Raw genomic sequence first — 144,179 nt, 5'->3', positions numbered from 1 at the left:
AACATTAACTCCAGACATCGCATCCTCAACATTTTCAATCAACCATGTTGAGCTTGGAACACTACAAGGCATAGGCCCTTTTTCGATGAAAATACCGACGCTTTTTACATTAATTTTTTTTTTCACAGGCGCAAACGTCGTTATAAAAGTTGCTAAAAGTGTCAAAAAAGAATCGTCGCTATATAGTGACGCTGTTAAACGTCGCTATATAGCGACACTAATAATCGTCGCTATATAGTGACGCTGGTAAACGTCGCTATATAGCGACGATTAATAGAAGTTAAAAAAGGCATTAGTGGGGCTAAATAGGGCCATAGCAAGCCCTGTTTTGCCCCACTAATGCTATAAAAAAAAGTTTTTAATTACGAAATTTCTCTTGCGAAAAGGGTGATACAAAATCGCTCAAATGAAATGATCGAGCAACAAAATAATATACATGTCGAACATATACAACATTGTTTGTTACAAAATTACCTTTTCGAAAAGGGTGATACAAAATTGCTCAAACGAGCGGATATACAAAATGATATACATGGCGAAGTATATGCAAACTGCTACTACTACTACTACTACTCATTTGAATCATCCTCGCCGTCCTTGTCCTCCTCCTCGTCTTGTTGGCCTGATCCTTGGTCCTCTTAAGCTGTGCCTTCTCCCTGATCCTCGTCTTGTCGGCTTGATCCCTGGCCCTGCTGATCACTCGCCTCCGATGATGGGACGTTGGAGCTTGCACCCTAAGAGTAAACCATATAAATTGAAAATTAGATTGGAACTTAAATAATAAAATAATTTAAAAAGTGAGATTACAAGTAGGAGTAGACTTATACAGTGTGAGCAACCACCTCAGCCCAATCGACCGTCGCTCCCATTGCCTCTTGCTCAATAAACCACGGTAAGTAAAGAGGGAAGAAGAAGAAGAGACAAGAAGAGGGAAAAAGAGACATATGCTCATGGTTATGCATGAGCATATGTCTCCTTCTCTTATGCTCATGCATAAGCATAAGCATGAGCATATGTCTCCTTCTCTTATGCTTATGCATAAGAGGAGAGAAGAAGAAGGAATGGAAAGAGAGATTGGAAGGGGGAAAGAGGGAAAGAAAGAGAGAAGAAGAGGGAAAGAAAGAGAGAAGAAGAGGGAAAGTAAAGAGGAAAAAGAGACATATGCTCATGCTTATGCATGAGCATATGTCTACTTCTCTTATGCTCATGCATAAGCATATGCATAAGAGGAGTCTTATGCATAAGCATAAGCATAAGCATAAGAGAATGAGACATATGCTCATGCTTATGCATGAGCATGAAAGAGGGAAAAGAGGGTAGAAAAAAGGAGAAGAGAGAAGAAGAGGGAATAGAAAGAGAGATTGGAGAGGGGGAAAGAGGGAAAGAAAGAGAGAAGAAGAGGGAAAGTAAAGAGAGAAAAAGAGACATATGCTCATGCATGAGCATATGTCTCCTTCTCTTATGCTCATGCATAAGCATAAGCATGAGCATATGTCTCCTTCTCTTATGCTTATGCATAAGCATGAGCATAAGCATTATGCTCATGCTTATGCGTATGCATGAGCATAAGAGAATGAGCATGAAAGCTCGGGGGGGTCACTATGTATAAACCCTCTATACCACGTGCGTTCAAGGCCTATTTCTAAAATCCCTTATCTGTAAATTTTTTTATTAATAAAATATATCCCTTTTCTATACAGATCTGTAAATTTTTCCCAAAACTATTTTAAATAGTCCCTTATGTATATTTATTTCTATAAATTTTAGAAATAAAAAATATCCTTCTGTTGAACTCACGTGATAGGGTTACATATGATGAGTGACCCCCCCGAGCATGAAAGAGGGAAAAGAGGGGGGGAAAGAGAGGACGAGAGAAGAAGAGGGAAAGTAAAGAGGGAAAAAGAGACATATGCTCATGCTTATGCATGAGCATATGTCTCCTTCTCTTATGCTCATGCATAAGCATAAACATGAGCATATGTCTCCTTCTCTTATGCTTATGCTTATGCATAAGAGGAGTCTTATGCATAAGCATAAGCATATGCTCATGCTTATGCTTATGCATGAGCATAAGTGCATGAGCATGAAAGAGGGAAAAGAGGGGGGGGAAGAGGAGAAGAGAGACGAAGAGGGAAAGGAAAGAGAGATTGGAAAAGGGGAAAGAGGGAAAGAAAGAGAGAAGAAGAGGGAAAGGAAAGAGGGGAAAAGAGACATATGCTCATGCTTATGCATGAGCATATGTCTCCTTCTCTTATGCTCATGCATAAGCATAAGCATGAGCATATGTCTCCTTCTCTTATGCTTATGCATAAGAGGAGTCTTATGCATAAGCATGAGCATATAAGCATAAGCATATGCTCATGCTTATGCATGAGCATAAGAGCATGAGCATGAAAGAGGGAAAAGAGGAGGGGAAAGAGGAGAAGAGAGAAGAAGAGGGAAAGGAAAGAGAGATTGGAAAAGGGGAAAGAGTGAAAGAAAGAGAGAAGAAGAGGAAAAGGAAAGAGGGAAAAAGAGACATATGCATGATGCTTATGCTTCTCCTGCTTTTATGCTCATGCTTATGCTTATGCTTATGCATGAGCATAAGAGCATGAGCATGAAAGAGGGAAAAGAGGGGGGGAAAGATGAGAAGAAGAGGGAAACGAAAGAGGAAAAAAGAGGGGGAAGAGATTGAAAGATTGAAGGAGAAGGAGAAGGAGAGGAGGGAAAGAAGAGGAGAGAAGAGGGAAAGAAGAGGGAAGAGAGGGGAAGAGAGGGTTCCTACACCCATCACTGCAGCTAGCACTTAAGGCGCTAGCTGTAGGCCAATGCAAATAAAAATAATAACAAATGAAAAAAAGAGGAAGCATTTACCTAGAATAGTACGTCACGCTCGGTGTTTTGTGGACTGGCCCTACAAAAGAGAGGAGTCTTCTTTCTTTCTTAAAATCTCGTTTTTTGTTTTAATCCTTTGAAATCAAGCATGAAAACTAGTAAGCAGCTTTAGCAATACAAGGAGAAGCACTCACAAAACGAAATCTCACAAAAAAACCTACCTACATTGTTCAAAGAGACTCACCTCTTCAAAAACTTCCTTTCAAGAAACCAAAGAGGGAAAAGGGTGGAGGGGGAGCACAAGAGCTAGGAGGGGGGTGAGTAGTGGTGAGGAGTGGAGAATAGAGTTAGAGGTCATTAGAAATAGGTGGGAGGAGAGATTGCTTTGCTTACAATAGAGATTAGAGAGTGCTAAAGAAAGCACCACGTGTCGCGACAGGTTTTGATTTTAACCCATAGCGTCACTATATAGCGATGCTTTTCCTTCGCTATATAGCGACACTAAAGAGTCGCTATATAGCGACCTTTAATACTAAACCCTAAACCCTAAAAGTCGCTATATAGCGACCTTTAACCCTAAAAGTCGCTATATAGCGACACTTAACCCTAAAAGTTACTGTATAGCGACATTTAACCCTAAGTGTCGCTATATAGCGACACTTATATCTTAAAAGTGTCAATTCAAGGCACTTGATCTAAGAAGAGAGGGAAGGAGCTCATGGATGGCTATTTTTTGGACCTTAATGGATTGCCTTGCATTTTGTGTTGTGACTTTAGAGGTGTGCAGATGGAAGGGACGAGTAAAAGCTTGTCAGATGATGCGCCAATGCTCAGGAGTGCAGAGTAGCTTACGGAGAGGTTATATTGTCATTGCACTCATTGCAAGCGAGAAGTATGACATCAACGCCGTATTGTCATGTGCCACTTGAGGATGTATGGGGAGGAACCCAAACCAATACCCACCATTGGTGGTGCACATGGTGATGAATCATCGAAAAGTTATTGCTATTTGAATTCGTGATTAATATTGCATGGTGATGGATCATGGTGATGTGCATAATGACATCATATGGGAGGAATATGGAGATCACGACATTGAGGAAGAAGATGACGATCATCAAGAATCACCCGACTTTATTGAAGAAGATGATCAAGTCTATGGTGACCGTACGATGATGATATAGGAGATCAACTCAGTATAGAGTTAGAGATAGACTTGTTTGGCACACTAGACTTGGCTCCGGATGAAGCCAAGTCTCAAACGTAGACATGAATATATGAGCTTCGAACTTGATGTACATGCTCTTGTACTTTTATTCTTTCAAAGGATCAAACATGTACATGCTCTCGTATTTTTATTCTCTATGAGATCAAACATGTATGAAAATTTATAAAAATTTATTATTGGATAAAAATAACTTTTAAGGCCTATATGAGTAAAAAACATCTTTGGAAAATGTCGCTATAAAATACTATCTTAGTGTCGCTATATAGCGACACTTAAAAGTCACTATATAGCGACCTTTATAAACGTCGCTATATAGTGACGTTTGCTTAATGTCACTATATAGCGATGCTTTACGGGACACACTTTTCATACCGACGATTAGCGCCCCGTGCGTGCTAAATGTCGGTATGTAAACATCACAATAGGATCCGTGTGTAGTAGTGGAACTTGCATGATAACGAATCATTGGATCAGGTGTCACATGCACAGGCAATGCTTCTAGCGATGTGAAATTGGGATGGCCAAGATCTATTGATAAACAAGGAAATGAAATTCATAAGTAGAAACAAACTGAAGATTGAGTTGGAAAACCAAATTGTCAAACTTTAGGTTGTGTGCTCTCAATGAAATTTGTTTGTGTGAAAGCATTCATGTTTTTCTTTTTCAAAACAAAATTGGATTACTAAAAAAAAGAAAGCATTCATGTTCATATGCATAGTATACCCCCTAAAGTTGTTGAATCTATACCCTTTCAAGTTATTTTAATCCCCAAAACTACATATCCTTACAATGACAAAAACCTTTGCGTAATAGATAGAGTGGAGTCCAACATTATCTAGCATTGACTGAGTGTTCCCACTAAGAAAAGATTTGGCCAAGCAATCAAATTATATTTGAGCATTCATATGAAGTGTAACGATAGAAACAACAATTTACACTAATTCATTCATCACGATCAAGACTCAAAACACTTTTTAACATTTATGAATGCATAAATAAATTTGGATGTGTATCACTCCGAAGGTATTACAACATGCAAACACATCTTTTCATGAAATATAGAAAATTAAACATATATATTCAAGAATACATATGAATGTTTGAATTATGGCAATGAGATAGAAGAAATTTCCAAGTAATATTAAAAGATCCTTGGAATGAAATTAATACATCATATGGAGAATATAGCAAGGTAACATATGGAAAACACGAACACCATATAAAAGGACAATTTCAAGGACTTGTTGCTTCCTCTTCTGTTTCCCAAAACTTTGAAGCGTGTTTTTGTAAATGCTCACATTGCTCTTCATTAAAGGGTTGAATCTCTTTTTGTCCTGGTATGGTATCAATTTCTTTATCCCCTCCACCTTCAGTTGTATCATCTTCTTTTGGTACCCCCTCTATTGCCAATATTGGTTCTTGTAAGCCAGCCCATTGTCGAATTTCATGATTACTGTAAGCATACATGCAACAGATACTTTCCACCTTTGCCAACTCCTCATAAGTCTCAACAACTGAAACAACACGCCTCTTATAAGAAAGAGACTCTATTGCAGCAAGCCCCTCAGAGAACAAGTCCAATACATACTAATCTTCTCGACAGAAATCCATGATCATGTCTTTCATGATACTTGAACGTTTTCTTTTCAAGGACAATTCAATGTCATCATCATCCTTGTCATCATCATCCTCATCACCTGATTCTTCAGCACCACTTGATTTTTCATATTTTTCATCTACAACATATATTGATGGTTTACATTGTGCATTGGTATAGCGCTCAATATTGTTGAAATGCTTTTCCTTGCTTACTAGTACACAAGCAATTAAGCCATCCATAGATCCAGTGACAAATATATTTGCAGTTTCAAAATTAAGGCAACCGAAGTGTATTTTATATTGTCCACATGTCTTATTTAATGCATTCTTCAAACATGATACATGATCCATCGTCAAGAACACCACAAGAAGGAACTGCACTGGGAGAGAAGCGATTGTCATCAAGCTTTTCAACAAACACTCAAAGCGATCCTCGTTCCAATTTCTACTTCTGCTTGGTTCATACATTACATCCAAAAAGGCAGCTCCTATTGCCATTGGCTCTTGGTACACATTATGTATAAATTCCATGCCCTCCATGTTTGAACCGACTGTGTAGAACCTCCAAGGCCAGGTGGAATTCGGTCCATGATTGAACCTTCACTTTGTCCCATAATCCACCTTAGATACCCCTTTGTAGCATCAGGCAATGGTGGAGTTTCCTTGCCCTGTAGAAGCTTCACTTTTAACCATGAATCAGAGCAATGATGAATTTGATGATACAATTCTAGAGTAATTTTAAAATGTAATCTGCACTCATCCCAATTTTTTAACATTAAAGAAGGCTGTTCTGCCGATATAAACATATAAAGTTCTTCTTGTAGTGCAGCATCTCTCTTGATCTGCATAGCTCATCCTTCAATATCAAGAATCATGGCATTAGTCTTTGTTTTAGCTATGACTACTCTACCTTCCTTAATGTCATTTTGAATTTGACCAATTTGATCATCACTCAATCCACGCAAGCATCTAAACATTAAGATTGTGGGTTGCCTACGGCATTTTCCATCTTGTGAATATTTGCCTGCAATGTAATCCTCAAGGATGATCGTAAATGGCATTGCTTATGATTATTATATGTACATCTTTCCTAGCAAAGCTATTGCCCAATGTTACCTTGTCAGTGTCAATGAAATCCTGCAAAATATATGAATCCATTAGAATGAAATAATTAAGAAAACATTCTTGTAAAAAATGATTCATAATTAAAATCTGTACTTACATCCCAATTCTCACGATCTGGATGTCCTTTTGCAAGCCCTTGTTGTGCTTTCTTCAGTCTGTTAAAGAGAATCCATTGTCCCCTCACCTGCTTAAGTATATCAATGTATGGACATTGTCTTAGGTTTGCCATATTTGATATCTCCACACAAAAGCATACAGGACAATTCACTACAATCCTCACCTGGTGGGTGCGGTAGTAGTTCTTTCTTTGGGCCGTGCTGTTATCATCATTAGATGTGAATATTTTAGTAGCATATATTGAATGTTGTCTTGATAGTATCCAGTAGTGGCACTTGGTTAAATCCTTTTTATCTACCCGTTCTAGGGGTTGCTTTGTTTCAGGATTGAAAGGCATTAAATCCGGTACAACAGCAAGAGGCCTAGAGTTATAACTGAAGTCTACAGCAAGCTTCTCCACATGCTCTTTGTTCAACCCTCTATATACATAGCTTGGAGGAGCTTTTTGACATCTTGCGACTGGAATTGGAAATGTTGCATGCAACCCAAATGGGTAGTATTTTTCATATTCCACCAAGCCTGATGGATTCTTTTGCCCTTTTTTCCTATGACCTTTCCACTTGGCTCCAATTCACTACCACTGCTTCTTTCCACAACTGCTAGCATATCCTCTGGAGGTGTTCCTTCCTCTGGTACATCAATTATAGTTAGCTTTCCTTTCTTTGCCCCTTCTTTGCTACCACTTTTGGTGCTTGAACCATAGTCGACTTTCCTTTCTTTGTTCCTTCCCCACTATCTTCCCCACTCTTGCGCTTCTTTAATGTTGCTGAAACTTTGCGATATGATTCAATGATTATTGTCACTGTGTCAATTTCATTTCTATCAATTGATTCAGCACTTATCCATCCTCTTGAGTGCATGTTGTCATCTACATCAGATTACATACGAGATGCTTCATAATCACTGCGATCCAAGAGAAATTTCTTATTTTGATTTATAATGATTAACAATCCAATATCTCCCTCTTTTCCAACCACATCTTCTGTGATTTGATGTACCGATCCAACACAAGTATATGCACTTTTATTAGGTAACAAAACAAATAAGTGAACTTGTGTCAACTGTGCTCCCTCAATACTATATATGTCAAAGTACCAAGGTATGCTTTTTTCTCCAAATCCACTTATAACTTTCTCAACCTTCTTCACATTTGTGTCTTTCCTGTAAAAAATCCAAGCAATATACAAACTATCATCTTTATAATATTTAATTTTAGACAAAACACATTATCGATAAACATATCTGAAATAGAATCAAGAATTAACACTAGACATAGTGGTAGATTTGAGAAAGCACCATGGTCTAGGGAGATCTGGCCGTGCGGCCAAATCTTATGGGCTTCTTTTAAAGCACCAGAAGGGGAGGTTTGGATGTGTCACCAAATCTTATGGGCTTTTTTTAAAGCACCAAAGTTTATGGAGATTTGGCCTTGTGGCCAGATCTTGTGGGCTTCTTTCAAGGCACTAGGGAGTGGAGAGATTTGGCCGGCCAAATCTTATGGGCTTCTTTTAAAGCACCAGAAGGGGAGGTTTGGATGTGTCACCAAATCTTATGGGCTTTTTTTAAAGCACCAAAGTTTATGGAGATTTGGCCTTGTGGCCAGATCTTGTGGGCTTCTTTCAAAGCACTAGGGAGTGGAGAGATTTGGCCATGCAGCCAAATCTTCCTAGCTTCTTTCAAATCGATCAAATCTTTCTAGCTTCTTTTAAATCACGAGGGTCTAAGGAGATTTGGCCGTGCGGCCAAATCTTGCTAGCTTCTTTCTAATCACGAGGGTCCATGGAGATTTGGTTGTGCTGCCAAATCTTCTCAAAGCACCAAGGTTTGGGGAGATTTGGCTGTGCAGCGAAATCTTTTCAAAGCACCAAGGTTTGGAGAGATTTGGTTGCAAGGCCAAATCTTGCTAGCTTCTCTCAAATCACCAAGGTCTAGGGAGATTTGGCTGTGCGACCAAATCTTGTATGTTTTGAAAGAAGCTAGGAAGATTTGGCCACATGGCCAAATCTCCCCATTTAAAATTCAAAATTCAAATCTTAAGATTCAAATTTTAAATCTGAAAATTCAAAATTCAAATTTTAAATCTAAAAATTCAAAATCTTAGATTCAAAATTTAAAATTCAAAATTGAAATTCTGAAACTTAGATACAAAATTCAAATTTCAAATTTCAAGATCTGAAAGTCAAATCATATACTAAAGACCCTACTTTCAAATCACACTTCGAGATTCGTACTTTTACAACTCTTGCTTTCAAATCATGGTGTTTTGAAATGGAAAAGATGGAGAACATGTAAGAATCAGGTACACTTACTATTTCTTTCGTTTTCTTACTTGGATGATTGAGTAGCCATTGCTGTTCGTGAGCTTGTGCTCTTTGGATTTCAAGTAGGCAAGCAAATCTATTCATTTCCTCCAAAACCAATTCTCTTGTTGCATGCGGTAGTTAACTGAGGTGAATTGAGAGGAGGATACAGACGGAGGGAGAGAGGAGCTATAGCAATCATAGGAGTTGTCTTTCTTGTTAGCAGACGAGTAGAAGTAGGCCACGGAGCATCACAGGAGCAAAAGAAGCAGGCCACCATTTTTTGGTTTGCAAGAGTAGGAAAGGATGGAGTTTTTGTTTACAGGAGGAGAAAAGGGCGGAAGAGTGGAGTAGGAAAGGATGGAGTTTTTGTTTACAGGAGGAGAAAAGGGTGGAAGAGGCTACGAGAGGCAAGAGCAAGATAGGACAGAAGAGGCTGAACGCGTGACGAGGGTGTGAGGGAAAAGAAAGGGATGGAGGGGAAGGAGGAATCCCCCAAAAAAGCATGCACCCCCCAAAAAGCATGTAGAGAAAAAAGAAAAAAAAAACCTCTTTCTAATCCAACTATTGTGGAACCTATGGAGTGTTTAATTGGTAATGGAAGTTTAAAATCTACATAGTTAAGTGCACATTGTTACGATAAATCTGGGATGGGGAGCCTCCCGAGACCTCTCATTGATATAGTTTTGGACTTTTTTGCTTGCAATTAGCTAACCAAGGGTGGAGGAGTGTTTTTCAAGAACTACCCCATCTAAGACATTGTCCTAAGGCTCTGAAACCACCCTAGTTGAGCCCTAGCTACACATTTGAGATTTAGGAAGGGAGAGAACAAGGTGAGCCTAGCACTTGATCCCCCATGAAGATGAATTCAATTCCTTCTCATAGTTTTACTTTTTATGCTTAGTTTAAAAGGTTTGTTTAGCTTTGCCTTTTAAAGTTTTGGTTTTTTAATGGTTTTAGATTTTCAGGTTTGCTTTTAAAGTAATAGTATGATTTTAAAGTGTAATAGCATGAATCATGAAAAGCATGTACGATTTTTTTAAAAGTAGGATCTCTAGATTTGAATTTCAAAATTTGAAACTTGAAATTTGAATTTTGAAATTTCAAACTTGAATTTTGAACTTTAAAATTTAAATTTTACAATGTGGATTTTCAATTTTTAAATTTAATGTTTGAACGTTTGAAGATTTGGCCATGTGGCCAAATCTTCCTACTGATTTGAAAGAAGCTAGCAACATTTGGTAGCATGGCAAAATTTTCCCAAACCCTGGTGCTTTGAAAGATTTGGCCACATGGCCAAATCTTCCAGAACCTGATGATTTGAAAGAAGCACGCAAGATTTGGTTGCATGGCCAAAATTCCCCATACCCTAGTGCTTTGAAAGAAGCCTACAAGATTTGGCCACACGACCAAATCTTCCCAAGTTTGAAAGAACGCCACAACCAAATCTTTTCAGTGCTTTGAAAGAAGTCACCAAGGTCTTAAAGGATTTGGCCGTGCATCCAAATCTTGCTAGCTTCTTTGAAAGCACTAAGGTCTGAGTAGATTTGGCCGTGTGGCCAAAGCTTATTGCTTCTTTCAAAGCACTAGTGTCTTATGAGATTTGGACATGTGGCTAAATCTTGTTGGCTCCTTTCAAAGCACCAGGGTTTGGGGAGATTTGACCATGTGGCCAAATCTTGTGGGCTTCTTTGAAAGCACCAAGGTACATGGAGATTTGGCTTCTTTCAAACCACCAATGTCTATGTAGATTTGGTTGTGTGGATAAATCTTGATGGCTTCTTGAAAGCACCAATGTCTCGGGAGATTTGGTAGTGTGGACAAATCTTGCTATCTCCCTTTCAAAGCACCATGGTTTGTGAAGATTTGGCCATGTAGCCAGATTTTGCTGGCTAAAATTCAAAGCACCAAGGTTTAGGAAGATTTGGTCATGCAATGAAATCTTGTAAAGCATTTTCATACTAAGTCACACCATCAGATATCAATATTGAACTATAACAAATGCTATGTATGCAGGTGCCACATTGAAAGTGGGGGTTAAAGTCAACTTGCTTGTCAGTGGAAAGATTGTTGCGATTGGGACAATATTCTCTACATCACATGATGACATGTGCCAAGGTGTGCCCTTGGGAGAAAACAATGTATCGATGGCGATCGATATTTGTATGGATGAAAGTGCACTTCTTCCATTTCCTACAATGGATGCATTCTTAGTCTATGAGGCTTTGGGTAGTGTTGTTCGTTGGAAAGCACAATCAATGAGTTGTGTGGACAATGTCAATGGAGCTATTGTACCAATGAATGATATAACATCAGATACCATTAATGTTGAACCTCTATGTGAATATGATGAGTTTTCCATTCGAGAATCATGGAAGGACAAGAAAGTTTTAATATGGGATGAGCAAGAAACCAAGAGCATTGCTAAGGGTGTTGTTTTGTATGTCTACCCATTTGAACCTATAAATTTTGAGATGCTTGGTGAAGGTAATCTGGGTGTGGGAATTGAAAAGTATCATAGTGATGTATCAGGCATCGATACCATCCACTTAATAAAATGGCCCAGTGCACAAATAACCTTTTTAGATGGAACTTCATTAAGAATCGATGACACCATGAATTTTCCAAGTGGTTCTAGGCAAAAGCACATGGAAGATCAGGACCCAAATGAAAAATCCACAAAAAAGAGGCGTGCATGATAAAGTGGAAAGCTAAAAGCATGGCATGCCATTAGCATCATCTAGACTCACAAGGGATGCAATCACAAAAGTATCTATGATTGATTGTTGTAAACAAAATTGTTGTCAATTTGCTGATCGTCCAATGATATTCAAATTACACATAAAGTATTGGGGCCAAAGTTTGGAGGCTCGCACCAATTATGTATATGACACTCTTGGGGTTTCTTGTTGAAAAGATGACAATGGGCAGTTCAAATATGTCTTTTCATTGAATGGTATTCAAGTTTATTGTAGAGCATGGTATGAAATGCATGGTATTCCAAAAACAACATTTTATCGATACAGGGAGCAATTTGAAATTGGTATACGAAGGTGCATGCATGGTAATAAAGGAATCGTGCGGAGAGGTTTGGACCACACAAAACTGGGTAGAGCCATAATCCAAGATTTTGTGGATAACAATTCTGAGTGTATGCCACACAAAAGTAGAACACTTCAGGATGGATCAAGGGAAACACAATTGGTGATACCAGATGTATACAAGCAAGTTGATATTCTCTATGAGGTTAACATGCAGTTAAAGCATAGTTTGGGTTGTAAGGAGATGCCAACTTCCATGTTCAATCGCATATGGAACTCTGAATTCAAGCATGTAACTTTGTAAAAAACAAGTGAATTCTCTAAGTGTGGTTTATGTAGTGCAATCAAGGCTTACCTTGTAGCGACAAAATGCCAAAATGAACGTAATAAGTTGATGGAAGATAGAAGAAAGCACATGTTACAACAAAAAAGTTGTAGAAATGTGTACTACACTTGGCGCAGATTTTCTAAAATGTATCCTCAGATATACTTGTGCATTATCCATGATAAGATGGACCAAAAGAAGACAGCCATCCCTAGATTACGCAATCGTTCAAAGGACACGGACAAATCCTTTCAGCTCCCAGTGGCTTTGACTGGCATGATAACACATGGACATGGTCAGTCAAGGATGTTATGGTCACTTTTCTTTATCCTTATGGCTGTTGGATCCTAACTTCACAATTGGTTCATTGGCTTTGTGTTTGAGAAATCTTGAAATATTTGATAACCATACACTTGGAGATTTGGTACATGATGGGATGCCAAGGTGATCTGACAATGCTCTGCTAAACACACTAACCTCAAGAGAAGCATTGGATTCTCACTATGTTTCTAATGACAAGCAACAACTTCATCTTGAGGCAGTGGGTGGAACATTCAAAGACCTTGGACTTGGAAGTTCCCATCAAGAAAATCCTTATAAGAAACTACCTGAACACCTATTGTTGCAGTTGGATAATTGTGGTTTTGAAAACAAGAATAGGTACTTGTTTGCGTACCTATCATTACTTGTTGCTCGAAGGATTTTCAAGTCAATTCAATTGGGATTCTTGATGGTTGGGTATACACATGAGCATATTGATGCAATGTTCAACAGGTTTTTAAAGAGATTAAGAACTAGCCAAACATTGACATTTGCACATCTCATGGATACTTTTAGACAATGTGAGGAGTCTTCTCCAATGCCATTTTCGGTAACGGAAGTCCCTGATTTCAAGAGCTATGTTGATGGATGCCTATGCGATGGGCAAGATGCTTTAGTGGGACACTCTAAGCCTCTCCAATTTCGGTTCTTTATATGAAATGAAGTTTCTATCATGCAATATAAAGTGCATCCACGATCATTAGATTAGCAACCAAGTGAAGGTGGCATTGAGTTGTGGAAGAGACATCCGGATGGTCATCCAATGCAGGGATGTTTTTATCAAAGCTATGCTTATATATTAATATAAAATCTTGGCGAAAGTTTTCAAGCTCATTTTTAAAGTTTCACAATATTGGTAGAATGTAGTGATTTTTTCAACATTTTCTTTTGAATTTTGAAGGAAATTATGTAGATCTTGGCGAAACTTTAAATTTTTTTGCATAAAATTTTCAAATCTTGGTGAATGTTTGAAACATTTATTTTTAATAAAGCATAATAACTTTCAATGCCAATATAAAAATTTAACTTCTTGACGAAACTGACTTGAAAAAATCATCCATGGTCCAATGCTACCAAGTGGAGAAACACCTTGTGTACCCATGTTCAAGTATATGAAGGATCACTCAGATGTGACATTTGGTATCAAGGAGTATGTACACTTTTGAAAAAAATGGGCACACCTACAAGGTCTAGAAGCATCTTTCACAAAGTTTTACAAGCCGGTAGTGAAGTACTAGAAGAACATGATTGATGAGCTTGATAAACCAAACAATAGTGTAGAGGGCATGTACGAGAGATTTTGGACAAAGACGCAACATATTGATTGTGTGCAAGTAGTTGATAATGAAAACGATGAGTTTCAAGGAATTGAAGAGTTGAATGATCACTACTGTGGAACTTAAAGGAAAAAGCTGAAACAATCATTTGATCCAATAGTTGATGTACAAAAAGGACACTTTCTTTTGGTCCAACCAGCAAAAAAAATTTACCCAATTTGACTAGGCATTACTAAAGGATAATAAATCTAAAAGTTCAAGAAGGTTTTCATACAATATTGGGCACCTATATGCAAAAGACATAATGCACAAATTGAGGAGGTGTATGCAGATTATTGGAACAAGATTTGGATGTGCAATAAAGGTGATCCTCCACGTTGGGAATCTATTGATGCTATTGTATGGTCATGGGTTCCAAAAGATATCCTCTTAAAGAAGGTTTCCTCGAAGAGCAACAACATCCCCATCAAGGTGAAGATACCAACCATTGCACGCAAGCGAGCTTTATCCAGTTTGCCTCATATAACAGATTCCAACTCTGATGCTGACTCCACAATGGAGTGAAGGTACTTGAAAAGCATGACTTTTTTTTCCTTGCACAACAATAATTTAATTAAATACTAACAAATATTTGAAAGATGACATTGATCTTTTTTCTTTATCTTTTTTTTGCAAACCATTGCTTTGTGGTTGCAAGTTCTACACACTCGACAAAATATCAAGAACTAGTGTTGCATTCTTACTTTTTCTCCAACTAAACTAAAATGGTGTTTTTGAACACCACCTTTTTTCGAGAAGGCAAAAAATGCTTCGTTAAACTCAAACATATGATGTTTTTTTCTCGGCTAATGCAAAACATGCACTCCAAACTGTGAGTTTCATATACACGGCCAAATCTAAGAAGAAAGCCAATGGAGTGCACTCAATGCATTGTAATTGCAACTCCTCAAAAAATACCATGCATTGGTCGAAACCTCGACATTTGACATTTTATTTATGTTGATGCAAACCATCCACATTTGCAAGATTTGGATGGACTACCAAATATATGGAAAAAATCAATGAAAAACATTGAATGTTACATAATTACAACCTCTCAAAAATTTCTAAATTATCAAGATTTTCCCAAAGTCTCTAACATGGAGTTTCTGGGTGATAGGGCAACGGACCACTTAAGATGCAAAGAAGACTAAGGGATGCAAGCCAATGTTCATAAGAACTCAATGTACAATGAAACCTCCAGTTTTTAAATATAGTGGAGAGATTTATGTTTACCGTTAATTATTAAAAAATTTTATGTTTTAATCATATTTTGTCTTTAAAACCTAGGCAAAACCTCTCAAGTGGAAAGTTTGAAGGCTTCCAAATGCAACGAGGGGCTGGTAGAAGCTTGGATCAATACATGAGTTCATGATTATGCGAGAAACAAACATTTAAGATATACATGAAAAGGCAAACCTTATACAGTACTGGAGGTGGGGAAAAAGTAGTGGCAAATTGCCAAACTCACCCATTTGAAGACTGACTGAGAATGCGTCAGGTAAAGGCAAACATTGAAGGTGATGGTATGAGGACGAGGAAAGCAAAACACCCGACAGGACGAAGGCCTGTTTGATCAGTTGAAGCAGGGATCCTTTCATGCACGTTATCGGCTGGTCTAGTGCAGAAAGCTAAGGATATGGTATACGCTGAAGTGGAGCGATGATCTCAGATAGTTTGCCTGCATGGACGGGAAAGTACTGTAAGAAGAGGAAGGACGTCGATAGTGAGCGAGTGCAAAACAAGGAGAAGGATTAATATTGCGAGCGATGAGCAACATGTAGGATGAAGCGAGGGAAATAATTGTAAGACTGGGATCAACGATGAGCGCGATTGCGAAACAAGGAGAAGGATGGCAAGAATACGCAGTCGGATAAAGCGTCAAGTGGCCTTGTTGAGGGAGGAGAAGTGCTCGGTGATGTTGTTGCCTCTCACGACCGGTTTGAACGTCGTGAAGGAATCGTAGCGCAGGAAGAGACAGGCGAGGAAAGTTTGCGAAAGCAATGGCGCCAGATCGAAGGCTGGACATTGCTTGTTGGCTGTGGAAGCGTGGCCATCTGCAGGTCCGTTCCCCCACAGCACATAGCGCACCAGCTTCTTCCCTTCCTCCCCCATGAACCTCTTCGCTATGAAGCTCTCCGGCTCGTTGAACACCTTCGGATCTCTCTCCGCAAACGGCTGGCACCCTCCTATGATCTCTCCCTTCTTCACCTCGAACTTCGCATCGTGCGATTCTATCACCAGATCTTCCTTCGCTACTGCGTATTGATATGGCACCGGCGGTGCCATCCTGAACGCCTCGTACACCGTCGACTTCACCAGCTCCATCCGCCTCACCGCCTCCGCATTCAGCTTTCCACCTTCTGCCTTCACTGCCTCCCTCACCTCGCTCGCTAGCTCCTCGTGTAGCTTGTGCCCCGCCCTCCCAACGTAGCCCACTAGCGTCGGGAGAAATAGATTCAGCCCCCCGAACGCGTTGAACCCCAGGAAAAAGATGATGTTGTGTAAGGCGTCTTCCCTCTCCAGGCCGTACTTTGTCTCGGCCAGGTCCAGCAGCTCGCCGGCGTAGGTTTTGAAGAACTTGACTATTCTGTTGTAGAAGATGGAGATCAAAAAGTAAGGGATGGGGAAGGTGTGTATGAGGAGCTCTTCCAGCACATGGGGGAGTCCTCCGCTGGCGATCGGAGCTAGCTGAGGATCTAGCCATGCCTGAAACAAGAAAGGACCTCGAGTCTTGAGACTAGCTTCTCCCGGGGCAGTAGGATCGCGTCCAACAATGGTTTTCAGCAGCACGTTCAGAGCAACATGCCCAGATTGGGCGTTCACTTCGGCCTTCCCCTTCCTCTTCAGCTGCTCCTCCCAAACGGGGAAGATCTCCTCCATGGCCTTCTGTGTCTCAGGGACCCATTTGCTGGCGTTCGATCTTATGAGATCCATGATCATAGACTTGATCTTCGTGTGCCGTTCCTCTGAGGGATCGAGGTAAATGCACGGCCGGATACCGCCATAGTAGGAGGTACTGGGCATGTAGTTGGCTAGAAGCACATTCTTCTTTTCCACCTGTAAATGATTTCCATACGATGGCCATTGAGTCGAAAAGGCAAAATCTCGCCATGCTGTTTTTTACAACAAGCTCAATTTGTCCCTTTCCAAAACAGCTGAGACATATGCTTGAACGCCGCTAAAATATTGACTGATGATTAGTAGTTTACCTTGCTCATGTCGAAGAGGATAGGAAAGCTCTTCTGATCCAGCAGCATGATCACCTTGCTGGTGGGAAACCCGGGCGGGCTGGGAGCTACATTCACTCTGAAGACAGTGCTCTGGAACTTCTTCAAACGGGAAGCCCAGAACTTGGTTTCTCCTTGGAACCAGAAGAAATCAAGCCGGTCTTTGATGGCCCCGAAGTAAGGCAAGCCATAGCTACCAGGGATCTTCTTGAGGGGTAGGGAGGAGGGCTGTTCGTTGGGGGGAAGGGCTGAAGAGCCGTCCATGGTTGCAAGCAGGAAGGCAGAGACAAAGGTGAGAACAGAAGCTTGGAAAGGTGAACGTATCTATGAGAATCAAGATGAAAGGAAAGAAGACATGTTGAATCAGAATACGAGGCAGTGGGAAGAGGGAAAAAAAAAATTACTTGAAAAAAAAAGGAGGATAAAAATCAATGGAAGCAGCAACAACGGAGTGTTAAACTTTGTAAGTGAGGAATCAGGATTCAAGATGGTGCTATCAAAGAAAGCGAAATGCCAGCACGCAAGTTACGGCGAGGGATCAAACTGTGGGATGCAAGAGGACTTAGTGGGTTTTTGCAACATGGAAAGTGATCCAATGTCGCTATAAAGTCAGAGAGTGTCACTGCGCTGAGATGACAGATCCCGGACGATAATGTAAATATAATATAATTTTACAAATCGAAGCCCTACCGAGGCACGGGGTCGATAATAACTTCGAACAAAACTCAGGAAATACACAGACGAATGTCCGAAGCACGCTAAAAAATCTTGTTGGATCGATCGATCACAAATGATGAGATGTCTGATGGGTGTTTGCGTAGGATACGTAACAGCAGACGATTCACGAGATCACCATCCTCATATAGAGTCTTTATAGACGACGTCTGGAAACAATGTGTGAGCGCTCTAACTTTGTGATCGACTGTAGTCTGTGAGATGTCGGTGCTGTTTATTTATGGTGCCCACTGCCGCCTGCTCTGAATGGACACATATAAAAAGAAATATGAGCCCACGAATCGTGGGTGATGGGAATCATGGGACTCGAGAGATGGTGAGAAACGTTGACGCGATTAATGAAAGCACGAGCATTGAATGGGGGAAGTAGAATGGAATTTGGAAAGCTTTAGTTGTGCAAACTGGAAGAGGTCAGAGATCGTGAGTGATGACGAGAAGACCAAACCAAAGGACTGTTTCCAAATCCCAAAGCCAACTTATTTCAAATTTCAACGTGTTCCAAATCTAAACTTCAAACTTTGGGCCATCTTCCCAAACTCGTTTGGCTACCGCCTCGCCTTTTCACACCAAACATGGGCTACTGCCCTTTCATAAATTCAAGGAGCCGTCATTCCTGAAGGATGGTCTCAACTCTCTTCCCGCGAACAACTTTGATTCGAGGATGGTGGTAAAGTTTGACTAGTCAATCCTTGGGCGAGGGGAGGTGTCAGACGATCCTCCCTATCACCGGACAACTTTTTCCCTGGGACAAGTCAGACAAAGTTTGGATCCTTGGCTGAGCAAGTGGTCTAAACCCACCCTTAGGTTGGGTTCACAAAGGGTGGACCACATACCTCATGAGAAAGAGAAGGCCGGAAATATGTTTGACATGAGAATATGCTTGGCATAGTGATTTGTGACCGCATTGGCAAAGTTTCATGCATTCAAAAGCTCAACAACCAAGCTTGTCCATGCTCATGTCAAATCTTATAGTACTATCCGAGTATTTTTTAGAAACATGGCCAGGCACTGTAAATGTATTGGTCCAATGAGCATGATAACCCTTTACCAACCAATTTCAAAGGATGTTTACTGCTTTAGCCAAACCCAACGTTAGCTCAGCTCAAAATCCCCTCATGAGCTCCCCCCTTTACCAAGGAGCACCCACCCATCTACAATGCAAGGAGCCAATGAGGATGCTTAGTCAGAGAGGATGGACACACGCTCTTTACACACATCTAACCAACAAGAGATTGGGTCCTGCCCATGTTTCGCCTTTGCTTGGGTAGGGGCTCTTGGCCACCCACAATGATGGTCACCCATTTTTACAACCAATGAGGTATCAAGAATGGGGTATTTAATACATTTTGTTACACATGGACAATTTAATGCAAATGCCTATGCCCAAGTTGTGGATAGCATTGTGTGCAAGGCCTACGCCCAAAGTCATTTATGATTGCCCACAACATGGGCAATGGGATGGGCAATGATTGGTCTGTGATTGGTGTGTGTAACAACTTTACTCCCAAGCTTGGAAGTCTAGCAATGCAATGTTCAAGCTAGCATTGAAGAAACCCTCCCCCATGGAGGCTTCACCAAACTTCAAACTAGCATTGATAAGACTTGCATGAATATTGTAGGCTAGTTCATACATTTGCATGAAAGATCAAGTCTTCCAACAAATCACAATGCTTGGGCATTGTAGTGATGTGCTAGGATTCCATCAAATAGCAGTGCAATGCTATGACAAGGAGGCTATAGCGTTGGCTAGGGGCATGAAAACACAGTTACAATGGCCACCTGTACTCAATTAGAGCCACCAGCAAGCCTAGGGAAGTGTTCTCTCATGCAATGGGACATTAGCCTTGTTGAACAATTGCGCACATTCAAATCCCCTTGCGAATGGTAACTTTAAGCTATTCTTGGGCTATTGCCCAACCCTTCCTAAGATGTGTGATATTGGTGTGTCTCCATTCGTTTTTCTTTTTTATTAAATTACAAAGCCTCCATGATCATCATGGAGATGATTGGGGTTCAATGCCTAAGTTAACACCATTTTCATTGTCATTGGGGTATTTTTTTCCCAATTACAAGCACCTTAAATTTCTATTGTGAAATGAAATAGCAGAAAAGCTACAATAATGTCATTTTTTATACAAAGTACCTAGTATATATGAGACTTTTTTTATAAACGAAAAATTCTTATAGATAATGCTTTTCACGGAAAAGACAAGGTCATTATGAAATTTAAGCATTTAGACGTCCATCAAACCCAAGTGCAATCCCCCCCCCCCCTAGAATCTAAATGGTGAGTGGAGTCCAAATCCTTAGGATTTACCTAACTTTTGTGAAATTTGAATGTCACTAGCTGTTTGAGCAGAATCCAACACCTTGACAAGTGCCCATTGATAGTGATGAGAGCACGAATGCTACTAGGAGTAATTTCTTTGGTGAGATAAGAGTGAGCTTTAAAAAAAATAAATGAATAAAAATAAAAATGTCGGATAGGTCCTTTTTGGCAGGGCTGACCATCCCCCTAAGATAAGAGTAAGTTTTTGAAGATACAAGAAGACTTTACCACGCCCTTCTTTGAAAAGACATTCTTTAAATGAAAATATTCTAATATAATATTTAAAACGTTACAAGATAAAGGCAGAAAACATAAATCTGAATCTCCATTGAAACATTGTAAACAAGGTGGTGCTAAAAGTAATCTTCTTGAGGAAGCCACGGCAGCCCAGTGGAAGGGCTACTAGCCTACCTGGGTGGTGGCCCTCATTCGAATTCCTAGGGGGGTAGAGGCAGGGCAGCGTCCCCTCAAAAGCCTCAACCGGGTGGGTGAGTTGGGTGGGTGAGTCAGAAAAGAAAGAAAGTAATATTATTATTTCACAAGCTTACTTCTATAAATGGATATTTTAAAGGATGTAAAGGGCATTAAATTAAAAATGTGCCCTTAAATGCTTCAAATTTAATGCATGCAGGTTTCTTTTGGGTCTTTAGCCAATGGATAATGTCTATGGACCTTGTACTCAAAGTAGCCCTTGCAACTAATGTCATGAATCACTTGCCATAGAATATGATCTCCACTGTTAGCCGTTCAATAGATTTATTAAATGAAAATAAGTTAAGAAAACTAAATATTTCCATGCATTTCCCCCCATTGCCCATATCATTTTTCAATGTAAGGGTCTCCATCCTCAAAATGTAGCCATGATTTTGATTCTTGGGCCCAATTAAACTAATGTTTTTTGTTCTTGATGTTGCTTCGTAGAGCGCTCTGTTTAATATCACAACCCATGTTCTTCACTCCCATGGTAATACGTGAATACATGCATTTGTTGCCTTCAAGGCCTAGCCCTCTTGGAGGTTGTGTAGGAGCCACAAGAAGGGGGAAGGAGAAAGTGAGGCCTCAATCGAGGACCATGTGCCACGGGCCTCTCCTTCCTCTACAAGTTTGCCACACTCCCTCCTCCCTCATAAATAAAGTCCCCCATTCACAAGGTTGTGAGGCCCCACACCCATTTAATAAATGCTCTCAAGTAAAAAAGAATCAAGGTCTAAAAAAGTCTCAAATTGGTTAGAAAATTGTTGGACCCCAATTGGCAATCTAGTCTATGATCTATCATCGGTGAGATTGCACATGGGAGGTGAGGTATCTCCACTTTTATTTCTTGGTTTGATACATTTTATTTGGGAGAGGCCATTAAAAATTCTAGGGACCCCTTTAAAACATTCGAAAGAAAAGAAATGCTCTCACCATGTTGATGATGTCCTCGACAAGAAGCATGGATGATTTTTTTCAACTTAGTTTCATTAAGAATCTAAACTTTTATATTGGTGTTGAAAGTTTGTATGTCCTAATAAAAATAAAAATTTGAAAGATTCTCCAGGATTTGAAACTTTTATTCAAAAAAATGTTTCATTGCTAGGATGGATACTTTTTACTTCAAAATTCAAAAGAAAATATATAAAAGTGTACTACATCCTATCAATATTGTGAAACTAAAAAAATGGACTTGATAAAATTTCACCAAAATATTATCTTAATATATAACCATAGCTTTGATAAAAACATCCATGACAAGGAGAAACACTTGGATAATTTAACTTATATATATTTCATGCCAAGGATGTTTTTATCAAAGCTATGCTTATGTATTACTATAAAATCTTGGCGAAAGTTTTCAAGATTATTTTTTTAGTTTCACAATATTCGTAGAATGTAGTACTTTTATATATATTTCTTTGGAATTTTGAAGGAAAAAATTTAAATCCTGGCAAAACTTTAAATTTTTTTAAATAAAAGTTTCAAATTCGGGCGAATGTTTCAAAGATTTATTTTTATTAAGGCATACAAACTTTCGACACCAATATAAAAGTTTAGCTTCTTAATGAAAATAGCTTGAAAAAATCATCCATGTTTCATGCATATTGAATGTTAAATCTTGTGGGTCATTGTGTACATGATTTTTAATATTTAGGGAGTATGTAGGCAACCTTCATATTTAATAACAATATTCATAAACTATGAAGTTTATGTATGTCAAGCCTTATGATTGAGTTTGAATATTTTACTTCTTTCAAACTTCTTAGGAAATTAGCACCAAGCTCTTATAATGTAAAACTCTTGAAGTGTTTTTCAAATTCTCGTGGCCTTGTTATTTGAAATGCTTTATAATGTCTCTCTTGTTATTTAAAACCCTTGAATAATGAAAATGGAATGTCTCTCTTTTCTTACTGTAGACGCAAAATGTAACATTTTAATTTTAATTTTAAAAAACCATTTATGAAAATTTTAAAATAGATACTAAGTTTGCATACCCAAAATAGATGATAGATTGTTGTGATACTAGTGTCACATCTACATTCAAAGAAGGCTTCTCACATGCTAGCACTTAGCTATGGATTTGGCTCTTGTAGGCTCTTTTTCATGGGGTCTCCATGTGGAGAATAGAATCCTAAATCCTAGCCCAATTTTGACACCTTTTTTCATCCTCAGGGGTCATATGCATAGCCCTCTCATGAGCATGCTTTGTTATGGGAGTACCTCTACACCCCTCCATCAGTCCCTATACCTATGAATGTCCCTAGGTCTTAGCCTTGATTATTGTAAGCACAGTCCAACCCTCATGATTCTCCACACTACCTTAACCAAGCCTTAGGCTAACATAATAGCATTCTCACCCATAAGCACAATGGAGTTGAGTCATGGGTCCTTACAAAAACTATGGATCTTGGTGGATGCAATGCCAGTCGCATAGATGAGGACATGGCTATGCTCCCCAATGAGCTCGCATGTCTACTTATCATAGTGAATATTCTTCTCATCATTGATGCAATTGAAACCCATAGTGCCTATGGATGAAAATATGTGATGGGGTGATTAAAGGCAGTAAGAATGGTAAACTACAAAAGGGGAAGAAGGAAATGTGCCAAGCTACACAAAAGGAAAATAGAGAGCATCTGTGTGTGTGTGGGGGGGGGGGGAGGAGATGCTAGGTAGTAGAGCGGTGCCAAAAGAAATGGTTGATGCTCTCTCTATGCCAGGAGCAATGCACACAATGTGCACATGCAATATATTGGTTGACCAACGTCGGCCCTAATGGTTGGACCTCTAGCAAAGAATGCCACAATGCCCATGTGCAATATGCTATTTGACCAAAGTCGTCTCTAATGGTAGGACACCTAGCAAACAATGCCACCTGAAAAGCTTTTGCTTTAAGGAAGACCATTCTTCCATATGTTTCACACACACACACACACACACACACACACACACACACACACACACACACACACATACACACACACATGTGCATGCACACATACATGTGCGCACACACACGTGTACCCACATGCACAAATGCACACACATGCAGACACATGTGCACATACTCACACACACACACATATATATATATTTGGTGAAATCGAATCAATAATTGCTATTTACAATCCTCGCCACCAAGTGTGGTAGCTAGAAGCAACAGGAAGTCACTTCTAAAAGATGTAGATAAATGTCACCTATATGATAACGTTACATCATAAAAGGATGTATGTAAATAATGCCTAAATAATATGTAGGAATCTAAAGGAGCATGAGAGGAGATGGTATAATTTGTAGCATGATAAATGGTCTATTATGCAATAAATCTAACCCATGAAAACAAAGGGCTATAGTCAACTCAAGAGGAGTGAAATCTGCCAAAATTTTAAAAATGCTTGAAAGAGTATGCAACTTGGATGAGAATCCGAATCCCATCCGATAGGGTGAAAAGGAGATCCTTGGTAGTTGAATAAGTCCATAAAAGATGTAGAGGTTTAAGTGAATTAAGTTAGTGTATTAGTTAGAGACAAGGCGATGATGGGGTTGGACGAGTAATCATTAAAGGTAATTGTATCTTTCGTAGGGGCATCTTGATGACCTGGCAATATGTCTAGAGATAAGCTTGCACTATCTACCCTAAGTGATCTAATCTAACCTTCATTTTGAGAAGCTAGCCTTGCTTTTCAATTGACTTTGCTTTCTATTTGGAATTCTTTGCTTCCTTAGGACACGTTGTCTCTGTGTCTGTGTGTGTGTGTGTGTGTGTTTGCATCGTTTAAGACAAGCTACATTTTCAAAATCATTGAAACCATTCCGATCTGATAGTTCATGAATTCTTTGCTTCCCTTGGGACACATTGTGTGTGTGTGAGTTTGCATCGTTTGAGACAAGCTACATTCATTGAAACCATTCTATCTTATAATTCATGGACGCTTAGATTCTTAGGAGGGAAAAACTGAACTAAGAACCATGTTTTTTCAAAAAGGTAATGGAGGCGAGAGAGAGAGAGAGAGAGAGAGAGACAGAGAGAGAGACAGAGAGAGAGAGAGAGAGAGAGAGAGAGAGAGAGAGAGAGAGTATTGACGGATTTATCTCTCCATATGTTTGCATTGTTTAATGACTATTTCATTGCATGCGCCGAAAACAAAAGAATATGGATTAAATCAAATATAAAGGAAATGGGGAGGGGGGGATAAAGGTGTAAGGCATTAGCTTAATTTATACGTGGGGGTGTATGTCATTACGTATTTCTATGAGAGAGAGAGAGAGAGAGAGAGAGATGTATAGTTATACGAGCGCCCTTGAGCATCTATCTTCTATCTATTGCCTTCCCTTCCTTGCCTCATCCCATGCTCCTCCAGCACATTAAAAAAATCACTTCAAACATCCACTTTGAGACGTAACTGAGCATCATCGGCCCGAGAGAGAGAGAGAGAGACACACAGAGAGAGAGAGAGAGAGAGAGAGAGAGAGAGAGAGAGAGAGAGAGAGAGAGTATTGATGGATTTATCTCTCCATATGTTTGCATCGTTTAATGACTATTTCATTGCATGCACCGAAAACAAAAGAATATGGATTAAATCAAATATAAAGGAAATGGGGAGGGGGGGATAAAGGTGTAAAGCATTAGCTTAATTTATACGTGGGGGGTGTATGTCATTACGTATTTCTATGAGAGAGAGAGAGAGAGAGAGATGTATAGTTATACGAGCGCCCTTGAGCATCTATCTTCTATCTATTGCCTTCCCTTCCTTGCCTCATCCCATGCTCCTCCAGCACATAAAAAAAATCACTTCAAACATCCACTTTGAGACGTAACTGAGTATCATCGGCCCAAAAGTGAAGGAAAAGTATCCCCTCACTCATGGAGGTACATTGGAGGTTTGCGGCATAAAGAAAAAGCTGAGGGAGTGTGATTGAGTTTATGGAATCTAGACCATGGAGGGCCCATGTAGTGAGGCGAAGGGGTTCAATGACTATTTCATTGCATGCGCCGAAAACAAAAGAATATGGATTAAATCAAATATAAAGGAAATGGGGAGGGGGGGATAAAGGTGTAAGGCATTAGCTTAATTTATATGGGGGGGTGTATGTCATTACATATTTCTATGAGAGAGAGAGAGAGAGAGAGAGAGAGAGAGAGAGAGAGAGAGAGAGAGAGATGTATAGTTATACGAGTGCCCTTGAGCATCTATCTTCTATCTATTGCCTTCCCTTCCTTGCCTCATCCCATGCTCCTCCAGCACATAACAAAAATCACTTCAAACATCCACTTTGAGACGTAACTGAGCATCATCGGCCCAAAAGTGAAGGAAAAGTATCTCCTCACTCATGGAGGTACATTGGAGGTTTGCGGCATAAAGAAAAAGGTGAGGGAGTGTGATTCAGTTTATGGAATCTAGACCATGGAGGGCCCATGTAGTGAGGCGAAGGGGTGCAATGACTATTTCATTGCATGCGCCGAAAACAAAAGAATGTGGATTAAATCAAATAAAAAGGTGTATGTCATTACGTATTTCTATGTGAGAGAGAGAGAGAGAGAGAGAGAGAGAGAGAGAGATGTACAGTTCGCTTAGCTTTACTTTTTTTTTGGGTTGTTTTTCTTGCAGGTGCTTCATTTTATTGTTGGACTAGCACTAGGTTCTCTCCACAACTTTTGTTTATCTAGGTAGGTGATCACTTTTTTTCCAATTGACATTGTGTGTGTGTGTGTGTGTGTGTGTTTGCATCTTAAACATTTTCAAAATCATTGAAACCATTCCGATCTGATAATTCATGAATTCTTTGTTACATTCATGAAACCATTCTGATCGTAATTCGTGGACACTTAGATTCTTGGGAGGGAAAACTGAACTAAGAACCATCTTTTTTCAAAAAGGTAATGGAGGCGAGAGAGAGAGAGAGAGAGAGAGAGAGAGAGAGAGATTTAGAAGCTACATTTTTAAAATCATCCAAACCATTATGATCTTATAGTTTCTAGATGATTATATTATTGAGACGGAAGAACTAAAAGATAATGGAGGCGAGAGAGAGAGAGAGAGAGGGAGAGAGAGAGGGGGAAAATATAATGGTGGACAGAAGTGAATTAAGTTAGTGTATTAGTTAGAGACAAGGTGATGATGGGGTTGGACCAGTAATCATTAAATGTAATTGTATCTTTCGTAGGGGCATCTTGATGACCTGGCAATATGTCTAGAGATAAGCTTGCACTATCTAGCCTAAGTGATCTAATCTAACCTTCATTTTGAGAAGCTAGCCTTGCTTTTCAATTGACTTTGCTTCCTTAGGACAAGACGTGTGTGTGTGTGTGTGTGTGTGTGTGTGTTTGCATCGTTTAAGACAAGCTACATTTTCAAAATCATTGAAACCATTCCAATCTGATAATTCATGAATTCTTTGCTTCCCTTAGGACACATTGTGTGTCTGTGTGTGAGTTTGCATCGTTTGAGACAAGCTACATTCATTGAAACCATTCTGATCTTATAATTCGTGGATGCTTAGATTCTTGGGAGGGGAAAACTGAACTAAGAACCATGTTTTTTTGAAAAGGTAATGGAGGCGAGAGAGAGAGAGAGAGAGAGAGAGAGAGAGAGTATTGATGGATTTATCTCTCCATATGTTTGCATCGTTTAAGACAAGCTACATTTTTAAAATCATCCAAACCATTATGATCTTATAGTTTGTAGATACTGGAGGCGAGAGAGAGAGAGAGAGAGAGAGAGGGAAAATATAATGGTGGATAGAAATGAATTAAGTTTGTAGATGATTATATTATTGAGATGGAAGAACTAAAAGATAATGGAGACGATGATGTGGTTGGACCAATAATCATTAAATGTAAGCTACATTTTTAAAATCATCCAAACCATTATGATCTTATAGTTTCTAGATGATTATATTATTGAGACGGAAGAACTAAAAGATAATAGAGGCGAGAGAGAGAGAGAGAGGGAGAGAGAGAGAGAGAGGGAAAATATATTGATGGACAGAAGTGAATTAAGTTAGTGTATCAGTTAGAGACAAGGCAATGATGTGGTTGGACCCTAAGTGATCTAATCAACCTCTCAAGGAGGGTAAAGTATTATGTATGTTTCATGTCATGTGCATTATAGCCATGAGAAGTAACCTCCAGAGGTGAGGCGATTGGATATCAGTAATCATTAAATGTAATTGTATCTTTCCTAGGAGCATCTTGATGACCTGGCAATATGTCTAGAGATAAGCTTGCACCCTCTACCCTAAGTGATCTAATCTAACCTTTGTTTTGAGAAGCTGGCCTTGCTTCTCAATGAGAGTAAAGCATCAAATATGTTTCATGTCGTGTGGACTATAGCCATGAGAACTAAGCTCAAGATGTGAGGTGATTGGATGATAGGTGGGGCTACACAGAGAGAGAGAGAGAGAGAGAGAGACCCTTGAGCTTTCAGATGATTTTTTTAATATATTGGAATCAAGTATGGGGAATTTAATTGGTCGTTGTGAACTAGCAATAAAGAAGGCTGTATTGCACTTGGAGCACATTCTTCAACAACATGGGCGAAGGTTGGCTGAGTTTGACGGAATGCCTGTTGTAGATAGAACATCTTTGTCAGAAGCTGAAAATGGCTTATTGCAAGAAGAAAGAATGTTTGATTGTGTGAAAGAAGCACAGACTGCCCAGCAAATGGAAATGTCCTTGAATCACTGTCAACGTGCTGCATTCGATCGGATTTTGGCAAGGGTCTATGGAGATGGTGGTGAGGTCTTTTTTCTCGATGGTATAGGAGGGTCTGGAAAGACCTTTCTCTACAATTGCTTGCTCTCTCAATTGCGTGGGGAGGGGCTCATCGCTTTGGCATGTGCATCTTCTGGGATTGCTGCATTGCTACTAGCCAATGGACGCACGGCACACTCACGATTCAAGATACCGTTGGAGCTGGATGGTACTAGCAGTTGCAATATTAAGGTTAATAGTCAACTCGCAGATGTTTTGAAGATGGCTAGGCTGATAATATGGGATGAGGCACCCATGACTCACCGGTTTGCTTTCGAGGCACTAGACAGAACTTTGCGAGATATCATGTCCGATGAGCAACTTTTTGGTGGGAAGGTGGTATTGTTGGGGGGGGATTTTAGGCAAGTCTTGCCAGTTCTTCCAAAGGCAGAACGAGAGGACATTGTCAATGCTACCTTATGCAACTCAAGGATTTGGGGTCGCACTACAGTATTGAAGTTGACGCAGAATATGCGGGTCCTTCGGAATGGTGATAATTGTGCTGAGCAAGAGTTCATGCAATGGGTTCTGGACATTGGCAATGGGATAAATAGATGTACAAAAGAAGATACTGTTGTGATTCCATCGCATATGCTTCTAGAGACAAAGTCCATGGAAGGCCTCATTAGATGGGTGTATCGAGGGCTTGCAACTATTTTGGACTGTGCACCATACTTTCGAGAGTGCACTATTCTTGCACCTCGAAACATCGAGGTTGATGCAATTAATGCTGTGGCATTGAAGGCAATGCCCAGTGAGGAAAGGGAGTACCTAAGTGTAGACTCAGTGGACAACTTAGGGGGAGATTCCTTTTTGTTTGCAGTCGAGTATTTGAACAGTCTTGATCTTGGTGGTGGATATCCCCCGCATCGGTTGGTTTTGAAAAGGAATGCTCCTATAATTTTGTTGCGTAATTTGAATCCTCGCCAGGGTTTGTGCAATGGGACACAGTTGATATGCAAAGAGTTTCACACAAAAGTGTTAGAACCTGAAATCATTACTGGTAACAATGCTGGTGATAGAACATTTATTCCAAGGATAACATTCATTCTGACCAACCTTAAACTTTCATTCAACATGAGGAAACGACAATTTCCTATCCGATTGGCATTTGGCATGACAATCAATAAGTCACAGGGCCAAACATTGTCAGTTTTGGGGCTATACTTGGTGACACCGGTATTCAGTCATGGCCAATTATATGTGGCATTTTCATGTATCCGAGCATCAAACGTTGTTAAGGTTTTCATTTCGCAGAGTGCGTCTGATGCCAGGGGCGAGGAGATGAATAATACTTCTACCACAAATGTTGTGTACAAGGAAGTTTTGCAATTGGCAACAGCAAGAGCCTAGGAGTATGACATTGCTCTTTCAAGCCCTCCTCAGACTTTCTTGGGTGGAAAATCTTCATTTCGGTAATCTTTGTATAGCTTTTTTTAAGTTCTTTCAATATTCCAACTATCATAGGTCTTTGGGAATGTTGGCTATTTATACAAAGATGAAGTGAGACGTAATATTTCATGACTTTGTCCTTGATAATGTTTGGATTTCATTTTTGATTTGAGTTATGCGTTTGCAATACACTACAGGCTATTTTCTCTTCAAAGCCTATTGTTTTTTTCCAGTATATGTAGATTGACACGTGCATTCTTTTTTTGCAATGTGATAGGATGTCTAGGCAGTTCACGTTTGTCACCGAAACAAGAGCACAGGTGCAAGGTACATAGTTGCTTGACAACCACGTTTTATGTTGACACGTTTAATAGTATAGTCACTCACTTTTAGAAAATTGTAGATCCTGCGGGCTGGGGATCTCTGGAGAGTGCACAACTATTGTTGGATTTGCTTGAGCTGGAGAGCTACCTTGGGTAAGAACTGTGTGAATTGTTTAATGCTTTATTTTTGTTAAAATAAAAGTTTTTTTGGATTATATTTGAGTGGGAAAACATGCTATTGTTTCTTTTAGGACTGTTCCTGATTCAAGGTTTCTAATGAATCTTCACGTCCACAATCCTTTGGATGGACGAGTCCATTTGGGATATTATGCTGTCCTGGCTTGCCGGCTTCATAGGGATGATGGACCACAGACCATCACTGTTCGTTGGCTGGGATACTATGAATGTGTGCGGACACAAATTTTTTGTTGAGGGCAAAATGGGGACTACACGTACACCTTTGTCAGTGTTGTTGACAGCCCTTTGCGTCTGAGTAAGTACTCTAAAGAATGAGTTGGGTTTTACCAACATACATGTATAAAAGTTTTATGGCTCAATAATTATAGTTCCTAAATTATCTTTCTATGTGATGTTGGTCCAGATACGATTGTTGGTACTCCATTGTATGTTCATAGCCGCGGTGGACGCGGTGGACGTGGTGGATGTAGACTGAATGGCCGTCGCAAGCTTTTCCCTGTAGTACATGGCCGCAGACTTTTCCCTTAGGGATGTTTGTGTGTGTATTGTAGATTTTGTATGTTCAATTATGACTTTATTTTGCGGCTGTGTATTTGGATATATCAATCAGTTCTTTGATGTAGCTATTGCATGTTCAGACATGTGATGGCACTTTTGGATGTGATATTTTTTGAAGTACTCTGTCATAGAGAATTTTTTTTTTGGACATAGCGGATGTGGAGTACATGGCTGGCACAGGCTTTTCCCTATAGTACATGGCTGCAGGCTTTTCCCTTTAGGGATGTTTTTGTGTCTATTGTAGATTTTGTATGTTCAGTTATGACTTTGTATGCGGATGTGTATTTGGACATATCAATGAGTTCTCTGGTTTCACTTTCGGATGTAATATTTTGAAGTACTATGTCATAGACATTTTTTTTGGTTAGAATATGTTGCTGGTTTCAGACATTTTAGCATCTTGAGACCCGACGGAGCGGGTCGCTAGCCCATCGTAGACGGGTCAGGTTACTCGAAAGAGTTTCACATGAAAGTGTTAGAAGCTAAAATCATTATTGGTACCAATGCTGGTGATAGAACGTTTATTTGAAGGATAATATTCATTCCGACCAACCTTAACTTCCATTCGACATGAGGAGATGGCAATTTCCTATCTGATTAGCATTTGGCATGACAATTAATAAGTCACAGGGCCAAACATTGTCTGTTTTGGGGGCTGTACTTGGCGACACCGGTATTTAGTCATGGCCATCAATGCGTGGCATTTTCATATATCTGAGCATCAAACACTCGGGATCTTTGGAGAGCGCGCAAATGTTGTTGGATTTGCTTGAGCTGGAGAGCTACCTTGGGTAAGAACCGTGTACATTGTTTGTTGCTTTATTTTTGTTTAAACAAAAGTTTTTATTTGAGTGGGAAAACATGCTATTGTTTGTCTTTTAGGACTGTTCCTGATTCAAGGTTTCTAATGAATCTCCACGCCCACAATCCTTTGGATGGATGAGTCCATTTGGGATATTACATTGTCCTAGATTACCGGCTCAATAGTTATAGTTCCCAAATTATCTTTCTGTGTGATGCTGGCCTAGATACGAATGTTGGTACCCCGTTGTATTTTCATAACTGTGGTGGATGTGGCGAACGTCGCAGGCTTTTCCGTGCAGCACATGGCCGCAGACTTTTCCCTTAGGGATGTTTGTGTGTCTATTGTAGATTTTGTATGTTCAGTTATGACTTTATTTGCGGCTGTGTATTTGGATATATCAATCAGTTGTTTGATGTAGCTATTGCATGTTCATACATGTGATTGTACTTTTGGATGTGATATTTTTGAAGTACTCTGTCATAGAGAAATTTTTTTTGGGACATGGCGGATGTGGAGTACATGGTCGGTGCAAGCTTTTTCCCTATAGTACATGGCCACAGACTTTTTCCCTTTAGGGATGTTTGTGTGTCTATTTTAGATTTTGTATGTTCAGTTATGACTTTGTTTGCGGATGTGTATTTGGAAAGAGTTTCACACGAAAGTGTTAGAAGCTGAAATCATTACTGGTACCAATGTTGGTGATAGAACGTTTATTCGAAGGATAACATTCATTCCGACCAACCTTAAACTCCCATTCGACATGAGGAGACGACAATTTCTTATCCGATTGGCATTTGGCATAACAATCAATAAGCCACAGGGCCAAACATTGTTTGTTTTGGGGCTGTACTTGGCGACACCGGTATTCAATCATGGCCAACTATACGTGGCATTTTCACATATCCGAGCATCAAACGCTGTTACTTAAGGTTTTCATTTTGCAGAGTGCGTTTGATGCCAGGGGCGAGGAGATGGATAATACTTCTACCACAAATGTTGTGTACAAGGAAGTTTTGCAATTTGGCAACAGCAAGAGCCTAGGAGTATGACATTGCTCTTTCAAGCCCTCTTGAGACTTTCTTGGGTGGCAAATCTTCATTTCGGTAATCTTTGTATAGCTTTTTTTAAACTTCTTTCAATATTCCAACTGTCATAGGTCTTTGGGAATGTTGGCTATTTACAAAAATATGAACTGAGACATAATATTTCATGACTTTGTCCTTGATAATGTTTGGATTTCATTTTTCATGGGTTTGTAATATACTACAGCCTATTTTCTCTTCAAGCCTATTGTTTTTTTCCAGTATATGTAGATCGACACGTGCATTCTTTTTTTGCAATGCGATAGGATGTCTAGGCAGTTCACGTTTGTCATCGAAATAGGAGCGCAGGTGCAAGGTACATAGCTGCTTGACAACCACGTTTTATGTTGACATGTTTAATAGTATAGTCACTCACTTTTAGAAAATTGCAGATCCTGCGGGCTCGGGATCTCTGGAGAGCGCACAACTATTGTTGGATTTGCTTGAGCTGGAGAGCTACCTTGGGTAAGAATCGTGTACATTGTTTGTTGCTTTATTTTTTTATTAAAACAAAAGGTTTTTTTTTCGATTATATGTGAGTGGGAAAACATGCTATTGTTTGTCTTTTAGGACTGTTCTTGATTCAAGGTTTCTAATGAATCTCCACATCCACAATTCTTTGGATGGACAAGTCCATTTGGGATATTACGCTGTCCTGGCTTGCTGGGTTCATAGGGATGATGGCCATCACTATTCGCTGGCTGGGATACTATGAATGTGTGGGGACATGAATTTTCTATCGAGGGCAAAATGGGGACTACACGTACACCTATGTGAGCATTGTTGACAACCCTTTGCATCTGAGTAAGTACTCTAAAGAATGAGTTGGGTTTTACCAACATACATGTATAAAAGTTTTATGGCTCAATAATTATAGTTCCTCAATTATCTTTCTATGTGATGCTGGTCTAGATACGATTGCTGGTACTCTGTTGTATGTTCGTAGCCATGGTGGATGCGGCGAATGCGGTGGACGTGGAGTGAATGGCCATCGCAAGCTTTTCCGTGCAGTACATGGCCACAAACATTTTTCTTAGGGATGTTTGTATGTCTATTGTAGATTTTGTATGTTCAGTTATGACTTTATTTGTGGCTGTGTATTTGGATATATCAATCAGTTCTTTGATGTAGCTATTGCATGTTCAGACATGTGATTGCACTTTCGGATGTGATATTTTGAAGTACTCTGTCATACAGAATTTTTTTTTGGACATGGCGGATGTGGAGTACATGGCTGACGCAAGCTTTTCCCTATAGTACATGGCCGCAGACTCTTCCCTTTAGGGATGTTTGTGTGTCTATTGTAGATTTTGTATGTTTAGTTATGACGTTGTATGTGGATGTGTATTTGGACATATCAATGAGTTCTCTGGTTTCACTTTCGGATGTAATATTTTGAAGTACTATGTCGTAGACATTTTTTTGGGTTAGAATATGTTGCTGGTTTCAGACATTTTAGCATCTTGAGACCCGGCGAAGCGGGTCGCTAGCCCGTCGTAGACGGGTCAGGTTACTCGTGATAGAAAATACGAAAAACATGCGCGTTCTCACTAGTTGCCAGCATGCTCACCACACTTCAACCGAATGATAGAAAATACGAAAAACATGCGTGTTCTCACTAGTTGCCAACATGCTCACCACACTTAAACCGAGTGATGCATGGTCTCATTGGAGGCGGATTTTCTCACTAGTTGCCAATTTGCTCATCACACTTAAACCGAGCACTGCATGGCCTCGTTGGAGGCATATTTTCTCTCTCTATCTCTAGTTGGGCACTTCGGTGCTACAAGGCTCCCAACCAATCCTAACGTCAAATTTTTGCAGGTTTCTTGTTGATTATGAGCTTATTGCAATTTGTTTTGTCAAAGATAGCGTACATGTATGGAGCGTAATCTCACCATCCACCATAAATGCTACTTGAGCAATCTATAGGGCCAAGCCAAAACATCCTCTTATGCCATTGGCTTCGAATTCAAATAAAATAAAAAAGATAGCATGTGCCATGAGCTTATGAGAGGCTTTAAGGTAGTAAGAACATTAACGTGAAATGAAAGCATGAGCCCTAAGTAAGAAGTTGAATGGAAAGCCACCATGTGAGTGAAAGAGAAGGAGCTAGCTCAATGACGATGAAAAGACCAAAGGACTCTTTCCAAATTCCACTTCAACTATTACAAACTTCAAACTTCAAGACACAGACACATTGTTTGCACCACTCTTTTTAGGATGAGTGACCTGTTTAAAGGCAGTGTGAAAACATACAATCCTAATTGCCTTCATGATGGCTTGCTATTTAATAGATGTGGTTGATGTGACCTTGTGGTCAACCAGGAGAGAAGAGGCACATTCGATTGCGTATGCTAGTCCCTACCATGGCCCTTAAGGCTGGTAGTGGGATTGCATAAAAATCATTTTCACCATCGAGGAGATACAATTTGTTTAATTTGGCCCAATGCCAATGGCAATCAGTGGATGGTGGCCCATTAAGAACTACACCAATGGAGCTGTGTATGATAATGCACAATATCATTTCAAGTGGTGCATTCAAATATCACACAGAATATCTTTTCAAGACAGTGCATTGAAAGAAACATCAGAGTGGAGCGATTCCATTATACTTTGCCAAAATTTTATATGCAAAGTTGGTGCTAGGCCATCCTTCAACTTTGCTTGCTGTGGTCATACACACAACTAATGACCCATGACAATAGACCCATTAGTAGTGCTTCTTGTAGTATCATCGCCTGCAAATATCAAAATTCCCTCTTGATGACTTAGAGGAAGATGCGCTTCCACGATCATAAGTTGAGATTGAGATAGACATCTTGTAAATACAATTCCATTGAGTTTAGTGAAAGCTCCTAAGGGCTAGTGAAGCTTGTAGTTTGGGGTGACTTAGAGGAAGATATGCTTCGAGGATCATAGGTCGAGATTGAGGTAAATACATTCATATCTCTTTGTCAAATCTCTTGCATTTATGATCACAATTAGAGGGTTTAAAAGATATTATGAGTTTACATGAAATCTTTTGTGTGTAATCTCAGTGAGCTATACAATTCCACTGAGTTTACTAAAGGCTCCTAAGGGTTAATGAAGCTTGTAGTCTGGGATGACTCAAATTCTAGGATCATAGGTTGAGATTGAGATAGACATCTTGAAGATCATGGTCACAATAAGGAAATCCCTAAAGAGAAGCCTAGAATTGTGTATACACAAAGGCATTTAGGTTTATTTAATGGACACCCTAAACCAATCCTAAAAACGGACCCAAAAAGGACTAAAATAATGAAAAACATGGGTTTTGACATTCATATTTGGAGAACTAGATATTAAGATATTATTTTTGAAAATGTAAACCCTAGACATAAAAAGGTTTTTTATATTAAGTCAATAATCAGAAATAGGTTTTTAAGTGATTGTTTGAAAAAGTTAATATATATATATATATATAAATCCTGGACTTAAAACATAAACCCTAGTCCCTCATTGTTCACTATTCACAAGGAACTTCTACCTATTCACAATATAGGAAAAAAAAGGACTTTTCCTAGTTCCAAATGAGAAGAACTAGGAAAAGTCCTAACTAGAGAAAATGGGCCAATTCCTAGATACTCTTCCTAGGAAAAGGAAGGAGCCTTTTCCACATCCAATTTCCTATATAGGAGTTTTATCCTATATAGGAGTTTTTTCCTATATTGTGATTTTTTCTTGCATAGGGGTTTTTTCCTATATAGTTAATTTTTCCTACATAGGAGTTTTTTTCTATATCAACTTTCTAATATAGAGAAAATTTGGAAAATAAAAGTACAATAATGTAATTTTTTCTTTATAGTAACTTTTCATTTAAAAATAAAAGTATTTATTTTACTTCAATTTGAAAAATAAATATTTCAACAATGTTTAATCTATAAAATATATAAGTTTTATGAGTTTACTTGAAAATCATTGTCAATGAAATAATAATTGTTCATCAACTTTACTATTATATAGAGAGAACTTGGAAAAGAAAAGAAAAACAAAGTAGTTTTTTCTTTATAGTAACTTCTTATTTAAGCAGAAGTAGTTTTTTTATTTCAATCTTGAAAAAATATTATTTCAAAAAAGTTTAATTTACAAAATATATAACTTGTATGAGTTTAATTGAAAATTATTGTCAATGGAAAAGTAATTGTTCAAAATGTTATAATTATATCAATTCTACATCATCAAGATGCAAAATTAGTGCTCCATGATTTTTAATGGCTATTTTGCCTTCCTACAAAAGCCATTCTACTACTTCCTCTCTCATGGAATGATAATCCTTGTCACTTCTAGTGGCATTTGAACCTTTTTTCTTACTCTTTATATAATTCCAAACAAGTTTTAATTGGCTATACATCTCATCTACAGCTCTAGCTCCAATGAATTTCATGACTATCGTTTCTTAATTAACTACACTCCAACCTGCTCCCTGCAACAAATGACAAAGTAAAGTAAATCCAAATTCAATGCAAGTCTAAATATCTTAATTTATCACTTATAATGAGAAGAATAATAATTTCAATTAAAAAATATTAAGTAATACAATGACACTTTTAAAAACTCCATGAATAACTATGCTTTATCTCACCTTAATAGGCTGTGCAAAATCTTTACTTTTCAAGGTTGGATCTTGATGTAAATCCTATCTTTAAATAAAGAAAATAATTATTTTTTAGAAGATATGAAGATAGAATTATCATTAAGAGTATTGTACATAGAATTATCATTAAGAGTATTGTACATAAATAATTATTTTTTAGAAGATATGAAGATAGAATTATCATTAAGAGTATTGTACCTTAGACTTTCTTTTTGCTTTACTTGTAATTGATTCCTCTTTTTTCGTTTGATCATTAGTTACCCTTTTCAACCTCATATTTACCTATCAATAAAAAAGTCAGCTTAGTAAAGATGAAACCTCACTCTTATTTGCCTATGATCTTTTAAAATATCAATTTGTACCTTTCGTGGATGTTGACTCATTCTGATATCATCACCAGTGACAATCTCAACAACACTTTGTTGCTCTTTATTCTGGGGAAAAAATATAGCACATGCATATTAGAATGACATTGTGATTTGGATTACTTCAAAGTTTTACAAGGAAACATGATATAAAAAATATAGACCTATACATTTTTGAAGAACCAAACTCCATGCCTCTTCCACATGTGCTACACAAGCATATAGTTACTTCATTTGCAACCTAGACAATTTAGAGTTTAGAAGAAATCAAAACTAAAAAGAGTGTAGACATACATCTATCTAGATCCATGCCTCTACCCTTGTGCTATGCAAACATATAGCTTCTCCATTCATAATCCAAACAATTAATCAAATTCATAACCATAATAAAATAAAATCATCTTTACAAATATCTTTGTTAATAAAATTTTTTCTAAGAGTAAAATTCTAAGAGATGTACACTTTATAAAATAAAAAATAAGTGAAATGCAAGAATCATTGCATACCTTGATAGGTTGTTGACTCTTTTGACTACTAGATCTTTGTTGCTTTGATTTCTTATTCTAGAAAGAAAATAACAACACAAAGTACACTAAGAAATTATTACATCAATTAATAAGATGACTAACATAGAAAGGCAAACATTGTAACACATTTACTTGCATACACAATGAATCTTGTGGGGAAATGTCATTTCTATCCACACCTTCAAGAAGTTGCAAAAATGACCCACAAATTCGGAATCGTGTCCCATTCTCCACACTTTTGTAATAATCATCCTAAAATGAATAACAAAAGCTATAAATTAATGAATGTAAGAATCTCTTTTAACACAATCTTGGAAAGATGAAAACATGCAATGAAAATACACATTCAAAATCGCTCAAAATTTGAACATGCAAAGACATAATTAGATTTTAAAAACTCTTGGATTCAAAATGACATAAGTTACTAAGTACCTCATTCACAAAGGATCCATCGATGTCGCTCTCCTGATCCATATGGGTAAGCATTTCATCATCCTATAAAAATTTATGTCCATCCAACTCAAAATAACAAAACTCTAATTCTTTAAAATCATCATGGAATCTAAAATATATGTGTTAAGAAATTAAATGAATATGAGCTTTATCCTATTAAAATAGATGCAAATATAAAAGTAAAACTTTCTTTGCCACTTTTTTATTCATAGAATAAGACTAGATGGCAATACCTTATCCATGTTAAAAGAGTCCACAACCCTAATGTTGTCATGATTTTCCATGTGAATTGATTCATTATGCACTTCCTTCACAAAGATAAATACAAATATGATGAGTATAATAAATAAGAGTTAACAAAATAGAATCTCAAAAACTCAAGGATTCAAAATGATCAAAACTACTAGGGAGCACATGTATGAAGAATGCAAAAGCTCAACACCAATAATTGAAGATATTTTACATACTAGAACACTTCTAAAAATTATAATAAATTATATACTACATGAAATGGAATAAAACTCATCATGTTTAATAATTAAATCAAGCTTATTACAAAACCATAGGATACAAAAAGCATAATCATTAAGGCTAATGGACAACATGATGCAATGGAGAGATTGAATACATCTTATACACTATAACACTTATGAAGATGATAATCAATTGTATGATCCATATAGTGGAATAAAACTAAGAATATTTGATAAAAAATTAATTGCCACAAAGATTCAACACCAAACATTGAAGACATCATATGCACAAAAAATTATGCTTATTAGAAAACCATAGGATATGAAAAGCACAATCAAGGCTAATGCTAGACATGATGTAATGGAGAGATTGAAGAGATTTGATATACTAGAACACTTCCAAATATGATAATCAATTGTATGATCCATGAGGTGGAATAAAATTGAGCATGCACATTAAATCAAGATGCACATTAAATCATGCTTATTAAAAAACCATAGGATATGAAAAGCATAACAAAGGCTAATGGAAGACATGATGGAATGGAGAGATTGAAGGCATCTTATGCACTAGAACACTTCCTAAGAGAATAATCAATCATACAATCCATGTATTGGTATAAATTGAGAATAGTTGATAAAAATTTAACTACCACAAACATTCCAATCCAAACATTGAAGACATCGTATGCACATTAATTCATGCTTATTAAAAAACCATAGGATATGAAAAGCACAAACAAGGCTAATGGAAGACATGATGCAATGGAGAGATTGAAGGCATCTTATGCACTAGAACACTTCCTAAGATGATAATCAATCATACAATCCATGTAGTGGAGTAAATTGAGAAGAGTTTATAAAAATTTAATTGCCACAAACATTCAATACCAAACATTGAAGACATTATAGGCACATTAAATTATGCTTATTACAAAACCATATGATATGAAAAGCATAATGAAGGGTAATAGAAGACATGATGCAATGGAGAGATTGAAGACATCTTATACACTAGAACACTTCCAAAGATGATAATCAATTGTATGATCCATGTGGTGTAATAAAACTGAACATATTTGATAGAAAATTAATTGCCACAAAGATTCAACATCAAACATTGAAGACATCGTATGCACATTAAATCATGGTTATTACAAGACCATAGGATAGGAAAATCACAACCAAGGCTAATGGAATACATGATGCAATGGAGAAATTAAAGACATATTATGCACTAGAACACTTCCCAAGATGATACTCAATCATACAGTCCATGTAGTGTAATAAAATTGAGCATAGTGGATAACAATTTAATTGCCACAAACATTGAGAAATTGTATGAACATTAAATCATGTTCATTACAAAACCATATGATATGAAGAGCACAACCAAGGCTAATGGAAGGCATGATGAAATAGAGAGATTGAAGACATCATATACACTAGAACACTTTTGAGGATGATAATCAATCATACCATCCATTTAGTGGAACAAAACTGAGCATATTTAATAAAAAAATAATTGCCACAAACATTCAACACACAACATCGGATAAAGAGTTACTATGCCCATGAGATTTTGTTGCCTATGATTATTGAGCTCCCATACATGGGGCCATAGATAAGTGCATAGCATAGCATAGCATAACCTATGTGCATACCATAGACATAGCATGAGATAAGTACATACGTAATATAAGCATAGTATAAGCATAGGAAGGTAAGTGCATATCATAACATAAGAGTCATCACATAACCATAGCATAAGTGCATAAGAATAACCATAGGGAAGATAATTGCAGAGCATAGCATAAGACTCAAGAGATAAGTACATAGCATAATTGTGTAGTATAAGCATAGAAAGGTAAGCTCATATCATAACATAAGAGTCATCACATAAGCATAGCATTACATAAGAATAATCAAATAAGCTAGCATATGCACAATGAAAAGTAAAAGCACAGTATATGCATAGTCCTCAGAAAGAGGTAAATGCTTACGGCGAGGGACCATCACATAACATAATCATAGCATAATGGCATAGTATAAGCGTAGGAAGATAAGTGCATATCATAACATAAGAGTCATCGCATAAGCATAGCATAAGTACATATGCATAAGAGTAGGAATCGTAATTCCATAGCATAACATAAGAATCATTAAATAAGCATAGAATATGCACATAGAAAGGTAAGTGCATAGTATACACATAGGACGGTAAGTGCATATATCATAACATAGGGAGCAACACATAGGAATAGCATAGCATAAGCAAAGATTATAGCATAAGGTGTGTAGAATATGATAGCATACAATAACATACCATAAGTGTATAGCATATGTATAGGAAGATAAACACACACACATAGCATAATATAAGCATAGCACACACATTTGAAACATAGGTAATACAATAGGGACAACATTGATATAGTACAATTAATATTTACCCCAATATTATTGTATATTGATCCTAAGCATAGCATGAGATAAGTACATAACATAAGCATAGCATGATTGCATAATATAAGCATAGGAAGGAAAGTGCATATCATAACATAAGGGTTATCACATAAGCATAGCTTAAGTTCATAATAATAAGTATAGAAATTAAAAGACTCCTTTAGTATGTATCGTAGGGACCAACACATAAGAATAGCATAGCATAAGCAAAGCTTATAGCATCAGGTGCGTAGAATATGATAGCATATGATAATATACCATAAGTGTATAGCATATGTGTAGGAAGATAAACACACACACATAGCATAATATAAGCATAGCACACACATTTTAAACATAGGTGATACAATAAGGACAACCTTGATATGGTACAATTAATATATACCCCAATATTATTCTCTATTGAGCCATATACAAGGGTCTCATAATTTTAATTTTAAGCATATCCACGCCAAGGATTTAAAAAAAATGTATATCCCAAGGTATTATTACCATTGCAGAGTTGTTTATGTGGAAGAGCTAAATGAAAAAGGACATTGATGTATGTAAATATCTACATCATGAAGGTAATGAAAAAAATTCACTCTAAAGTACTATACTTTCTCAAAATTTTCACTAAATATCATGCATATCACACTATGTCATCTAATACCACAATCATGCAATCAAATGCTTGCTCAAATGAATTTAAATGAGAAAGAATGTGCACAATATGAACATCTTTTTCTTCTACCTTTAGTATCGCAATTTAAAGACTACTTTATCGCTAGAAATTAAAAAATAATCAATCTAAAAGAGGGGGGGAATATGTACATTAAATACACACAGTAGTGTCCTGAGTAGGGGCTAGTATGCCAGTCGCATAGAAAGCCTCCCAATAGATATTATCAAAACAACCTCACCCATGGTAAAATCGTAGGTAAGCCATTGCAATCCATGCAAGAATGGACCCGAGCAATGACTCCATGGATATAGAGGGACTATACCCATGAGATTTTGTCGCTTCTGGTTACTGAGCTCCCATACATCAGGCCATAAATAAGAGCATAGCATAGCATAGAATAACATAACATATGTGCATTACCATAAGCATAGCATGAGATAAGTACATAACATAAGCATATCATGATTGCATATAATATAAGCATAGGAAGGAAAGTGCATATGATAACATAAGAGTTATCACATAAGCATAGCATAAGTTTAGAAGAATAAGTATAGAAATTAAAAGACTCCTTTAGGATGTATCATAGGGACCAACACATAAGAATAGCATAGCATAAGCAAAGCTTATAGTATAAGGTGTGTAGAATAGGATAGCATACGATAACAGAACATAAGTCTATAGCATATGCATAGGAAGATTAACATAGAATAACATAATATATGTGCATACCATAAGCATAGCATGAGATATACATAGGAAGGAAAGTGCATACGATAAGAGAAGAGTTATCACATACGCATAGCTTAAGTTCAGAAGAATAGGTACAGAAATTAAAAGACTCCTTTAGTATGTATCATAGGGACCAACACATAAGAATAGCATAGCATAAGCAAAGCTTATAGTATAAGGTGCGTAGAATATGCTAGCATATGATAACTAAACATAAGTCTATAGCATATGCATGGGAAGATAAACACACACACATAGCATAATATACGCATAGCACACACATTTGAAACATAGGTAATACAATAGGGACAACATTGATATAGTACAATTAATATATACCCCAATAATATTGTCTATTGAGCCATATACAAGGGTCTCATAATTTTAATTTTAAGCATATCTACGTCAAGAGAAAAAAAAATGTATATTCCAAGGTATTATTACCATTGCAGAGTTGTTTATGTGGAAGAGCTAAATGAAAAAGGAAATTGATGTGTGTAAATATCTACATCATGAAGGTAATGAAAAAAATCAGTCTAAAGTACTATACTTTCTCAAAATTTTCACTAAATATCATGGATATCACACTATGTCATTTAATACCACAATCATGCAATCAAATGCTTGCTTAAATGAATTTAAATGAGAAAGAATGTGCACAATATGATCATCTTTTGCTTCTACCCTTAGTATCGCAATTTAAAGACTACTTATCGCTAGAAATTAAAAAATAAGCAATATAAAAGAGGGGGGGGACATGTAAATTAAATACACATAGTAGGGTCCTAAGTAGGGGCTAGTATGCCAGTCGCATAGATGGCCTCCCAATAGATATCATCAAAACAACCTCACCCATGGTAAAACTGTAGGTAAGCCATTGCAAAAACAATGCAAGAGTGGGACCGCAGAGCAATGACTCCATGGATAAAGAGGGACTATAGCCGTGAGATTTTGTCGCTTCTGGTTGCTAAGCTCCCATACATCGGGCCATAAATAAGAGCATACCATAGCATAGAATAACATAACATATGTACATACCATAAGCATAGCATGAGATAAGTACATAACATAAGCATAGCATGATTGCATAATATAAGTGTAGGAAGGAAAGTGCATATCATAACATAAGAGTTATCACATAAGCATAGCATAAGTTCAGAAGACTAAGTATAGAAATTAAAAGACTCCTTTAGTATGTATCATAGGGACCAACACATAAGAATAGCATAGCATAAGCAAAGCTTATAGCATAACGTGCATAGAATTATCCAAGCAATGACTCCATGGATAAAGAGGGACTATACCCGTGAGATTTTGTTGCTTTTGATTGTTGATCTCCCATACATGGGGCCATAGATAAGTGCATAGCATAGCATAAGTGCATAGTATAGCATAACATTGTGCCACGGGGAAACAAGAATCCACATATTCAAATGTAGATGCTATGCGATATGAAGGAAAAGAGAAGGAAAAATGCACAATGGACACCAATATCCGTATATCCCACCATCCGATCGGAACCCAGCTTTGCAAGGGTCTTACAACAAGCATTTTTAATGTCCATTAAAAGTTAAAGGTGCATCCAATGCCGTATCTGACAGCGAGAAACAAGAATGCCAATATTTGCATGTGGATGCTATGTATGTGAAGGAAAAATGCACAATGGACATTTGCATCCGTATATCCCACCGTCGGATTAGCACCAAACTTTGCAAGGGTCTTGGAAAATTTTGTTTTGATGTCCTTGCAAAGTATCAAGTGGATCGGATGCTATATGTGCCATCGAGGAATAAGAATGCACATATTCGCACGTGGATGCTAATCGATATGAAGGAAAAATGCACAATGGACACCGACATCTGTATATCCCATCATCAAATCAGCACCACACTTTGCAAGGGTATTAAAACAAGTTTTTTTAATGTCCTTGCAAAGTGTAACATGCATAGGATTCAGATGTGACACCGAGGAGCAAGAATGCGCATATTTGCATGTGGATGCTAAGTGAAGGAAAAATGCACAATCGACATCCGCATCCGTATATCCCACTGTGTCGGATTAGCACCAAACTTTTCAATCTTCTTAAAATAATTTTTTACAATCTCCTTGCAAAGGTGTAAGGTGCATCGGCTGCCGGATGTGACTCCGGGGAGGAAGAATGCCCATTTTAAAACAATGTACATTGGAAAAATGCACAATGTACATCTGCATCTGTATATCCCACCGTCGGATCAGCACCAAACTTTTCAAAGGGTCTTAAAACAATTGGTTTTAATGTCCTTGAAAATTATCAGGTGGATCAGATGCCATGTTACCATCGAGGAACAAGAATGCACATATTCGCACATAGATGCTACATGAGATGAAGGAAAAATGCGCAACAGACACCGACATCTATATATCCCACCATCAGATCAGCACCACACTTTGCAAGGGTCTTAAAACAAGTTGTTTTAATGTCCTTGCAAAGTGTAAGCTATATAGGATTCTGGATGTGACACCGGGGAGCAAGAATGCCCAGGGAATGCCCATATATGCATGTGGATGCTAAGTGAAGGAAAAATGCACAACCGACATCCGCATCCGTATATCCCACCATCGGATTAGCACCAAACTTTACAAGCTTCTTAAAATAATTTTTTAAAATCTCCTTGCAAGGTGTAAGGTGCATCGGATGCTGGATGTGACTCCAGGGAGGAAGAATGCCCATATTAAAACAATGTACATTGGAAAAATGCACAATGTACATCCGCATCCATATATCCCATCGTCGGATCAGCACCAAACTTTTCAAGGGTCTTAAAACAATCGATTTTAATGTCCTTGAAAAGTATCAGGTGGATTAGATGCCATGTGACCATCGAGGAACAAGAATGCACATATTCACACATAGATGCTACAGGAGATGAAGGAAAAATGTGCAATGGACACCGACATCTACAAATCCCACCATTGAATCAGCACCACACTTTGCAAGGGTCTTAAAACGAGTTTTTTTAATTTCCTTGCAAAGGATTAGGTGCATCTGGTACTGTATGTGCTACCAGGAAAGCAGTTTGTTCCCAACCACATGCGGATCATAAGAATGTCAAAGAAAAATACACATCAGACAAGGATCATAGCATATGTCCCACCATCAGATCGGCACTGAAATTTGCACATTTCTCAAAATAAATGTTGTTTATATCCTTGGAAACTCTCAAGTTCATCGGATGTCGAATATGCCACTAGGATCCCACCGTCAGATAAGCACCAAACTTTTCAAGGGTCTTAAAACAAGTTATTTTAATGTCCTTGCAAAGAATTAGGTGCATTTGGTATTATATGTGCTACTAGGAAGGCAGTTTTGTTCCCAACCACATGCAGATCATAAGTATGTCAAGGAAAAATACACATCAGATAAGGACATGCATATGTCCCACAATCAGATCGGCACTGAAATTTGCACATTTCTCAAAATAAATGTTGTTCATATCCTTGCAAACTCTCATCAGATGTCGGATATGCCATTGGGAAACAAGAATGCCCATATTCACAAGTGGATGCTACACGATATGAAGGAAAAATGTGCAATAGAGACCGATATCCATAGATCCCACCATCGGATTGGCACTAAATTTTGCATAAGTCTCAAACTAAAATTTTTTAATGTCCTTGCAAACTCTCAAGTGCATCAGATGCCGGATATGCTACCGAGAAACAAGAATGCCCACATTAACATGTTGATGCAAAGTAAAGGGAAAATGCAAAGGATTAGGTGCATCGGATGCCGGATGTGCCACCGCGGAATAGGAATGCTCATATTTGCATGTGGATGCTATGTATACGAATGAAACAAGTGCAATGGACATCGAGATTCATATACCACACCGTCAGATTAGCACCACACTCTACAAGGGTCTTCAAATAAGTTGTTTAAATTTCCTTGCAAAGTGTAAGGTACATTGGATTCCGAATGTGACACCGAGAAGCAAGAATGCCCGTATTTGCATGTGGATGCTATGTTACATGTATGTGAAGGAAGAATGCACAATGGAAATCTGCATCCTAATATCCCACCTTTGGATCAGCACCAAACTTTGAAAGGGTCTTGAAACTAGTGTTTTTAATGTCCCTACAAAGTATTAGGTTCATCAGATGCTGGATGTGCCACCGGGGAACAAGAATGCTCATATTCACATGTGGATGCTATGTATATAAAGGATACAAGCACAACGGACACCGAGATCTGGATATCACACCGTTAGATCAACACCAAAATTTTCAAGGGTCTTAAAAGAAGGTGCTTTAATGTACTTGCAAAGTGTTAGGTGCATCGAATGTCGGATGTGACACCAGGGAGCAAGAATGCTTATATTCGCATGTGGATGCTATTTATATGAAGAAAGAATGCACAATGGAAATCCGCATCCAAATATCCCACCATTGGATAAGCACCAAAATTTGCAAGAGTCTTTAAAAAATTGGTTTTAATTTCCTTGCAAAGGATTAGGTGCATCGCATGCCAGATGTACCACCGGGGAACAAGAATGCTCATATTTGCATGTGGATGCTATATATATGAAGGAAACAAGCACAACGGACATCGGGATCTGTATACCACATCGTCAAATCAGTACCAAGCTTTGCAAGGGTCTTCATATAAGCATTTTTAATGTCATTGCAAAGTGTAAGGTGCATTGGATGCTGGATGTGACACTGGGGAACAAGAATGCTCATATTCACATGTGGATGCTCTCTTTATGAAGGAAACAAGCGCAAAAGACACTGAGATCTGTATACCACACTGTCAAATCAGCACCAAACTTTGCAAGGGCCTTAAAATAAGTTTTTTTAATGTCCTTGCAAAGTGTAAGCTGCATCAGATGCCGGATGTGACACCGAAGAGCAAGAATGCCCATATTTGCATGTGGATGCTATGTATGTGAAGGAAGAATGCACAATGGAAATCCACATCCAAATATCCCACCATTGGATCAGCATCAAACTTTTTAAGGGTCTTTAAAAAGTTTGTTGTAATGTCCTTGCAAATAATTAGGTGCATCGGATGTCGAATGTGCCACCGGGGAACAAGAATGCTCATATTCGCATGTGGAGGCTATGTATATGAAGGAAACAAGTGCAACGGACACCGAGATCTGTATACCACACCATTAGATCAGCACTAGATTTTGCACGGGTCTTAAAACAAGTTTTTTTAATGTCCTTGCAAAGTGTAAGGTGCATTGGATGCCAGATGTGACACTGGGGAATTAGAATGCCCATATTTGCATGTGGATGCTATAAATGTGAACAGAATGGACATCCATATCTGTATATCCCAACGTCCGATCAGCTCCAAAATTTGAAAGGGTCTTTAAAAAATTGGTTTTAATTTCCTTCCAAAATATCACGTGAATCAGATGCCATATGTGCCACTAGGGAGCAAGAATGCACATATTCACACGTGGATGCTACGCGATATGAAGGAAAAATGTGCAATGGACACTGACATTCATATATCCCACCATCGATCAGCACCAAACTTTGCAAGGGTCTGAAAATAGGTTGTTTTAATGTCTTTAATAGTGTAAGGTGCATCAAATGTCGGATGTGACATCGGAGAACAAGAATGCCATTACTTGCATGTGGATGCTATGTATGTGAAGGAAAAATGCACAACGGACATCCGCATCCATATATCCCACCGTCGGATCAGCACCAAACTTTGCAAGGGTCTTGCAAAAATTCTTTTTAATGTCCTTGCAAATTATTAGGTGGATCAAATGCCATACGTGCCTCTGGGGAACAAGAAGGCAAATATTCCCATGTGGATGCTACGCAATATGAAGGAAAAATGTGCAAGGGACACCGATATCCATATATCCCACCATTGGATCAGCACTAAACCTTGCAAGGGTCTTAAAACAAGTTGTTTTATTGTCCTTATATAAGGTGCATCGAATGTCGTATGTGACACTGAGGAGCAAGAATGCCCATTTTTGCATGTGGATGCTATGTATGTGAAGGAAGAATGCACAATGGAAATCCGCATCCTCATATCACACTGTCGGATAAGCACCAAACTTTTCAAGGGTCTTAAAACAAGTGGTTTTAATGTCCTTGCAAAGGATTAGGTGCATGTGGTACTATATGTGCTACTAGGAAGGCAGTTTGTCCACATCCACATATGCAGATCATACGTATGTCAAGGAAAAATACACAACAAACAAGGACATCCATATGTCCCCTCTATGTCCCACCATCGAATAGGCACAGAAATTTGACAATTTTCAAACTAAATGTTGACGTTTATGTCTTTGCAAACTCTCAAGTTCATCGGATGCCAGATATGCCAGTGGGGAACAAGAATGCCCATATTCACATGTGGATGCTACATGATACGAAGAGAAAATGCATAATGAATACCGACATCTATATATCCCACCGTCAGATCAATGCCAAACTTTGCAAGGGTCTTAAAACAAGTTGTTTTAATGTCCTTGCAAAGTGTAAGGTGCATCGGATGCTAGATGTGACACCGGGGAACAAGAATGCTCATATTTGCATGTGGATTCTATGTATATGAAGGAAAAATGTGCAACAGACACCGATCACATCCATATACCACACTATCGAATCGGCACCAAATTTGCACGGGTCTTAAAACAAGTGGTTTTAATGTCCTTGTAAAGGGTCAATTTCATTTGGTACTATTTGTGCTCTAGGGAAGGCACATGTGGGTTTGAATACGTATGTGAAGGAAAAGTACACATTGGACAAGGACATCGATCCATATGTCCCACCATCGGATTGGCCCTACATTCTGCACAAGTCTTAAATTAATTGTTTTTAATGTATTTGCAAAGTCTCAAGTGCATTGAATACCGAATGTGCCACCGGGAAATAAGAATGCCCATATTCGCATGTGGATGCTATGTTTTATTGCCCTTGCAAAGGATTAGCTGCATCAGGATCTCTATTCTTGAAGTGAAGCTAGATTTTGATTCTTGGAGGCACTTAAACCTACATTAGTGGTATTTGATGTTTCTTCTTGGAATGATATCACTTGTTTCATATCACAATCCATGTTCTTTACTCCCATGGGAATGCTTGAATACATGCATTTGTTGCATTCAAGTCCTACCCCTCTTAGAGGTTGTGTGGTAGCCACAAGGAGGGGGGAGATAGAAATGTTACATCATTCAATCACCATAGTTTATGGTACCATTTACCTCTCTTCCCTTCATAAGGTTTCCACACTCTCCCTCTAAAGGTTGGGTGGCATCCAAGGAAAGTGGGGAGAGGGAAATGGTGCCTCAATTGAGCACCACAGTTTATGGTGGTCTATTTCTCCACTACTTAAGGTCTCGTCTCTCTTCATAGTGATGCCACACTCCCTCCTCCCTAAAAAATAAAGTCCCCTCCAATAGTGTCCATCCACCACCCCATGATAAATGAATCCCCACACCCATTTAATAAGTGTTCCCAATTAAAAAAGGATCAAGGTCTTAAAAATGACCAAATTGGCAAAAAGAAAGAGGGATAAAAAAGAGATGTCCCCTCCCATGTGCGATCTAGTCTATTTTCACATTTCTAATTAGATTGTATGTGCCATTATGATCGAAAAATTCAAGAAGAATTTGACTCTAGATTTGTTGTATTCTCCACATCTCAAAAGTGCAATTAAGGCATGATCATCTCAAAAGTTAAGTGAATCTCTCTCACTCATTGTTGTTGCAAGGAGAAATTAACTTTAATGAATGAGTGTTATTGAAGCTTTGACCTCCTTTCAATCATCAAATATGGTAAGGAAAACATTGAAACCATTCAAGATTTCATGTAAAAGTGTGCCCTTCCTTAGGGAAAGAGTTGAGGGTTCTATACAAATTATGTGACTTTCACATGAGTTTGACAAAGGTATTATTTTCTTGTCTCCAAACTCCCCCCACCATGCATTTCCAAATGACTCTCCTTTGCATGCTCGTTGTATGCAACTGAATGTCTGCCATGTGATTGGCAGTGCATCTATTTTGCATCATGGTTACATGTATCCACAAGCATGACATCTCCTATGGCAACCTTCCACCCATCTACGTGTGTCATCTATGGATCTAAACTATGAGTCACAAGATTACATGTATCACAACATACATGTTGTGGCTTCCACACAAGAAGCTATGCATAACCGTTCATCACCATTCACTCCACTCTACCTTATGTCCTAACATGGCAAGATTAGACACTTCTAGTCCTACAATGAGCCAATGATTACTACACCAATCACAAATAGAAAGGTTAGAGTGTTAAACCTTGATTCTACCATAGTTCCCCATGCTAGTAAGTCCACCATAAAAACTCCCAAGCCTAAGGTACAAACAAAGAGGGAGAGGAAAAGGGGGTGGGGAAGGGCACATTGAAAATATTTGTGATCATTTATCTAAGTTCGATAAAATCTTCTTAGATGAAGGAGTATACATAAAAGTTATAGATATAAAGGAACAATATATTTAGCATGTTCCCAACAAGGACTTCATATCACATGGAAGCAAGCTCAAGACAAGTTGAATAACTATGGGTAGCATGTACATGTGTTACTGATTGGGAAAATAATACTCTATTTGGAACACCCTCTTCTTTTTGCATGGATCCAAACGAGTGTGAAGAAGAGGGCCTTACCCATAAAAGCTCTATAAAAGTGAAGGATGTGTTTGGAATATGGATCCTAGAGCAAATGTTCTTGACATCTTACTAGAAGGTGTGAACAACTCCCCATATTGTCTAACATTTGAGATTTTTTGATATTGTCCATCCTTGAAATAAAATATTTTGTCTAATCTTATTGAAATGTATTTTGATCTACCATGTTCCCCTAATTGTGGGAGATAAGAGTCACCAACCAAAGTCAGTAATGGCAGTATACTAGGGGTTATTGTTTTGGATGCCTCCACTTTAGCAAGCACCAAAATTCATAGGAAGTCAAAGCGTAGGATGGTAGAGCAACACATGGAGGAAATAATAAAAAATTTAATGAGTACTTGGAAAGGCTTAAAAGGGGAATAATAAATGCCACAAAGGCTTCATAGAGGCCCAAAGGAATTGGTAGAGGGATAGCCTCTTCGGAGTGATTATATTTTGAACTGTTATGTTTTGAATTCTTTGAGTGGGATATGAGAGGAAATATATATATATATATATATATATATAGAGAGAGAGAGAGAGAGAGAAACAAAGAGAGAGAGACAGAGACAGAGTTCATGTTGAAGTATTTTAGAATATTAGTTATTTAGTTAGTGTCAAAGCAGGGAGGGAAAGAGGGGATAGAGGAAGACAACTATAGAGAAGGATAAAGAGAGAGAGAAAGAGAGAGAGAGAGAGAGAGAGAGAGAGAGAGAGAGAGAGAGAGAGAGAGAGAATTTGGAGATAGACATTGTGAATTCGGAGAGAGAGATGTTTATGGGGGACGAGAGAGAGCATGAGAGCTATTGTTAACATATCATATTGGGATAGGGATAATGGAGATGGAAAAGACTAGATATCGAGGTACTTTATAGTCTGTTATACTAAAACGCATCAAGGATGAGCATGAAGAATGGATTCCTCATCTCTATAGGAAATATTCTTGGACCACAATGCAACCCACTAATCATGGGTGTTATAAAATGGCTTGGAAGGATGCATAAAACATCTCCAAACAAGAATCTTGGATTTCGAAATGTCTCTCAGTAACAAGATAGTTCCTCGGATATACATTCAACATGTCTTTACCCATGTGAACATATACATGATCCAAATAGTAGGCCTTCTATATTGTAGGCCCAATCATAAGTACGTCACAATGTATTAGGGTCATGCTTTAAAATATTTTCATTTAGCTAGAGACATTGACAATCCTTATATTTGCTTGACAGATTTGTTTCCCCATCCTATTAGAAGGAGTGGTAGCTTGGAACATGCATAATTGGGGTGTTTCATGTCCATCATGCTAAGATCAGTACTCTTCAGTATGAAGGTCACACACCATTAGTCTAAGAGTTAAAGAAAGATGGGACCTTATTTTATGACTCAATGTTCATCATGCCAGATCAAGAAGGTTAGTATTCAAGATTAGAAATCTCTTGCCTTGCCTTCTTTTGACAGTCCAAAGTGGCCACTTCCAAGCACAAGGATTAATGAATCATACAGAACTAGAATGTTCAATTATGTGAGAAATGCTATGAAGCCAACTAGTGGTGGACATGCTAGTCTAAGTTGGTTTCTTCCATTCCCATGCTTTGTTGATTTCTTTGCTATTGTAAACAATTGAGGGAAAAAAAGAAAACATATACTTGCAAGAGCTGAGAACTAGACTGGCTGTGTGAATTATTTGATAATGGATGGGCAACAAGAACATGCCATAGTGATGTCTTGGTATAATGTTGATTGAACACTTCAAATGTGACATTTCCATAAGTGTATCTAGCAATTCTTGCTTTTGTAAAAAAGGAATATGTTACAAGCTAATATAATCGACATATTTTAATTTCTGCAACCATTTCATTGGAAGGCAAAATCTTTGCATGTTTTTCACATATAGAATCTTAAGATGGAAAGACCTACAATGGGATATAAAATGGATGATGCTTTGTGAGATGGGACTCACAACCCAATTATTGAGGTACTCATTTCTTGGCAAGGCCCTCTGGATCTAATGTTGGAACTAGAAGAGGCACTCAATAGAGTGAGCAAGAAAAAGCAAGCGACAATTGGTTGGAAAATCAAGCAAGCAAAGAAAGAATCTAAGTTTTTAATGAAATAATTGCTTGAAGTATAAAGTATTCAAAAGGGTGGGTATGTGTCACAAAATTCATCTTCTGATGAACACAATTTTTTTAGATGGTGCAAAAAGGTGTGATATTCATCTAGATCATGCCTTGTCATTTGATTTGATATGTAACATTATGCCATTTATATTTGACAATCAAAATATGCAGGAATGTTAAAAACTCATCTTTTGGGCCAAAACAATCAAATGTTGACATCTTGTGAAAATAGAGGGATGTGAAAATGTCCTCTTTTGCGCCAAAACAGGAAGTTCGTTCCTTGTTTTGACCCAAAAGATGACATTTTCACATCCTTATATCTTTTAATTTACAAGTCCAAACGGGGTCATGTTCTCGGGGGGGTCACTATGTACAAACCCTCTATATCACGTGCGTTCAAGACCTATTTCTAAAATCCCTTATCTATAAATTTTTCATTAATAAAATGTACCCTTTTTCTATACAAATCTATAAATTTTTCCCAAAATTGTTGTAAATACTCCCTTATGTAAATTAGCTTTTGTAAAATTTAGATATTAAAAATGTCCTTCTGTTGAAATCACGTGATAGGGTTACATATGATGAGTGACCCCCCCGAGGTCATGTTACATATCAGATCAAATGGCAAGGCATACTTTAGATGATTATCATGTCTATGTGCACCATCTAGTAAAATTTAATACACCAAAATATGAATTTGTGGACAATTTGTTGCATTGGTAAGATTAGTGGGAGGTAAGAATAAATCATTAGGGAAGGATATTTTTGTAGTAACAAAGAAACATGGGGTTTGTTCCAAGAGTGAAGCATTTACATATGCATGGAATCTAGTCTAATCCATGTAAGGTGTCCTTGGAAACATGCCAATTGTGTGGAAGGTTGCATTGATGATCTCAATTACTCTAGTGGAAAGAGTGAACTTGACTGTAGTAGGGTTTGTCTTTGATACAAACAATGACTTGGAAATTAAACATACAAACTGTCTCATGGATGACGTGCAATTAGTGTTAGTGGATTTAAAGTTATATGCATGTTTAACCTTCTAGCATTGAGGAAAAATGTGGACTTTTGAGTAAGTTATTATTTTTTGCTATAGAAATGGGGGATTTATAAATCTTTTATTATTTTTTATCACTCGCTTTTTTTTTGCTTGTCGCTCGCTTTTTGGTAATCCTCAAACTAGAAGAGGAGTGGACCATGCGGTTTATCAAACAAGAAATTCAATTGGCAACATCAAGCCCTCCCCAACACTATTATTTTAGACTCTATAATCACAAAGTTAGATATAGGGATGAGACAAATATCCATTGTGAGAATTGTTGTCCCCCACATATTCTAGAGAGAATAGAGACATGATGGCCGAGGTCTATCTTTTTGTCCCAAATATTTGAGGTTAATAATACCTGGTTTCTTTGATCCTTTGTGTTTCAACAATGCACTTAGCCCTGAGGCATTGTTAGATGTATGAATAGACTTTACAAATAATATGAAGCGATCTTTCATTGACTATTAAGACTATATTTAATCATTAGCACTTGTAGAGTCTATGGGCTTAATATGACAAATTGATAAATCCTATAATCTAAAAACATGTGGATATGCATATATGTGTATTATGTGACCGAAAGAGAGAGAGAGAGAGAGAGAGAGAGAGAGAATGAGGAAGGATATTAGGAAGGCCTTTAGAGAATGTTGGGACAATATGACATTGGAACAATATGAAAACAAGTTGAGTTATGTCAATATTTATGCAAAAAAAGAAACGAACCTTATATGGAGTATATAATCACAGAGCTCTTTTTTAAGTTTTTTTCTCTAAAATATTGTTATCCTTTCATTTTTGTAAATTGAATGTATGGGAAATCTACTCTTACAAGCATGGGATTCATGAAATGTGACTGGACTGTAAGCAACTTTTGTGTTATTCAATCATATATATGAGCTACTTTGCCTGGGGGGGGGAAGGGAGAGAGAGAGAGAGAGAGAGAGACTACTTTTTGCAAAAAGTAGGTCTTGGTCACATGATCTCAGAATTCATGCTTCCATGGCCTTTTTTGGGCTGAAAATCCACCACATGGTTTAGTGGGTTCAAGGAAATTCCAAACAAAAAAGTGTTCGCAGCATAGCATTAATTTATTTTTGTTCTTGTAAACCCAATCCAGACCTCTCCATAGCATTATAACCATTGCAGGGGCTAGTGTCACTAATCCCCATGAAATTGATAATGAAAGTGTTCAACCCTCTCTTCTTAGACAAGCTAAAGAGGGTGCAACGCCCCCAACAAAAGAAGCGTAGGATAGAGTAAAGTTTACCCTAATGGTCTAATCCATATAATCTCACTCTGAATCAACAAAGATTATAATTTTCAATTGATTTTTTTCTTTCTTAATGTATTCTTTCCTTTCTTTCTTTTTTTTAAAATTGATTTCTTTCTTTAAATTGCATGTAAATTAATTTGAGGTTGCAAATTGAATATTATTTTCTTATTTCAAATTGCCTATAAGAAAATTGGAGATTGCAAAGATAAAGACAGAGAGTAAAAATGATGTTAAAAAAGACACTTTTATTATATTCATAGGAACCAAATACAATATTCAGAATCACCCAAGGCGTAGTACTTACACCATCTCTAACCATCGTCCATGGCATAGTACATAAAACAAACCTGAGTATCGTTATGTCTCCTAAGGCATACAATGAACTTCATATCTTTCATGGTCATGGTGACCCTGCTCATGTGGATGGCAGCTAATTGGTTTCATGGTCACGGTGACCCTGCTCATGTGGATGGCAGCTAATTGGTTTCATGGTCATGGTGACCCTGCTCATGTGGATGGCAGCTAACTAGACATCATCCATGAGGTCTACCAAGTAGGCCTTAGTTGCATGCTACAAGGCAAGAAGGGCATCTGTTGAAATACATCGAGGGGCCTCTGTGACAACTTGCTTGAAGAACCTAGACATAGCGCCCTGGTTGAGATCTTGCATGACCTCATGTACTATTTTAGTGAAGGTCATAAGGAGATCAATTGAGTTTTGATACTTGTGGATCTCTCAAAGTGCCAAAGTCCCAAGTTTCAACCTATACTTCTTCACTAGAGGAGGGCCTCTTTGTCCTATATGTAAAGGTGGTTGTTGTGGTCTCCTTAGAGCTGGGTGTGGGATGAGGTTGCTACTATCCTTGATCTTGCATATCTTTTTGTGCTTGCTCCTTGCGATGAAGCTTCTTGTTCAATTGAAGCCTGCTTCATCCTCTACACCCTTCGTTGTTGCAACTCCTCTCCACCGGTTTCTTCTTCAATTTGTGACTCCTCATCTTGGAGCTACTTCCATCACTCTGGAATCTTTTGCTTATCTATTGGGCACGGATTGGGAAGGTTGGCAAGGATTGGGGGGGGATGGGGGGGATTGTTGCAATCTGTCCTCATCATCTGATGGCAACTTCTCACCTAGCTTCTTCACCTTCTGCTTGGTCCTGGTGGCCATGGGGGTGGAGAGAGAGAGAGAGGGGGTGTGAGAGCAAGAGTGGGATGGGGATCAGGGGCAAGTGGGAGGGGGAGTGGGAGTGGAGAGTTCATAAAACAATGAAATGAAAATGAGACCCAATTCCTTTATATAGGGCTCAAAAGCCTAATTTTTTTAAATGCTTGTTTTCAACATAAACTTGGAGTAACCTTGAGCTAAGAACCTAGAATTAACCTCAACGACTCAAATTTTCCCTTTTGTATTGCAATACATTTGCTTTATATAGGGCCCCAAACCCTAATTTTTAAAAATTCTTGTTTTTAACATAAACTACAAAAGCATAGAATTGGCGCAACCTTGAGCTAGAAACATATGATTAACATTGAATTGTTGCAACATGGCATTGGAAACTTATAAGTAACATCCAACAACTCTAATTTTCCCTTTGGTATTACAATCCATAGCCTTTATACATTGACTTTAATGCATATCACATAATAAAATTGTAAATAGATTCTAAAACTTATGCATGGGCATCCACATTGGAAGAGTTACACCATCAATATCATCTAAATCCATCCCTATTTTCCATTATCTATGACGTGTTACATGCCACCTTGCATGATTTTGTCTTGCATTTGATGAATTGTATATTCTTCTTCTACACTTAGTGTTAATATCTCGCACTACCTGGGACACTAAGGACGCTTTGAATGCTAGTGTTGCAATTGCTCTTATTTCATTACACATGTTCTACCATTGAACCAATTGAACCATCGGGCTCAACTTAGTTCTACCACCACCATGTTGGGTCGCTATGCTATATGCAAATTCAAATTTCCATGGTGCTCAAATGCAGCAATAGCCAGCCACCAAATCTCGTGTTTTGATTGCATGGTAAATTGCCTTGCATCATCAAGCTCAACTTGAAGGTCCATTATTCTATTAATCAAATTGACTCTTTCTAAATTTTAACCCTTTACCACCTCACTTTTATCAAGCCTTTGTATGATCTTTAGTTGACATTAGGGGAGAACTGGGGTCTCAAAAGGGCCTCCAATTAGTATTTCCTAATTTCAAGGGATTAGAGATGGATTTGAGGTGTACCAATGAAAGTGCTAATTTAAAGGGATTAGAGATGGATTTGAGGTGTACCAATGAAAGTGCTCCTTTCCTCCTTCTGGCTCCTCCTCCCTCCTTCCTCTCTCCTCCTTCTCCAGCTGCCCAAGATCCCTCTCCTCTACTCCTCCCTCATGCAGAATCTCTCTCCTCCTCCTCCATCTTGCAGCATCTCTCCCCTCCTCCCTTCTATAGTAGCTCCTTCCCTCCCTTCTACACCTGTCACCCTACTCTTCTCCTCCTTTCCTCTTGCCCTCATTTGCTTCTTCTCCTCCCTCTTCCTTGCTACTCTCTCCCTCTCACTGCTCCATCTTTGCCAGCTCTCCCCTACATTTTAGCCTGCATCACTGATACCTCTCTTTAAGTACTGTGACATGAAGTTGGGGGTAATAAACTTCACGCACCTCTTCACTTCCTGCAGCATTCGAACTGACTGCCAAAGATACTTATCATTGAGAATGAGACATTAGAAAGAAGCTTTTATGCCAAGATACCACACCATACTTTCCTCCCTTAGATGAGAATGAAGATGGTAACATCCTAAGTGATGTTGTAGTCAAGCATAGGGAGAAGGAAAGGATCAGCAGAGGCCATAATCTCAGCGAGCCGGTCTGCACCAAAGAGAAGAGCGATACGTTGTTGAAAGAAGATCTTGCGGCTCAACATGACATGAACTGATATATATCAAGGAGTTTGAAGGGGCTGATTAGGTCGGATGGGTAGATTCCGAGGAAACATTGCACCTCCTTCATAGACACCTTTATACTTAGCTCAAAACACTCTACAAACTGTCATTAGACACAGAGGCCTATAACTTTTAGTAGAGACATGATATCAAAGATTCAAGTACACAAAAAGATGCGCCTTGATATGGGCTTCGTGCTGATATAAGTTTCATTGAAAACAGACAGACGGTTGAAGAGATATGGACAGTTTACTAGGAGGGGGTAAAAACTATCATGAAAACAGACTGTCAAACACAGAGACTCATAACTTTTTACAACAGCATCTGATTCAAGATCTGACTACACACAAACATGCACCTTGAAGAGAGCTTCGTGTTGATATAAATTTCATTACAATCAGACTACCGAGCAGAAAGTTATGAGCAAAACACTAACAGGGGGTCAAACTATCATGAAAACTACCCTCCACCCAGGCTAATTTCGCCTGAGTAGGATGCTCCCTCAAGACTCCACCTTCATCAACGATCCACCCCTCATAGATTTCGCCTAGAAGAGGGGAAGAAGTTTGCATAGTGGCTCGGGAAACAAATAGACCATGTGTGCACAGTGAGCAGCCGAATAGAAAGAACTTTTAAGGCTTTGAAAGAAAGAAAAGGAAAGAGACACTCAAGAGAGAGAGAACCTGAAGTGACCTTCATTACAAATAGAGTGAGAATCCACCTCAACACTACAAACACAAGGGAGAAGAAGAGGTTTCATACATACAAGAGGGAGCGGAAGCTCCAAGACTACTCATAGAGAGAGAATAAACTAGACAGAGAAGGACTCAAGAGTCTACATAAGAGAATATCTACAAGAGGAAGAGAAGGTCCCACAAAGTCCAACCCCCACCTCTCAAATGGTCCATATGCTGGAATAGGCTTCAAGGGCCCAGGAATCAACTGTCGCCTTCCAAACTTTTGGCATACTTTACAACTTCGACACCATTCATATACATCCTTATGGAGGCGTGGCCAAAAGTATCCTGCATTAAGAATTCTCCTAGCTGTGCTTGCTGAAGCAAAATGACCAGAGCATTCATGACACATTTCTAGGATTCTCCTAGTCTCCATGGGATGGACCACCCGACGGAGCACCTTATCTTTTCCCAATTTATAAAGAATGTCATCAACAATAGTATAGGGACAAGCCTTCCTTACCAATCTCTGCTTCTGTTGTGGAGTTAACCCTTGAGGAAACATGCCTTCTTCCACATATTGCTGAACATCTTGCAGTTCTGGCCATCCAGTGTCTACCAAAGAAACCACCCCCCGGTCTTGTACTACAATGGCTTGAGTAGCTAACTCATCTGCCCTTTGATTTTCTTTTCTGTTTATATGAACAAACTTGCAAAAATCAAACTGACTACATAGTGCCATAGCCTTTTGATTAAGCTCCTTCAAATGAGGACTTCTTGTCTGGTAATGCCCTTGCATTTGCTTTATAATAAGCTGAGAATCTCCTCTTACTTCCAATTCTTTAACTTGACTTTGAAGACAACCCTCCAAACCAAGAATCAAAGCATTATACTCAGCTGCATTGTTAGTTGTGATACCTGGAAGCTCTTGTCCTCTTGCCCATACCTCTTGACCTTCAGGATTCATCAAGACTATCCCCCTGGCTCCTTGTTGGCATGAAGGACTAAAAGCCCCATCAAAATACAAAACAAAAGCTGTTGGTGGTGTATCCCTTTCATCTTTAATGTTCTCCTTACATTTCTTTTCTTCTCCTAGATCCTCCCGCCCTGTGAGCAAATCTGCCATAGTGGACCTAGTGGTATTTTCAGTGACAAAAGAGAAAGAGAACTCTTGAAGCTCTGACAACCATTTTGCAAATCTCCCCCCAGGATTAGGCTTGCCAACTAGATATGCTAATACAGACTGAGAGGTAAGGAAGAAAAATGGTTGAGGTAATAAATAGGAGCGAAACTTTCTGACAGAAAACACTAAAGAGAGAGCTTGCTGCTCCATTTCTTCATACCTTGTTTCCAGATCTGTAAGCTGTCGGCTAGCATAATAGATCGGTTGCATTCTACCTGCCTCTCCTTTTTGTAGCAATACAGCACCAACTGAATGCAAAGATACACTTGGATTTACATAAAAGTCTTGAGACCAATCAGGGGGCTTCAATATTGGGCCCTTACTCATGGCCTCCTTAAGTAGCTGGAAAGACTCTTGTTGCTCCACACCCCATTGGAAAGAAACTCCTTTTCTTGTCAACAAGTTCATGGGATGCACTATCTCTGTGAAATCATCACAAAAGCGTTGATAATACTTGCTCTTTCCTAGAATTCTGCGAACACCAATGACACTCTCAGGACTTGGCAATGCCATGATTGCTTGAACCTTGTCAGGATCCATTTGCAGGCCTTCTTGAGACACAATATGCCCCAACAAGACTACTTTTGTTTGAGCCAAATGACACTTGCTAGGATTTAGACACCCTTTTGCTTCATCAATCCTAGCTAAGGCCATCTTTAACTTCTCCATGTGATCTATGCACCGAGAATAAATGCAAAAATCATCCAAAAACACCCGTATGAACTTTCCCAAGTAAGGCTCCAGGACTTGACTCATGAACCTTTGAAATGTAGCTGGTGCATTGGTCAACCCAAAGGGCATCACTCTGTAAGCAAAAACTCCCCAAGGTGTGACAAATGATGTTTTCTTTTGATCTTCCTCTCGAATACGAATTTGAAAGTACCCAGAATACCCATCACATACAGAATACATCTCATGCCCTGCTACTTGGTCTAGTATTTCATCTTGGAATGGCAAAGGAAAATGATCCCTCTTAGTGCATGCATTCAAAGGACGAAAGTCCACACAAACTCGCCACTTATTTCCTTTCTTTGGTGTGACAACTACAGGAGATATCCATTCTGAATCATCAACAGGAAAGATGAATCCCACCTCAAGTAGTTGTGTTACCTCTTTCTTTAGTGCCTTAGCTTGCATCACCCCTAATCGCCTTAAGCGTTGCACAACTGGCTTGCTTTCTGGCTTCAACTCAATCTTGTGCTCCACAAGAGAGACTGGCCGAACCTGTGAATAGCTTGTTGCAAAGAGACATGGAAAATCATCTAGCCATATCTAAGTACTGGAGCTTCTCACTACCTGATAGAGAATCACCAAGAAGCTCTTCATTGCATTGGCGTCGTTTAATGTGCTCCACATCCTCCACATGAAGTGTCTCTACAGGATCTTCTTGCACCACCACCTTGTTCCTTCCTGACTCATCCCGATCAGCACCAAGACAAATACCAAAGGCCACTCCTTCCACCTCACCCTCTGAGTTGGACTCCTCGGAGCTACACCCTGTCTCTTCTTCATCGGTTAAGTCAGAGCTTGAACTCTCTGATGTTGAATACTCCTCCTTGACAACTTCCTTTTTGCGGCTTCTGATGTTGTAGCGCACCTTCTTATCATTTCCCTGCAAAATCAATTCTCCAGTATCCCACTTTTGAACAGCCTTCAACTTGCGTAGCCAAGGCCTTCCCAAAATTAATGGATAGGCACGTGCATCTGGCTTGGTAGGGATCACCTGAAAAGTAGTCGGCACAGAAATTCCACATACATCCACTTCTAGATTCTTCACAACTCCCAAGGTCTTAACCCTAGTGTTGTCAGCCAATTTGATGCGATAAGGAGAGGTAGTACTAGAGTATTTTAAATCAGCATCAATCATGGTCTTCTCACTCATGACATTAATCGATGCACCTCCATCAATGTACACATTAGAAATCACTTGACCATCAATGATCACATCAACCACAGGTTCATCATCACCAACATCTATATCTACCTTTTGAACAACAGGATTGGCACTTTTCTTCTTTTTCTTCTTTGACACCCTTGTGCTTGCTAGTTTTCCCCATTCCTTCCGTAATTTTGGAGATAAAGCAAGTAATTGACCAAAGGTGATATGAGCTTCCTTTTCTTTAAGGTCGGACAACAAGTCATAGCTTCTAATTCCTTGTCCTAAAGGAAAGTCTGATTGGCTAATTCTCCTTCTAGATGCCTTCTTTTTCTTACTACGGTGTTCCTCTTCCTGATGTTCCTCATCTACTTCTTCCTTGCTTTCTTCTTCTTCTTTTGGTTTACCACGCCCCCGTTTAGCCATCATTACCTCTCTTTCCTCATCCCCTGAAGAAGCTTCTAACAAGGATACTTGTTTTTCTTCTCTCTTTCTCAATCTAGGACACTCGGGGCGATAGTGACCTTTTTCATTAGCAAGTGACCCCACTCCTATCTCGAGGCCTATCTTCACTCATTGGTGCTCTAGGTTGTCGTGCATTAACCAAATGCAATTTCAAATCAGCAAACTCTGCCATCAATCGGGAGATATTATGATCTAACTCAGAGGACTTTGGTACCTGAGGAGTGACCATTACCTCCACCTTAGAAATTGAAGCTGTTGAAGACACAAAAGAGGATTCGATCTTTAGAGAAGCTTCTTTCTTGGTCGCAATGCGAAGTGCCTCCACGTATGTTGTTGGATCTTTACTCATTACCTTTGAGCGAAGACGAGGCTCCAAAGCCATAACAAACTTGCTCATCTTTAAGTGCTCCATCCCTGAGAGACTTTGAGGGGCCGATGATGCCAATGCCACAGCTCGCAAAGCTGCCCTTTCATACTTTGTCCATAAAGTTTCATATCAGATTGCCAATGCAGAGACCAACTCACCCTCTCCTTGACAGAACCGGTCCAACTGCAACATCAAAGCATTTGGCGACTCCACTGCCCCAAATCTCTGCTTCATTGCTGCCACCACTTGATCCCAGTCCTCCTTGGTAGAGTCCGGCAAGGTCTCATGCCAACTCAAGGCTACACCTTCAAGAAAATCAGTCAAAATCTCCGCCCGATCCTTCATGGACCATCCAGAAAGCCAGCATCCTCGAACAAAATCCCGAAGATAAGACTCCAAGTCCTCCCCTTGGGTCCCTTGAAACACTGGAATCTTCACCATGATGAAACACAAAAAGGAAACACCAAGATCCAAATAATATCCCAAACAAGATCCGAACAAGATCCCATAGAGCCTTAGTATACCAAGACCAACTTGTTATGCATAACCACTTGTTGAAAACCCTCCACAATGTGATCCTCAACAAAATCTTCAAAAATAAGTGACCAACCAGCACCATGAAAACATTGTGTATACATGCATTCTAGAATCACCCTTCTCACAATAGGAAGTGCACATAAAAGCTTCAAGATATTGTAATCTTCATCATTTGCATAGCAAAAGAAGTCGAAAGCATTAAGAATCACCACTCCACTGTTATAGTCGAAAACTACCCAAAGACTCAACTCTTCTTCACACCAAGCTGCCAGTGCATGGATCAATCCCCAATTTATCATTGTGCCTGCTGCCGGCGTTGTCGATTCACCAACATATTCAACAATGCAAACATAAAGGATATGATCATGGTGACTGTGCGAATAGCTTGAGCATCACCTTCACAATCTTCAAGTTCTCTTAAACGGGTTGCAATCTCTTCTAACGGAGTTCTTCCAGGCATCTTCTTTATCACATCAGAAAACACATGCGTCTTCAAGGCATAACATGCAATCAAGTACACCCGAGATCGTTTTGTAAGGTGGGATGAATCCAATACCAAACATACCCGGCGTCTCCACCAAAAGATGTGACATGAAGTTGGGGGTAATAAACTTCACGCACCTCTTCACTTCCTGCAGCATTCGAACTGACTGCCAAAGATACTTATCATTGAGAATGAGACATTAGAAAGAAGCTTTTATGCCAAGATACCACACCATACTTTCCTCCCTTAGATGAGAATGAAGATGGTAACATCCCAAGTGATGTTGTAGTCAAGCATAGGGAGAAGGAAAGGATCAGTAGAGGCCATAATCTCAGCGAGCCAGTCTGCACCAAAGAGAAGAGCGATACGTTGTTGAAAGAAGATCTTGCGGCTCAACATGACATGAACTGATATATATCAAGGAGTTTGAAGGGGCTGATTAGGTCAGATGGGTAGATTCCGAGGAAACATTGCACCTCCTTCATAGACACCTTTATACTTAGCTCAAAACACTCTACAAACTGTCATTAGACACAGAGGCCTATAACTTTTAGTAGAGACATGATATCAAAGATTCAAGTATACAAAAAGATGCACCTTGATATGGACTTCGTGCTGATATAAGTTTCATTGAAAACAGACAGACGGTTGAAGAGATATGGACAGTTTACTAGGAGGGGGTAAAAACTATCATGAAAACAGACTGTCAAACACAGAGACTCATAACTTTTTGCAGCAGCATCTGATTTAAGATCTGACTATACACGAACATGCGCCTTGAAGAGAGCTTCACGTTGATATAAATTTCATTACAATCAGACTACCGAGCAGAAAGTTATGAGCAAAACACTAACAGGGGGTCAAACTGTCATGAAAACTACCCTCCACCCAGGCTAATTTCGCCTGAGCAGGATGCTCCCTCAAGACTCCACCTTCATCAGCGATCCACCCCTCATAGATTTCTCCTAGAAGAGGGGAAGAAGTTTGCATAGTGGCTCGGGAAACAAATAGACCATGTGTGCACAGTGAGCAGCCGAATAGAAAGAACTTTTAAGGCTTTGAAAGAAAGAAAAGGAAAGAGACACTCAAGAGAGAGAGAACCTGAAGTGACCTTCATTACAAATAGAGTGAGAATCCACCTCAACACTACAAAAACAAGGGAGAAGAAGAGGTTTCATACATACAAGAGGGAGCGGAAGCTCCAAGACTACTCATAGAGAGAGAATAAACTAGACAGAGAAGGACTCAAGAGTCTACATAAGAGAATATCTACAAGAGGAAGAGAAGGCTCATGGAAGAGGCTTGGGGAGACTAGAACTACAGCAACATGAGGCCTAATGGTGGAAGAGATTCTGATGAACAAGGGAGAGGAGGGCTCCTTTTATAGAGACTTTGTTACCCTCCTTCACCCATTTACAATTGCTGCCTGTAGATTCCTTTCCCCATCAATCACATAAGCACGTATGTCACCATCCATGTCCTTTTTGGCTACTCTTGCCATGTGTCCCATCAAAAGATGCTCAAGACTCTTAAAATATTGAGAAAGTCAAGAGTCTCCCCACATGGAGCCCATAGGGACCCTCTCTTTTCCACATGTCCACATCCTCCTTATTCCACATAGGAGTTCTAGAAGGATTCCTCTTGACTTCACACTCCTCCACATGCCTTCCACACGCTTGGCATGTGGCCTCTCTTATATTATTGGAACACATGGACATGATCCCACCTCTTTATATGACTCACTCTTCCTATTTTCTAAAAAACTCCATAATATCCCATACACAAATAACTCTCACCCCATACCAAGGTATTTATAATTCATACCTATGGTATTTACAATGAGCCATTCAACTCATCCTCTCAATCCCATACAATATCATAGAAAATAGAAATAAGTGAGAGCCGCTAGGTTATCACTTGATACTCAAACCCTTATCAAACATAGAGAAAAACAATATCAATGCCAAGTTAAAAATATCAATTTTTGGCGTCACAATACTCATGGCACCATTTGAGGACATATCCAACAAGTATTATGTGAACCTACAATTGGAGGCAGAATATGCAAGAACAGGTTCTTTGGGATATAGTGGAACTCCTCAAAGTGTGCTCCACAGTCTTCAATTGCAAGGGAAGAAGCATCTTGACCTTTGGGTGGATGGAAACTTGTATCCTTTAGAACCTACCACCCAAAAGAGTCCTCCTTTTCATACAGTGCATGATGTTGTTCAGTTTGTTGGCAAAGGACATGCTAGATTGCTTGGTTATTGCAATCGATTAAACCATTCTCAGACATTGGCTATGCAAGCAAGCGAGGTGCTGAGAGCCCAAGCAAAAGAACTTGCACATTTGGGAAATATTACTATTGTGGCAATGCATAATAGTATGAAGGATCTCCAATTGCAAAACAAAGAACTCAGTGACAAAGCACATGCACTGGGGACTTGGAGCGACATGAATTGGAAGAATCAATCCAGAAGCTTGCTGAAAGCAAACAAGATTTGGAAAGGTCTATCTATGGCCAAGTTCAACATGTTATGGAGAAGGAATGAGAGAAGTCCATAGAACGAGTACAAAAGTTGAAGGGAACACCTTTAGGACTAAAGGAGAGGAAAAGACAATTGCAATCTATGGATGCATTGTCAACCAATAGTGGTGCCCGAAAGAGGAAAATATGGGCTGCAAGTTTAGTTCCCCAAATTTTCAATGAAATTTCTTACCCCAAAATATTTGTGGTGTTGCATTCTTTCCACTAAGACTCATTTGTACTCTACTTTAGGAATTTCATGGAGGATGTGATGGGAACAATGGAAATGGATGATAGTGATCCTTCATATGTTCTAAGAAGCTTAATAAAGCCAAGTGATGTCATGGAAGTGTTGAAGGACCCTAGACAAAAAGGGCTACGTAAACAAGTTACTATAGAGGTAATGAAGGATTTTAAGGGCCTCGTCCAAGCAAAGGAGGTGCTTGGAGCTTGTGATGCTGCTGGTGTAAGTCGTGAAGCTTACAACTCTGTTTTTAAAATTTTCAAGTCTACTATGGAGGAAAAGTATAAGATATCTACAATGCCATTGCCAACACCATGGTTTGTAAGGCTTGCACGTCAAGAAACAAACCAATGTGCTAGAGAAAAGCTTGGAGGATACCATTGTGTTAGTGGCACAATGACTTGGAAGAGTAAAAAGAAATCTAGCATCCAAATGTTTGAGATAAATGCTTTCAATAATGTTTACGTGGATGTAGAGAATTTGTAGAGAGCCATGGTCAAATTCTATGGGATGAGAGAAGAAGGTAAGAGAAATTCCCTCTTCACATTCAACTTTATTTCTTTTGATTTCTATATCCTTACTGAATTTCTCTTTCATTGTACAGATGGCAAGCTAGTATTTGTTATAAAAATGAATGAAGCTTAGTTGGTAAAAGAGCACAAGCTAGAGAGGGTGAGCATTTGTATTATGAATGATGCCTTGCGTTTTGCTCAAGGGGATGAGGACGTTGAGTAGGGTTTCTCAGTCCAATCTGAGAAGGACATATGGTGGCTTGCAGCCTTTGAGACCCCAAAGGAGTGCCATGAGACATTGAAGAGGGTTTTGGAGAAAACTGGCATCCCATCGATTATTCAAAGACAAGAGGTAGGGCAAACATTAATTGTGGATGGGCATGGAACGTTTCAAGTTGAATGGCATCTAGCTGGTGATTTGAAGACCCTCAAGTGCTTGTATGGTTGTGATACATGTGCAGATGCAAAATGGACATGCTTGTATTGCACCCACTCTCAGAAGATGCAAAAGGGAAGCCTACAGTGGGAAAATGGCATTCTTTCTTGCAACCAAAGTGCAGCCCCTGATCATCACAAAAAGGATCCTAAGGGGGACCCCATTCTACCAATTCCATTGGAGCGGGTACACGTGTGTACTTTGCATGCTGAACTGTGTATACTTGATAAGTTACTCTATCTCCATCTAGTTTATGCTTGGAATTTGAGGCCATAGCAAGTATCTGCACAATGCATTGCAAAAGCTGAAGAACTAATCTCACTAATGGGACTTCACGGAGGCAATGTGAAGCTTAAGTAAGACAAGAAACAATCAGGAAAGACACAAAATCTTCTTGCTAAAGTGTCCATGGGTGGAGGAAAGGCAAGGAGGTTCTTGTCCAACCACAATGCTGATAACGAAAAACATACATTGGCTCAAAGCACCCTAGGTTGGGAGTACTGGAAAGATTTGTGTGAGTGCATCACAAATCAAGCTTCACATCCGTGAATTGCTACTTTGAGAGCAAAACTGTGGACAAAGCTTGATGCATTTATAAAGTTGCTTAGACAAGGTCAAACAGATGAGCTTTATTATGAAAGATTCAGGACAACATTGGGAGAATTCATATCATTGATGGTAGAAGCATGGGGGGAGTCACATATTACACATTACAATTTATATCATTGATGGTAGAAGCATGGGGGGAGTCCTCCTTAGGTTGAAATTTTGTGCTTTAAACTTGAGTCAATTTATGTTTCTAATATAATGTTTTTCTTTACAGCATATTCTTTACGCACATGCACCATAGTTTGTGGAGCAATGGGGCCCTCTGTCCATTTGAAATACTCAAGGAATGGAGAAATCCCACTACAGAGCAAAGGCATCATTTTTCAAGAATACAAGGCATGGGGGAGCCTACTGTCTCATAGCCTCGTGAAAAGGAAAAGAGACCAAGGACAAAGTAGATCCCTAGGCGAGAGAGGCCACCTCGAATGACCGAGCAGACACAGGAAGAGGAGTCCGAAGAGGTGGTTGCAAGGGAGGAGAGGCGAAAGAAGTTCAAAGCGGACAAGCGGCCATGGAGCCATGTCTAAAGGCCAGTGCAGGGTCCCCCAAAGATTAAGAGGCACAAAAAATCAGGAGTGAAGGCACTTCAGGAGATCTGCAAGTTCCAAACCACTGTGGATAATCTCATTCCCCGTGCACCCTTCCAGCGTGTTGTACATGAAATAGCACAGCATTACAATAGTGATGTGTGTTTCACTTCAGGCGCTATGGGAGCAATTCAGGAGGCAATGGAGCAGATGACAGTAGGTCTTTTTGAAGACACGAACTATGTGCTATCCATGCCAAAAGAGTAACAGTGATGGACAAGGGCCTTGCACTCGCCAAGCGCATCTACTCCGATCCCTGCCTTAGGCCCTAGATGTTGTTTAGGTTCATTGGGTGTAACCTGAATCATTTTGTAAATCTCTGCCCTTTGAGGCCAATGAATAAAATATATTTTAATGTTCTATTACTGTTCCCATGTTATTATACACGTTACGTGATGCTTTCCATCAGTTAATGCAAGTTCAGTGTGAATTTGAGTGGTCAAATGATGTTTTTTCACCGCGTGGCAGAAGGCAAATGTGTTTGGCATCGCACGGGGAGCCCAAAAATGGTAAAACCCTCTACGGAGCATCCAAATCAAGCAGGCCCCATACACACCATAGAGGGTTTTGCCATTTTTGGGCTCCCCGTGTGATGCCAAACACATTTGCCTTCTACCGCGCGGTGAGATTCTTACTGGATTGCTCAGAAATGACCATTATAGCACAAATATTTATCTGATCGCATGCTTTTGAACAGAATAGTGAATGAAAATATTAATGCCAACAACAATTAAAGTTACACAATGACAATATAAAATAAATTTTGTAAAAAAACACAAAATGGGGCACTGTATAAAAAGTATAGCTGTAATCATATAAAATAAAATTTCTATATGACAAGGCTTCAGAGCCTTTCTCTCTTCTCTAAAACACTAAGAACATTGGGCTTTGAATTCCCAAATACACTCCTAGCTCTAAACCTAGTCGATAGAGAGTCATTGCTATTGTCGTTGCTGGCCAGGGACATGGCTATTGCCATCAATGCTGTACCTTGAAAATTGGCTCCAAAGGCAATGAGGGCAGCCATGTGGTTCACCAAAATGACCTTGTCAGCATTGCGATTGATGTCAACATGACCAATCACTCTTGACAAGGCCTTGCACTTCAGGAGGTCATCAGTGCCATGTGGAGAAAACTTTTTGTGGATAACCATAAAGCGCCCTTTTGCTTGGCCAAGGTAATGTGCCAGTGAGTGATCTCAGCTGAAGCTACTACGAACAAGGCGTTGCTGAGATGAGAATAGGTCGACCTCGAATGCCTCCTGCAACAGTCCAACATTACATTAGAATTCCATTAAAGCAAAAGTATACCAAGAGAGAAGAAATTCAAAGCTCATAGTTTCTTACCACTATGGAGTCATCATGCTCAATCCCTTCCTCTTTGTCAATGAGGATGGATCCAGAGGCCTCCTGATGTCTAGAGTGAGATGTGGAGGCTTCTTCTAGAACATCAGGTAGGTTGGAGTAGATTGATGTCTCTGCATCTTTGATTTGGGCCAGTGTTAAAGCAAGAACCTCTTCTATTGAATCATTTGCTCCCAAAAACTTAGGTTCTTGCATAGTCGTGTCCACCTCGTATCCACACATGATACCAAGAGCTTCATCCTCTCGGAGACCAAACATAACCTCTATGTCATGGAGAAAGAGGTATTGTTCTCCATCGACAAGAAGGGGAGCAAGAAACCATATCATTATTGCGGGGTCGATAGAGGTGGTGCCCAAGGTGGATGGAATTTGAGAAGTAGAATGGGGTTCAGGAGGTCACTGGAGCACTTCCAGGGCCAATGCAGCTTCCCGCTCCTCAGCTTCTTCATCTATGGGCTCTTCATTATAGATGTTGGGCTCATCTACAGAAATAAGAGGATCGAAAAGGGCAGGGGCAAGGTCAAGGCTTGAGGTCGAGGCCTCCTCTTCCATTTGTCCCTCCTGGAGAAGGAAAATAAAGGTCATTTCCCAGGATAGGAACCTATTTCTTGTGTTTTCGATGACTCCACATGCTAGGAGGTCGTCAGTGTCCACCTCCCTAAACCCTAGGGGTGTGAGCTGGGCTTGAAAGCGATCTAAGCACTTCACAAACCTGGGTTCTTGATTGAACAAGTACTTCAAATAATCAATTGGGACCCATCTTTTTGTAGACTCATCAAGTTGATATGCAAAACTCGCAATGTAGTCTTGCATGTACTTGATGAGGTCTTCAAAATCATCTTGGGCTCCCAAGTAGGTGCCTAGGACATCTATGCTCTTACCAAAGACTGGAAATAACTCCTCCTCTCTATCAATTAATGGAGTACGGGAGATGAAATCGTGGAAGGCAGACCTAGCAGAATCCATGGTAGTTTGGTAGTTAGGAGAACTATGGCTATGATAGTGAAACTTTGAAACTAAAGTAACTTTATAACCTATATATACCCAAATGTTCTAAATATAAAAAATAAAAAGAATTATAAAATTTTTGGGAAAAACTTGACATTGACATGAAACAAAACCATTCAAAACATCAAAATTAATTGCACCAGCATTAATTGGAAAATGTCAAAATCCACAATTGTTCCACCCCACATTTTCTAGATAATCTTCAATATTGCAAGAGGGATAAAAGTGGCACTATGCACGAGCTTCTCTGCACCCTTTCCTACCTTTTCACCATTTAAGGTAAAGTGAAAGGACTCAGACATTCCATCCTCCATGACCAATAGGTGTTCCCGCACGCCCCTGAGAGTCCACTGTGATGTGACAGTCACATTCTTAACATCTCCTAAATGAGAACCAATACATAAACTTACCCTTGTATTATCATCATCGTTAGAGTCAAGGGGGAGCCCATTGTCACCTGTTTTCTTCTAGCGCCTATATTGGAAAGAAAAATATAACATTTGGCAGGAGATGTGGTACTTGACAACCACATTGTCCTTACGTACATGGCATTGAAACAGATCACCCTTTTGTTCACCTGACCTGCTTCCCCAATTCACCCCAAGCAATTCCTCAAGGGCATTCTCATGTAGGCACTTGCATGACCACATGGTTTTTGTTCTGTGCATCTGGATATTATGAAAACAAGAAGCAAAAATGTGCAGAGGCTTAAACCAAGACAACCTTACCCATTTAGAGCCAAATGTAAACTTCATGGCCATGCCCACATCCTTTGCAATCTTTTCCTTGTATGATTGCATTGTTCTTGTGTCCACCATGCTGCAATCCATGTCTTCAAGTTGTGGTGTTGCAATGCATTGAAGATGGCCATAGCCTGATGCCGTCCTTGGAGTAATGTACTTAGCATTATACCAATAGATATTTCTCTGTTTCAAAGCAGAGGACTTCTCTCCGGCATGCATTTGCCTTCCGAAATCCTCATGAATGGCAGTAAACTTACCTAAGAAGCACTCGATTGGTTCCCACTCCTCAAAGTCTAAAGGAAATACATCTGCTATGCACAAGTGCTATTTCAAAATACAATTTCAAACTGACTCATTACACTGGTTCTATTTCAAAATACAATTTCAAGCTGACTCATTACACTTCAAAATCTTACACAAAATGCAGACTTACAATGTGATGGTATTGTCGATTGATTGCTCGACGGAGGAAGGCGCATGTCCTTCCCCATGTAGATGTGTTGCACCTTTGCAAGCAATCCTTTCTTCCCAAGCTTGAACTTCATGATGCAGCCCTTCCATTCATACAAAAGATCACCTCTTTTACTCTTGGGAAGCTTATGTGGACCCTTGTCAGATCCTCTCATGACGATCCAATCATTCAAGCTGTAGGTGCAAGGCACCCATTCACCCATTGCATTTTTGCTCCTATGGGACACAGAGTACATGTATGGTCTCCTCACCATGCTTGTACAGAGGTCACAACAGCAATAGTGGACTAGAAAGTGCAGCTTGGAGGGAGAGAGCAGCTCTGATAGAGGGAGAGAGAGGGAGAAGATATAGAGGGTGCAACTGAAGCTTAAGAGAAGCTCCAAGAGGTGTTGTAGCTAGGAATGGAGGGAGAAAGAGTAGAGGGGGATGAGCAGCTGCTCCAGGAGGTGTTATAGCTAGGAATGGAGGGAGAAAGACCAGAGAGGGATGAGGAGCCACTACAGGAGGTACTGTAGCTAGGAATGGAGGAAGAAAGAGCAGAGGGGGATGAGCAGCTGCTGCTGTAGGAGGTGCTGTAGCTAGGAGTGAAGAGAGAATGAGCAGCTGCTACAGGAGGTGCTGGAGAGGGAGAAACACAGTAGACCAGAGAGCAGGAGGGGGCAGAGAAGATGCCAAATGAGTTCCCACGTTTGAAAAATGGAGGGAGAATGGAGCTGGACTAGAGAAGAGGAGGGGGCAGGCCTGTAACAAGCTAAGAGGGGGGGAAAATTAGCCCAGAAGGGCCCACCACCTCTCGAATGACTTGTAGGTTTGTTTGGGGGAGGTGCATATGGGAGAAGGGTCAAGCATGGGTTGAGGGGGGGGGATGGTTTGAGTGGTCCCCGGTGTAAGAGGAGTAGCCAATAGGGGCTGTTTGCAGGTCTGCCCACCCTCCACCTCAACATGGCATTGCCCCACAAAAAGGAGCACTCCCATTGATACACCTCAAATACCTCACTAATCCCTTGAAATTAGGAAACACTAATTGGGGGCCCTTTGGAGACCCCAATTCTCCCCTAATGAACACTTGTAGCTTGCATACATGATACCAAATGTTGATTCTAGGCCTATTCTAGGACTCTAACATTGCAATCCTTTTGTCTCTTTTGTTAAGCAATGATTGGTAGGGGGTGTGAAGGCTACTTTCTCTATGAGCAATCAACCTCGGAAAATATCCTAACAAACCATCCTCACCCTTACACATAAAGTTAATTAACTTGTTGGTCAACCCATCGAATTGAGGAGCCTGATAAGATTATGGATCTACTGGATATATTTTCCCATCTAACCAAACTTTCTATAGTCAAAGTATTGATGCAAAGTTTTCTCTCCTATTTTGGAAGAATGATGATTGGAGATAACATGTTACCTCATAAAATACCTATTTAACATAGTTTAGATTCATCTAACATCTTTGTTGAACAATGAGAAATGCATCCTCATTCAAATTTGCCTTGTGTTGACAAAATTGTGGATCAACTCCTTCTACATCAATGTGCAATGACATGCAAAAATATCTTTATATTTAAGAAATAAGGTTTCCAAATGATATTTGAACCCACCCTCTATGTGAATATTTATTCTAAGGGAATTAGGCAATGCTGTAGAAACCATTTGTAATTTTACCTTCTTTTCTACCTTTCTTGATTAATACTCTCTCTCTTTCTCTATCTTACTTGATAGCTGGTTCAATTCTCATCAAAACCTATAAATTAGATGACCATGAACTTACAATCATGCAAGCATGGTGTTAGAGCTAAAAAAAATGCATGTCAATAGGATGGCCATTATGCAAGCTCGATGTATTTAGTTTTCCACATTCTTTCAAATTAAGCTAACTGAACTTCAATACTCCACATTCTTAGATCTCCCCAAGAATAGACATTAGTCTTTATAGATTTCAAGTGGCACAACAACCCATAACCACCATCAGAGTGGGTAAAATAGCATACTACACTTTTCCCTTCCACCTGCGCCATCTTCGCTACAAGTCATGCCTCTCCCCTATAAGCGTTGCACACCATCCTCTTGAGCTTCCTCTTGTAATCCTTGAGATTTGTCTTCATCATTTCGATGAATCCTTACAACTTTTTTTTCTTGTATAATGGATGTCTTTGCACATTGAGGTACAAAGCCCTCCATCTAGCTCCTCAACCAATCGGGGGGGAGGGGGAGGGGGTCACTATATATAGACCATTAATTCCTATTTGTAAAATCTCTTATCTCTATAACACACACTTTTTCTATTCAATCTTAAATGTACACTTTGTATGATACACTTTTGTATGTGGAAATTGTGTAAAATTGGGATTTAAAAAACTTATTGCTCTTGAAATCATAACATCCAATGAGTCCACTGTTGTCTCCCTTAGTAACTTTCGGAATGTTATGAAAGAAGTGAACATTGAAGAAAGGACAAATTGCCTATAGGGGTAATAAGATCAACTTTATCCAAACCTGAATTCAATCCTACTCCACATCCCTAGCATCAAGTGCCTGAAGAAACAATTAAAGTCCACTAAAATGGAGGCATAGATCTCAAGTCATTGGCAGCAGTAACTCTCAAAAGGCAAAAAAGCTTGGCCTTTTCAGACAGTTTTGCAATATGAAAAAATAGTGAACATTGAAAACATGGCACAATAGAGAAGCTTGAAAAGGAGATTAGAAGGAAACTAGAGTAGTATTAGAGGGGATAAAGGAAGTATTGAAATCTCGATAAATTTTCTAAGATTCTGATTAGGCTATGGTGAGATAAATGTCCAAATATTACCAATACATATACTATGCCCTTAAATTGGAATATGATGCCATTACGTAGAATTCTACTATGGCTATTAAAATTTTGGAGATATAGTTTGCCCAACATTGTGAATTGGAGGGTACAAGAACCCTCCTAAATAGGCCTATGAGGATCTTGTCAAAGAAATTGACATGGTTCTAAAATAGCTATAAGATTTTGATGGAACTGTCACCAAAAGCTATGCTCAGACAATATTTGCACCCTCAAGTTGACGGAGAAAAATAATAATAATTCCAATGAGCAAATGTAGACACTGATCCTCACATCAACATATGTAAGATCCAAAATTAGTCCTCTTGAGATACGATAGGGTGAAAAGTGCACAGTATGAAGAGGCTAGATCATAGATAGTTGCTAAATCCTAGGCCTTGTGTTTGCACCTTGTGCACTTGCATTTCTTTGGGGTATTTTTGAATGCAACATTTGGTATGTAGATTGTGTAATCATCTATTACATAACACATAGGTAGATTAGTTGTGCCTACCTCATGAAACTATTAAGAAGGAGAAATTGGAAGCTTCTAGGCAATCTATAGAGAGCCACATTATGAACCTCCATCAAATAAGAAGATAAAGCAAGGGGAGACACGTTGTGGATCTCCACCCAATGATAAGGGGAAAAAAAGGCAGCAAGGATCTTTGTAGAACAGCTTCTTGTACATAGAAGGATCACAAAACCTATGACCACCATGGTTGCCACAGGTGGCTAAAATGTTTGGGGATGCACAACAGTCCTACATATATTTAGGTGTAGTCATTACAAGCCTAGTCTTTACGATGATCATGAAGCCTAGGCACACCTTATGCGAGGGAAAGGTACTTTGGTCTGACTAGAGTGACAGTGTTTTCAGGTGCATTTTTTAGAACTGCTCATGAAGGGATGGATATTTGACACATTAGTGAGACCCACAATCATGTATGTAGCACTCTTCTAGGGATGTGATCTGACAGCAACTGAGTGGTGATGATTTGAGAGACTATAGGTGACCATGGGATCTAGGATGATTTGGAGCAAGCCCTCATTCCCTCACTAGATAATAAAGGCAAAGTTTGCCACATGACACCGCTTGAGATCGATGCCATCTCTTAGGAAGTTACCTATCTTCATAGAGTCTGAGCTTTACCTAGAGAGAGGGAGGAGAGAGGCTACTGAGAGTGGTACTAGAGTCATCAATGTGACTAGCAGAGAGTGGTGCTAGAAGGGATTGGTATGCACGTATCTCAAAATAGTTTGATAGACATGGAATTCAAATGTATCGTCTCCACCCCTGCTAGTATGGCTTGGATTCCCCTGATCCTCTTGTCCCAAGGGATGAGATCAATAATATCATATGGATAGACCTGCTTTAGCTCTATACATCACAGACATGGGGTTTGACTAGGATTTCTCCACCAAGACCAAAGTTTATCATGACCACTTATTGAGAGTATTGAAGGATGGAATAGAGCCTAGTACCTAGAGGACAAGTGAGTATCACATGCCCTTAGGATTGCCTTTGGGCAGACATGATTATCTTCCCATCAACTGAGGATTGAGACATGAAGAGCTACATACGGAGCAATGGATCTACAGATTATGCACATTAGGTGTGGTAGAGACAAAGGAGCACTTCTTATCTGTCTTCCCTGTTTACTATGAGATTTGAGGATGCTACCATTGCCTTTTCCAAGAGGGTCTTAAATTCAAACATCTCCCCAGATTGATTCACTTATAGGACCAGGTCTGCATTAGTCTTTGCTTGATGGAGATGAGATGTCACAGCCAGACCCTCATTTGTCAGATCATAGAGGAACAAAGGGTGGCTTAGCACGGGGCTATCATGGATTGAAGTATAGCAACACATCATAGATTTCTACACATTTGAACCTAGCCTTGGACATGTTAGGATAGAGGATGAGAGATCCTTTATCCTCCATCGCATGAGACGACCGATCCTAGGAGTTTGGATAGATCCTAGGTCTTATAGGTGTCAAATTTGGAGCTAGTAGGGAGCTTTCAAATATTCTGTTTAGTCTCAACAGACACTTAGTGCTTTTAGCTAGCTAGTAAAAAGGACCTTTAGAGAAATCATTGTAGGTCAATTCTGCCAGTCAGAGTGTTGATTGCTAGGTACCTTAGATTAGCTCCATGGTTGCCAAGGTTCAAAAGTTTCCTTCATAGGAGTTGGAGCTGGCTATAGAAATTTTCTCAGTCAAGTAATTGGGGATCTTGCTCAATCTTAAAAAGGTTGAGAACCACTCCGCATACTAAGGCGGGTTTAGGCATTCTTTTGACCCAATGCATGAAGTAGGGATGCTTAACCACACCAAGTGCTAAACTGGCCTAGTCTTATTGTATCCATTTGATGCTAAGAGTATTGTAGCCCTTATGTTAGTAGATCCTTCGCCAAGGCCACTTGGGAGGGGGGGCAAGATGGGGCTTTTTCCATCAATCCCTAACTCAAGGGGATCTAGTATGGGACTTTAGGTCCAATTCCTATATGAGAGTTTATTCCCACATCAATTTAAATGCACTACACACTAGAAGTTAAATGGTTGTCAAGTAAGATATGGTCTCTGAAATTGATTTCTTAATTAAGCTCCATGATTCCTAGAAAGAGGAATTGAAATTAACTCAAAGAATATAAGTTTTTAAACTAGAAATCTAAAAATAAGCCTAGAGATTCAAGTAGCCCTAGCTCATCACATAGATCTTCTAGGAAGGCTCTAGATACGTTGTCTTCTTGATCTAACTTGGTTGTTGTTTCTCTCTTCCCATATCAGTCATGGGTCAAGATATAGACTACTGAAAGAGGCCATCCTACTGGTATACTTATCGTCAAAAGATGCCATATATTGTATTTATACTAATCACTACAATAGGCCGTATAGTAAGGGTAACTTGCATTGACTACCCAAAGAGGCCACGTATAGACCTTGTCTCATCATTGTTGTAATAGAGGCAAAGATAGTAAGGGTAACTTGTGTCTATCACCACCAAAAGAGGCAACATACAGGCCCAAAAATGAGAATAAGGGATGTGACTCAATGGGCTAGTGAGTTCAAAATGTTGAATAAGAGAGGAAGAGTTATTAATAAACACTCTGTGTTTTGCTTGGGAAAAACAGGGTAATCGAAAAGGCTTAGGAACAAAATGAGGGTCATACTTGTGCTACTCAGTAGTGGACCTTTGTTGTCCTAATTAGGACGAGATGTTTGGCTAGGCCTCTTATCAACAATGTCCTTATAATCGAAGATCCAACGAAGATGTATATCCATAAGAGGTGAACCTAGACAAGAGGTGGTGCCTACCACTACCTCCACTCTCATTAACCTAGGCTTTCTATGCACTCCACTAATCTTTACGCACCTAAAAATCCCAAAAATGGGAGGAGGGGGGGGCATGTGACTTAATGCATCATCATTTACAATTTGCACATACATGGTCACTATTTAAAGCATACAGTGACAAGCCAAGAGACCCCCTTTATATAATAACTGTAGTGTGTCTATAAAAATCTCATAATCTCTTAATGAGACCACAATATGTATCTATCTATCTACACACAACACATGTACACATGGATGAATTCTAGGCAATTTGGAAATTGAAACATAAGAGTACACTGATTAAAACTAGAGCTAAAGAGCAGTATACAGACAAAATATGAAACATCCAAAATTGAGTTTAAAAACGTCTATATAAAGCTTTTTTGTGTAGCCTTTATGCCGCTGGGCGCTATTTCAGCTCTACTCTAGCTAGAAATAGCCTACCCTCTACTGCACTTCCAAAATTTAGTTTAAAAACCTCTATATAAAGCTATTTTCTGTAGCCTCTAGTTCAAGATCTACTGTAGCCAGCAACAGCCTCCATTGTGTGCTACCTCTACCAACATCTCTTCTACAAACAGCCTATCACCATGTCTCTCTCTGCTCCTGCATAGTCTTGAATAGTAGCCACACATATTCTCCTATCATCCAGAACCTACAGATCCTCCATACTCTTGTTATATTATATGTTGTACCACCCTTGCAGTACCAGCATATAGATTGGCCCTTTTTCAATTCTCCTTCCCATCTCTAATAGTGGACCATGTGGAAGCCCAAGTGGCACCCTATAGTGATATCCTTATGGTTCTTGAAAAAATGGAAATATGAATGAAACTACCAATGCATTTACAGAGAAGAACAAAGCCCCTTTTTGGAAGGCTTTCATCCAACAAGAGATAACAGATTATAAAAGATCAGCAAATATGGATTGTTTAAAATTATATATCATTTTCCAAGTGTGCAACATCTCTATCAACTACACTTAGGACCTGTGCATTCTCACATGTATAGTCAAACTCACAACCAAATGTGCATCATCACTTAAAGTGACCTAAGGCAGAAGTGCCATGTAATATAACCTTCATATAAGGAGAAATAAATCAAGGGCAAGACCCTACAATATTATAGGACAATAAAGAAGCCCTAGAGGTCAGATTTGGGCATTAAACATGCCATTTGGGTAACCCATAAGAGAACAAACGATGAAAGATATACCTTTCTCTAAGACTAGTATAAATCCAATCATACAAATTTAGATTTTTGAAGTCCAAAATTCTACAAATAAAATAAATGATAAAAACAAAAGAGTGGAAAAAGCAGGTCACAAAATTTTTGAAAAACAAAAGGAAGACACTAATGTCATCATTAGTGCCAAAGCATAAGCAGCTATGCTGGGTTTCTAAAGATTGAAGTCTCTTGGGCAAACCCAATGCTTACTAAAATACATCAAAAAAACAAAAGAGAAAGAAAACAAAAAATGAAGAAGAAAGGAAGAAGGTGACTAAGCAAAAATAAACAAACAAATCAACATGAATAAAATCTCTCTCTCTCTCTCTTGTAGGAATGAAAGAAATAATTTAATACTGAATGAATTATTTAAGACATTAAAAACTAAATGAACCTCTTACACTCATGTACCATTTCCTACAAAGATGCAAAATTAACTTCCTAATTTAGAAAGCACATACAGTACTCAATCAGGCTCTCTTCTGAAACTAAAAGAAAAATGGGCTATTCAGCTCCTCGCTTCTTGTTTTCAGCTTATGTTCAATCATTTCTAAACATGCCTAAGGCCATTACACCATAGATAAAAGACTTCTTATCTAAGATTGTGTGTACTTTTTCATTATTTTTTGTGGATTATACCTCTTGTGTATTAGTAAAGTGATCATATTACTACATTGGGTAATAAAAGACTCCTTAGTTGTACAAAAGTGGGAAAATCTATGGAATTGGAAAGAAATGACTCCATATTTTGCCAAATAAAGAATGTTTGAGTCAATGTGAGCATTTTTGTAATGTGTAAACCACTATATTCAAGTTGTTTATGTTTATCATATATATCAGCCTCTAATCCTACAATAGATTAAGAGAATCTAAGATCAAAGAAAATGCAAGAAACCCCTCTTGAAGCGCACCTCAGTTCACAACAGTCGCCAGGATAGATTCCTTCTCCAAAAGCACAAGCGTCTTTGTACATAAAGTCTTAAAAGTCAGGAACATCTGGTACAACTAAACCATCTATAAAATGCTTAACTTGGCTAAGCTTGTGTAAAATGATAGGGCATGTATTGATTGAAATAAGATGTTGCATAAAGCTCTCAAATTCATAAGTGAAAAGATAAAAGTTTGCTAAAAGGACAGCACAATTAGTGCCCATAGGATTCATATTATTTGTGTTAGATATCAATGCTCCACTCTCGTGTAACTATGCGGGAACGAGCTAACTCTACTTGTAAGCCCCCCATATGAGGAGAAGGCATTTGAGTAGCTCGATTATCCGGTAGGTCCTGGTTTGCACACCAGATGGGGGCCATGTGATGGCTGGACGGCTTCAGATAGAGTTGGCACACCGCCAACTAGGTTACATGCAAGTGCGGGAAGGCATCCCTTGACTGACCGCACTGAGGGTAGACAGAGCATTTCCCGGGGCAGCCCACTCTTGGGTTGTAGGGGCCGTTTAGAGCCTCATATGATCTCGGGTTGCTCTGTTTTGTGCACTAATTCTATCGTATGGTCGGTGGCCTATTTCGGGCCCTAGTCGATCGTTTTGGGCAGACTGGGTCGGTCACCCAATTGAGCCTAACCGACTACGACTGGTGGCTATATAAGAACAAGCCCGTGAAGCCCATTTCATCACTGGCTACAACAACCCTGATTCCTTAGCATCCAGCCTCTGTCTTCTACTGTTTCCAGTACACCATCGAAGCTTCTTTTCACAGGAGCGCACGGTTAGGAGGCAGTGCCATCTATTGTATCAGTTCTACAGTAATCAAATTTTTGATTCTCCATTCTATCTTGTTTTCTCTCTTGCGTATGAGATCCTGTTATCTGTTGAGCACAGACGTTGTATTATTTTCTTACATGGTATCAGAGCCTGGACTCTAGCAAGAAGATTTGGTAGTGTGTTTCTGTTTGCGAGCAGATTGTGAGAGATGGCCCAACCCGCAAGACTACGAATCCCACCGTTTGGCGAAAGTGGAAAGTTGGACGGCTCTAACTATCCTCTCTGGAAGTTCAAGATGAAGACCATCCTAAGCGCATATGAGCTTTGGGACACTGCTACTAGGGTGGACGTGAGGCGGGTTTCGAGACCATTCCGAGACCGGATCCAACCAATGCAGGACAACAGATAGTACCAACTGCGGATGAGCTTCTCGCGTGGACAAGAAGAAATGCAGATGCGTCGTGTTCTATTGTTTGCAATGTTAGTGATTCCATCATGGCGTTAATTCAACATGTCACCACAGCAGAGGAGGCATGGGCGATCTTGAAAAATCAGTACGAGACCACGAATCAAACGCGGATTCAGAATCTGGAGACTCAACTCACAAACGAGAAGTTGAAGCAGCAGAGAAGTTCATCACCAGGGTGAAGAATTTGCGCAATTAGATGACTGCGATTGGCATCACCATCACCAGCGAGAATCTAGCACGAAGGTGCATACGGATTCTCCCACCAAAGTATGACGGTCTTGTTATAGCACTGAATACGCAGAACAGAAATCCGCCCCTCAACTTTGAGGATTTCAGCGCGATGCTTCTGGAGGAGGAGATGCATCAAAAGATGAGGACTAGAGAAGATTCGGCTTTCTGGACCGGATCAAAGAAAGGTAAGGGTGAGGACTCTGGTTACCCATCTTCTTCTGATCATAAAAAGAGAAAGAAGAAGATCAAGTGCTTCTATTGCAACAAGGTAGGGCACAAACAGAATGAGTGCCGAAAGAAGATTGCAGATGAGAAGAACGGAGTAAAGAAAGAGTCCAGCAACAGTGCGCAGGCAGTACCAATAGAGATGTTCGTAGCAATTGAGGAGATTTGCAAGGAGGCAGTTCATGTACCTGCGGATGAACCTTGGATCATTGACAGTGGTGCATCGCGCCACATGACCAGTCGGAAGGATTGGTATACCTCTCTACAGCCGGTAGGGAATGACATCATGGTAGCAATCGGCAATGATGCAAAATGTCCAGCAAAAGGAAAAGGTACGATTGCTCTCAAGTCAGATGGAGTTGTAAAACAGTTGTCCGATGTTCTTTATGTGCCAGATATCAAGAGGAACTTGTTGTCCATTTCTGCGATCACGGATCGGGACCTCAAAGTTCAATTCGATAAGAATGGTGCACAGATCCTGGATCTTCAAGGAAAGGTCATTGGTAAAGGTACATGGCGCAACAACATTTATGAACTCTTAGGTTTCAGTGCTCGAGCAGATGTGAAGAACACTTAGCTGTGGCATGAGAGGTTTGGTCAACTAAACCTTAGTTCTTTGAAGGAGATGCATAAAAGTGGAATGATTGCACACCTACCAGAAATTTCAGATCTGCCCAATGTATGTAAAGCTTGCATGATGGGCAAGCAGCATCGGCAGCCCTTTCCTAAAGAGGCCAGTAGGGCCAAAGCTCCTCTAGAGCTTGTTCACACGGACCTCTACGGAAAGATGGAGACGGAAGCTTTGGGTGGTTCCTACTACTTCATGACACTGATCGTCGACGACTACAGTAGAAGGATATGGATATACTTTGTGAAGACAAAAGACGAGGCTTTCAGTAGGTTCAAGGAATGGCATGTAATGGCCGAGAAAGAATCGGGGAGGAAGGAGAAGAAGCTGAGATCAGACAGAGGAGGAGAGTTCACATTGACTGAATTCGAAAGTTACTGCAAAAGTCACAGGATTAAGAGGCAGAAACCCCCGCCACATACATCACAGCAAAATGGAGTAGTAGAACGCAAGATGCGCGTCATCTGTGAAATGGGCCGGAGTATGATGAAAGGGAAAGATTTGCCAAAGACTTTCTAGGCTGAAGCATGTAACACTGCAATTTACATCCTCAATCGTAGCTACATGAAGGCTGTGAATGGGATGACTCCACTGCAAGCCTTCTGGTAAGAAACCTTCAGCTACACATTTCAGAGTTTTTGGATGTGACTGTTTTGTGCATGTCCCTGATGCTACCAGGACCAAATGGGAGCCGAAGAGCTGGAAGTGTATTTTCTTAGGCTACAGTGAAGAGGCGAAGGGTTACCGTCTCTATAACCCTGTTACCAAGAAGGTACTTGTAAGTCGCGATGTGGTCTTCTCAGAACAACCGCATCAATTGGAGGAGGATGCTTCCTTCCCAGACAACCAGAACCAGGATATCCATCCAATTCCGCCAACAACAGCAGACCGAACTCCCCCAACGGTGCTTGGGAGGATTCAAGACAAAGAAGATGAAGAAGAGCCTGCAGAACCACAATGGCAACGGCCATTCCCGAAGTGGGTAAAGCAGCTTTTGGACAGTAGAGAACCTCCAGCCATTGAGGAGGAACCATCCAAACACCGCTGGTCCAAGAGATTAGAGGAGCAAAGAAGGGCGCAGGAACACTTGGTCAACTATGCTTTGATGACAGAAGTGATCCGTGCTGATGAACCCAAGTGTCTTGAAGAGGCACAGGGCAATGATAGGTGGATGGAGGCTATGCAGTCGGAGTATGGCTCCATAATGAAGAACAACACTTGGGACCTTGTGGATCGACCACCAAAACGCAAGATAATCGGAACCAAGTGGGTGTACAAGACCAAGTACAAGTCCGACTGCATGTTGGATAAGTACAAGGCTCGGCTCGCGGCAAAAGGATTTGCACAGGTACATGGTTTTGATTATCAAGATACTTTTGCTCCCACAACTCGACTAACCACAATTCGCAGTGTTTTGGCTTTAGCTGCCCAGGGAAGTTGGCCCATGTTTCAGATGGATGTGAAATTCGCCTTTCTGAATGGCAAACTCAAGGAGGAGGTATACGTGGAACAACCACCAGGTTTTGAGATCCCCGGTTCAGAAGGTAAAGTCTGCAAACTAAAGAAGGCACTTTACGGGCTGAAACAGGCCCCATGAGCGTGGTACCAGCGAATTGATGCCTACTTTCTGCAAAAACGGTTCAGGAGGAGCCCATCTGATGCAAATTTGTATATCTTCAGAGAAGGAGGCAGGAGTATGATCGTGGTCCTTTATGTGGATGACCTTGTCATAACAGGAAACCATGAAGAGAAGATCTCGCAGATGAAGCATTTGCTAGGAAGAGAGTTTGAAATGACAGACCTCGGACTGATGCATTTCTATTTGGGAATTGAAGTTTGGCAGGAGCCGAAACAGATCTTCATTTCACAGCTGAAGTATGCTGAAGGCATTTGGCATGGCTGAGTGCAAGATAGTTGGTACCCCTACGGAGGTTGATGCAAAGCTCTCAAACGAGGATTCATCACCACTGGTGGGCAAAGCGAAGTACAAAAGGCTTGTGGGCAGCTTGATTTACCTGTGCAACACACGGCCGGACATCAGTTTTGCGAATGGTGTACTAAGCAGGTTTTCCAATAAGCCCCGGGAGAACCATTGGAGGGCAGCGTTGCGGGTGCTGAAATACATCAAAGGCACACTTGATTATGGCATCACCTATACCAAGGGCAACATCTTGACCGGATTCTGTGACTCGGATTGGGTAGGAGACGTGGACAGTAGGAGATCAGTGACAGAATACTGTTTCTCACTTGGATCTGGAGGTGTGTCATGGGTCAGCAAGAAGCAACCCACAGTTGCTCTTTCTTCTACCGAGGCCGAGTACAAATCTGCATGCTTCGCTTCTTGTGAGATAGGGTGGTTGAGGAGGATTTTGAGGGACATGGGTGCAGTGCGGAACAAGCCTACGCAGTTATCATGTGACAATCAGAGTTGCACGGCAATTGCAAAGAACCCGGTGTTCCACGCTCGCACAAAACACATTGAGATTCAATATCACTTTGTACGCGAGCTCATCATGGATAGAGAGGTCAACTTGGTGTACTGTCCGACTACCGAGAATGCTGCAAACATCTTCACGAAGGCTCTTGGAAGAGACTTGCTGGAGAGGCATCTTCATCGACTTGGCATTGGGCCGAAAAAGTAAGTTCACTTGCGGGTGGACATTGAGGGGGGGGGGTGTTAGATATCAATGCTCCACTCTCGTGTAACTATGTGGAAACCAGCTAACTCTACTTGTAAGCCCCCCATATGAGGAGCAGACAAATGAGTAGCTCGGCTATCCGGCAGGTCCTGGTTTGCACACGGGACCATGTGTGGCCTAATAGATGGACAGCTTCAGATAGAGTTGGCACACCGCCAACTAGGCTACATGCAAGTGCGAGAAGGCATCCCTTGACTGACTGCACTGAGGGTAGGTGGAGCATTTCCCGGGGTAGCCCACTCTCGGGTTGTGGGGCCCGTTTGGAGCAGCCTCAGATGATCTCGGGTTGCTATGTTTTGCGCACCAGTTCTATAAAAAAGAAAAACTATCCAAGAACAAACATCTTCAACACTTACTACCTTTCTATATCTTTTCTTTTTAGAATCAATGTCACGATCTTTATTATTTAGCCACAAAAAGTGAAAGCATAAAACTGTTTTCACAACTTTTAGCACTTTGGATCTATCTTTGTCAAATGTCAGCTTAAAGACATCAACCATAAGCTTTTTTATTTTAAACTTCAGATCTTCCAGCTCGATCTTTGTATAAAATCATACAAACGTTGAAAGAACCCACAAGGAATTCTGTCTACTGCCAAGTAGTTTTCATATCCAAAAAAATTGCCTAGCCAAAATAACATAGGTCTCTACTCTCCAAATAAGAGAGGATTCATGGAAAATCTTTTTTTCAAAAAAATTCCCCCTAGCCAAAATAACACAGTTCTCTACTCTCCAAATAAGAGAGGACTCATGGAAATTCCATCAAGCTAGCTATATTCTATCTTTGAGAACCAATCTGTACTATCTAGGAGGTGGGGAAAAAGTCGACCATCTCAAAGAGAGCCCAACTAAAACCGTCGTTTAGAAGCAATTCCTTTGTTAGCTTTTGCTTGCCTATTAGCAACTTCTCCATTGAATTATTATCCAACTCTGTGTGTGAGAACTCTCCATTATGGCATGAGGCTTTAAAATATGCTTTTGGATAGAGTTCTCCATCACCCAAAAACAAGCCAACGTACTCCAAAGATGCCTCCTTCCCCATGCTCATGCTCAAAACTTTCCTTCTTATGTCAAGATTGAGGCCGGGTTTGAAGAGTCTGGCCTCAATCTTCACATAAGAAGGAAGGTGCTGAGCATAGCATGGGGAAGGAGGAATCTTTGGAGTGCCTTGACCCATTTTCACACATGGAGATGGATAAGAAAAAAATGGAGCAGTTGCTAATAGGCAAGCAAAAGCTCATGAACGATGGTTTTAGTTGGGCTCTCTTTGATGGATGGCTTTTCCACCACCTCTTAGATAGTACAGCAATAGGTTCTCAAGGCTCAAATATAGCCGGCTTGAGGGAATTTCCATGAGTCCTCTCTTATTTTGAGAGTAGAGAATTGTGTTATTTTGGCTATGCAGTCTTTTTTTGTATAAAATAATTTCCATTAGTCCTCGCTAATTTGGAGAGTAGAGAACTATGTTATTTTGGCTAAGTTCTAGAAGACAGGAGAACATGTGTGGCTGCTATGCAAGACTTGGGTGCTGTAGAAGAGCCATGTAGAGGCAGCACAAAAAGGAGGCACAATGAAGGTAAATTGTTGCTGGCTATAGTAGAGATGTGGGCTACCACATGGTCCATTGTTAGAGGTGGACATGAGCTCTGAAAAAGGGCCAATCTATATTCTAGTATTGCAGATAGTATAACAATAGTATGGAGGATCCATAGGGTTTGGATGACAAGAGAACATGTGTGGCTGCTATGCAGGACTACGCAAGAGCTCCCAGAGAGAGACATGGTGATAGGCTATTATATAAGATGCTGGTAGAGGTAGCACACAAAGGAGGCACTATGAAGGTAGGTTATTACTGGCTGCATAGAGCTGGAACTGGAGGCTATTGAAAAGAGCTTTATATAGACGTTTTTAAACTCAATTTTGGATGTTTCATATTTTGTCTAGGCACTCACATGTTCATTACTACCATGTGGGATGCCTCATGGTCCATTGTTAGAGGTGGGCAGGAGCTCTAAAGAAGGGACAATCTATATGTTGGTACTGCAGGGCTGGTATAACAGACAATATACCAACAAAATGGAGGATTTGTAGGGTTTGGAAGATAGGAGAACATGTGCGTCTGCTATGCAGACTCACAAGAGTTGCTAGAGAGAGACAAGTGATAGGCTGGTGTAGAAGAGGTTGGCAGAGGTAGGACGCAAAGGAGGCATAGAAGCTAGGCTCTTGCTGGACACAACAGAGCTGGAATAGGAGGTTGCAAAAAAGAGCCTTTTTATAGACGTTTTTTATCTCAATTTTGGATGTTTCATATTTTTTCTAGGCACTCACACTACTCTTATTTTTCAATTTCCAAATTGCCTAGCATTCATCCGTGTGTATCTATGATGTCTGTATCAAATGTAGATAGATAGATACATATTGTGGCCTCGTTAAGGAATTGTGAGGTTTATATAACATTATGAGAAGGGCATCACTTGGCTTGTCACTGTGTACTTTAATAGTGACCATGTATGTATGTGCGAATTGGAAATGATAAAAGCATTAAGTAACATGTACAGAGGCGGAGGAGGGGGAGGCGAGAGAGAGGCTAGGAGATTAGGCAAGGAGGCGACAGAGGTGGAGGAGGGTGAGGGAAGAGAGCAGAGAGGAGGGGAGAGAGGCAGCCCTGAGCGGAGGAGGGTGACGGAGGAGAGGAGAGGAGAGGAGAGGGCGAGCGGGAGAGGAAAGGGAGGGCAGTGGAAAGAGGGAGAGCGATATTTCTCGAAATTAATTAGTTTAAAGACGGCATATTTATCGGAGATGGATGAAGCTACTCTTACATCTGATTGTTTGCCATTAAGATAGATGAACCCTCTCGAGAATGACGGGAGCCCCATAGCGAGGTCGGAGGGTGAGTTCCGACGTTGGCGAGTGGCGGTAATTAGGAGAAGCGCATAGCTTGAATCGTTGCAAAACCATAGCTAGCATGAGTTTTGCCTCCGTCAATGCAAGGTTTTGCCCAATACAGTTGCGTGGGCCGGAAGAGAAGGGAATGTACCCGAACGGGCTCCTGCAGGCTTTCCCCAATCCCTCTGCAAAACGTCCTGGGTTGAACTCGCTCGCATCATCACCCCACAGCTCTTTATCATGATGAATAGACAAAATTGGAATCGTGATAGACATGCCTTTGGGTAAGTGAATATCGCCCAGTGTAACATCTTTGACGGCGGCTCTTGCATTAACAACTACTGGAGGATACAGGCGTAGAGTTTCACAGACAATCATGTCCAGCTGCAACACACAATCGGAGCATTGCTGCTGTGTCAAATCCTCGGGGAGAAGTCGCATTTAAACAATAGGACTTGTAACCTACAGAAGTTTCTATAATCTTCAACTATAGTCTATTATCATGCATGATCAGAAGAGGAAAGTGATACCGCTATGACATGAAAGAAACATCTCTATGTAACATTTACCGTTCTCATTTTTGGAAGACAGACTGTTCTTGGAGGTTTCCCCTCGCAAATCTCAAGTACTTCAGCCCGAGCACGCTCTTGCCACAACGGATGTTCAGCCAACAAAAGGATCATCCAAATTAATAGCTTTGCAGTTGTGTCCTGCCCAGCAAAGAAAACTGTCTTGCACGTATCAACAATCTGCTGAACACTGAGCTGTGGTTTCATTCCATCCACTGCAGGTCTCCCATTTTGTTCTAAAATCAGAGTCAGCAGGTCTGCTTTATGTGATTTATGTGTGCTGTCCATTCGTTCTTGAATAAGCTGACGGATAGAGTTGTCCACCCGCTTTTGAACCTTACTCATCTCTCTGAAAGAAGGCAAGGGGATAAACCTGTACAAAAGCTCATCTTTTAGAGCTCTGCAGACTTTTGGCCATGGAAATAGCAATGTGTAAGGTTTTGAGCTACCCAAAAAAACAAAATAGCCATTTCACAAAAACCTGCTCATATGCAATTGATAAACAGGAATGCCAAGGATGAGTTGTGTTACAGTGAGTATGTGCTGCAGTCTAGATATTCAGAACTATATCGTGAGTCAAGAAAGGCAAAGCTATACAACGAGTTACAGGCTATACAACGAGTTACAGGGTGTTAGCAAGCCTCAAGATCTGTTGGAAACTGAAACTGAAGGGTAGAACAAAAGCACAGTGAACGTGTGTGAGTGCTGGAGCGGATCATCTCAAGAGATAGCAGGATGAAGAGGGACTAATTGGCAAGGAGAAAGAAGGCAGCATGATGAAAGGAGGTGGAGGCTGCACGTTGAAAAATACAATGATTTTTCTATTGTTTATTAATTCACTTGAGTTTGCTCATTAGATGCATGGCATAAATAAATGGATTATTTTGTTCTTTATTAATCATCTGGAGTTTGCTCATATGCTAAGGATACTCTTAGGATGGTACCCACTAATAGCCAGGTTCTCTAAAGAAAGTACAATTATTCTTGCAGGAGACTTCAATGCACGAACAGGATCAATGCAAGGCATCAAAACAATAGAGGGAAGAGACCCAATATGGATGGATGAAATAGAAGAAGATAATGAAGAAAAAAGAGGATGAAAAAGGACATAAAATGATGCTAGGGAAATCACTCATATGGGAAGGAAACTCCTCACATTGTGTAGATGCTTTGGGCTACAACTACGTAATGGCACAACAAATTTTCAAAACACAAGAGGGTATACATGCAAAACAGCTCAAGGTTCAAGTGTAGTTGATTATGTGATCACAAACTCACATGCAAAGCACACGATTGAGTACGTCAAGATTGAGGATGAGTCTCTCGAGTCGGACCACAGAGCAATGTCTATAGGCATTAAGGGAACAAGCAATGCTGTGGGGAAAAAACAGAAAATAATTACACATCCCAAGCTAAGAATGGACTACAAAAAAGCACATATTTATGAAAAGGAGATTGAGGCGGCGATGGCACAAAGGCCAATGCCCTCAACATGTCAAGAGATGAGCAAATACATAATATATATGGTATTGTTATTAGTACAAAAATGATTCTCTAAAAGCAAGGGGAGAAGTACAGGGATGCCATGTAATCATTGGTACGACCAGGACTGCAAGGACACAAATAGAGCCTGGAAAACAGCAAATGCAACAGAGGAGGACAAAGCTCGAACATATAGACAGATAGTAAGACACAAGAAGAGGATATATCTCAAGAGCAAACACTTCAAGAGTTTGAAACAAAATCCCAAAAAGTTTTTCCAGAAACTACATGGCAACAAACCCCCAGAGAGGAAAGCACAATGGGAAGACATGATACGATTTGTCAAAAGCCTCTATGAAAGAGAAGGGGAAGAAAAGATCAGCCACAAGTATACCGTCAAAGCAACAGATGGGAGTCATGACGGAAGAAGGCATGGGAAGTCGTCAGAAAAAGCTAGCTAATGGGAAAGCTCCAGACACACAAGGGCTAGTAGCAGAGATGTTAACATGGGGAGGGAAGAAAACAAAGAAAGTGCTTACGAGGCTTATGAGCATGTCTCTAGAGGAAGGGTTTAGAGTCGCAGATAAGCAGAATTATACCGATCCATAAGGGGGGGATAGCACGATGGCAAATAATTATCGAACAACCATGGTAAGCAGCCTAACGGCAAAGTTATATTGCACTATCCTTGAGCAGAAAATCAGCAAATGGTTGGAAGAAGGAGTGAGGGCGCCATCCCAGGCAAGGTTTCGCCCCAAGCACTCTATAGTTGATCATTTGGTTGCCATACGGGCTGCAACTGAAGGAGTCAAAGGTAGGAAAGAGGTTGTCTACTGCTGTTTCATAGATTTCAAGAAAGCCTTCGACACAATACTGCAAAAGGGGCTATGGGAAAGATTGGAAAAGCTTAACGTCCCTCAAGAACTCAGAGAAGCCACATACCAACTCTATGAGAAGGTTCTAGCTGAGTTAGCACAGCGGATCATGTTCCAAGAGGAAAGTTGTAATAAGGAGTGACATAGGGGTTAAACAAGGATGCCCCCTATCACCGACACTATTCGGTCTTTTTATCAATGAATTGGAAGAGTGGATGAGAATACATAGCAAAGGAGGTGTGCAAATTGCAGGATATGCTTTGTTAATGCTTATATATGCAAATGATGTGGTATTCTTCACAAAGAACAGGGAGAGCCTACAAGCACTTCTAGATTGCACTGAGAGAGTTTTGCAAACACTCCGGAATGCAGGTTAATATAGACAAGTCAAAGGTGATGGTCATCTGCACACGTAATTAACAGGTGGATGTCACATTTGGAAGGGAGTCCCTGTGTCATGTGCACGGATTGGTATCTGACGTGTACTATGTACACAGGACTAGCTCAGGTAGCATGGGGAGGCTTAGAGCTAGGCAGGCTTGATTCTGGGGTTGAGTGGCAAGGGTACGAACTATTTATAGGTCTTCGCTATTTTTGGCGCTTGGGGCCCGAGTCTATAAAAGGGGCCCAGAGGTTCAGTTCTCAGTGAGCCGATGGGAGCAAGTTTCGTTCCCATGTGCTAGGTCTGATCCTAGATTGAGTCACGGACGCGCGCCTGCATCTTAGCGTAGCCCAAGGCCCAGTGGCAGATCTAGGGCTTCACAGCGCCACCTGGTGGTATGGGACACCTGGCTGGTTTGGATCTAATTGGGAGTTCGTGCCAGTAGCTCAGCTCGTGGCTCGGAGGGGACATCTCGTGATTCGGGATCACATCCCGTAGATGTCATGGTTGGGTGGTGAGCAGCCTGCTCAATTTCTCACGTGGTGTGTGTTTGTTTTGCAGATCAGAGGTTTCAGGAATGCTGGGACGTGTCAGTTGGTATCAGAGCCAGCTCCTGAGGTAGGAATTTCTGATGCGAATACTTTGGACGATTTCTTCCTCCAGGTATGCCCTAAAATTCGAAATTTGCTGCTGCAAATTCTGGTTGGTTCATGGGTTATCAGGGGTGGACAGGATGTAGGGAAAAGGTAGAAGGAAGAAGGAGAGTGTTTCGAATTTACTGAAGGGTTGATGTGAGAAAGGGATGCACGTGGCAGGGAGAGAGCAGAGGTGAAGGAAGGGGAGGCGAAAGTGTAGCTAAGTGGCAAGGCGAGCAGTTTGAGGCTGATCGGGGCTGCGTGGGGGTCGAAAACGCAGAGATGGAGGCTGTGATTGTGCGCGGAAGGATTTTCGGCCAGGGCAGGGAGAGGCGCAAGGGGCTGGAACAGGGTGCGGCCACCCTGAGGGAGGTGTTGCTTTTTTCGAAAAAGCACCACCCTCCAAAGCTGGGAGGGGGAGACGTTTTTGGAAGCAGGGCTTCCTAATTAGGCTGCCCTGTTCCCTATATAGTTGGACAAGGTTCCAACCTCAGCCATAGCCTTGCGAGGAGCCCTCTTTGCCCTACGACATGACTACGCCATCGGGATTCGGGACAGCCGGCGACAGGCTGCCGTACAGCCTGTGTCATCGCCGTACCGCTTGCGTCAGCCACCGTACGGAATCCTGCAGCAACCCATACCGTACGGTACCCTCCTGCTGACCGTACAGGTGACGCAACTGTACGGACTGCGTCAACGTCCGTACAGATTGCGTCAGCAGCCGTAAAGCCACGTCAGCCATCCGTACAGTTGCGTCACCTGTACGGTCAGCAGGAGGGTACCGTATGGTACGGGTTGCTGCAGGATTCCGTACACTGCAGCCTGCATTGAATTCAGCCAGACTCCGGGGTTTATTGCGCCCGCAGTTCGCCGGATTTCAGCATCTCCTTCCGTCAGCATCTCTTGGGACGGTTTTCCTCCTCACCTAAATGCATGAGGAGGTCCTCTAGGGATATGTTGCTATTGTTTTTGTATATGGCTTGATTGTGGAGGTGCAAAATAACACGCTGCCATTTTGATATTCCCCTCCTTTGCTATGATATCCAGCCACATGTATTGTTTATATGGGTCTTCCTTTACAACCTTGGCTGTTTTTCCCGATGCCATTCTTATGTAGCATGCTATCCCACCAAATCCTCGTCCGCCTATATGTGTTTTTGCATTTCAGATTGATATTTTTATGAATCCTTCAATTTCTGGGGATGTGCTCCCTTCATGCTCCCATGTCTCCAAAATTACATGTATGTCTGCCTCAGCTAGATCCTCTTCCAGTGCAATGACTTTGTCCATAGTCCATCCTCCTAAGTTCCATACTTTGATCTTGAGGGTCTCGAGTCCCTATGCTTGTTTCCCTCTCTCCTTGATCTTTTCTGTAATGACAGCCTTACCATCTTGTATGTATGCATGTTTACCTTCCTTTTTTGGTTTTGTGTTTTTTTCCAACTCCTTGAGCTTTTGGGCATATTGGCTCTGTGTAAGGTCCTCATTAATCCAGATGGAGTGTCCCTTCAAGTAATGTTTGTGGCTAAGTACTTTGAGGCGGGATTGAGTGTCTTGAAACTTCACGATTATTTGCCTTGGTTTTTCTCCTTTCCTGCCTACTCAGAAGGCTTCTTGCCATTTGGTGGATGATAAGTGCATTGTTTTTTGAAAACTTGGGTGATGACTTTCTCTATGTCCTTATCCTCACTCTCTTTTATTCCCACAATTCGTATGTTACTATGTTGAGAGCTTTTTCCTTTTGTTCTTGCATCGTAGAAGCTATCTCATCCAATTTGTTCTTGACCAGATCATCGATAGTGTTAATGATGTCCTGCTTTGGTGCCTCTGGTGGAGTTGGCATTTGTCCTTTCTCTTTCAGCATAATTTGTCCATGCATATGCTGTCCCATTTTCTGTTCCATGCTATTGGGTTTGGCATACCGTGTCTCCATTTTCTTTTGCATCTCAATCATTTTCTGATGTATCTCATGCATTTTATCTTGCATATGTTTGGCTTCTTGCATCAGTGCTGTGTTTTCATTCTGCAGCTGTATTATAACCTCATATATTTGCTTTCTCATTGACTTGTAGAACTTGGCATATAGTGACATATTACTGCAAGGTATTTCTTCGGAGTAAACATCATACGTCTGGGGGTACACATCATTTCTCTCTGCCTTTTTCTGCTGTTCAGAGTATCAATGAAGTCTTGCCAGATTATTTCAAGCATTCTACCTCAATACCAGCATTGGTTTTGGCATCTTCCACAACGTTTTGCATTTGAATCTGAGATCTGTATTTTTGTAGCTGAATTGCCAATAACTCATGTATTGCGCTGATCTGGTTGGCATCTTCTACAGCATTTAGCATTTGTATTTGAGATTCTGGTTGCCTGGTTTGATTCGAGATTCTGCAAGTATTTCGATCTTGTTCATTCTACAGAGAGAGAGAGAGAGAGAGAGAGAGAGAGATGGCATTTGAGGCCAATAGGTCCATCTTGGAGTCGGATGCACATGGAGGTCAAAACGTTCATGCCCTTGAAGTCAAGTGCAAGGATTGTAAGTTTGTTGATCAACATGCAAAACACATTGAAGAGGAGGAGAGGCTAAGCATCAAAAGAGTGGTGGAGCGACGGTCAATCAGAGAATTCCTCTATGACCACGATTAGGTGAGAGTGAGTGGGTGAAGACACATGAGAAGAAGATGAGGAAACGCGTGTAAAGAAAGGAGGAACACAGAGTAGGAGAGTGAGAGAAGAGGCCAGAGCTAGAAGCATGCATGAGTGCTGAGTGCTCATTGTACATGGGGTTTCATGGAGAGATTCCTTTTGTATGGGTTGGTCTTGGAATTTTCAGGATGTTGCAATGGGCTTCATAATGAAAATTGTAAAGGCTTTTAGAGCATGATGTAAAAAAAGTAAAGTACAAGTGTGAGGAATCAAATGACTTCTTTGATCAGCTCAACCGTAGAGCTATCAGCTCAACCCCGAGCACTAGAGGTCACAAGGAAGACACATGGCCTGTAATAATATTACAATGATGTGTTTATGTAGGCTAGACTTACCTTAATTATGCTAGTCTATGTTATTTTTCATATCTGGGTTTCATATATAACCCATGTGTTTGTACTTACTTTCTGTGTCAACCCCAAGGATTTATAGTCAAACAAGAGCACAAGGGGTGCAAGCTTAAGAAAGCATTTTATGGGCTCAAGCCTCAAGCAAGTACTACGTCCGCAGTATCATAAGATACATCAGTTTTATTGTTCAATACTCACACCGAGCCAAAGCTGTATATTCGGCATGAAAATTTGGATTTGATCATCGTCATTCTCTATGCGGATGATATTATACTCACTGATGATAGAGACGAGAAAATTGCTGAAGTGCAATCTATGCTGTCTCACACTTTTGATATGATATATTTGGGTTTATTGCACTACTGTTTGGGCATTGAAGTTTGGCAAACCAAGGAAGGGATATTGTACATGTCACGCACAAAGTATGCTAGGAGTCTCTTGAAAAGGTTTAAGATGGAAAAGGTCTCTTGAGAAAGGCCTCTTGAGAAAGGCATCAAGCTCAGTAAGTATGACACCATTGAAAAGTTTGATGGCAGTTTACATGCAACTGGTAGTCAGTCTCATTTATTTGTGCTCTATGAGGCTCAACGGATGTAGTAGATTTGTAAATGTTCTCAGCAGATTCTTAATTGATACTTCTCATAATATCCTCAAGGGTATTGAAAGGATCTCCTAGCTTTACAAATACTATTGAAGAGATCCAATTCATGAGGAGAAGGTTAATCATTAAATGGATGTCGAAGGATTAAATCTCTTGTTGACATTTCCACCTGATGTATGAGGACATAAATCTATCAGAAAAGGGAAAGAATGTTACGTCTCTAACAACATTTTCCAAGGCCTACCTAGGATCGGCAAATAAGCTAAGATATAGTTAGATTTAGGATTTATGGATAGTTTAGCCTAGGGGTTGGAAATAGAATAGGCTAACCCAATACAGTTAGAACATAGTCTAACCTGGGTTGGGGAATAACCTAAGGTTGAGACAAGAGCTAGCATTGATGAGGTTTAGATCATGTGGACTAGGTTGATCCAAGAAAAGTAAGGATAATTCAAGAAAACATGGCTTCATGGAGAAGCAAACTATTTGAGGCAGAACTCCCGAAATATGATTTGGATGTTGAATATAGGGGGAGCTAGTCTTATAAATATAAGCTAGGAACTTAGTTCATGGCTTTCCTGGGAGATGGAATGCCTATGGACCATAGGACTTATTGGCGCAAGGAGAAGTAGAATGATAGAAACTGCATCTAGTATGGGACGCATGATTGGTCAGGTCAACCGGTCTAACTCGATCCTGGTTAGGTCGGCTCAGCCAACCTGTAGGTCAGATTAGGGCTGACCTGCTGGTCGGTCCTTATCGCCAGCCCCTGCTGGCAGACCAGGCTAGCTGGGGGCCTATAAAAGGCTCCTCCCCCCCTTTCACTCTTTGGTGTCTTCCTATGGATTCCCTTGGAGCATTCTCTCTCCTGAGCGTGAGTTGTATTCCTAGATATACAGTTGCTATTGCCTCACTATTGTGTCATTTTCTCTCTGTCTTTCTTGCATTCTTTCGCACACACTTCATTCTAAAAGAATTTTGTGGTCTCTTCCTCTTGGGGACTGTGAGGCCCTAGCTCATTGCATTCTATTTTGTTTCTATGTTTTGGTTTTATAATGATACTGGGCCTTTTTAAAGGCAAATATGTAAGGAAAAACAATTCATTTTGGAAAAATCTTGTATGAGAGAGTTGGAGACAGTTTTGATGCATTGTGATTTACATGGTCTAATTGTTTGGATGGTCAAATGATGGTCTAAAGATCAAGAAAAAGAACTTTGCACTGGTTGTTTTGCCCAGATTTCCATACTCGATTTTTAAAATGCAGATTTGAGGCTAAGACGGCGGGTTTTGGCACAAAGAGATGAAGACCAAACATGTAAGAAATTGAATCTCAGTTAAAACTCGGCTTGTTAATTGCTTCAAGATTCCGTACTGATGGCAAGATATGGGCCTTTGAACAAGGCTATTTTTTCAATGTTTGGAAGAAAAAGAGAGAAAAAGAACTTGCTAAATCAAGGTGATAGCTTTATTTCTAGAAATCAGGCTAGGATTCACACATAAAAATAATTGTTTTATGAAGAAGAACAGTTTCTCTCTCTGCACAAATTCTGGAAGAAGCTTCATTCAGGGATTTTGAAACGAAGTGAATGACGCAAATTTCAGGGTTGAGGTTGAGATCGATATTGAGGTGAGGAGAAGATTTCAAGATTGAGATTGAGATTCGTATTCTACCTCCAACTGTGATTGAGATTGAGATTGATATTGTGATTGAGATATCGGAGGTAGAGAATGGGTGTGGCAGGGCCGTACATCTCTCTTCCTACGAGAAGTATTTCTGAGTAAAAGATTGATATTGGAATAAAGAAACTCCCCTTTTGAATTGCTATTTTATGTGCAATCTCGACTTTTGTAACTGGTCACCTCACAGGGACCATGCCCAACAAATGGCCTCATGGGCCTCAATAAAAGTAATGTAACCTCGTATACAAGAGTGGGACCGCATCCCTGGTCAGGATACCCATACTGTATATAGGCATCCTGCCCCCTTGTCCTCTTAATATGGGGGTCATAGGTGGGTCTGTGACTGATCTACTCGAATATGACCTAGTGGTGGATTAAGTTGCTGAATATAAAAACCTCTATGATATAGCCTGGGAGGGGCACATATTATATAAAGTATTAGATTGTCCTACTGCATAAAAAATATTTTGTTAAAACAACGGAAGTTATGCTTGCTTTCTTTGAAACAGCGGAAGTTATCCTGCTTTGTTTGAAAGAACCATCAGTTAGATGTATTGTCCATCATACTCCATATGAGGTTCAGAAGGGCTAGGATCTGTGGACCTGCTACCCGGCATGATAAGATAAGGGCCATAGCGGAAAGTAAAGTCACGCAGATAATCCAAGTCCTGAAAGATGTCTTTCCCTTTTTCATAGCTGCTTCCAAATTGCGTTTGAGCAATGATATCTGAACTTGCTTGTGTCAATGGTTCTCCTATTTCCACTTCTGCCTGTCCCTTCTGCTCCTTCACAAGCCGCTCCCATTCATTCAGCATTTCCTCTGTGATCTGAATAATCGTTTTTTCTAGCCCCTGAAGCAATGAACGAGATTATGTTCAAATTCTGTGTATTTTATTGTTGTTTATGCGTCATGCCAATTTTGTATGGGTTAATATTTTTATGATTTTATATTAGGCCAACCAATTATTTTGCTCCAGAAATAGAATAATCACAGCATATGCATCCCCAGAATTTCACGAGTACAAGAATCTAAATAACTGTTTTGTTTTTGGGAAGATTCTTTTATCAGTGAGAACATTTGATAATTATTGAACTTTTACTTGATATAATCTAAGGGAGCAAGATCTCCTGCATTCTGACAAGTTCAATTTCAACCAGAGGGGTCCTCATTGATGCATCTATTGGGTTCTACTTTATAGAGTCTAGCCAAAACACATTTGAAGATTGTTTTATCAGTGAGGGGATTTCATAATTTTTAAACTTCATATGAGGGGAGCTAAGATGTTTTGCATTATGATAAGTTCAACTTCAACTAGAGGGTTCCTCGTCGACACATCCAGGGGGGTATATTATATGGAGTCCACCCAAACAAAACATTGAAAGAATGATTACCTGAAGCTTTTCAAACTGAAAGGCAGGCCCAACCATTTTTCTTTGATGCACCCAATCTTCCCCATTTGCTGTTACTACACTTTGTCCAATCAAAGGTTCCATAAACTTCTGCACTGCTAGATAAGGTTTTCCATATGTCAGTGCCTGCTTAGAAGAGAATATTTCTTTCAGCAAGTTTGTGTCTGACACTACAAGTGATGCTTCTGGACCCCACCAAATTAAGTATCTCTTCCCTGCACAAAACTATATGTGTCACAGACCCTGCTAAAGTGATGAAAGCATACATATTAAATGTTGCACAAGCTATTGAAGATTCAATGAGAGAGAGGGAGAGAGTGTTAATGCCCTTGCAAGAGACACTTGACACAAGCCACCACATGAGATCCTGATTGGCAGCTGCAGAAAATAGATTATTCGGGAAGTAAGGAGCCAAGGTTCAGCCTACATAACTACACTGCAGAAAAATGGAACACCCTCAGAGATGACAATAAAAAGGTCTCCAGTCTTCTGGACGTTTATAAGATACTGTTGACTCGGTTATTAAAGGTTCCAAATAGCAGTTATACAAGTAGTAAAACCTCTTCTTCACTGTATTACAACCAAGTGCATACGGAAAAACTTCCTAGTGATGTATCAATTTCTTTTATGCTGGCTTAAAGCTAGGTTTTCATCCCACTTACATGATACATCGGACATGGAGCTAAGTGGAGCAGGTCCCATATAATGTTTGGATCCTACCAGAAATTCTGCTAGACTCTCAGTTTGAGTGACATCAATCAAGTGGAAAGGTAGAGCATTATGTGGATATAATCACAGTCATTGTTGCAAGGAAAAAGGTGCAATGAGAAACACAGCGAGGTTCACAATTGATGTCAGGAACTACCTTGTGCATCAATGTACAAGTAATAAATGGGGTTTTGATAGATCCAGTCCAGGTTATATGACTCCTTGGCATGCATTACCTTGTGCCCAATTGTAAGTTAAACCACGCAGAAAGTATACGCAGTGCTCAGGTCTGGTAAGAACTATGTCACCTTTTGCAACCTTCAGTAACATATCCTCTCAGGTTTATGTATATTATAATCACATATGCTGATTTCTTAATTTCTGCGTTGGCATTGAGGTGCACCAATCTCATTCCATAGCAAAGATATGATGGTGAGATTCTTCAGCCTTTAGCATGGAGCTATGCAGACCATCATCCAATTCTATGAGGACAAATGAAAGTTATTCAGGGACGGCATGTCCTAATGGTGGATATCACTGTGTATCGGAAGTCAAATGGTAGCATGATCTAGTGATGCAATGCTTTGCCTGACATCAGATTTGCAATGAGTTAATGAGCCAGTTCTCTACTCAGCCCAGAGAGAATCACTGGAGGGCTGAGTTACATCAGATGCACATAAGAATACAGCATCAGATATGGAACATGAGTAACTCTTACTGGTTACTGTCATTTTTATTGGGTAGGTGTACCGATACGAGGTCTAGATCAGGCTATGGTTTCCTGATTGGAGGGGATTGCATTTCTTGGATCTGCAGAAAGTAGCCCACAGTCATGTTTTTATCGATGGACCTCTTGGTCAGCTGATGATGGTGGTCGCCCCCTTTCATATGAGGGGGTTGCATCCCCCTCTTCGACATTGACTCCATCACGTAACAGTGTGCATACTAACTGTCTTGGGGGATCATATCAAGACTTCTTTACTCTTCTGCATTCAGCCTGTGCAGTGTCTTGCCAAGGAAGAGATCTCCTTGTTCACCTATTGTTGGTATTCAGATTCAAGAGTTAGTCTTGTGCAATACTCAGTTTCTACTCTTTGTTTGGAATTCTGGAGTATATGGGGTGAATGCTAGGCAATTTATGGCATGCCAGATTTGGCCATGTGAACTGTAGCAGTTTGCAGCTCCTTCAGAAATATAACATGGTACTGAACGTGCTTCCAGTGGAGAACCCTCCAAGGCATGTCAGTGAGGGTGTATTTTGGGAAAGATGCACAGGCATGCTTTCCGAAAGGATGGACCAGTTGGAGCTGTCAGAAAGATGCAGCTCCTTCCAATAAAAGTCATTGTTTTTCCATTCTTTTGAGGAAACAATGAGAGTTCAGGTAAAATAACGAGTGCTAATACCATTTTGTGGAACGTTAGGAAGAGTGATTAATGGATTATAGTTGAATATTGATGTATCTTCCTTGAACCTAGTTCCCTAGATTATCAAGGGTATGCCAATTAGCACCATTTATAATGTGGTTGTTTTTTCTAGCTAGGAACTCGTACGTGCATTCATCTCTTTGTTCATACTTTAGGCTGTTACGATAATTTTTGGCAACAGCTGTTTAACAAATATCTTCTTAAACTTGGTTCATGCGGACTCATGGTTTGAGACCTCTGCAACCAAGGCAAGGCTGTGCCAGCTTTGGCCAAGTGTCCAATAATGAATACAAAAAAAGTAGAGCCTCAACTTAGGAATTGGATGTCTTTGTTCCTATCGTAGCCTGCTACAATCGATAGTTTGAGAACTGTAGTATTTTGTCTTCGGTTTCTTCTTTCTTTTTGTTTATTTGGTCTCATAAGTAACCAAGGCAAAGACTTGTATGACTCGCTGTCAATGCAGCTTCTTGGCTACTCGTGGATTTTTGGATATGTCCTACAAAAGCAACCGCATTACATTAGCTTTCCACCTGGTGTTCTAAAGAAGAACATTCAGAAAAGGTAGGGAACTTTAACGTCACAACGTCACCATATCAGATGGCATGTAGAAAGGAGAACTACAGAACTTGAATATTATTAGTTAAGCATAAAATCTCTCATGTCCCTACCAAAGCGGTAAGCACAAAAAATAGAGATCTGTCAAGGTCTGTAAGTAGGAACGGTGAAGCCATTAGGGGAGTTTTGGAGTCTCAAAAAGGCTCCGAATCAGTGTTTTCAGTGCTCCTTTCTATGGGGACGTTTAGCATTTATGGGTATCGAAAATTCTAACCTATAGTTTAGGCCCATGTCTTCACTCCCACCCATTGATTCGATCTCCATCCAAGCGATACATTCTAATTTGTGGTAGGACACTCCCAACTATTAGACCAAGGTGTAGATCCATGGGATACCATTAAAGGATAGAGGGATCAAATATGGACCCTTAATCAATGCAAAGATCTGATGCATGAGATCAAAAGAGGAGGTAGCTCAATTTTCAGCTATCCATATGAGCTGGCCAAACCAACAAAAGCTACCATTCTGGATTATCTGCTGCACAAGGCTTGTACCTTTCAACGACTTGGATATTATCTTGGAGATTGAGGACCCAACCTCGCTATCAATAGATGAACATTCTCGAGCTCCTCTTCTTTGCTGAAATACTCAACCTTTTTCTCCTCACACTGATCTGGGGAATCAACTAAGAAAACTAAAGCCTAGCCAAGCGCCATCCACCGAGCAATCTTGAATCTTTGTCACAGCCAAGAAGGCCATTAGGTTATGTTGAGCACGCATACAAGGGTTCTTTGAGGATGCCAAGCCGTGGACCCCATGGGTCGAGAGGAAGAACTTACCTGAGCCGTCTCCTAAAGCAGACTTTGAGTCGGTGAGAGCATCGATGCTGATTCCCCCCTCTACCCCAAACAACCCTTGCCCTCTCCATCTAGGGCACATTGCTCAAGTACCTGCCAAAATTTTGACTTTGAGGATATGGGTCCAGGTAGGCCAGGGGATGATATAACCGCCCCCCGCCCCTCCCAACCAATGACCGAGTGGAGTAATAGAGTACATTCTTTGTTTTGTAATGAAGGGCACTTAGTGCACCCAAGGTGAGCTCAAAGGAGGAAGTGCTTTAGTCTCATCGACGGATTTGCAAGAGAATTCAAGGAAGAAGATCAAAGGAGAATTTGCTTCAATCGCAGCCCTCCATTTCTCTCCACCCTCCATTATGCACCTCAATCTCATCCCTTCAATTGATGTTCCATCTCCACCATGGATCGATATAAGATCCATTGGCCCACAATTGAAGGTGCCTTCTCCCTCATTGATATGCCTCCCTTTTGTCAGATTTTGCTAAATTAGATCCCACCAAAGGTGCCTCTCTTCAGCCGCCCACCCTTTTGGGCATCCTAGGCGATTGATCCACCCACCATGCACCTCCATCCAAGGCCAAGCTTGATCAATTTCCGAAAAAGATAATGCTAGAAGACCCTGCCCATAGGAATACTCTAGTAGGGCCTCTTGGTATCCCTTTCTCATTCCATTCCTTATGAGGACCGCAAACCCTCCTTAAATCCATTGAAAAGGAAAGGAATGCTTGGTGAAGTTAGTGTCTTCAGGAACGTAGAATTTGTGCTGACGCTAAAAGGGCTAAATAAGTGCCAACAAACAGAAGGTATACTACGCTGTCCCAAATATTGGACTGCTTTGACTCTGACACGAACAATAGCAAAAGGAAGACCATCGCCTTAAGCCGAAATAAGTCGTCTCCTGTCTTGTCTTGGACGTAATCCTGAACTTCATGTGTTTAACGAGAAAAGATCATATCATCGAGCGACAACTGAAAATACACGAGCCTTGTTATAGAATGTTTTCTGAATAGTCCATTCCAGAATCGCCAACGTCAACCTTCGCTTGTGTATTCCTGTTGGCCTTCTTGCTGGAATGGATAGAAATGGGTCCAACAGATTTCTCACGTACCATACTGTTTCGACCAGGCAAAAAGATCCGGCAAAAGGAGGCCGACGATGTCATGGCGAGGAAAGCCGACATGAAGGGAAGGGCTATCCTGCCGCATGCGAACGATATCCAAGAGGTTGCCGAGGATGGGGAGGGAAGGGGGACCAAGGATACCCTGGGAGTGCATGGCGAGGCGCATACGACGGGGAGACCACCAAAAGTAGTCGAGCAAGAAGAAGAGTTGACGTAAGAAGAAGGCAGAAGCGAAGGAAGAGAAGAAGAAGAAGACCCAAGGGATGATAAGGGAGAGATCCATAGATGAATTGAAGCTTGGGAGGAGCAGGAAATGGATTCAGGAGAGGACGACGAAGACGAAGGTTTATCAACTTATCAACGTGACGGCGGATTATCCCAGAAGATCATTGCTTGCTAGCACAATTGTTGCTGGGATTCCACGTGGCAGCATTGTGAGAAAGGGGTGTGCTTGAGGGACTCGATCTTTGCACGATCCAATGTTTTTTCTGTTGACTCTACAAAGGCCACACTTGTCTTCCACACATGTGCCACCCTCAAGGCCTTTTTGGACTACTTTGCACCCGATTTTCAAAAGTGATCCTACAGGACTGGACGTAAATCTAATGCAAATTTAATCAGTTATGCATGGGATGTTAAAGAGTGCTTGACATTATCTATCTCATTATAAACCAATTTACATGGGAGGTTAAAGAGTAATCAACAAGATCTATCTCAATATAAACCAAAAACATATATTTATCTCATTTTAGACAATTCCCCACATATTTTTTTAAAATTTTTATTTTTATGTAAATATCTCTTACTTTATTCTCCTAACAATGGATTTAATTCTTAGGTGCTTTAGACTACACATCACCAAAATAAATAAAGACAAATCACACATCATGAGTAACCATACCAGTAATAGTACCATATAATTACATTGTTTATACCTTCATTATCCCACATTTTTAATTTTATGATAGTAGATGCTACTGCTGGCTCATGAGCATATCTCAAATTCAACTTGCATTAAAATAAACCTTATTGTATTTGTGATAGAAATGTATGTAGAACAATATGTACACACACACACAGGCGCACACACGCCTACCTTTTAAAAAAAAAGTGAAATCTTATATTTTTGCGTGGGAAGCCTCAGAAGAGGTGAAAACCCACCATGAAGTACAAAAGTAAAAAGATTACAAGTAGGCCGCTAATTGAAAATTGGAAAAATAGAAAATAATTACAAATTACCAGGGGGGGCATCCAAAAGGATATTCGCCACGGTAAGATTATTTACAAAAAAAGTGTTGTAAACTTAACCACATCACCATTAATAAAATGAAGGTGTTTTGTGATTCTTCTTGAGATAAGTAGGCACTTGAAATTTTTGAATCACAGGGTTAGAAACCTGTTGCAAGTGGGGATGGAAAGTGTTGTGGGAAAAAGTAGAGGTAGGTGCCAGATCCAACATTGGTGGGGCATCTGTATCCAACCTAGCAGAGGTATCCATAGTAACAACCACAATTGGAGTAACTTTGCCTCAACTTTGCTCTCACCAATCCACAGTTGGTTCCACAAGGCCGTCATGAACTGGATCTGAAGAAGAGAGATCCACCTGTAGCTCAAAAGATTTTGATTCAAGAGTCGAAAAAGTTGGCTGAGGCTCTACACCAACCAATGAATACTGCTGAACTGAAGAGGGATTCGTGGAAACTGATGGAGAGGAGATCTTATCGGAGAGCAACAAAGAAAGAAAGAACACCGAAATTGTGGGTGCTAACTCACCCAAATCAAGGTAAGCTCTTATTATGTATGTATGGTACAAAGGGGTATATACTAGGCCATTAGCCTTTACCCCAATAACCTCCCACTTAAAGGCCAATGCGCCTTTAAGGCAGAAGATGGGCATCCTAATGTCATCCGACACCCATCAATACTCTGCAATGTGCAAACCGCTTTGAGGAAATACTCTTTGTAAGAAGATCTATAGGGTTCTCATCTGTGTGAACCTTGACAAGCTAGATGTGCTTGTCCTCAATCATCTCTCTGATGAAGTGATACTTCACATCAATATGCTTTGTCTTCGCATGGAAGATAGGATTCCGTGCCAACTCGATGGCACTCTGACTATCACAGTGCAAAACTGGAACCTCTCTTGCAATGCTCAAGTCTCCCACTAGATGAGCAAGCCATATAGCTTCTTTGCATGCCTCAGTGGCTGCAACATACTCTGCCTTAGCGGTAGACAAAGCCGTACATGGCTACAAATGAGAGACCCATGAAACTGCACCTCCAGTGAATGAGAAAACATATCCTGTAGTAGACCTCCTAGTGTCTACATTCCCTGTAAAATCAGCATCTGCATATCCAACAACAGATGTGTCCTTCCTCCCAAAGAAAATGCACATGTTCTTTGTACCATTCAAGTATCAGAAGATATGAAAGGTAAGAGTGTTTTTGCATGGGAATATGGGGCTAAGAACATTCAACATAGTGCACTTGATACACATGCGAAATCTAAAATTCATAAACAATCAATGCTTGCATCTAGTGGAAAGAACTTCCTTGAAATGGGATTTCAGAAACAAAGTGACACATTAGAGGATGAGATTACCAATCTATTTCGTGCCGCATATTTCATAGCTAAAAACAATCTTTCTTGTCGCACATATCCAAATGCATTGGAGGTTGTGAGAGAATGTAAAGCTCCAAATGTTCCAACTCAAATGTAAACAATGATAAATCTTGTGCTGATTTTGTGCATTATATTAGTAAGTCATTGTCTTCCACTTGTATGAGAGAAGTAAGAGCTGCACCTTGTTTTGCTATCATGATTGATGAGTCCACCGATACACCGATATATATCTGTTGAAGAGCATTTGATTGTGTATGTCATGATACCTTTCACTGCCTCCCAATGCTTCTTGCCAGGATTTGCCATATACCTGCTAACAGCTCCCACTGCAAAAGCAATATCTGGATGTGTAGCAACCATGGCATACATAAGGCTTCCTACTGCGGATGCATAAGGTATCTTTGCCATTTCAGCCCGCTCCTCATCTAACTTAGGGTTGTCTGCTTGGCTGATTTTCACATATGGAGGCAACGGAGTACTTATGGACTTCCTCCTCTCCATATTGAAACGCTCAAGTACCTTGCTAATGTACTCTTTTTGTGACAAATGAAGGAGTTTCTTGTTCCTATCCCGAACAATCCTCATGCCAAGTATGTGACTGGCATCACCCAAATCCTTCATGTCAAAGGTCTCATGCAACCTTTTCTTCAAGGCATCCACATCCAAAGTAGATTTCCCAGCAATAAGCATGTCATCAACATATAAAATCAAAATAAGAAGGATGCCATCTGATGCCTCCCATAAAGACTTTTCTGAAGCTTGCATATCATCCGTTCTTTGCCCTGCACAACAAACCCCTCTGGCTGCTGCATATAGACGTTCTCATGAAGATCTCCATGTAGAAAAGCTGTTTTTACATTCATTTGGACAAGCTCCATGTCCTCTCTGGCAACCAATGCAAGCACTATACGAAGGGTAGTCATCTTCACCACTGGGGAAAAGATCTCATCAAAGTCAATACCCTTCTCCTGCTTAAAACCCTTGGCTACCAACCTTGCCTTATACTTAGGCAATGCATCTGTTGGAGACATCTTCAGCTTGTGAACCCATTTGCATGGCAATGCATGCTTTCCTTTGGGCAAATAAACCAAATCCCAAGTAGCAGTCTTCATTAAAGAATCCATCTTTGACTGCATAGCCTTCTCCCACTTATGCTTGTCATTCCTAGACATAGCATCCTCAAAGCATGAAGGCTCACCACAATCTGTCAACATGACATAATCTAGAGATGGAGCATATCTCTGTGGAGGTCGTGAGATCTAGTGGAACGTCTCAACACTTGCTCACCATGAGCATCTTGCTGTCCCAACTAATTTTCCTGCATAACTTGAGGTTGTCCACCTACATGTGGCTCTCCCACCTCACAATCTATGGGCTCTCCATGCCCTGCATCATGTGAAGCAGGTTGTGCATGCCTCTCATATGGTGGTTGTCCATCCTCTTGAAACACCACTCTGCGTATCTCAACAGTCTTTTCTGGCTTCTTGTGCATCTTGTCCTCATTAAAGATAATATCATGGATGCGTACTATCTTCCTGACCTCTGGATCCCACAATCGGTATCCCATTTCGCCTGAATCACCATATCCAAGAAAAATGCACTTCCTTGACTTTGGATCAAGCTTGCTACGTTTTTCCTTAGGGATATGAACATAAGCTTCACAGCCAAATACACGAAGATGCCCATAAGATGGTGGCTTGCTTGACCAAACCTCTTCTGGCACTTTCCCATCTGGTGCCTTGCTAGGCGATCTATTGATAAGATGTACTACTATCTTGATAGACTTAGCCCAAAAGCCATGAGGTAGACCGGCATTAGAAAGCATGCTTATATTCCTTTCTTGAATAGTTCTATTCATCTTCTCAGCAACCCCATTCTAAGAAGGATTCTCAGGAGTCGTCAACTCTCGCTTGATGCCACGTAGCTCACAAAAATTCTTAAATGCATGAGAGGTATACTCTCCTCCATTATCAGTGCGCAAGCATTTGAGCTTCTTGCCCGACTGATTTTCAGCAAATGCTAAGAACTTTTGAAATGCATCAAAGACATCACTCTTCTTCTGAAGAGGATAGACCCACACTTTCCGTGTAGCATCATCAATGAAAGTAGCAAAGTAAGAAGCACCACCCAATGAGACAATAGGCATAGGTCCACACACTGTGAACCAACTCCAATGGTTCAAGCCTCTTCTTGCCCAAAGATTTTTTATGTGAAGACCGTGTTTGCTTCCCATACATGCAATGCTCACATATGCTAAAATTTGAAAAATTAAACATGGGAACATACTGCAAACCAGAAAGTATCTTCATTCATGTCATACTCACGTGTCCCAACTGACAATGCCGCAAAGAGGCGGATGGCTGCTCGGTCACATTGATTACATTATCTCTTATGCCTGACACATGCATTGAGTACAACGTTCCATGCTTGGAACCTCTAGCAATCACAAGTGACCCTTTGCTAATTTTCCATGTATTGTTGCCAAAAAACACATGATAACCATCATCATCAAGTTGTCCCGTACTTATCAAGCTCTTTTTCAGATTTGGAACATGCCTAACATTCTTGAGTACAAATGTAGAACCATTAGGAAGAGACAAGTGGATATCTCCCACTCCAACAATGCCACATGGATAATCATTTCCAAGTGTCACAGTTCCTTTCCTTCCTGCATCATAAATGGTAAACCACTCCCTATGTGGAGTGACATGGAAAGATGCTCCCAAATCTAGTATCTAATTCTCTGACAATGCATCATCACTAGTCACAAGAAAAGCATGCTCAAACATAGAGGCATAAAGAATGTCACCCTCATCACTATTGTTACTTATGGCATTCACTTCCTCTATATTGACTGTGGATTTCTCTTCCTTCTTGGGCTGCACATTAGCTTTGCCTTTGCCTTTATTGTTCTTCCATTTATAGCAATCCTTTTTGAAATGGCCTTTCTTCCCACAATAGAAGCATTCGAAATCCTTTTTGGCATGGGATTTTCCTCTAGATTTGCTTCTAGACTTGCTTGTATTTCTGTCATGGTATTTCCCCCTGGGATATGACCTCCCTCTCACATTGAGAGCACTTGAACTTTTAGTTCCATCATTGTTCTTTCTATTTACCTCCTCAGTGAGAAGGCTACTCTCAACATCATTGCTCGTCAGGCCTCCTGCATGGGCTGAATTGCGTATAGCAGTCCTAAAAGTGTCCTAACTAAAGGATATTGTTAGGGAATCCTATGTGCAAGGATAGATAAGTACATAAGAATTTGTGAAAGATTTTTTGAATGGTGGTCCTTGATTTTTGGTTGGCATTTTGGAGGTACTAGGGAGAGTAATGATGAGGGTGAAAAGTTTGGTCCTTGGGAGTGGGAAAAGAGGTGGCGATATGTCCATAGCCTTTCCCGTTCTTTCATCTTAGAACACATGCCTGTTGCCCTCTTCTTCCTGGCACCCGAACTCTTGGCCTCCCCTTCCCTATACTGTGAGCTTGGAGGCCTTGGAGACCTCTTGGCCGTTGGAGATCCATTGCTTTTCATGCAAGCCGTGAAGAGCATGGACAAACACCCTCGAGACAGCACCCGACATAGATAAGGAGGGACGTTGCATTGAAGATATCCAGTGCGAATGCGAGACCCAGGTAAGATCTAGGCTACCATTCATTTACGCCGTCTCTTGCTCGCTGCAAAGCCCCGTCTCCGATATGCAGTCCCTTTATCAGCAGTAGACCATTTCACACGGGAGGGACTCTCTTAGGATATGCTGAGGAAAACCTTTGTAGAGCCCCCGAAAAACAGGAGAACCTCTATCTACTACTTCACAATAACAAATGTGCTCGACTCCGCACGGTAGCTCCAGGAGAAGATCCAAGTATTGTTACTCATCTTGGTGTTTGGATGTTCGTATTTGCACTAACACTTTGTTGTCAGTGCATGAGCCGCATTTAAAGAGAGCCGCATTTTTGAGTATGAGGACAGGCCATTACACAGGAGCGGACTTGAAGGCCATCTACGCTTGCGAGCACTCGGAATCAACTGGGTAGGAGCAGATATCATGCTAATGGTAGACCTGAGCAGATATCATGCTAATGGCGGACTGGGAGACCCGCTTGGCTCCTGAAGCTGAGAACACTCACTACCTGAAGCTGAGACACTAAGGAGCGCAGAGGAGCGATCCTGAAGCTGAGAACACTCACTACCTCGAGGATCAAGAGTTCTGATAGCAACTTCCCATCCATTTCTACAATACTACGCCCCTGGACTAGCAGGTAACCCATTCCAGACCAGCAGCTCCTGGTAGCTCCCGAGCACAAGAAGGACTGTACAAAGTCTTGTTACCACAGTGCGCTACAGCCTCCCACACTCTTGTGGATTGGCTTCAAAACTACGAGCGCATGGTTTAACTATGAGCGCACTCAAGCGATGGGAGCGCATGCTCTAAGCTATGGCTGGATAACGTGAAGTCCAACGAAACATCCTGCCATAGAATATCACGGTATTATTGGTAATACACTCCGTAGCATGACGTATAGAATAGGGTGAGTCTGTGGAACTTAGCTGGCTTCTCCTACTACCAATAAGCCTCCACGAATGGAGAAAGCTACGCTTGGACTGCTTTGAATAATCCCCCTTGAGAACTTTTACACCTAGGAATTTTTTATAATAAGCTACACTAGGGATGTTCTTGGCCAATTTCCTTTATGGTTTGAGGTTACTTTCTTTGGGAGAAAAGGAAATGCCCTTAGAAACTTGATTTTAGATCCCATGCTTGTGGAGTTTCATTTAGCCTATTGGGATTCATTTACCATTTTATATATGCACTTCATTAATGTTATACATGCCAATTGCTTTAAGAATGCCAAGATTTTATTAATGCTAATCTTGATTGGTGACAGGGATAACAATTGTGTGCCGGTATTGAAGCGTGGCTTCCACATCAAAAATGTATTGTCCTAACTTTCATTTTTGTTGTGATGGTGCCAGGTGAGTTGGCACACTTCTCCGTCGGATTTGCAAATAAAGTCTTGAGCATGATATTGTGAGAAAGGATGTTGGCAACCTTGAGGAGCACACTTGGGGAACCCATGATGAGATATAGTGTTCTCTGCCCTCTTATGTACACTTACGAAAACGTATCTGTATAGTCATATGGTTTTTACCATAAGAGTAACTGATAAAAAACTGCTCTTTGGGATTCTCGACTTTTAATGTAGCTGGAGTAATCATTTGAGGTTCTGATTGCTTGGTGTCTCTCTTCGTTGCACTCTTAAACATTAATTGTAGTATAAACATTGTCTTGTAAAAGCATTGGTTGCCAGGGCTTTTTGATTTGTGGACTAAGGATGTGGACTGATGGAGAGAGAAGTAGATCCCTTGATATGATATGATAGGTAACACACACACACACACACACACACACATGCACGCATGCGTGCATGCACACACACACACACACACCCCCTCCCCATTGGGGACCTTTGATCTCTAGGGGTGTATCTCATTTTGGTAAATGTTTTGATACAACAGAGTTTATGCCTATCCCAGATATTGGCAAATATTGATAGATATTCAGAATCTTGCTGCCATTTTTTTTAAAAAAGCTACTTTATATTTGTAGGAATCAAAGCAATAGTAAACGAGATGGATGACCACAACTATATTGCTTGGACAATATATGGATTCTTTCTATTTGTTAAGCTTATGTGTTGAAATGCACAATGCCTCACCTTCAGCCTCCTGTAATTGATGAAATTGGAGGTATGGGCTCTTGAAGTTTTCTAAAATGTGAAGTGGGGATCGTAGTAATCTGGAGGCATTGAAGAGTGAAGGGTACATGGCAGATTTAACCATTAGAGAGGCAATATAAACTCCAATTACAATGGAGATGACTTGAATAAGTGAAATGGTGGTCAAGAGAAGGACAACACACTATACACAATTTATAATGGCTTGGAATAGAGAGGGACTAAGAGTTATTGGAAGTGGGGAGTACTCCATCCCCTATTAATGGCATTGGGAATGGAGATTTGGAGAATCTCAAGGACATTCTCAGGAAATTATAAAAGTACTTGAGCATATAGCCCAAGGAAGCACTCACTAAATCCCTAAATATTATGGAGATGGATTTGACCACGCACTGAAGTTATGAGCAGCAACACCCCTGGAGATATTTCACCAACTCATGCAACTTTGAAGAGGATCTAAGCTATGGAGCGACCTCAAGCAAGTCTCTTTTCTTGTTCCTAGTTAGCACTAGGATGAGCGGATGGCTACTACGATATATGTTCGGCTACTTGCCAGGTACTGAGAAATGGATCACTAGCACTCTAAATTTACGAGTTGATAGCATGCTCGTCTTGCTCTTCTATGAGATCCTTCTTTACGGTAGATTCTGCGTAATGCCTAGTCACGGTCTTTGTCTGTGTCTTTTTCTTGATACGCAGTGGGTCATGAAGCTCCCCTTGGAGTTGAGAGAATGCCACAGTAAGTGTATATGTAATTTTTGGGGAGGGATGCATCTATTTGTCCCAGGACTGTCTCAATTGGTGAATGCACAGCCATGATCGAAAACAAACAGAGCGTAGAGAAGCTTGGAGTACTGAAGGACCAAGTGACCTCGACTCTAGGCACAACAGACCACTACAATAAGGAACAATAACCACGTAGAGATGGCAGAACCATGATGATGAGGAGGATCACAAAGTCTCGTTACGCTAGTCTCATTACATACCCACTACAGAATACCCAAAGGTAGGAGCCTTTTTATGTGTGGGATACTAAACCATCTACCTTCACACAGGAAGTCGAAAGAGGAGGAGACTTCCCCTCATACCCGTAAAAAGATGACACAGGCTCCTTAAATTGCATGCCATCCATTTACCCATTTTTCAAGTACTATTGTCATTATTAGAGAGTATGGGCCTCATTCGTTGGTTTTTTTTTCTCATTTGTCTTAGCCAATGAAGGCCCAAGAGGCACCCAGCCATTTGTCTTAGCCAATGAAGGCCCAAGAGGCACCCAGCCCATGACTTTATCATTCAATGTTGATCCATGTGACACGTACAAGTAGGGATCAATGGGGGTGGTTGTTTATATTCCCCACTCCATCAATTAACAATAGTATTCAATTAAAAATAAAAATTCACCAAATCTACAACGCCCCCCAAAAAAGTATAGGGGTAGGTATGTACACTTCCAATGGTCCCCCCCTTCCAAAATAAAATTATGAGAGACCAACTCCATTAGACATAATGAGAATTGAATCATCAAAGAGAATCGAAGAACCCCCTTAATAAGCAACCTCAATGGATATAATTCTTATAAATCCATGTGGTAACAAAATAATAGTTAAGTTCTATATGGCCTAAGTCCATAGTAAACTCAAAGGAAAAAGGTCGCTCATTTCCCCTCATATAAGTCAAAAAATCCAAATGATTCCCCTTATTCTCAAAACATTTACTTGGTCCAAATACCAAAAAATCCATACATGTCTTTCATGTGTGTGTCAAACAGAGGGCATTGGATCCTCTTCTTCCTTTTCTTTAATTATACTATAAAATTTTCCTACTAGGTGATCCAAAAATCTCCATATAACTCCATTTACAATAATAGGGGTTCAAGACTAAGGAAATCCGAACACATATGTGGAAGCAATAAAGATATGGGGGTCCAAATCCACATAAGGAATTCATACAATCGAGTAGATAGGATTACGATTACCAAATTGAGGTACACCCCCAGAGAGTAAGGGGCCCCAAGTGTGTGCGTGCGTGCATGTGTGTGTGTGTGTGTGTGTGTGTATGTGTGTGTGTGTGCATGCGTGTGCAAGTATAAATACAAAACACAATCTGGCAACGATGATTATGTTCCTAGTCAGCTATAGTAAAGTTGGACTACAAAACCATCATCAACACTATCCAAGAAAGTACCTAGGCACAGATGATTAGAATACATATATACAAAAGTGATTCACATCTCGAAAGGGGATTAGAAGGGAGAGCATTCATAGGTCCCTATACACAAAGACACTACACATCTCAAGAGGGAGGACTGCCCACAAATCAAGGGCCTATACACAAGTAGAGAAAAGGAAGAGGGTAATATATTTTATTCAAATTTTGCTCCATGAGGCTCTTAGTATAAATTGTTGTTAATTTTTATATAAAGCATTCAGCATTGGCTCAGTGGTTATGCTTTGCTAGATGTAAACTTTTTGCCTCTAAGGCTCTCCACAATTGTTGAGTTTTTATTAATGTAAGATCTTTTGTTCAATTTTTTGCTCCATGAGGCTTTCAATATAAATTATTGTTAATTTTTATATAACCTATTATTGGATGTAGATGTAATCTCTTTTACTCAAATTTTCCTTGATAAATTGTAGTTGATTGTCTAGAGAGCGAGCTCTCTAAGTAAAGACTCATGAGTGGTGACAAGCTAACCACTTATAACACCCATGATGTTGAAGTAAGTGGTGGTGGTATAAGAGAAGAGAGGTAAGTGGAGAAAGAGAACATAGGGTGGCTAGGGGGGGAGGGGAGTTTGGTTGGGTTAGGGTTGTGTCAGGATTTGGTTGGGTTACATTGGAGAAGAAGGTTATATTGGGGATTGGTTAGGTTAGGGATGGTTAGATTAGGGGGTTGGTTAGTTTTTGGGGTGGCTGGGTTGGAAATTAGTGTAAAAGGGTTAGTGAAAAAAAGGACAAGAACTACTTACCATGGTCAACGGAGAATTGCATATGATTGTGAGTGTAAGGGGGGGCGAAAAAGGTGAGGGGGGAGGACTAGTGGTTTTTTTGTTTCATCAACACGTATATGTGTAATTATGTTAAAGAACTGGGTTGAGAGTATGTGTGTGTGTAGATTTATAGTCCCATCAATAAATGAGTCATATAATTAATTCCACCGTTTGGATAAGAAAGTTACATACGAGACAAGGAAAAAAATATTTGAGACAACTAACTCGAATATTTTCAAAAAATAGTAACAAATTGAGAGTCTTTTGCAAAAACATTTGACAACATTGATAATTTTAACTAATATTGAGTTGGAAAAAAAAAACACAAGATAGGTAAAAGAGTGTCGAATCCATCAGATAGTCCAAGTTTCAAGGTTAGGGTCCACTTACTTGCCACCATCCAAATAAACCGTATGTTAGAACAATATAGCTTAATTTGGGGAGATAGGTAATACCTGTGTCTCCTAGCTTGTTATTGCTTTACCTAGGAACAAGCACAACCTTCTAGATTCTAGATTCTAAAGTATAAAAGTGTCAAGATTTCACAATTAGGACAGTGCAAATCCACCTTTTGAATGCAAAAAGGGTTAGTCCCCACCATTAAAAGAGACATTAGAATTGATTCTTTAAATCCCAAGGGGGATAGTCCACAAAGTTAAGAGAGAGGTAAAAAAAAGGGGTAGTCCATACCCTTAAGAGAGAGGAAAAAAGGTTAAACAAGGAGGTAAACCACACCCTTATATGAAAATTAAGATTACTTGAATAAGGGTAAACAAGAGGGGTTGGGCCAAGAGAGGAGTAAATAATAGATCACGCATTACATTAGTATGAAAAAGGTGACCACTAGAAAGAGAACAATATTTAGAGTTAAAGAAAGCAGAAAAATTATTAAATATATAGCCAACAAGATAGGGAGTGAACATTTTCCTAATTTCATTGTTAAGTAAAGCTAAACTCAAGAAAAAAAAATTTACCTAAATATAATAGATAAAAAATAGGGGCAAAGACGAGAAAAAAATACCTATGTTTAAGAAACTCAAAAGAGACTAAGAAATAAGGGTGCTAATTATACAAGAAATAAATAATTATCCAAGAATGGTTTTGACAACAAAGAAGATGTAAGAGTTAAATAAACGAATTACTTAAAGAAGCAAAAACATGAATTAGAATAAGAAAGAGAGGGAAATAATAAGGCTATCTACATAAAGATTAAGTAAGATCATGTAATTAATAAATAAATGAAAAAATAGTAAGGGATGCTATTAAACTATACCAAGAACAAAAGAGTAAATTTAAACAATCAAGGAAATTTTAAAGTAGAATTAAGATGGCATACAAAGAGAAACAAATAAAGGAAGTAAGCATATAACAATTAAGAATGAATAAATGAGATACACACACACACACACACACACACACACACAAATATGCATATATATTCATTCATTCATTATTAGCCCTTATATACTTGCTTCCATTCTTTTCTTCTCTTTGCATGCCATCTTAATTCTACTTTAAATTTTCCTTCATTATTTAAATTTACTCTTTTGTTCTTGTAATAGTTATACACACACACACACACACACACACACACACACACACACACACACACACACACACACATACACACATACTTACATACACATGGACATACATACCTACATATGTACATACGTATGTAGATACATGTGTGTGTGTGTGTGTGTGTAAGGGCAGTGTGTAAGATTACATAAGAGGGACACAAAGTAAGGTAAGTAATTATCAATCATAGGTGAAAACTACCCAAATAAATTTTAAAAATAAAATACTAAGAAGGGGAAAAGGAGGGCTAAGAACAGACAGAGAGAATTGAGATTCCTTCAAACACTAAGGTTGGAAGAAACTATATAAATAAAATACATAAAGTTAAATAAGACATTCACTAGAAAAGAAGAGACATACAAAGAGAGAGAGAGAGAGAGAGAGAGAGAGAGAGAATGGAAAGTAAAAAGGGCATTAAAGGAGAGCTTATAGACTCATAAAGTGCTACCATCCCATAGAGAGGAGACTCAAAGTTGTCGCAAACCAGTCAGTATAACTTAATGAGATGATGAGCAACAACAAAATTGAGCAAGACAAATCTCAATGCAGCCAAGGAACAAGAAGTACATAGAGAAGAGGTTGGAAAAAGATAGGCCAAGAGCGACATCAAGAGGAATGACAACAATGAGCACCTGAACTAGAGCACAAAAGCAAAACCACTAAGAAGTAGAAGGGTTGCTAGATAGTGTAGATAGAAAGTTCAGAGACGTGATCACTAGTTGGACAAGAAGGTAAGGAAAAAATTTTGTGTAAAGATGAAGGGCAACCAAGAGGTTAGCTTGCTAGGTGAGCAAAGGCAAAGAGAATTTGTGAGAGTCGGGCAGGTGGAAGGCATATGAATTGTTAGCAGGGTAGCTGAGCTACTAACAAGAAAGGAAGTGGATGCAAGGTTGGCTGAGAGAGCACCATATCTTTCTAAGGGGAATGTGGAAACACGCAGAGCAACAAGCATAGGAGCGAGAGACAAAGAACCAAGAAAAAGAAGGTAGGCATGGGAGGTAAATTCTAGGCATGAAAGGTTGACAAAGCACAATGCATGAGAGAAAAACTCCAGGCGTGAGTGTATTGCAAGAGAAAATAAGTGAAGGAAATGTGACAAGCACAACCATGCAATAGAACACAAAAGGTTGCCATAAGATAGCTATCTAAAGAAAGGAGGAACAGAGGGTGCTAGTTATGAGCATCAAGAGAAGGAAATGAGTAGCAAGTCATTGGATCAGCCAAGTGTGTGAACAGTGAACAAAAAAGGAGGTAGAGGTACGATGATCACTTGAGTATAAGGAGCAACAATTATGAGAATAAGGTGATTAATTGCAAGATGGAGAATTTTGAGAGTAGCATATGGTTGTGAGTAGAAGAATAGGCAAAGGAAGATCATCAAAGTTGGAGGTCCAACCACTCAAGCTAGCTAGGAGTAGGAGCCAATTGAGTGGAGGAATTGAGTGCATGAAAGGCGAGTTAACTTCGTGTTGAACCATCTTTGTTATACTTAGCACCTCACCAAATTCCTTAAGTTACTTGGTGTCTCATGTTAAAACATCCCCCCCACTCTTTAACCTCCATGCAACCCCTATCCCTAAATCCAACCGAACTCATACTCAATGCCCCAACCCCCAATCCTCACATGTGCCATTGCCATGTCCATGCATGTCACAGTAAGTGCTCTACATTTACAAACCATGTTTCATTTTTTAAAAGTGCTCAAAGTTCTATGCCTCTACATTATCTATCCAAACTCTTGCTCTTCCTCACCTTTCGATTCTCTGATTTGCCTTCAAGCTCTCATCTTGGCCATCCTTGAGTTCCCTCCCTTACATCTTGTGTTGACTCCACTCTTTTTTCCTTTTGTGAAGCTCGCCATCCGAATGGATGCCGCTCAAGTCCTTTCCCTTGCCACTCTTGCCCACCTTATGTCCCTATTCTATTTATTTGTTGTACACACACACACGTGCATGCGCGTGCGTGCGCACACACACACACACACACACACACATGCATCCCATGTCTCATACATCCATGCACACATGATGTCTACACACTTAATGCCCCCCCCCCCCCCCCATTTCGCATTGGCTTGTTATTCTTTTTATGGCATATTTTCACTTCTGACCCCCATTTTTTTGGCTTCATCTTGACTTTTAACCTTTTGAGCACTACATACTCTTATATGCCAATCCCGTTGATTATTGGCCTTAACTACACCCCCCCCCGCCCTTTTTTCCTGTGATGCCATGTTTATTTGCTACCCATTCCCTAAACGAAAACCTTGCTATTTCTTCTTCCTCCCCTCCAAAACTAGCTGTTGTACCACCGCCCACGACCATGCATGGAGTGGTCGTCTCTTGTGTAATGCCTCTCCCCCTTATGCTCATTATAAACTCTGTGTGTGTGTGTGTGTGTGTGTGTGTGTGTGTGTGTGTGTGCGTGCATGTACTCATGCATGCATGCATGCATGCATGCATGCGTGCGTGCGTGCATGAGAGAGAGAGAGAGAGAGAGAGAGAGAGAGAGAGAGAGAGAGAGAGAGAGAGAGAGAGAGAGTCTAGAGAGTCTAGAGAGTGAGTCCACTAACTAAAAACTTGTGCATATCTTTCATATATAAAAAACTGAAGTTATCATGTGTAAAGTTTAGAGTAGGAGAGAGTGATCCCAAAAATTGTGTAGGATTCTGAGTAGGGTTAGTACTTTCCACAAAATAGAAGCTTTGAATAATCTAAATATAAAACTTTTGATATAATGTATTCAAAGGTTTTAGAGGAAATGCATCCCTAGAATATAAAACCTTTGAAAAAATCTTTAGACAAACTAGCATAAATGCATAACATGGAGTGCATAGCATAGAACATACCATAAACATAGCATGACATAATCTAATTTTATATCATAGAAAATAGCATAAGAATAGGAATAAGAAAAATATTACCTACACTAGAAAATTAGAACACCTTTATCTCTCAATATTTCTCAACATTGAGAGAGAGAGAGAGAGAGAGAGAGAGAGAGAGAGAGAGAGAGAGAGAGAGAGAGAGAGAGAGAGAGAGAGAGAGAGAGAGGAGAACTTTACTATGAAAAGCAGGGTGAACCAAGGAATAATCCATTCAAAGAAAAAAAGATTCTAAAGGAGTAGGGTGGATGAAGCAGTAATCCATTCCAAGGTTTTAGTACTTGAGTATAAAAAAAAGGCTTTAAAAAATATGTTAAGTATGCACTCTACAAAAAATGAGGAACCACGTATATCTAATAGATGCATGATAGTGTAAATGTTTCCAAGAAAAAAATTCTCTCCTGGTGTCTCAACAAAGAAAAAATATGCCAATGTCTCAAAGGTCATTGCAATTTAATATGAGGGCTAAATGTATATGAACTTCCTATTTAAAGATTTTATAAGACTAAATGTAACCTTAGAAAATGAACAACAGTATACCTATATTGATCATGATCTTTAGCAAGGATGAAAATAAATTGCCAATTCTATTGCTAACAAGTTGTTGGAACAACTCCAGCTACTCAACAATCTTATGCATAGATGAGGAGCTATTACTATCACAAGTAATATAGCTATTGTTGCTACCAGCCGATCATATAACATCTAGTTAGGCATCATTGGCATAGTACATATGCTTGCCCAAGATGGAGAAGTTTCTAAAAGGTGTAAATAACTAGAACTTCCAAGACAAAGTAGCACTAGCTATCTATTTTCAAGACACTAATGGGTAGTAGAAGGTATTGATGTAAGCTATTTTCACCTTGTGGGATCGATGACCAGCTTGCACTTTGGGAGCTTCAAACTAGCATATGCATTCTTTGTAGAGGCAAGAGAGTAGGGCAAGTACAACTGCAAGAGCTCAACGATAGGGCATAAGGGAGTGGTGAGAGTAGGATAGCAATGGAGGTTTTGTAAATACAAAACTTTGTTTCTAGTAAGAGAGGGCTATGTGAGCCATTTGGGAGACTTTTGCAAGAGAATGGAGAAACCTTTTGTGGGGAACCTTTTCTCCCCAAAAAGAATTGCTCTCTCACCTCCCTCCTTGTCACCCTTCTCATATAGCTGAAGAGTAGAACATTTTTATCCTCACAAATGCATGTTCCATACGAAGTTTCCAACCTCTTTGCAGAGCTTACACCTATTTTTGGCCTCATCAAAGAACTACAACAACCCCATGACAAAGAAATTATAAGTAATTTTGTTTGAATAAAAGGCAAAGAACCCATGATGGAACCCCTCCACTTCTACCAACACCTCCAATGAAAGTTTTCAAAGTTCACGTCATGGTCTCCAAGTTTGCAAAGTAGGTGGACTAGAGCACCCATGATGAAAGTTCACATCATGGTCTCCAAGTTTGCCAAGTAGGTGGACTAGAGCACCCATGATGAAAGCTCACGTCATGGTCTCCAAGTTTGCAAAGTAGGAAGACTAGAGCACCTATGAAGAGAGTTGATGGAAAGACCCCCCCTTTAATGCAGCTCATGTCGTAGTGTCCTCATGATTATATTCAAAGTATCATGAAAATATGCTTATTATAACCAAAATACCCCTCTAGTTACATTGCAAATAGAGGGACACCAAAAATCCAAACCTATACACCTTCTAAGATTCTTAAAGTGCTAAACACTAGAGTGAGGTGTATCACCTCATTATTACTCACTTACATGCAAGATATTAAGGGCACAAAATTCTAAATATTAACCATACAATGTAAAGCACCCCTTGCACATTTATTTCGCATGTGTCCCTCTGCAGTTGCATTTAATCTCTTACTGTGCTTTGCCCTTGTGATCGGCTTCCACGTGTCTGCTGCAAATCTGTGTGGTGATGTCCCTCTGCTAGGTGGCCATCTTCTGTCTCGTGCTAAGTGTTGCCCTCCCTGCTTTGTCTCGTGCAGCCATGTGTCCTTGTGTGCCATGCCTCTACATGTTCTTGTCCTCCCTACATGCCTGAACCTCCCTCAACCTCCTCAAACCTGCCTCCTCATGTCCCGAACCTCCTGCAAACCTACATTTTTGTGCCAAACCTCTTGCAAATCTGTGTCCTCTCCCGGTGGGATTAGTCTCCATAAAGAAGTATATAGATGATCATAGTGGCCATTGCTAGGACCTAGTGTGGTCTTGCCACCACTCAAGGATGCAATAGGAAGTAGAAGATGTTTTAAAGAAAGCTCTTGTCGAGATGTATGAAGTGGCTATTAAAGTGTAATTATCTTATGTTTATTACATTTTCAAGAGAACCTGTATGACAATAGGAGGGCTAGACTACTTGAGCATCTAATTACTATGTGCCCTAGGATATGATAATGTCCAATTGTCCAGAACAAGGGTTAGAAGCTACTCGCATAATGCATCACATAATTATGCACTAGGTTACTCCCCAAGCCCTCCTCCTCGAGAGGCACGAGCATGAAAAAACTATCAGGGGGGTCAATGCATTTAACAAACTGATGAAGAGTCCATCCAACTACTATGAGGGAAAGCAAAAGAAGATGTAGGCCAAGATTGATAGCCTATGACAAAGTAATATCAAGAAACTTTGGGAATGTTGAGGACTACCCAACTTATAATCTTTTTTTACAACTACACAAGAGGCTATTTTTTCTCATTTCTAGCAAGATGGTTTCCTCTATTTTTTGTCATTTCCATCAAGATGGTTTCCTCATGCTCTGTTACATCCGTGAGGACTACATGTTTGTACTCATGCCTCTTTGAGTTGATAGTATGTTTGATGCCTATCACAGAAAGGTTTCTTGTTGATAACGCACAATTGTATATAATCTTTTTGATAATATAATATAACCTTCATTTTTTGAAAATATTTTTTGTCATTTATTTGTAACGCTTTTAGGTAATTAGAATTTTTTTTGAATTAAAAAGAGCGTTCTATCTAGAAAAATAGTGTTGAATAAGTAGTCAAGTTGTTCTTAAAAACATCATCACAGTTTAGATAATAGTATTTCTATCAATATATGAAGTATTCATTGGTGCATACTGGAATCTATATCAAGAGTGATTGAGATCGAGATATCCACGTCACACCAAGATTGCTAAAAGTTATTTAAAAAGTGGTTTTTTATGCCTCCCATTAAAAAATTTCTTTATATATTCAATCTTAGAAAGTGTTGAGAACTTCCATATCAAGTTTGGGTTAAAATATCTTTATAAAATCATGATGAAATAAAAATAAAATGTAATTATGCAAATAAAAGTTAATTTGAGAAGGAAAAAATCTTGTATCCATGGTAAATTATTCAAGAAATAGTATTTACATTACTATTTGCATGCTCAACCAAGTTCTACATTCCAAATAAGTCTTGTAAATTTATCCCCAAGTCTCCTACATCATTGGGATCTATAGCATATAAAACTTGGTCTACTAATGGTTGAGGATGATGCAGTAGAAGATGTATTATCCATGGATCCCTTAGAAGGCAATGAATCGTCTCTTCTAAGACATCTTCTCTAGTAGTAGATGGATCAATAGGGTAGTAACTTAGAGTAATACCTTGATCTTGGATTTGAATGATCTCAATGAAGGACTACCTATGGTATAATAAATTCTTCAATGTGAGTTCATGATTGACTTAATTCATTTTTACATACTTGATATTACATACTTTGTTCTCTTGATGTTCTTACCTTTTTCGCTACTTCAAAACTTTATGGGAAAGAATTGCAACATGGGAAAGGATTGTTGGTCTTAGATTGTTTTCTGCTTCACTTATTTCTTGTTATTGGTTTATAAGGGCGAAGAGAAATTATATATTCCTTAAAGATTTCAAACTCTTATACTATTGGCCTCTCATCCATTTATAACTTACTATTACTTTCAATTCCCAATTTAATGTCCTAGTTATCACCATGTTATCACGACACTCTTTTCATTCCTATCAAACTCTTTACCTTTATAATCTAGTCTTTAATTCCCTAAATTATCTAATAATGATAAGACTAATCCTAGCCTTAACTGCACTTTATACTCATCCAACAAGCCGTCTTCTTTAGCTATTATAATAGTAAGTCCTTTAGTTAACTAAGTGACCATTACCATAATACCCTCCATGCATGCTCATAGTTTTTATGAATTTTAGGACCCTTATTATTCCTAATAAGAGTTAAACACACCATTATCATCCCTTCTCCCAATATTCATATTGGTTGATTACAATGACTTCACAACAACACGCAGTACTTTCTCTTCAATCCACGACTTCTTTCTCTAAAAGTTTGTCTATCCCTAGCCAACCATAAAGCCTTGATTCAAGGGAAATTCTAATTTAACCCTACATGGGTGTGCACAATGGATATTGAGAGCTTAACTGAAATAAACATGCGAGCAACTATAGCTTGCCTTCATTTAATCAAATGCCCCATCTTTTCTTGTTTCAGACTCTTCACCATCCTTGTAATTCATGCATGCAAGACTTGTAGAGTGAACTTATTAACACACATGAACTAACTTCCTTTACCTTGGTAGCCTCTACTTCTCAATTAGAAAGACCAACCATTATGTAATCCATATCACATGCTTAGAGGAGCTTTGGAAATATAAAAATATTTGAGATTAATTCAAAACATTGTGTGCATATTGTTGAATGATGAGCTAATAAAAAATACACCACTCATATCAAACCCTCCCAAAATGTATGTTCTTCTCTTTTCCCATACAAGTCCTTACCCTATTGTTATGGCAGCCTAGTTTGTACTAGCCTAGTCAAGCTCTTCTATAGTAATCTTATCATAGCATGCAGAAAAGTCTTAATAAAATTTATACATTTCTTGATTTTGTCTCTTCATCAAACCATCCCAATAGATATGCAAACCTCGTAGTGATCTCTGCTATAATTAGATTTATTAAATCCAGTGAGAGCAAATCTAACACCATTTGTAACCTCATTTTATATAGAAAAATAAGCCCCTTGTATCCCAAAGTAGTCATTCCCTAGAAGAATTTACTCTACATAAAATAATGGAGAGATCCAACGGTATCTAATCCAAAGTCCTTTCTCACAATAATTGAAGAAAATTATCAACAATAGTATTAAATTCAAGCCATCAAATGTACTATAGTATGTGAAACCTTGATCTTCATTGCAAATATGGACAAGAAATCAAAATTATTCACATAAAACTACAGAAAGAGAAGTGCTTATCCCAATTACTCAACTTATGTCCTCTCCCTTGTGACATTGGCCTACATATACCAGATAATTTCTTAATTGGTCTAGCTTGGACTTAATGTGATTGTCCTAAACTAATTAGAACATCATGCAAATATCACCGAGCTAGCTTAGGTCAGAATTATGTGATTTTCCTAAACTAGTCTGATGATTAGAACATCATGCAAATATCACCGAGCTGGCTCATGTCAAAACAAAATTATGTGATTGTCCCAAACCAGCATGGTTGAAACAAAAATAATTGATGACTAGCTCGGTGGTTGGTGATTGGTTGAAATTATTGTGTTACCTAGTAGTTAAATTATTTAAGTTTAATTTGTGGGCTGCTTTGGGTCATATACTAAGAAATTTCTAAATTTTTTGGGTTGGCTTGGACTGATGTGATTGTCTCAAATCATCCCAGTGGTTGGACCATCATGGAATATATCATCGAGCTGGTTCAGGTCAAATAGGAGTTATGTGATTGTCCTGAACTAGCATGGTTGGAAAAACAATAAACAAAAATATATTTTGCAAAGCCAAAATAATTGATGTCCAACTCGATGGTTGAATTGTTGTGTTTCCTAGTAGTTAAATTAGTTTATTTTACAGGAAGTTAAACTAGTTTAGTTTAATTTCTGGGCTGGTTCGATTCATGCTTGGACTATGATCATACAAAATTAGTCTGGTGGTGGGAATAGCAATATATAATTCATTTGTTTAATGTGATTATCATCTTTTAGTTGTTTAAGTTTTTATTTTCTAGTAGTGTGATTGTCTCAAACTAGCCCGGTGATTGGAACACCGATCTAGTACAAGTCAGACACCAGTTATGTGACTATCCTAAAGCAGCTCACTGGTTGAAATTTTTTTGTTTTATAGTAGTGAAATCGTTTTGCTTTCTAGTATTCTCTATCCTATGAAATTATTTTGTTTTGTAGTAGTGAAATTGTTTTGTAAGTTTGGAACTTGTACCTCTTGGAATCCTTGTTGGGTATCTCAGAGATCTTCTTAGCTCATCCTCTACTTAAGGGAAAGAGTGAGGAACAAAATCATTGTCTAGAAGGACAAGGAAGACTGCCATTGTCAACCACCAACTGCTCTATTCTCTATCTACAAAATTCTTAGGCACAAAAGGAGAATATGGTCTTCTAAGGCCTCACTCTCTTTCTAGTCCAAGTCCACATTCCTCCTTGGTCTAGAATTAAGATTAAGCTGTGTAAAGTCCTTTTAAGACTTTGATAATCTATGCATAAATTGAAGTTTTTTTACACAAGAGGTAATGCCTCCATACTTCAAAGCATGAACCATCGGTAAAAGCTCCAGGCTTTGGGTTAAATAATTCCCTTTTTTGGCACAAGAGCTAGCTAGATGGGACTACTCCTCTGGACTAGGTTGGATGCCAAGTGTCCCTCTATGGACCTTAATCTTTTTAACCCTTGTTGGCATTCCTCTATAATACTAGGCCTTCTTATTCCTTGACATTATTTCATGTGTCCACCATTGCATCAGCAAGCCCTCTTGGCTTCCAACCTCACCATAGCCAAACTACTCGCTTCCATAATTATGGTTGACATAACTATTCATTCAATATCAACTATTACTACTAATAACGTAATAGGACATAAAATTGTCCTTTTTTTAGGTTACAAAAGGCTTTACAGTGGAACCATTTAATCAACGTAAAATTACTTTAAAATGTCTACTATATGGACCTAAAATCACATGTGAAAAATAATATGATAGTAGAAAACAATTTATAAGATCGTGTATCACCTATCTACAAGTATATAGTTCTAACACAGCATCGTTCATTGTAATCCACAAGCTCTAGCACCCAAATATATATATATATATATATGATACATGAGAATAATTTTTTCCATGTGACTATTATCATAGCAAATGAATATGGGTAACATTAGAGATACTAAGATTCATTAGAGTGCAATAAAAATCTAGAAATGCACATATGTTAGCATGGAGAATTCACATTTCCATACATCTACCAATAAAATGTTCTACATACAATTGAAGTTAGAACAATGACTAAGGAAGAACATACATTGAAAAAAATAGTATACTAAAATGCACACGACTAATGGAAGAGTCAACTTACCCATGGTAACTCTACTGCTCCCATTAGAATCCTGTTTCAGCCATCATCCAAGAAAGCAAGAGTGGTAGATACGAAAGCAAGGATCAACACACATGTTTTTTGCAGTTTGGACAAACCCTAAATGGTTCTCATAGTTGGATCCTTGCACATGTTTACCCTTACAAAGTAACCTCTTGCGCTCAGCACATACAACATAATATATAACTTGCCTGGCTATGCATTTTCACAAGCATGTGTCCCCCCAAAAAGGCATCAATTTCACCAATATCCTTTGTTCTATAAAAGCTGCAAATGTATTATCCACTAACTGCTCATGCAACCTCAACATAAACTTGAAACATCCCACCTCCTTCTTACCATGAAATTCTCTCCAAATTATCCAAGCATTTGTAAATACGGAATCCATCAAGCCCCAAAACAATAAATGCCACCACTTTCATTCATGTATGGTAGTCTCCAAGCTATATCCATTTCCAAGGACTATGCTATCAAAAGTATCACAACTTGATTTGCATTTATCATATTGCATTGCAATCTCAGGATAAGAAACCGGAACCTTATTACCATTTCCAATCTATATTTTAACATCACCTCTATTCATTCTACATTGGAGCCAAAATATATATGTTTTTTATCCATCCAAGTGCATCCAGTAAGACCCCTTTGAGCTGAAAATGCAAACTTTCAAGTACCTCTAGGATCCTTGTGCATATGCAACATACCTTTCTTAGGAAAATGCTTCCTGTTGAAGACATACGTACCCATAACATAAAGGGTCCAAAAGCTTTATCGAAGCGAAATACCTATCAAAGTAGATGTGATGCCCTTTTGTCTTCAAGTCCTTCACAAGATTTGATACTGCAAGAAAAGATAAGTCTTCACATGGGAGCTTATCATAAATCTGAAAGGAGTGGTTATACCCATAGTTTGAGTCACATATGTTCCACAATTGAATAGCAAAGTTATGGGGCTTCTAGGATTGTAAACATTGACATGGATTCAACTTACATTTAGAGGATATAATCCTCACATCTACTGTCAATGATTTCCCAAATTTATAAAATTGTTGGAAAGTGGCATTAAGTCTCTCTTCCAAGGATATGATTTGCCAAATCTTATAATCTCTTGTTCCCCTAGTTGTTGGCCTTTGTGAGTTGTCCCTAATATGTAAAAAATGCTTATTTTGTTTATAAGTAGTTTGACTCATTTTCTCAGTGCCATAATTAGGGAACCTCATAACCCCTTGCATTTCCTCCTTCCAGTTAAAGTTCTAGCTTCCCATGTATTGCAAGAACATTCCCAAAGAAACACCCAAGAATCTAAGAAAATCATGCCTATCCAAAGGACACCAATAATGAGTGGATTCATGCAAACCCAAGATGCGTACTCATTGCTCTTGTGCATACCTATTTGTCTCATTGATGGTCATGTCAATCAAGTCCAAAGGAAAGAGCGTGAGAAACAAGTGAATCTTCAAAAACTCATGTGGCAATTGACCCAAATCTGGGCCTTTGTTACCAATGAAAGCAGGCAAAGGAAAGAATGTACCACTGGGCTCAACCTCCATGCCATCCCCACTTTTTCAAACTTGCATAGCAACATTGCTCCATTCATCCATGCCCTCAACATCTTCTAAGATTGGTCTCTTTACTTGCAAAAGCTCATCCTCAAGATATACACCTTCTTCTACATTTGCATGCTCATCTCCTGTTTCGATGTCATGTTTTGGCAAACCATGTGAAGCATGTCACTATCCTTGGGCCTTTTTCTTGCAAGGACATCCCCTCCTTGCAGTTGAAACAATAAGTCGATTATTTTGCACATCATGCAAATCACCATCCTCATCAAAAGAAGAAGAAGAAGAATATCTAGGCTCATCTGCAGCTTCAAGAACCTGTTAGACCTTCCTTGGTCCTCCTCGACCAAGATTCATTTTCTTTCTTGGTTTCCCATGCTGAACACACAGAATTTTCTTGCAAGCAGACCTACATTTGACATTGAACCCATAAGATCTTGCATATATTCAATTGCCAAATCATTTTATGGGCAATGCATTTACCTCAACTTCAACTGCTATTTTTGGTATGGGAGTACTCTGCAAATCATCTCCAACAGTCGACAATTTTGAGAAACATAGTGATTACCTTGTCTTGCTTGTCTACTTTGAAGCTCTCCAAGCCCATAGCCCATGTGAGTTCCTCCTCTTGCAGTATTGAATGGTGCAATTGGTGGAGACCTTCCACTATAATGACTTGAGATGGAACAAGAGATGAACTGCTATGCTGTGCCTTGGTTTCCAATGGCATCCTTTCCACAAATGGCTACAAATCTTGGCAATGTACCTTGTAGAGCCTTGCATCCAAATCAAACAAAATAGAAAATGGTATTCATTTGGGCTGAAAGGCTTTGATAATGCCTTTATATAGAAAACCGCTGCTCTCAATTCCATGTTGTTGCACTGCCCATTCTTGCTTCAAGAACATAGATGGAATGACCATAGAAAAGCCCACTAAGGCTTTCAAAATTTTAAGGGATGTTTTTTGACACAAGGGCGATGCCATTGATGCAAGTAACTCACAAAGGAATTGACAAATGATTTGAAAAGAATCGAGAAGCTCACACAAGTCGGGGCGACGTGCAAGTGGCGATTTCTTGAAGCTTAGCCATTGAATCCCTTGAAAAAACCTTGAAAATGTAGTTCAATCTAAACCATTGGATCCGAACAACCAACATTTGATCCATGGGTCCCCAAAATCATGAAGAGGGTGCTAATATCCAAGGAATTCGGCTCACCATAAAAAGAGGATTTCCTTGGTTGAAATGTGAGTTTTTCTTTGGTTGATTGATTCTCATAAACGGGAGGAATTTTGTGATGACATAGATTTTCCCTTAAACTTGACACCTTCTATGATAGGATGAAAAAGATAGAATGCAGAAAATATTTCACTTGCTAGGAAAATTCCAAAAAATGGCCTAAGCCAATGTGCTATTTTTTAATGTAGCCTCATAGTATTCTTTCCCGAAAATATGAAGAAGCTATCCTCAAAAATATCGACGACGACAATAACCCTGGCTTTGCTTGTCCTAGCATATGGAGCGTACATCATAGTGTTTATTCTTTGGAGTTCTCTATAAGTGGCCTTAGTCTTGATTCGTTAAGGTTTGTGTCGTTGTCTTTAGAAAAGGAATGCCATAGATGGATAGCTTTGTGTTCCCCAATTGTAACCCTTCTAGCATTTTATCTATGACCATTGATTCTATTGCCTCTCTGGATAGCTCATTGTTGGATAGATGAGAGGCCACAAGGAATATGTCTTGATTTGCATGACATGTTTTAGTGAAAGCTGAGTCTATTTCCAAATCGCTTATATCTTGATGAGTCCACATTTCGAAGAGTTAGCTAATGCTTGCGCTCCAAAGAAATAAAATTGGGCTGCAAGGAGGCTTGCAGCCAGCAAGACTGCCTTGTGCTCGAAATCAAGAAAAGCACTCTCTGCAATTTCTAGAAGCTAATTGCTCTAAGTTAAGGTCCTCTAGACAATTGCCAGATATCTATTCCTTGCTTTGTCTTCTAGGAATAAGAGCAGCTTGCTTTGTCTTTCAGTAATAAAAGCAGCAACTTGGCATCATCTAGCGCATTGAAGACTCTAATGAGATGTCAATGAAGTACTTTGATTGTACTTATGCTACCTCTCAAGGCACTTTTGTTCTAACAGTGTACGATTGTTCTTGCCCTTGGAAAATCAATCGAGTGAACTAGAGACTGTTGTTAGCTATAGCAAGACTAGGCTAATCAGGTTATTTGAATAGTTCAAAGAATGTAAACCTAACACTCAAAACCTTTCCCATGCCAATCCAGCTTACAAGCCCTCAAGCATTCTTGACATGGTCTACATTCAGATTATTGTTAACTGTAGCAAGACTAGGCTAATGAGGTTATTTGAATAGTTGGAGAAATTTAAACCTAACACGGCAGTCTAGCTTACGAGTCTTCAAGCAGTATTCACATGCTGCCCAGTGGAATTCCCGAAGCAAACTCAACCATCCCTGAAGCAAAGATTATCTAAAAGAAGACTTCTAAATTATGTGAGATAATGCAGAGCTGGCATACAAGAGAAGACAACATGGTTGCACATTGAATAAAGTAGTCTAGAAAAGAGTCTGACATGGATATCAGGTGTATCACTCAGAAGTACATGTGCCTAAGCAAAATGTGCAGGCCACTTGAAGTTGCTATCATCCAAAGCTCTCACATGTTCAATAGAAAAGATTGCAAAACCATTTCAGCTTCTGTGAATGAAAATCTACTTAAAACCATATTTTTAATTATTTCAAAATTCAAATTATACAAAGGGGACAAAGAAAGATTCCATCTTTGCTACAACTGGACAAGAAGCAATAGAGAAGGACCAGTAGCTTAGAAATTTTTTTTTCCCATATATCAAGATCAGAGGATTATTACAAAATCTCCAAAAGTTGCTTTGACATAGATGATTGAGAGCACGAGTGCACAAAGCATACGCATTTGCTACTGCTAACTTCTCCTACTCTTTGAAAAAACTTGTTACAGCATTGAGAGCACAACTGACAGGCAGTAGAAGTCTATTTACATTTAAGTGAGAAAAAGACTACCAAAAAAGAAACCACAAAGCTATTTTGCATCACACAGTAAGGACCAGAATTGCATGAGCCCCCTGGTAAGACTTGTTTCAGTATTTGGAGCAGACTTCACAAATAGCAGAAGCTCATCCATATTAGTGAAAGAAGAGACCGCACAAGGAACGATGTTGAAGATGTTGCTTTATACTGTACTGCAAGCAGCAAGAAAGCCACCAGAACTACCAGACTCGCTCGGTCTGAAAGTCAACAATATGCCCCTGATGGTCAAGTGAAAATGCAAGTTTCCCGCACACTAGCAAGCAAAGCCTTTGCACTAAGCGAACTTAGCGAATAGATTGCACCAAATGGCTCCTCAAAACCAACAACTTTATTTATGTTTGGACCACAAAGAAACTCATACATCTGTGTCCCATCATGCTGTGTAATCTTCACTTGCAGCATAGGAATCTGTGTTACTGAAGTATGTTGTGAACAATCATGAAAAAAATCTTCCACAACCTGTCGGCTAACCTTTGCACCTTTGCAACACACACAAATGGACTCGATCCTGACAGTATTTATCTTCGCTACTTGAAGCATCCCAAAAGTTTGCCGAAACAACATATAAAAAGTATCGCAAGCAATTCTTTCAAAGCTCGAAGACCATCTGGTTTCAACCTATAATAAAATGATTGCAGAATGAAATTTGTAACATTGTTTGAAGACTACCTGCTATCAGTTCAGAGTAAAACAAGCCCGGAAAAGACTTCCCGAGAAGACTTCACAAAGAGTTACCTTATTCTCATAGCCTAGGTCTGAGCCTTGTCTTCTAAACGCCTCGATCTGTTGGGCTTCTATATCAGCTGTAGGAGTAGAGATCAGGATCATACAACCAAGGATTGATGATGTATTGCTCCTTTGCTTCCACACACCTATGTTGTATACGACATATGTAGTTGATCCCTTCTCTTGGAATTCATTCACAATGCAATAATATTTGCTTCACTGCTCAGGCACAAATGACAGCTGCAGCACACAGGAGAAAGCAAGGAATCAATGGGAAGAAAACAGTGGGGTACTTGAAACTGAGTGCCGAGCAAAGGTAGTACAGATGCCCTATCTATAGACAGATGCCTGTAAATAATTTTCAGTTGCTCAAGCATCCCCCCGGTTTCCTTGGACACAGCATTCATGCTGACAACAGCAAACCCAATCGTTGCAAGCTCGATCGTGTTGCTGGCTGAGTTTGTGGCAGACGACATTTCTAGCAAGAATTGACTTATTCTTTTCTCAGGAAAGAAGCAGATGTTGCAAGAAAATGCTTGGCATTTGGCTATCCTAGTCGTGTCATCAACATGGAGTGTGAACGCACAGGTCATGCCATCGTCAGGATTCTTCACCTTGACAATAGGCCCCTCTATTCGAATGCAAGCATTGACTTCCACAACATCTACAATATTACTATGAAAACTTGAAACACCACAAGTCTGATAGTTTCCTCAGCATAATGGTCCATCAAGTTAGCTTTCATAAGCTTCAGCCAAGGTCATCTTAGGGCACCCCATATTTAACTAGAACCTTTCCCTTGAAGGCAAACCTAAGACAATTCTCAGACAGATGCTTGATTCTAATGACCGACAAGACATCAATGTGCTCTACCAGCTCATTTGAAGGGATAATCGATGTCTCCGCAGAAGCTTTGACCAACTCAAGCCTGCATGGAACAATCATCTACATTCCTTATTGCAGGCTATTTACAGCGCAGTAAACCTTCAGTCGGATGAACAACATAGCAATCAAGAGCAAAGAAGACTCATTGGCTAACCTCCTCTCTGTTTGGCAACTCTTTCTTTATATCCTATAGCAAGCTTCAATGCTCTTTTGAACCTTGAACATTCAGTTTTTCTTTTCAAGCTAGTATGCTTCAAAGAAGTTTTTTCAGGTGTGATCGGAGAGCTAGACACTCTCATGGGAATGGGAATGAGCTTATTAGCATCAAGAGCATCAAATGTTGCCACACCAGAATCTGATTTTTCCAAATCTGGACAAGCAATCGATTGGACGTAAGGTTTGAGTCCGCAATTCGAATTGAATTTCGTTTTTGAGTATCTCAAGAAAACAGTTTCAAAGCATCACTATGATTTACCATAACTGAGGTCCATGGACTGGACCCCTCATCGAAGATGTTGAAATTCTGTTCTGGAACAAATTCCTGACGCTTTTGCTGCTTCATATGAATAGAGCTGCAACAGTTTTTTGGGCTAAGCTACTCAAAATGAAATAAGACTACTTATGAAAGATTAAACTTCATAGGCTTTCCAGCACTGTCTAACCTATCACTGTGCTTGCAGATCCATATAAGTTTTGTCATATGAAGTGTAGAGCACTTTGCAACATCAGTGCAAGAGCTCACAAACAGTGCATCTTGAATTTAAAACAGCACTCAAAACTGACCACTACTTCGCATGCGGCAGTATCTAAACTGATGCTGCATGAATGACCAATGCATCGACATTAGTGTAACAGCTCACCAACCATGTGTGTTGAATTTAAAATTGCGCTCAGAAAATTGAGTACTACTTTGCATACCTTCACACATGGCGGCATCTAAACCAATTGCACACTCATGAACACACATTTGGATCCCTAGCAAAGTGCTCCAAAGCTTCTGCAACTTCAACCGCAATCAGAAACCCAGCTGGGAAAACCCAACAGAATCGCTCAATCCTATCTCTAATCAGCCAGTTCTTTGAATATGAAAGCAGGCCATTCTAAAGCCTGCACAACACAGCAACAAGTAATATCTAGCATGAAAACTTTGAACACACATACAGTATGGACAGATAGCGCATGGCAGTTTCGTTTTGAACAAAGCAATCAATTCGCAATCCTTGCACAAGGGAATTTAACAAATCGAAGTCAGGTTCCCCACTCTATTTTGAGCTAAACAAGTCAATCAGTTTGACTTTTTTTTAATTGAAACTAAGCCTGACTGAAGTTGTATTTCAGAACTGACCCTCACCAAAGTTGTAAGTGAAAGCATTTAATCAAAAATCCTTCCTCTGCGAATCTTATCGATTGAAAGTCAGATTTCCCACACTATCAATTAGCTGGACTTTTCCGAGTGAAACTCACACTTATTGAGCATGTATTTTAGATATAAGACAATCATCTGGACTATTCCTGATTGAAACTCACCCTCAGCGAACGTCTACATTGAATCTCGCCCTCGCCAAAGTTCTATTCATTTAGAGGAATGCAGCAAAGACTTCAAGGGGAAGAAGGCTTTAAGCATCACAGCGAGCGCAATTAACAATGCATTATGGTCAATAGCATTCATTTTGGATCGAAACCGAACCATTCTAAATTCATTACAATATGAGACCAAACAATATCTATTGTTGCGAATACAAATGACCAGACATTATGATCAGCAGGAAACTTTAGAATCGAAATCGATCCATTCTACATCCCAAACAATATCTGAGATCACATATACGACCAGCAATATACACACATGTGTGCATATGACCGAGCGAAGTCTCAACGGAGATAAACACTATTCTGATCTGAAGGCGAGAGGCAACACTGTGAAACCAAAGCAGGGCTGATAACACAGACCAAAAAAATGCTTTTCTTGCTCACGTGTTCATAGTAGCAATCAGATTCTTCTACTGCTAGTATACAGAAGCCAGCAGAGGCCTGTACTGGACACCTCAGCTTTAGGTTTGTGTATGCCAACTGACCCACTATGAGTCTAACCCTGCTAAAAATTTGTCAAGTAAAAAAAAAACTTCCCGTTTTATTGAATCCATTATTTTCCAATTGGTTTGACTTTTATGTTTGTATTTCACGTGTGGTCACCATGGTGTCCTTAAGACATGTTTACAACACATATAGCATCTTCCAAAGTTCCAATGTTCTTCAGTTTCATAATCCTGATGGAAACCCCTAGTGAAGGTACTATGTACAGTGAAAACATCCTTAATCTCAAATCTCCAAATTGTTAAACATAACTAATCCCTGAAATGATTTTTGCAAGCTTGCTAATTTTTTCAAGGGACCAAACTAATCACCCTTTGGTATGAAGCCCTCTTTCAAGAGCTCCTGCAATTCATCCCATATGAGTGGTTCATTATTAAAATCTCGCCATCAGATAAGAGCCTTCTTTAACTTTCAGATATTGTTGCACGGTTGATTGTTGAATCTGTAAAGGTCAAAATGGCTTGTTCATCAATTCAATCAAGTCTCAACATGATCAAAATCCTTCTCCACCTTTTTGCTCCCATACATCTTCGGTACAGAGAAGAGTCTCCAAGAATGAGTTGCTGCTGATAGTTTTCTAATCTAACTAGGATAACCATATCTGTTTTAAGTTTGGTGATAGATGGAACCTCATATAAAAAAACTGTTCTTCAATGTTTGACATAATCTAAACGAACGTAGTACAATTATGGTTTAGAGACTTGTCATTCTAGCCCTTAGAAGACTTATTTCAATTGCAATGAGGAACAGAATATGCAAAGTCACAAGAGTTCAAGTACACATACCTGGATAATCTTGAGTGGGGGCCAGCTACACTAAGCAGAGGATTTCAAAGATTTATTTTAGCCAGCAACGAAAGAGACCAGTATGCATAAATTAAGAGTAGTTTATATGCAATCATGAATACTCATACTGATCTATAATGGAATATGGCTTGCCCACTCTTTTAAGTCGGTAATGATTGTGTCTTTTGGGTATAAGTCTCTTTGTTTGCAGACTTTGAGCATGCTCTAAGATCCATAAATGCCTTGAAAAGTTGCCTAGCTTGTGTCAGGGGGTAGGGATCAATGCGATGCTACTACTCAACATTAGAGCAATGCTCATCACCAAACTCCCTGCAGCCAACTCTTGCAACCAAGCTGCGCTAGCATCTGGTACTCCAGAACCAACTTCTAAACTGATCACGAGCATGCTCTAAGATCCATAAACGAATGCCCCACATGTGAGACCCCATATAAGGAGGAGCTCGAGGGTCGACGTCGTAGGGTTTGTAGGGGGTTTGATGTATGAGCCATGGATGCCAGCCCATGTATAACATCTGGAGTCTACAATGGGCTGCCACATGGAGGCACACCATCTTGCCATGGATGAGCTGCCATGGAGGGCAGCACCTGGGCCACTTGACAAGAAAATGTAAATATTCCATTCTGGAAATCGACTGTGGAAGAACATCCATTGTGCAGAGTGTCCCGGTAAAGCTCCGTGGGTTCATTTTTGAAACATCAGCTAAACAAGAGGGCTCCTAAATCTATTCACCACCCAGCCATGGATTCTCTCACTGAGCTCCACCTTCGTTTCTATTCTCACATGAGGTTCCTATTTCAACCTCCTTTCTTGAGCTCCCTCTATAATCCTCCCTCCTAGCCTAGCACTTTCCAAATGGCTTCCTCTCTTGGTGCCATGTGTCCCATAAAGGACCCCTTGCATTAAAGCCCTCTCCTTGGCTTCCCTTTGCACCTCCTCAATAATGTCTAGGCCTAGGAGTGACCCTAGACCCAAACCCTCTAGCCCTCCTATAATGCAAGTGCTGTCAATCCCTTTTGTTTCCCGCCTCGCCATAACCAAGCAATAGGCTTCCGCGATTATGGTTGACATAACAATTCCTATTTCCCAAAGTCACAGGCCATGGTGGAGCAGTTTGGGTCGCGAAGGCAAAGCGTTGCGAGGTATCCACCTAGCAACAAGTGCAGAAGAGGGGCATGCCACATCCACCAGGGTCAAGCCCAGGTTGCAGTGACAACTGGCTGCCTTGTCATCAGCAAATCGCAGCACCCCACGCAGAGTATTGCAAGGTTTTGGGGCCCCAAAGGGTAGCACCGAGAGTTGTAAATGGGCTGGGGAAGGTGCTTTTTATATGCAGCCTTGGCCCCTACCAGGTCGGTCCCAAGGGCTGCTAATCAAGCCCTAGCAGAGAGCCAACCAGCCAACTGGCTGGTCGGCCTGTTTGGTTTGGTAAAGTGGGGCCCGACAGCACCCTATATAAGGGGGCCTTGCCCTCTCTTTTGGCATTCAGTCTCCAGCCTCCAAGCAGCTCTCCAGCCCCTTGTGCAGCTGCCACTCCAGTCCGCACCGTACAGCAGCAGAGATCAGCCATACCAATCATGATCCAAGGAGAGGGTGACCAGCAGCACTTTAAGCCCAAGGTTGGCCATGTCGAGGTTTGGCATTCTGTTTCAGCAGTGTAGCTCCATCTCCCACAGTCGCAGTTAGGGGAGTATTCTCAGCTCACTTTCGTATGCCGATTAGGCGCACTCATGTACAACAGTAGTCAGGTCAAATAAAGCAGTGTACTATAGTTAGGAAGACCTCTGGTGTCTCTCATGCTTGAGTTCTTCTTTTACATTTCGTAACTTTTCCACACAGCAATTACAACTTACACCTTAGGACCTAAGCACTTCACTGCTCACCACTGACAATGGTATCTTGAAAAATGACTCAGTTCCTTGAGATCCTTTGAAAATAACAGACAATCCCATAAGCAATGTCATGGTGTCTTTGCCTCTTGCTATCATGCTAAGAATCAGAAGAGATGCCCATAACTACAATCGGACCCACTGGATCCTTTTAGTAGGTAATCACAAGGATAGAAGACCTCCGACAACAGATCTCTCGCATTTGGACACAAAAGCAGTAGCTTAAGTCATGCAACATATGAAAGCAATCCCAACAGCAAGCTAGGATGATTCCCATGCTAAGTTCCTGACTGGGTTGTGTCCACTAATACTAGTTGTGTAACTACAGAATCCCAGTGGTTCAATTGAAGGATTTTGACATGACCAAGATCGTTTACCTTGAATCTAATGCATCTGAAAAAGCAGTTTAGTCTCCCTTTCTACATATGCCGTGACAGGCATGCAATGTCAAGTGACCACACCTGGACTTAAAGATAGTCCAAGAATGGCTTCCACAGAGGATCCAAAGTATTGCTAAATATCAATTGAGATACCCATAACTACAAGCCAAACCTCTAGTGGAACGCCTGTGGTAGAGTAAACCACAGCTGAGGAAACTCCATGACCAATGTTGCTGGCAGTAGGAATGCTCCCTATACAAGGAGATGGCCAATTCACACACTACAGTAACAAAGGTGTCCAAATGTTGGAGAAATAGGGAATGAATATAGAGGACATACCAGAAGAATTACTATCATAAAGGGGCTAATGCAATAGAACATGATGGATAAAATATAAATCTACCTCCAAATGCATAAGACAAATGATATGCAGGAGTCCGTTCTCGTGTGTAGAAGTTGAAAGAGGAATTAGCTGAGAAGAGAGGATCTGCAAACTGTGCACAAGAGCATTGTTACAAAAGGAACTATCTCCCAAGCAAAATGGATGCTACGTCATGGAACCTGGAAGCACAGAAAGGAATCTTTAGAGGCTTTGGTGTGAGAAAACAAACCTTGTGTGTATTTCACTGATTTCACAATCTGTGATAGGTGGCACAGCTATTCAGAGCTGCAACAAGAGATTAGTATGATCAGCCTTGTCTTGTTTGTCCCTAGATCCTGATGGATCTCCAAAGGGCTTTAGTAGAACATTTCAGTTCATTTCTTCCAAAAGGGTGGCAAGGACACAGCTACAATGACATAGACAGCAGCCCATGGTAGGCCCGAGCAGTCAATCTGCCAACAGTCAAGGCACAGCAGCCAATGTAAGGTCCATTCCCTCACCATTGGGTATCGAGTCTTCCAGCGGCAAGCAGCTGTTATGAACAACAGCCAGCCCTCTAGCATGTAGCCATAGCCAGCAATCCTTGGGCTCATTACCCAAGGTGAGTCCGACTCCGCCACGCACTCAGCCTCTGCAGGCACCCATAAGTACACTGCAAGCATGTGCACTTGGTTCATGCCCAAGGCATCTAAGCAATAAGCATATATGCAAGTCTTGGGCTGCCAATAAACGTAGTTATGACAATAGGTATATATGTGTGGAGACGCCTGAAGAGGGAGGGGGTGAGAGCGACTCCATGATTATCTAAAAGCAATCATTAGAACAAGAAGGAAAGCACATGGGCATGAAGGGGAAAAGCTAGGCCATGTTGAACACAAAGGCCACACTTTTAATACTAAAATTTGTATCAACATATCGAAAAGGAGAAAACTCTAGCATTCTCAAGCGGCTGCTATATCATTGCGTTGCAGGGGTAGTACTCATAAGAAAATGGGTTCAACATCATCATGATGCTTAGCAAGATCAAATTTTGTTTGAAGTGCCAATTCCTAAAAATTCAAAATTCTATGTGAAAAATAATCTACGTTTGACATTTGAAAATGAGCAATGCCCAAAATTTACCTCCTTTATGGAGTTGGGAATCTCTTGTAAGATCTAGTTTTCAAGGACGAAATTGTGGAAAATAGTAGGAGGTGGCTCTCACTAGTTTTCTATGGAACTTGATGACCGCAAAGGAATCGTAGAAGTCAAGAGCACGCGGCAATGTGGACTATGCAGTTGTTTTGGTGTGTGGTGAGGGTAGGTATCTGCAGGAGTCATAGCACATTTGATTGCAAAAAAACAGGCCTCTAACAAAGAAACCATGTGCGAAGAGCGAATCTAAGTTCCACAACCAGTATCTTTTTGTACACACTTTCTGGACGAATGTTGCCGCAACGGAAGCCCGTAAAAAAACTTTGAGAATGGAAAGTAAACGATATCGGCTTGCCAAGCGTCTACAGTTTGTCCCCGAGAAAAGCACATATGATTGTAGCTTCGTTCTGCTGCCGTCGCTAACAACAGACTGGAAGCAAATCAACAAAAGAGAATCATAGCCCGATATCCAAATCAGCGCAGTTAGACAAAATTGAAGTCATAAGGGAGTCAGCAAAAGGCAAGAGTAGAAAGTCCGGGTAGACGATGGAAGAGATGTTCGAATCACCAAACACAAGGCGAATTTGCTGCATGCGCGCTTACAGATATCGAAATTCCTGCGCTGCGCACTGCTATTGCCTATCGTACGTCCGGAGTCCGTAGAGTGGTCGTGGCTGATATGGTATGAGTTATCAAAACATATAGAAACTGTACAATTTGTCTTCTTTCCAGTCACCTGTAGCAACTCAGCGAAATCTCACTCTCCCCAACTACGCTCTACTGTATAAATGAGACAAACTTCTTTCTCCACCGCAACTGTCAGCTCAATCTCTCTTTCTGCTTTATCAACGGAGCTACAATCTCCATCTCGTAACTGGATTCGCGGGCAATCTGTGTTCCATGACGCCCGCTTCGCCAAGCTATAATCTGCCTCGGTTAACGAAGCCCCCTGGCAATACTTTTTCCAAGCTGTCCAATTGGCCACAGAATCTGCACACAATTTCTCACAGTACTGCCTGACTGTTGCTACGATCTCTTCCAAGTAGGGGCTGTGGGCGACAAGCTCCTCGACCGCTGTCTCCGCTGGCAAATCTTCCACGCCTATGTGCTCCTTAAACTCGAATGTTTCGATCGCCTCACTTGATATGATCCAATCCATGGAGCTCTTCCTCAAAGCTACGCTGAAATCATCAAAACGAGCTGCAAATCCCAGGGGTAATCCAGCTTTCACGATCTTCTCTTAATTGCAGATCCTCAGCTATTCTCCATTTTGTGCTAGCCGATCGTGCTTCATGGCTCTCTCTGGCTTTGCTCTAAGGAGTGTCATCTCTCTCTCTCTATATATATCTGTATCGCTTTCTGCCCCGGTTTCTCGTGATATAGAGTATAACTTTGTCACGTGAAACCTATGGGAGTATGTGAACAATGAAATCTATGGGAATTAAGAGAAAATCAGCTGCACAAAAGTGTCATTAAGCTTCAAAGAGAGAGAGAGAGAGAGAGGAGTTTTTTACTTCGTAGCAACAATGCTAAGAAGCCTTAACAAGCTTATCCGAAGCAATTCGCAGGGATCGAACACACACACACCACGACATGAACCAGAGCCTCAACCACCAAGACCCACGCGGGTTTTACAAAACTTGGTGGGGAAGGATGGCTTATACACGAGAGAGAGAGGAGTTTTTTACTTCGTAGCAGCAATGCCAAGAAGAGAGAGAGAGAGACACACACACACACACAAACACACAAATTTTCACACACACAAAGGACAAGAATGAGTAACGTGCCTTAAAAAGATAGCAAGAATGAGATAAGCATGAACATGAAAGTTTATATGGAGCTTTCAAGACCCTGTCACTTTAAATGTATAATAAAAGGTCACATTTAAAGGATATACTTTTTATACATATCATGCACTTGAGTTTCATCCATAGGTAGACCTTGCGGAAGTTTGTGGTTTTGAGAAATCATCGTTATTATTTATGCTCTCTTACCTTTTAATTTTTGGTTGGTGCACTTGTAGAATATCGGTGATTTGGGTCCCCTTGTACCTTTTTGCACACTCTTAATCTCCTTCTTCCTTTCTCCAATTTTATGCACTCTCTAGGCATTTCACTCACACAGGTAGGCCTAATGAATGATAGATATATCATTCACCTTGTTATACATATTACATGATTTTATAGGAGCCTAGCAAAGCATTTCTTAGCACCCTTATGCTAATGGGCCCTTCTACCTTTTAGAGCTTAGCACTCTCAATGGATAAGACTTTTGAGATGCTCAAAAAAATTTCTATTTTAAATTAACTTGTTTTATCCTACATTTTTAACTATTGAACCATTAACTATTACGTAATGTACAATACTTCATACTGTAAAGCAAGACTCCTCACAATACTTTTACCATGGGAGTTGAATGTTAAGGACTTTTGAAAAACCTTAGATCCTTAAGTAACAAAAACATGGAATTATTGTAATTTGAACTTTAGAATCATGGAGCTAAATGGTAGTCCATTCAAGCTCGGCAAGTTTAGCACATCCCTAGCACACCTTTACAACAACCAACCAAGAACATAGCATTATGGACTAGCATAGTCACCATTTGCAAGATGGCAATCACAAAGGGAGCTCAATGAAGGAGGCCATTGGTCTATTGTTGGCATTCTTGGGAGGTGCTGGTAGGAGACGAGACATCGTGTTGTGCAAGAAGCCACAAGTCCATCGTCGAGCAAAGCACCAAGCTTAGGAGCGTAATGTAGCTGTAGCCTAGATCCAGAGCCAAGTCAACACTTGGTACTATATCATATTCACACTCAAAGGTCAATAATGAAGGTGATAAGTTGGGCATAGTACATGGAGTCAGAGCAACTAAGAGAGTTGCGCAGTTGAGTGAGCACATATGTAGTTGAAGTGATGTTGCACATTTTGACAGG

At 40.0% G+C, this 144,179-nt stretch overlaps 3 protein-coding genes and 1 long non-coding RNA gene across 9 annotated transcripts; all 4 read right to left on the bottom strand.

Moving 5' to 3' along the window:
- Positions 1–15,535: 15,535 nt before the first annotated feature.
- On the bottom strand, positions 15,536–17,942 carry LOC147888154 (divinyl ether synthase CYP74M3-like). 2 transcript variants are annotated; one of them, XM_087393577.1, is made up of 3 exons: positions 17,402–17,942; positions 16,055–17,249; positions 15,536–15,870 (listed from the first exon to the last, which is right to left on the bottom strand). In XM_087393577.1, exons 1-2 carry the CDS (start codon positions 17,681–17,683, stop codon positions 16,071–16,073), a joined length of 1,461 nt encoding a protein of 486 aa, XP_087249703.1. In that variant the 5' UTR covers positions 17,684–17,942; the 3' UTR covers positions 15,536–15,870; positions 16,055–16,070. The 2 variants fall into 2 exon arrangements, with proteins under 2 accessions (XP_087249703.1, XP_087249702.1); XM_087393576.1 differs by having other exon boundaries at positions 15,536–17,249.
- A 19,509-nt stretch (positions 17,943–37,451) lies between these two features.
- LOC147888153 (uncharacterized) lies at positions 37,452–38,119 on the bottom strand. The gene is made up of 4 exons (XR_015543096.1): positions 38,052–38,119; positions 37,888–37,971; positions 37,678–37,731; positions 37,452–37,518 (listed from the first exon to the last, which is right to left on the bottom strand). It is a non-coding gene; the product is annotated as an uncharacterized LOC147888153 (long non-coding RNA).
- A 51,515-nt stretch (positions 38,120–89,634) lies between these two features.
- LOC147888152 (cytokinin hydroxylase-like) lies at positions 89,635–105,382 on the bottom strand. Its single transcript, XM_087393299.1, has 5 exons — positions 105,088–105,382; positions 100,417–100,649; positions 99,628–99,875; positions 90,310–90,682; positions 89,635–90,124 (listed from the first exon to the last, which is right to left on the bottom strand). Exons 1-5 carry the CDS (start codon positions 105,380–105,382, stop codon positions 89,690–89,692), a joined length of 1,584 nt encoding a protein of 527 aa, XP_087249425.1. The 3' UTR covers positions 89,635–89,689.
- Positions 105,383–132,660: 27,278 nt separating this feature from the next.
- On the bottom strand, positions 132,661–142,565 carry LOC147888151 (uncharacterized). Of its 5 annotated transcripts, none has more exons than XM_087393406.1 (4): positions 141,984–142,565; positions 135,483–135,561; positions 133,689–133,919; positions 132,661–133,571 (listed from the first exon to the last, which is right to left on the bottom strand). In XM_087393406.1, exon 1 carries the CDS (start codon positions 142,404–142,406, stop codon positions 142,005–142,007), a length of 402 nt encoding a protein of 133 aa, XP_087249532.1. In that variant the 5' UTR covers positions 142,407–142,565; the 3' UTR covers positions 132,661–133,571; positions 133,689–133,919; positions 135,483–135,561; positions 141,984–142,004. The 5 variants fall into 5 exon arrangements, with proteins under 5 accessions (XP_087249532.1, XP_087249529.1, XP_087249530.1 ...); XM_087393403.1 differs by having other exon boundaries at positions 132,662–133,571; positions 135,483–135,671; positions 141,851–142,565; XM_087393404.1 differs by having other exon boundaries at positions 132,662–133,571; positions 135,483–135,671.
- Between the last annotated feature and the right edge of the window lie 1,614 nt (positions 142,566–144,179).

Source organism: Dipteris shenzhenensis, chromosome 22 (genome assembly GCF_047967505.1).
Source record: "Dipteris shenzhenensis isolate YYH24624 ecotype China chromosome 22, Dip_SZ_1.0, whole genome shotgun sequence".
Lineage (NCBI taxonomy): Eukaryota > Viridiplantae > Streptophyta > Polypodiopsida > Gleicheniales > Dipteridaceae > Dipteris > Dipteris shenzhenensis.
The sequence above is the reverse complement of the archived record's forward strand: the minus strand, read 5'-3'. Positions and strand labels throughout refer to the sequence as shown.

Bases quoted from the DNA above. Each gene is read 5' to 3' on its own strand.
- LOC147888151 (XM_087393406.1), bottom strand. From the start codon at position 142,406: ATGGATTGGATCATATCAAGTGAGGCGATCGAAACATTCGAGTTTAAG.
- LOC147888152 (XM_087393299.1), bottom strand. From the start codon at position 105,382: ATGGATCTCTCCCTTATCATCCCTTGGGTCTTCTTCTTCTTCTCTTCC. The intron at 90,683-99,627 runs GTCCACAGATCC...GCTTTTGTACAG, and splicing joins CTTATCATGCCGGGTAGCAG to GTTTATCCCCTTGCCTTCTT. The intron at 90,125-90,309 runs GTAAATGTTACA...TGTGTGTTGCAG, and splicing joins GTCTTCCAAAAATGAGAACG to CTGGACATGATTGTCTGTGA.
- LOC147888154 (XM_087393576.1), bottom strand. From the start codon at position 17,683: ATGGACGGCTCTTCAGCCCTTCCCCCCAACGAACAGCCCTCCTCCCTA. The intron at 17,250-17,401 runs GTAAACTACTAA...AATCATTTACAG, and splicing joins TCCTCTTCGACATGAGCAAG to GTGGAAAAGAAGAATGTGCT.